This window comes from Hemibagrus wyckioides, linkage group LG24, assembly GCF_019097595.1.
Source record: "Hemibagrus wyckioides isolate EC202008001 linkage group LG24, SWU_Hwy_1.0, whole genome shotgun sequence".
Lineage (NCBI taxonomy): Eukaryota > Metazoa > Chordata > Actinopteri > Siluriformes > Bagridae > Hemibagrus > Hemibagrus wyckioides.
In genome coordinates, this window is record NC_080733.1 from 12,107,719 (window position 1) to 12,251,897 (window position 144,179).

At 39.2% G+C, this 144,179-nt stretch overlaps 8 protein-coding genes across 12 annotated transcripts; 5 read left to right on the forward strand and 3 right to left on the reverse strand.

Annotated features, from left to right (window-relative positions):
- Window positions 1-545: 545 nt before the first annotated feature.
- Window positions 546-13,545, reverse strand: zgc:91944 (uncharacterized protein LOC436941 homolog). Of its 3 annotated transcripts, XM_058378058.1 has the most exons (11): window positions 13,334-13,545; window positions 12,712-12,823; window positions 10,175-10,586; window positions 8,858-8,943; window positions 6,891-7,001; window positions 5,969-6,094; window positions 5,605-5,758; window positions 4,343-4,425; window positions 4,095-4,190; window positions 3,330-3,451; window positions 546-1,982 (listed from the first exon to the last, which is right to left on the reverse strand). In XM_058378058.1, the coding sequence occupies exons 2-11, from the start codon at window positions 12,788-12,790 to the stop codon at window positions 1,839-1,841; spliced, it is 1,413 nt and encodes a 470-aa protein (XP_058234041.1). In that variant the 5' UTR covers window positions 12,791-12,823; window positions 13,334-13,545; the 3' UTR covers window positions 546-1,838. The 3 variants fall into 3 exon arrangements, with proteins under 3 accessions (XP_058234041.1, XP_058234042.1, XP_058234043.1); XM_058378059.1 differs by lacking the exon at window positions 12,712-12,823; XM_058378060.1 differs by lacking the exon at window positions 5,969-6,094.
- A 1,707-nt stretch (window positions 13,546-15,252) lies between these two features.
- Window positions 15,253-16,808, forward strand: LOC131345197 (gap junction beta-4 protein-like). The gene has a single exon (XM_058377977.1). It carries the CDS (start codon window positions 15,525-15,527, stop codon window positions 16,341-16,343), a length of 819 nt encoding a protein of 272 aa, XP_058233960.1. The 5' UTR covers window positions 15,253-15,524; the 3' UTR covers window positions 16,344-16,808.
- Window positions 16,809-17,704: 896 nt separating this feature from the next.
- Window positions 17,705-20,035, forward strand: LOC131345265 (gap junction beta-3 protein-like). The gene is made up of 2 exons (XM_058378077.1): window positions 17,705-18,176; window positions 18,600-20,035. Exon 2 carries the CDS (start codon window positions 18,734-18,736, stop codon window positions 19,502-19,504), a length of 771 nt encoding a protein of 256 aa, XP_058234060.1. The 5' UTR covers window positions 17,705-18,176; window positions 18,600-18,733; the 3' UTR covers window positions 19,505-20,035.
- A 1,251-nt stretch (window positions 20,036-21,286) lies between these two features.
- Window positions 21,287-32,438, forward strand: tmem54b (transmembrane protein 54b). Its single transcript, XM_058378076.1, has 6 exons — window positions 21,287-21,476; window positions 25,201-25,391; window positions 25,805-25,864; window positions 27,527-27,718; window positions 30,185-30,316; window positions 32,214-32,438. The coding sequence occupies exons 1-6, from the start codon at window positions 21,464-21,466 to the stop codon at window positions 32,427-32,429; spliced, it is 804 nt and encodes a 267-aa protein (XP_058234059.1). The 5' UTR covers window positions 21,287-21,463; the 3' UTR covers window positions 32,430-32,438.
- Window positions 32,439-33,439: 1,001 nt separating this feature from the next.
- hpca (hippocalcin) lies at window positions 33,440-77,509 on the reverse strand. The gene is made up of 5 exons (XM_058378078.1): window positions 77,280-77,509; window positions 41,006-41,150; window positions 39,503-39,784; window positions 35,158-35,263; window positions 33,440-35,059 (listed from the first exon to the last, which is right to left on the reverse strand). The coding sequence occupies exons 2-5, from the start codon at window positions 41,099-41,101 to the stop codon at window positions 34,962-34,964; spliced, it is 582 nt and encodes a 193-aa protein (XP_058234061.1). The 5' UTR covers window positions 41,102-41,150; window positions 77,280-77,509; the 3' UTR covers window positions 33,440-34,961.
- Window positions 77,510-110,751: 33,242 nt separating this feature from the next.
- nt5c1aa (5'-nucleotidase, cytosolic IAa) lies at window positions 110,752-126,382 on the reverse strand. Of its 2 annotated transcripts, XM_058377331.1 has the most exons (8): window positions 126,227-126,373; window positions 126,010-126,135; window positions 123,417-123,461; window positions 120,401-120,568; window positions 119,791-119,920; window positions 115,000-115,122; window positions 113,526-113,710; window positions 110,752-112,963 (listed from the first exon to the last, which is right to left on the reverse strand). In XM_058377331.1, exons 2-8 carry the CDS (start codon window positions 126,130-126,132, stop codon window positions 112,607-112,609), a joined length of 1,131 nt encoding a protein of 376 aa, XP_058233314.1. In that variant the 5' UTR covers window positions 126,133-126,135; window positions 126,227-126,373; the 3' UTR covers window positions 110,752-112,606. The 2 variants fall into 2 exon arrangements, with proteins under 2 accessions (XP_058233314.1, XP_058233313.1); XM_058377330.1 differs by having other exon boundaries at window positions 110,753-112,963; window positions 126,010-126,382.
- A 1,738-nt stretch (window positions 126,383-128,120) lies between these two features.
- On the forward strand, window positions 128,121-136,266 carry stk3 (serine/threonine kinase 3 (STE20 homolog, yeast)). The gene is made up of 11 exons (XM_058377890.1): window positions 128,121-128,303; window positions 129,907-129,987; window positions 130,075-130,203; window positions 131,226-131,340; window positions 131,438-131,602; window positions 131,699-131,866; window positions 131,952-132,089; window positions 133,433-133,558; window positions 133,680-133,881; window positions 133,978-134,150; window positions 134,709-136,266. Exons 1-11 carry the CDS (start codon window positions 128,281-128,283, stop codon window positions 134,865-134,867), a joined length of 1,479 nt encoding a protein of 492 aa, XP_058233873.1. The 5' UTR covers window positions 128,121-128,280; the 3' UTR covers window positions 134,868-136,266.
- Window positions 136,267-139,546: 3,280 nt separating this feature from the next.
- rida (reactive intermediate imine deaminase A homolog) lies at window positions 139,547-143,256 on the forward strand. 2 transcript variants are annotated; one of them, XM_058378416.1, is made up of 6 exons: window positions 139,547-139,722; window positions 140,609-140,714; window positions 140,851-140,905; window positions 141,336-141,404; window positions 141,507-141,562; window positions 142,741-143,256. In XM_058378416.1, exons 1-6 carry the CDS (start codon window positions 139,658-139,660, stop codon window positions 142,798-142,800), a joined length of 411 nt encoding a protein of 136 aa, XP_058234399.1. In that variant the 5' UTR covers window positions 139,547-139,657; the 3' UTR covers window positions 142,801-143,256. The 2 variants fall into 2 exon arrangements, with proteins under 2 accessions (XP_058234399.1, XP_058234398.1); XM_058378415.1 differs by lacking the exon at window positions 139,547-139,722 and adding an exon at window positions 139,867-140,024.
- The last annotated feature ends 923 nt before the right edge of the window (window positions 143,257-144,179 follow it).

Sequence of the window (144,179 nt, forward strand, 5' to 3'; positions counted from 1 at the left end):
GCTCTGACCCCAACCTCCGAGGATGGGATATGCAAAGAAAGAATTTCACTGTGCTGTAATGTATATGTGACAAATAAAGGCTGTTTCTATTTCTTTTTCTTCACCAAGCTGCCACTGCTGGGTCCCTGAACAAGGCCCTTAACCCTCAATTGCTCAGTTGTACAAAATGCAACTGTTGCCCCGGATAAGGGTGTCTGCTGTAATATAATGTAATGTAATATTTGTCGCACGCTGCTACCCTGCTACCACTGGGCCCTTGAACAAGGCCCCCAACCACCCTCCCGCTCCAGGGTCGCTACATTATGGCTGACCCTGCTCTCTGACCCCAATTCTTCAAGGATGGGATATGCTAAGAAAGACTTTCACTATGCAGTAATGTATATGTGACAAATAAAGGCTACTTAACTTCAGTAAAATTCTGGACAGATAAAATCTATGTTTTAATCTATGGGAAATCTCTATTGCTTCAAATATGCTTAACCTCAAATGTGTACAAAAGAGTAATCATGAACAGATAACACATTTCAATAAATCCACCACCGAGATATTATATACTGGATTTATTTAAGTCATCAGGGAAATGCAGACAGAAATGGATCTTGAAAGCGTGCAACACTGCTTCCTGTTTTCATATACAGAGCTGAGGCCTGAAATATCATAGCTTTAAGTCTTCCTATGCTCTGAGCACATTTCATTTCAGCACGCACCTCTTAAATGTATCCCAGGGACAGACTATTTAATTTGCCGTGGACCTTATAAAAAGCATCTCGGTAAATGATCTGATTTCCAGGACATACCTTTGGCTTTAAAGAGAAAACGGTGGATCGTCCACCGGAAAGAGGCTTTTTACATTAGATTCTAAATCTGTTACAGTTACATGTTATTATAATACTGCATTAGCTTATTAAAGGAATAATGGTGCTCATAGCAAAAAACAACAAATATATATATATATATATTTTTAAAAATGAACAATTTAGAGCCCAAACACCAGTCATAGGTCACAATAGCTTAAATGACTGAGTACAGAGAGGCTTTAAGTAGTGGTTAAATATAAAAAGATTGGAAAGTCATGACCCTGCGCTATTATGGCTAGATCACACTTACAGAAAAAAAAAATGTTTAGCTTGGCTTATTAAAGATTGAAAAGAAAAAAAAAAGAGACATATAAACAATGATGCAGGACGTGTACATGAGACATGACATATGTATTCACAATACCCAGGACTTCATTTCAGAAGTGATATTAGCATTACTGAGTGAATATGAGGCTGCTTCTCCATCAATTCTCTAATGTAGCTTTACCTGAGTAAATGGTGGCGTTCAGGTTCCAGTCTCGATTGAGAACTATTGCATATGGCTAAGGAAATCACTTCCTTCCTGCATTCGTGCGAGCACCACGGACATAGTGCACCCCGTCATCATACCCGAACACCTGTCCTGCAGGTTTCTCTCCCACTCCTTACTCCTGTTTGCATGAGGCTTCTATTGTCAAACTGTTACACTTGAGAATAGTGAGAAGATGTGTGTGTGTGTGTGTGTGTGTGTGTGAAGGGGAGGCTTTAGCATGAGGTGGAAGGTTATCATTCTGCACCATAACTGTCTTTTCCTCTTAAAAGATGCATTAAGACTTCTTGGAATGCACAATACAGTGTATAGAGATAAATATTGCCATTACTACAAGCGTGATTACTGTAGATACATACAATTGCCTCTCTAGCACTAGAGGCAATTTGGTGTCTTGCCGTACACAAACGTCCTCCTCCGAGGTCTCGAAGAGGGACAGTAAGTGGCACGATTTCAAGCCTCTGAAACGTTAAGCAGACTGCTTGCTCCGCTCACTCCTCATCCACAGCCTCCCTTTTGGATTCATCAATCTTCTGATCCACATGTTGAGTAGCAGGGCTTGGAAGAGGCACTACTTCCACTGCAGGCAGTGTGGCTCCATCTGGCTCGGTCACTTTTCTCTGAGCAAGCTCTTCCTGAGCACAAAAAAATACATCATTCACTCTTTTTTATAGGTGACCGCAAATTTGCTTTATTTTTTACGTACCGTTTTTATTTATGTATTTAAAATCCATCTGTATTTCCTGAGGTATTTTCACACAATTTCTGACATTGTTTCCACATTTTATGACTTTTCTTTTTCACAAATGTGATGTCCAAATGAGTCCTGACTTCAATTAAAGGGTTTTTAAAATCCTGGTCCATTATAAAACTATTAATGTCACCCTTTTTTTTTGCTTGTGCAGTGCTGCGTGTTGAAACGACTGGGGTGTAGCTCCACTCTGCATTTGCACAGAAAGAAATGACTCGAAGGTTCCATAATTGTGACAAAAACAGGCGATTTTTATGCCAGAAAAAAAGATTAGAATTACTTAAATGCTTTATGTTCGCTACTAAATTAATTCATGTAATTATGTGGCTAAAAGCCTAATTGTATAGAATAAATTACTGTTCAAAAGACTTTTTTAATCCAATTTTGATATAGAAGTTTAGTTAATTCTAAGACTCAGTCAGCACAAAAAACTTTTACATTTCCAAACAAAAAAATTAGAGGTTAAAAAATTGTTCATATGTCAGTAAAGAACGCAACATATTACAAAATACACAAGTATTAAGTAACAACGAAGGTTGTCATGTTTAAGTGATTGGAGAAGTGTGATGGCCAAAAAACTCCAGAAGAAATGTGGCGGATTCATTAAGAAATTAATGCACAAATATGTTTTACTGTATTTAAGGTTAATATGAAGTAAATAAGTAATCAAAGATTGCTTAAAAGAAAGGAGGAGTGTAGATGTATTGTTTTATTTGTGCAATATCGACCAGTTTTGATCAACAACATGTACTTGGAATTAGATGAAGTGTACATTATTTAGTTAGAGTGTGTCTGTTTAGTGTTTCGAATATCATATTAACACCTAAAGTGGGCGTGGCCTAAAACAGTATTTTATTAAATACAGTATGAACCCTACTACTATATGCCTGGAAACATCATCCATTCATGTTGAATACTGTATTCAGATAAGGCTACATCCCTTGTCTCCACCAGGTTCATTCATTCAGTTTCAGTACAGGCTTTAATCTGGTCAGACATGCTATGGTTTAAATGACTAATGTGTTTACAACTTGGAAACAGGACCGACTAAGTTCATTAGATGTTAAGAAATCCTGTAAACACAACAGACAATCTGTTTTCTGCTCCCCAACCATCCAGTACAACCTACCCTTACTCCTCTTCATCATCTGTTTCAATTATGTCTATGGACTTGTCAGTATTTTATTAGCACTGAAATAAGGCACTGAGAGTGGATTAGTTAATCTCCCACCTGATCTGGAAATCGCTGATTCACAACCTGTTCTCCAAACTCCTGGTTCTCAACCTCTTCACCATTAGAGTGACAGCTGGGGCTCGGCACTTCTATGCCATGACTCTCAAGAATGGCAGCCTCTGAGAACGTGAGATTGGGTGGTTGTATTAGAGAAAGAAAAAGAGAGGAAAAATAACCAATGTAGTTACATCCATGAGTAACTACATTCCATAGCCATTACTTTCAGCTACTAACTAGGTAATGTGTAAAAAATAAAAGTTCAATCAGTGACATGGCAATGTGGAGCTGAGTTCCTGGCACCAGCTTAAGGTTAATTATTTTTTCGTGTAATTAGTTATGTGTTTTATTACCACAGTAATGCAAACTATTTTATTTATCATATAATGGCATCATGCTTTTTATTCCATTTTTAGTTATGGAACATGAAGAGACAAAGAAGCTCATCACTTCTGTTATAGCAGCGTTAAACCATTGCTCCTTCAATAAAATCTGATTTCTTCTCTCTCTTGAGGATAATTAGACATAAATGCAGCTTGCTATGTAACTGAGAAACTGCTGTTCCATCCTAAAGATTTCCCTGTGTTGGAAAAGTTAAAGGAACAGCTTCTTACACTGGGGAATCCTTTAAAAGATGCTTACTAAATGTATCCTCAATATTATCTTAACAATATTTATAGTGGAGTATCCACCACAGAAATCCACTGATGTAATTATTAAATAACTTATAATCTAAATAATGCCCTCAACTGCAGGCCATCTCACCAATGTTGGCACGTCTCTTCATCTCCTTCCTGCGATTGGCGAACCAGTTGTACACTTTCAGTGCAGTGACTCTCTCAAACTCAGAAAGTTTGCATCCTGGAACAAAATTTCCCCACAGATGATTATTTCATTTTTATTTGTTCAAGCTAATCTAATTTAATCTGTAGGGTTCCATCACCATGAGGCAGTAACAAAGAACGGGTGAATGTCTACAAAATGTTCAAATGAAACAGGTAAAGGTTTCTCACCTGGTTTTTGGATGACCGAGTTGCAGGCGTTGGCAATCTCCTCTCGTTTGGCTTCGTCAGGATACTGATTCTCTATAAAGAAACTGAAGGATGACAGGCAACAAATCAGGGCCAGTTTATTATTAGTAAGTGACGGTCAGTGACGCATCTCATCCTGAAGAAATATCCAATGGTAACAACTGCATTTGATTAATATTCATAACCCAAATTTAAAGATGTTGAAGATATTATTAAACAACTTCTAAGTCAAAATGAATAATAATAGACCATAAATTTTCAGCTGGTTATAATGTAAAACTCACCGAGCATGCATCTTCTTCACAGGGCCTTTTAACAACTATCTTCTTTCACTGAACTTTACGTACCGCACAGCAAAGCCTGACAGTTTTTACACTTGTACATAAGCCCTCTAGTGGTGTTAAATGGGCCAGATCATGACTACCATTTACATAATTTTTCCATCAGCTGGACAGACCTTACATCAGATAAAAATCACTTTCATTTACATTTCATTTACAGCATTTAGCTGATGGCCTTTTCCATTACAGCTTACAGAGTCTATCAAAAACCATATCCTTGTGCTTGTACAAAAAGGCCATGGCTTAGAATATCACAATGTTAAACCGGCTCAGTAATAAGTAGAAGGGTTAACACAACATAAAGCAGTCAGATAATGGTGTGTAATTGTTGACTCTTCTATAATTTAATATAAATAAAGATTGTTAACTTCGCTTTCATGCTTTTTGTACCTACATAATTTCTTGCATAGTTAAATACAGTACCAGCATTCTTCACTCTAACCCATTTAACCACATGAAGCCATTTTGTCAGAGACCCAATTCATTATCTCTGCAAATAAGATTGCCTGTAATGTGTTGCGCAGTCATTAGAATGTGCTTTGTGCCCTCTAGTGGGTCTTTAGTGAAATACTGTTGCGTTGTGTGTTTACAGGTCATTTCAAAATGCTGATAAAAGCACAGTGATTTTCCTGTGAAATTCGGAAAAAAAATCATGGTATATTCGCTCAAACGCTTAAGTTTAATGTGTCTAATTTTATTCCACAGGTAGAGTTGCTTAAATTAAAGATTGTGCTTGAAGAACTACTCAGTAACAATAAGCATTAGGTGGGTGACTTGGAGATCTCTAAGGCTACCAAAGATTTGGAAATGTTTCATAAAGAAGAAAAAGCATGTCCCAATCTCTGTAACTGCCATATTTTTATCTGGTCCCTGTGCTGAATAGCCGCTTAATAAATGTCTCACCTCTCCATGATCGACTGGCACTCTTTCCTCCAGGTGAAACGGCTGCCCCTCCTCAGTCTAAAAGGTCCGCCCACAGCCGCCCTGTCTCCAGGGCAACCGGCAACTCTCCAGTCGGGTTCCTCCTTGACCAGTGAGCGCATGGACAGAGTAGCACCTTCACACACACACACACACACACACACACACACACACACACACACCACGACATGAGTCATGAAACTAAAACAGCACATCCTGAATGGACAGACAATACATATGGATGATGCATTTTATTTTTTATGAAAAATGTGAAAGGATTGCTGTCCGGGTCATGCATTGCCTATTGTCCAGCTGTAACTACAGCAGCTGGCTTCATGGTGGTTACCTGGCTGGGCCTGCTGTGCAGAGTACCAAGGGAGCAGGTGCATCAGTAGTTCTCTCTGTCTACTCCAGGGGATGTCAGTCCTGCTCCTGGGGCCCTGAGCATGCTGGTTTTCAGTCCATCTGAACCCTTTAAGCCATTTGGGCAATCAGAAAACTGAATGTTAACTAAGGTCGCTTCCAACGTCCAACAACGTCTCATTCATAGACGAATACAACCATATCACTCAGTTAAAGCCTGCGGAGAAAGCTGAGGTTCTACCAGTTTTATCAGGAGTTGCATTGAGATGTCTATAATGCAGGGGATTAAGTGTGCAGAGACATGCTCGATACTGCAGCACTGCAGAGGATTACAAAGCGACATGCTCAGAGCTCTGTTAGTAGAGTTAAGTGCAGCACGGACAAGACGAAAACCAGCAAGTTCCAGGCCCAGGATCAGGACTAAGAAGTAGATTGCACAGTCTAGATCTGGGGTTCAACAGGAAGTTGAGGAGAGCTAAAAGTCCTGGAGGGTTTCATCCAAACTCTGCATTACTTTGTCAGCCCTTTAACCTATGTCACATTAACTGTATTAATATGAGTAGATGACTGTTTTGGCTGGGTGACAGCTTCTTAAGTTCATTTTGCAAACAGTACGCACATCTATAGGCTTTGCCAAACCCAACATTAACTCAATAATATAAATGATGGCAAATGAAATAAGCTGGTTTCATTTCAATCCATAATTGAAAAGACTTTTTATAGTTACATAAGGCCTGTTTTAGAAACCATACTGAATTACAAGCCCTCGAGGACCATGTGGAAAGGAAGTGTAAAAGAAAGTGGATGGTAAGTGGATGAACACAAAATCTAATTCAATGACTGTTTCCTCCTGAAATACTTTCACCCCATGCTGCATGTATCTGAGCCTTAGAAGCCTTCCTCACCTGGACTGTTCCTCTCCAGCAGATACCAGCGGTAAAAAGCCCTGCGCTTGGAGTCGCTCATCTCCAGGCCCTGCTGCAGCAGCCACTGGGAGATGTAGCTTTGACTGATACCTAAAAAAAAACAGCGTGTGTAAATAAAGAAACCCAGTCCTAATACAGTGGTAAAGACAGCCTTCCTACCATATAGAGCATAAATATCCCAAGTGTGGGTCAAGTGTGATTTCACAAGGCTAGGCAGGCAACTGCACAGCATGTTTCACACGTGTCAGCGGTACAGAATCTGCGACACTCGGGGCTATTTAAGGAAAATCCCTGACAGGATGGTAGAATTTAATCTACTGCATCATACTGCTACCCTGCTAATGGCAAGCAACCCCCCTCATCACGAACTTCCCATTGTATAAGCTAATAAGCTGGAGAGAAAATTCAGGCTATTTTAAGCTCACTGTCTAACAATAAAGAAAATAATTAGTCTCTGAGCTAAAACATTGCTATAAGCCATTATAGGATATTAGTTTGGAACTGTTGAAGTATTCATAAATTACACTGTACTCTGTATCTGTTAATTCCTTGGTTACATAACAAACACAAAGTTTAAGGTGCATATACAATATATGCAGCAATTAATAAATGGCATATACTATATTTAAACATTGTCCTGTTGTTTGTTGTTTAAGTGAGAAAGGAAGAGCTCTGAAGTACATTATTTAATAATACTTCAAAAATTCCAAAGTAATATCCTGTGTGTGTGTGTGTGTGTGTGTGTGTGAGCTCTGTTCCGCCATTCTGGGTTTTCTCTGAGAAGAGCAGGCACTCAGTGAAATGTTATTAGAATTTGTCAAGTGCAAGAAAAACACTGCATAAACTGAACACGTGAATTAAGACAAAACAAATAAATCCAGTTTGACCGGTACAACTGAGATGCATGTCCCAGCGCTGGTTTCACTCGGATTTCAGAAGACATACAAATGTAGCTGGAACCTAGTGTAAGAATGTCCCGAAGGAGCTCTTTGTTAAGTGAGCAAACAAACAGACGAAGCACATTATTCAGACAGGAACAACTTAAACTTGCTGTCAAACATCAACTTGCCATACAAATAAACAGTGAAATATTTTCTTGAAAATTATATTAAAGATGTTGGCCCTTATTGATCAAAGTTGGGTGTGCAAAAGATTCAATGGTCAGTTTCCTTTTTTTATCAACTACGTCTATCTGTACATTCAAATTCAATCCATGTGTAAATAATATCCATATCTAAAAACTACGAGTCAACAAATTTGATTCCTTTTTGGCTCATTTTACTTCTTTCAGTATTTTGTTAAAAAAGGATTTGTTCATTTGCTCAGGATTGAAATATTTATAAATGAAGACTTAAGCTTTAACCTTTCCATCTTTACGAAGCTTTAAAAATGTAAGCTTTCAAGCTGTGTTCTGCTGACTGAGACCCTAACGAGTGCTAACATGAATAAAAATGTTGAAATAAATAAAGCTCACATAACTACCCGCAGGTGAAGATGGAGAACGGTTGAAGAGTTCCCGATTATGAAAAACACAGCACATTTCCGACTGTCTATATCCAACTAAAAAAATACTATTAAATTCAGTAAAAACAAAATACCGGATGACTTCTCTGTTACAGCTTTATCAATTTATTTGATTTACTTTTTTTCCAGCTTCACTGTAATGACTTTTTCCATGCTCGAGTCTGTTGAATGCTTTCATGTAAATTAGATGTATATATATATGAAGGTAAACTAGGGCATGATGTATAAATGATATAAATAAAAGTATAGTGGAAGAAAGCTTGCATCTACACAGCTGAAGCCTGATGTTTTATATCAGTTTCATGAATTAGACACAGTTTACTTCATACATTATTCCAGGAGCTCAATCCAACGGTCAAATCTACTAATTCTGGATGAATAAAAACCACAGTGTAGGGTACAGTGTAGAGTCGACTGAGTACCTGTAACTTGGCCGACAATAGCCTGAGAGATCCTCCTGTTATTGAGGAAAGCCTTGATTTCCTCCTTTACCAGGTTACTGTCCCTCCTAATAGCCAGACATATGAATGACATATGTATACATTCTGTGCTACTACCATGTCATAACCAAACAGACAGCATGCAGACATGTTGAACTGTGATAAAGAACCCATTTAATAACACATTAATATATTCTGGTAAGTATTTATACAAACTAAGTAATAAATTATTAACAAAGAGTGTAATAAAACATAACAGGACATGCTATTATAGGAAAATAATCAACAACATGGTGGGTTGATCTGGTAAATAATTCATAGCTACACATTTCCTGAAGTGTATTTGTATTATATTTGTCTAAGTGTGTTTGGATTTATATAAAAAGAAAAACGTTTTTTTATAGCTAAATGCTGTGGAATGCTTGTGAAATAAATTAGTTTCAGTGATCACTAACGTTATAGCAGATACAGTCCCTCACTTACTCTTGCGGTTAACAAGACAGAAACAAATGCAGCTTGTTACAGAGAAATTGGCACAACACACAAAAGCACAAAATCCACTATCCTAAAGAAACCTTACTGACTGCTGAAGTGGTGACAGTAGAGGCTCCTTCATCAAATGGTAAATAAATATCTGCTTACAGAAAGCGTCACCATATGCTTAATAATTGTACATTTTTATTCATTAAATTACGAATTTCTTTACTGGGTTAAGATTGTGGAACATGTGATTCATAACAGAAACGATAACAAGTGCATTAATACAAAATTGTGATCTGAGTACAGCTGTGAGATCCGCTAGAACATTCAACCCACCAGGATGTTTCATCTCATATCACATGCAAAAAAACTCATTCCTAATTAACTTTTTAAGGAGTTTAAGCCGTTGCTAAAAATTCATTCAATTATACATTGCTACAGTTTGTACAATGAAATGACTAGACTGAAATAGGACAAAGGAAATGGTATGGTAAAAAGGAAACCGAAACGAACGCTGTTTACATTCTCACTATCAACAGTTAATGTATCTGGAAAAATTCACCCAACATACCAAAGGAAACAGCAACACTCAAAAACATTTTAAGCTTTAAAACGTCTTATTAAAGCCAGCTGTCTCCCTCCCACTCCACCTGACCCACTTTCAAAAAGCCTACCACTCTCTGAAAATTACACAGCTGCTCCAGGGACGTCCCCTGTCATCGTCTGAGGTTATATTAATCACTCATTCCTGTTAGCTTTCTGAAGAAAAAACAACAAGGTAATAACAGCAAAACATGATGATGTGATACAAGCTTTTACCTCATGTACTCTTCCACTTTCTCTTCCAGATCCCAGTCCTCTTCGGCCAGGTCATAAGCGAACGACCTCTGAACTCCTCCAGGTGGGTACAGGGGTGGGGACGAGGCATCGTAACTGTTGCTGGGGGACAGTGCAGCATCTAGAACCGGAGTCTGTGTGGTAGCTGAGGTGAGAGAGGAAGATGAAGAGGATGAGGAAGAAGGTGCAGCCGGAGCTGCAGAGGTAGGAGCCCTGGGCGGGGCTGTGTGATTGTCACAGAAAGGCGACCGGTGCTCTGGATCCAGTCTCTCTAGAGACTCCAGAGCCTGGAGGATCTGAGGTTTGGTCAGGCCGGACAGCCTGAGGCGCTGCAGCAGGTCGATCTGCTCGATCGTGTAGCGTGGCTCCACATCACAGCACTCCATCCTGGCATCTGTGAGAAGAAATCTTTCAGTAATTGAATTTACGAGCATAGCAAAAGGACTGCACGAAGATCATAGAAAGAAAAGGGATCTGCATTCCAGCAATTGCAGAAATGTGGTTTGTGTGTTTTTGCCTTCCACATCACCACATCATTTCTAAAGAATCTGGCCACACCACTGCAACTTGTGACATTTTAATATAATGTTCCACTTCTTATGTAGTGAGTGAAAATTAGATAAGAACGGCTCTGGTGAAGCGTCCTCTCATTTATGATTAAGATCTGGGGCATTTCATAGAAACAATCCGTTTTTAACACAAACATACATCAATATAAGGTATCCTTTTTAGCATATACATTTAAATTGCTTGCCTTTAACAAATAAAAACTATCTGAAGGCAGAGAATTTGAGATTTTTTTTTTCAGGTGCATCAGCTTGGCTAGGGCTGATTTCTTTCTAGCTCAGACTGTAGATTTATGAAGCCTATGAATCAGAGGCGGTTATATCAGGTAGGCGATGCAGCTCCTTGGTTTCATCTTCATTTGTGCTTGTGTTTTTTTTTCGACCTGCTTCCCTGACACATCCTCAGCACACCATAAAACAGTCAGTGGAGTAATGAATGCGAACCAGGCGGATTATTTACAGGGTCATCCTCTTTTTCTACTTAAAATGGAGAAACAAAATGTAGCGTGACTAAGCATGTTTAATAAATGTACATATCACCCCCCCCCCAAAAAAAAAAAAGCAGACGTCAGAACCACAAGTTTATTTTTGGGTTTGAACCAAAGGGTCAAAACTTAACACTTTCCCATGATTAGTATTCAAAGGAAACACGGCATAAAGCCAGTAGAGCATTATGGACATGGAAAAAAAACTCAGAAATGGTGACTATATCAACCCTTAATTAAATGCGTGAGGATGTGTAATAATTTGTCCCACATCATCTTTTTATGCCATCAAGAAAGCCTTGTGAAATAATGCATTACGCAATTACTCAACACTAATAGTGGAATTGTCAAGCTGATGATAGATATTAAGAGCTCGAATATCACCACTAGCTGTCACTGGCTTAGACTCTAACATCTGAATTGGTTTGAATTCAATTTGCATTCATTTCGTTTATTGGCAGATGTCAACAACTGTCCTAAAGTGTCTTAATAAGTGTTCACAGATCAGGTTGAAATCAAACGCAGGAGTATTCATAGTGGTCGTATTTTAAGTGGGATCCGTGAAGCATCGCCTGGGGATCTGTGACTTTTATTCTTTCTTTAGAAAAGTCACCACTTTCAAAGCTACTGCATTTATTAATGATGTAATATTATATTTAAGAGCGTGTGTGACTGGTGACTGGAATTAAATAGGTTTAATTCAAACCGCAATATTAATATTAAAAACATGTCACGCTATAAATAAGCTTGACTTGGACCAAACATATATTCCGCTGGCAGAAGTTTCACGAATTAAAAAGCTGTATAACATCAATAAACAGTTGGAATACTATTGTACAAATTTCAACACTAAGCAGAATATTTACACACACTATATGACCAAAAGTATCCAGAAGTCTGACTATGTCCCCAATATTTGAGCTTCTTCACAAACATATGTCACCAAGTGGGAGGCAGATGATTGTCTAGAATGTTCAATTAATGGAGATTTTCCCAGCATGAATAAAATGAGCTCCATGAAGACACGGTTAATCTCCAAGGTTAATGTAAAAGCGCTGAAGCGTCCTGCACAGAGCCCTGACCTCGACCTCACTGAACATCTTCTGGATGAACTAGAATGCCCAACCTTACTAACGCTGTGGTGAAACGGACACGTCCTCAAATCCATCACTTCAAAACCTAGTGGAAAGCCTTCCTAGAAGAGTGGAGTTTATAATAAGAGCAGAGCAAAATCCATGTCACAGCAAATTCCATTTTAATGAGAGGGGGATGGATGTTCAACATGCATTCGCATAGGAATGACATGTTCAGGTGTCCACATACTTTTGACCATAGAGTGACTACAAAGATTAGTTTAAAGAAGAACTGAGGGGGTCAAAATATTATTGATTTACAGTTAAAAAAGAGGTCCCTGGCTCCACTGATGGCTGTTCAGAAGTAAGTGAAAAACAAAGTGCGGGGTTTTTACCTGAGAGTTGCGGGGACACGCGGCCCGTGGGGAGCGGCTCAGCGCGCGGAGCCACAGCGCGGAGACTCCACTGGCGCATGATCCACTCAGCACCGGGGCTCGGGGGCAACGCCTGCAAACATCACCGTACTTTGGTCAGCCTGGATAAGAGCACTTTTACGCTATGGGAAGTTGACGCACGGCGAAATGTAGATAACAATACGCCGCAGTCATGGCGTTTGTTCGCGCGGCTCGTGCGTGCCTGTGTACGGGCGCGTGATGCAGTTCTGGAAGCGGATGATTAGCTTTAGCAAGCGAGCGGCTAAGCGTTTTCTTTTGCCGTGGCACGAGCTGAAATGTTTTTTTGGTTTTTTTTTGTTTTGCTTTTTATTTGGTGCTCGTTTGATCTGCTTTTTCTAATGCAGGGTAATCACTCAAAATCACAGCAACGGCAGAGATGACAAGACTGGAAGCGTTAATAATGCAAACCTATAGAAACACACCGTTTTCGACATACTTTTTTTTTTTTTTAAAGGATTGCGGACGCTCGCGAAATGGCAGCAGGGCTCTCTGATGAATAGCTGAAGAAGTGCCATAACTGTTGGAAGCGTTAGCAACACGAGCTAACGCCGTGCACACTCACCTCGCCGTGCTGCCGCTGCTCGTCTCTGCAGCCGGACTGATTGACTCCGCTCCCCCCCGGGTTTCGGCTCGGCCCAGCTGCACTTGGCTAATGAAGGTGATCCGGGAAGGGTCACATTGTCCCGGGATGCTGCAGTGGTGTGTGGCTCGGTGCACGAGCCGTCTCAGCGTTTACTGACCTCTCACCCGCTGCGAACTTCATACAGGAAGTGCTTGTGATTCCAGCAGGAGGACAGAGGAACTTTCGTTGCACTGTATTAATCATAACTCAAAAAATAAAACTAGAAACGTCAAACAAGATCCCTGCAAAAGTGCACTTTTAAAATTTTTTTAATAGCCTATATTGAAAAATTATGCAAATTTCTATATTCAGTCAACGGTACACAGGGTTTGTCCGCTATACACTGAACAACGTGATTATAGGGCGCCTTTAAATATAATGTAATGTACATGAATAGATCAGTGATTTGCGTCTAAAGTTACTAAAATGTCAACATGCACATTCCCTGCTGAACCATGCACACACTAAAGAGACAAAAGATTCACCACGCTTTGTGTGACAACTTTATTTGTGAGAGAGTATCTGAAAAACATTCCCAGGAAGTTGGGAACTAAACTCATCTTGTCACTAAGGTTGTACCTTCAAGGCTGTATCTTTCGTGTATCTAAGCAACGAGTGAAAGTACACAGGTCCATCACAGGACACCATGCAAACACACTTTAATATATTCATTCATTTACACCTAGGGTCAGGTAAGCATGACCAGTGCACCTATCTATCATGTTTTAGGAGGTGGGAGAAAACCAGAGAACCCAGAGGAGAATAGGCAAAACTCCACACAGACAGAACGCAATCTTTGGCTCGTGTTCGAGACGTAGGAGTTGTAAAGCGGCGGTGTTTGTGAAGCAGCAAACAGTGGTAAAAGTAGTAGTACTTGTACATCAGGGGTGTCCAATCTTATCTGCAAAGAGCCGATGTGGGTGCAGGTTCTCATTCCAACTGAGCAGAAGCCACATCTGAGTCTACTGAAAGCCAAGATCAGTTGATTAGCCAGTTGGAATCAGGTGTAGCTCCTGCTTGGTTGGAATGAAAACCTGCACCCACACTGGCCCTTTCTAGATAAGATTGGACACCCCTGTTCTACATCAATATCCACACCGCTTGTCCAGTGAAATGTGTGAAACTGTTTTATAGAAAAATACTAAAACAATGCAAAGTGTCAAGATTTATTAAAATGAACTGTTTTCAGTAATGAAATATCTGACCCGGTCAGCACATAATGATATGTGAAGGTTTGCTACGTAAGGACAACGTTATAACATTTTAAACGTTTAGGCAACTGAAAATAGTTCAAAATGGGATCGATATTAATAAATAAAACAACTGTAATGGTTGATGTCTATGGTAATTTATTTTATATTTCTGTTAAGGCTATGGTAACCCATATAGGAAAACCCTCACATGGTATAATCGTAACATTTTCTACTATTTACTAAATATAACAATATAAATATATAAATATACGATTTATAGTTTTAAAAATGACAAAACTTACAACAGAGAAAAATTCAATTTAAGGATTCAATTCTGAGTGCCGTGCAAGAGCATCACTGATATTTTGAACACCAATATCTGATTACAAACCCCAGCTATTAGGTTTGTCTGTTTCACAGTGGCAAGGATTTATTCAACTACTTGATCAAAGCAAAAAGATTTTAGACAACTTGTGGTAAAAACAGACTGACTGTTTTTATCACAGTGTTTGTTAAACTGACTCCTTACCCAGCATGATTTTTTCTGGAAGAATATTGCCTTGGCAAAATTAAAATGCTTTACAGATATTTTCTGTAGCATGCTAATAGGTAACTGAGGTCAGCATCTCACCCTGCATAATACCACAACCTTCAAAATGATTTTATTTAATCAGATAAACTGAGATCTTATGTCAAGAACCAGTTTTCAAGTTTTGACACTTGGCATAAGTTAGCAAGGCATCCCAGTGTTTGCTTGTTATCTAGTTAGTCTCTCTCTCTTTCTTTCACACACTCACACTGTTTTATTTACTTACTTCATTGGGTTGGTCACCTCTTGTCCACATAAGAGCTGCAGTGAGTGGCACACCTCACACAGTTGGAGCTGGAGCAAGTGTTAGGAGCCAACCGCACAACAACTCGTATCCTGTAGCGTGAAAATGAACTGGGCTTTTCTTCAGGGCCTCGTCAGTGGCGTCAATAAATACTCGACAGCTTTCGGTCGCATATGGCTGTCCGTGGTTTTCATCTTCCGTCTGCTGGTGCTGCTGGTGGCTGCTGAGAAGGTGTGGGGTGATGAGCAGAAGGAGTTCGACTGTAACACCAGAGAGCCAGGCTGCCACAATGTCTGCTATGACCATTTCTTTCCCATATCTCCCTCTCGCCTGTGGGCACTCCAGCTCATCTTTGTCACATGCCCTTCTCTCCTGGTGGTCCTGCACGTGGCATACAGGGACGACCGTGAGCGGAAGCACCAGCAGAAGTACGGTGAGGACTGTCCTCATCTCTACACAGACACCAGCAAGAAGCAAGGGGGGCTGTGGTGGACATATCTCTTCAGCCTCATATTCAAGATGGCAGTGGACGCCATGTTCATCTTTCTTGTGTTCTACATCTATGAGGCCACCTTCTTTCCGTTGCTGGTGAGATGTCAAGAGGCTCCCTGCCCTCAGGTGACTGACTGCTACATCAGCCGGTCTACAGAGAAGCGTATATTCACCATCTTCCTAGTGGTGGTCAGCTTGGTCTGTATCCTGCTGACCTTTTGTGAGATACTCTACCTCATTTTTAAGCGCTGCCATGAATGTGTCGTGTCGTACAAACTCAACAAACATGACAGACACAATGCTTTGACCTCTTCGCAGGCTATAAGACATAATCAGGATAACATGATGGAGATGTCATTGGTCGACAAAGCTAACAGCCATTCTACAACTAAAAATATGAGTGCTCCTGCGTACAGTGCAGCCATCTCATAAATGACCAACAGAGATTTGATTGAATATTGAATATTATATTCATCAATGTTTCATAAGAATGCCTTTTTTTTGTCTAATGTCTGATGTATAAGACTATACTTTTATCCAGTTTCTTGAGCTTGCTTTACTTGTTTAAGTTCTAGTTTATTTTATTAAAAGCAGAATGATTAAATGCATTGATACCGGTTTTGCATCTGATGTTGTACAGTATATCATATTATTTATAGATCTACTGTAATAAACACTGTTTGTTTGGTGTTCCACATGTTCCCACTGTGATGATGTTGCTCTCCAGTTTTCTCCCAATGTCCAAAAACATGCTGAAATTACTCCTAGGTGTCACTGAGTGTGCTCTGTAATAAACTGCAGTAAATTCCCCTGCTTCACACCCAGTGTTCCTGGGACACTGCCTCCAGATCCACCACAACCCTGACCAAGATGAAAATGTATGACTGAAGAATGTAATAAAACTAAACTTTAAATAAAAAACTATTATATGCAGATTGATACTTCTTGTGCTGTTTGGCAAGAACTGAGAAAATCAAACACTCATTCTGCTAACTGTCTCTAGTAAACACATGAGAGGATTAGTGTTAATGGGCTACTTTCATAAATCAGTAATTATAACCTCTTAAATTATTAATCATATAACATTATAACATATAAAATTAATGATATATTGTGATAGTATTTACTGAATAAAACTGAATAAAAATCACAGAGATCATTTAATATCATAGTTTCCCTGATGGTGGTGCTTTAAACAGTGCATGTGCAAAGGTGTGTGTGTGTGAGATTGTGTGTGTGTGTGTGTGTGTATTTATTATTTAAAGGTACAATGGAGAAATCAGCACCCACTATCAGATCATTTAGCAATGGCTGGAGGTTTAAAAGAAACTCCCTGAAAGACAAACAACCTGATTAATCAGCACATTTCTGTCTGCTCCATCCTCTATTACTCACATGAAATTAAAAAATAATAGCTCATTAGCTTTATGGTACATATTCATGTCTTTATGTACGTATTCAAGTCCAGACCTTTTGTTATACAGTTGCATTTCTTGAGTAAACAAGACTTGAAGGAGGTTGACTGGAGCAGCCAGGCACCAAAATGAAGGTAAATATTATTTCACAATGACGGATTCAGATAAGCTTCATTCTTGAACAGTCATGCAGGATGTGATAATATCCATGATAAAGTTTTTCATGTCTCCCACAACATGGGATATGAAACATGAAATGAGTATCCAAGCGAATTTACTACGATTTAGAAGAAGAAGACTTTATTATTGTCACACATTACTACAGAGTAGAAATCTTTTCTTTACATATCCCAGCTTTGGAGGTCAGAGCTCAGGGACAGCCATGGTACAGTGCCTCTAGAGCAGAGAAGGTTAAGGGCCTTGCTCAATGGCCCAATAGTGTTAGCCTGAACCCTGATCTTCTGAACAACACCCCAGAGCATTAGTCACTTAAGCCACCACTGTCCACTTTAGTGTGGTGGTCTGGAAGGGATGCTGTCATGTAAAGGTCTGGTGAAAGATTTCTATTCATATAAATGTTTATTAATATAGAATGTATATGCCTGATAAATCCAAATGAATAAGATAAAGATATTTTTTACCCAAAGCCAGATTGTAGTGGGCTTATTTTTTGTCACTTTAAAAGTTTCCTCCCATATCAAGCCAACGTCAAGATAAAGTTTTAAAGTGTCAAAGCCACACCTCTTATTGAAACACAGGACAAAACCTGTGGACACACAAAGTGCTGCTAGTGAGTGTAAGAGTGAGGCGAAGATCTAGACATCAGACTCAAATCGATGGAAAATTAAAGGTATGATACCTTGGTTATATTTATTGTTTGTATATATCTATTTTTTTGGATGTCACACATTGGTGTGTCATCTTTTAGGTATTAAAAAGACAGCAACAATCATGTAATCCACAGCTTTCCAGCCCTGGTTCACCATATCCTACACATGGTAGTGTTTTTCCTGCTCTAACAAACCTAATTCAACTCAGCTTGGGCTGATAACCAGCTGATTAGTTGAAAGTGGGATTGTTAGAGGAGGGAAAGTACAAAAATGTGCAGGACAGAGGGTACTCTGGCACCCGGTTTGGGAAACTGTTAATAATAATGCTGCTTTATCCAAATAGTAGGATTTGTTTTTAATAAACTAAATTGTTAATATCAAAACGAAAGTATTTAAGCAGACATGGAATAATAAGACATGTTTTTTTGTATTGGTTTATAAAGGTTTCCTGTGATTGTTGTCAGTCACTTGCATCCTCCGAAGAAGGCAACATCTACAGCTTCCTTGATTCCATAAAGAACAGATTGATATTGAACTGTAGACTCACTATCTCACAGAAGACAAATCTTGTGCTGACATGGATTGGAAGACTTTAGAATCCCTCCTCAGTGGAGTAAATAAATACTCCACAGCTTTCGGACGGGTCTGGCTGACGCTGGTGTTCGTGTTCCGGGTCATGGTGTTTGTGGTGGCTGCTGAGCGTGTGTGGGTCGATGACCAGAAAGAATTTGACTGCGACACCAAAAGACCTGGCTGTCCCAATGCCTGCTACAACTACTTCTTCCCCATTGTACACACACGGCTCTGGGCACTACAGCTCATCTTTGTCACCTGCCCTTCCTTCTTGGTTGTAATGCATGTGTGGTACCGTGAAGATCGCGAGCGCAAATATCAGCTTACACATCATGACGGGGCCAAGCTCTACGACAACCCGGGACAGAAACATGGAGGTCTGTGGTGGACGTATCTTATTAGCCTGTTTGTCAAGACGGGCGTAGAGGTGGGATTCCTCTACCTGTTGCATATGATCTACAACAACTTTGACATGCCTCGCAGCGTGGTGTGTGATGTTGAACCCTGCAGACAGGTGACATGCTACATAGCAAGGCCCACTGAGAAAAGGGTCTTCACATACTTCATGGTAGGGGCTTCAGCCATCTGCATAGTCCTGAATGTGACAGAGATCTTCTACTTGATCGCCATGCGCATTTTGCATCTCACCCAAAAAGGGAGCCTTGTCACCAAACGCAGGGGGTGTGGAGAGTCGGCATGTGATGAGTGTAACATGCCAATGAACACAATCGACTACAAGTTAGCTTGTCCTGAAAAGGCAGAAAAGCAACCTTAAAATGACAGACTCAGGCAGAAGATTATGTTTTTATACATGAGTCATTTGAAAAAATTTATAGTTTATAAAATGATATATTTATAACGCTATGTCCGTGACAACATCTGGTGGAAAGTAATATTGTAATAATATCCCTAAAATCTGGAAGAGTGACCCAGAAACACAGCTTTTTAAGAGCAGATAAAAAATGTACTTTTTTATCCTGATCTATTTATAATTCTTATCATTTTTCCTCTAATCTTGGAATCATATAACCTACTTTTCATTGTATGTTTAAAGTGAATACATGACCATAGAATACATTGTTCTTTAACCAAGTTAGGCATTTTGGACAAAAAATTAGAATATAGAAAATTTTTATTATTATTATTATTATTATTATTAGTAGTAGTAGTAGTAGTAGTAGTAGTAGTATTATATTGATCTATTGTAGTTACTGGCTGTCACTCTTAGCCATTAAAGCAAATATTAGATTTATAGACTACCAGAAGACACTTTTGTTAAGATGCATAAAATAATAAATTATATAAGTAAATAATTGATCATTTTCTCGTGTCTTTTTATGTATTACATCGAAAAATGTTATGTTTTGAAAAACATAAAAACGGCGCCCTCTAGCATTAAGTACGTTGTATATTATTTTTATGTATGCATTTATTTATTTTTAAAGATTTTCTCCACCTTGTGGTGAGCGGTGGATTGGGCCTTTTCCTTGTATCCAAACGTGTACATGAGAAGGAAAGTGAGGCCTTGGAATCAAAGGTTTAAGATTTATCTGCTCTTTCTAATCCGCCTGAACCAGGAGACTGGTTAACTGGAGCAGTGTTGCTGGTTTGGTATTCATTCAGTTCAGCACATGTACAGTCATTATCTTTTAATTTTTCGAAGATTTGTTAAAACATAACTCCTCTTCTTCTTACACAGAATCATTAGGACCTGATGGCTATGTTTTGGGACATCTGCCTTTACATGCACATGAATGTAATATGGAGATGGCTCATACTTTGCAGCTATAACAGCTTTAACTCTTCAAGGCTTTCCACAAAGTTTAGGTGTGTGTTTATGGGAATGTTCGACCATTCCTCTAGAAGTGCATTTGTGAGGTCAGGCACAGGTTGAGAAGGCCTAGCAGTCTCCGCTCTAATTCACCCCAAAGGTGTTCTATCGGGTTGAGGTCAGACCAGTCAAGTTCCTCCACACCAAACTCACTCATCCATGTCTTTATGGACCTTGCTTTGTGCACTGGTGTGCAGTCATGTTGGAACAGGAAGGGGTCATCCCCAAACTGTTCCCACAAAGTTGGGAGCATGAAATTGTCCAAAATGTCTTGGTATGCTGAAGCATTAAGAGTTCCTTTCACTGGAACTAAGGGGTCAAGCCCAACACCTGAGTGAGAAAATCCTTAAATTATAGGTAGCCATATAACGATATGAAATCACATACAGCAAATTAAATCATATGGCTTAGTCAGTACACATATCACACACTTAATTTTAGCCATAATGGTGGTAATAAACACTGTGCCGTAAATAATAATAATAATAATAATAATAATAATAATAATAATAATAATAATAATTAATAAATAAATAAATAAATAGAAACATTTACACGAGATACCAATCAGCTACACGAGACAGTTGCAAACAGTGACAAAGAGATTCGAATCATTTAGTGTACACAACCTAATAATACGAAACACTAAAATAGCCATTTTCAGCATCAACAATTTCTTGTCTGACGTTAAATAAAGAGGCGTCTTTCTGCGCATGCGCACTATTTCTAACAGCTGAGTGCATTGCCATTCAGCAGCACTGCTCCTAGCTGCTGAACCGGGTCAGGTGTGGAGCTTTATGTGAAGATTTGTGTAAATTTCCGTCGTCGTGCTGGAAGATTGTGTATAACTTGTATGTATAACTATTTATGATGCCTTAAGTGCCATTGAAGACGCGGAACAAAATGGATCATTCAGGTGAGCACCAAATACATATAGAAGACTGATGACTGATAACTGTGCCATTTTAACTCAATGAAGTACTGAAGTCACTGTTAAAGGCTCGATGACTAAATCACTAAACGCAAATTAAAGAGTACACACCAGAAAATATCTAAACCAGATTTCTAAACAGAAGTAGCTTGTGCAAATCAGGTTACTGTGTGTTTGATTTATTCCAGGTGTATGGTGCAGAGCCTGCATCTGTGTTCTCATTCATTTTGTACACTTTGTCATGATTGTGTTGCACCAAAACAAATGTTTATAACCTCTTTTAATGGTTTTAATAATTACCAGCGCTGTTCAGGTTTCCTCTAATACTCACTGAAGCCTTTCTGTTCCCAGTGAAATGTGAACGATTTGGGTTGAGGCAGAAAAGCACACTGAAGATGTGTAATGATTAACAGAGATGACTTTTTTTTTTTTGATGAAGCAGTCTTTGCCCTGACCTCAGTGCGTAATCAATACTGGACTTATTAAGCTGTGACTTTAGACAGAAAATAATACACAGTGTCTCAGTTCTGTATTTTAGGGCTTTAGTGATTTTCCCCCTGGAGCTAGTGGGATATATTCTGCCTAATTTATGACAAGTGTGAAACTGAAGTCTTTATAATGAAGGGTTTCACTTCTTCAATCCTGAGCTGGTAGTTGTTGAGAACTTTCTCCTTAGTGTGTTTTTTTATGTGTCATCTGCTGAAATACTCAACAAACCAGTTACATTGCATTCATGTTGTAATAGGCTTTTGCTAAACACAATAAAGGATTAGGGCATGTTGACATGGAGTTCTGTTTTTTAGGGTTCCCGAGTTCTGGATTTTGTTTTTCATCGCATTAAGTCACAACAGATTTGAACCCATGCGCATATATCATGTATCTATGTAGAAGTCCATGCGCCATCACCAGTTTAGCTTGTTTCTAAACGTAAAGACCATATTAAGCATGTTTGCATTCAGCTGTGACAAAAGTAGGTATTTGTATTTTTTTTTAATTAAAGTAGAATTTAAGGTGTCTTGCCTATAAAGTTGAGTTGCTAGACTTGGGCTTACTCTCCAAAAAGAAAGAGTATAGTGCATTTAAAACTACTGCTGGCTAAGAACCAATAGCATTCAAGAGACAGTACTTAAAGAAATACCATGACTATAGCATATATATGGTGATATAATCTTCTTTTCCTTTTTTTAACTTTACTGAGAAAAGATATGTATGTAACTGTGATTTCACTGTAAACCCCAGATAAGCCCCAGAGGAATGAAAATGACCAGCATACCTTTCGTTTGTCTGCACGCATACCTTTAAACACTGCCAGAAAGTGCCGTTAGACGTAACATTTGCGGTACATACTGCTGTCGTTATAGCTGTCCCCTTCTCTCTGAGTTCTTGCTGGTCCTAGATGATAATGAACCCTGACTGTATGTAGAACCACGGGTACATGTGGAATCAACACATGGTTAAATGAAACGTTTAGGGGTTTTTTTTGGAGTCGATTGTAGTTCCTGGGTTAAAACAAAGCATGATGATAACTTTGTAGAACAGTAGATCAGTAGCACAGATTTTCTGCTCCTTGCTAAACCTTTTCCCATGATTCATGTCTGTTTATTGTGTGACTGGTGTCTGTGAAGAAACTCTTTTCTGAGTTCATATTAGTTATGTTCTTATGTGGTAATTTCCAGAAATATGAATTAACTCAATCAATTCAATTGCTGATTCTGAAAATACAGTCTATATGTACATTAAAGACTGTAATATGATTTAAAATAATGCATTTACATGTGCAGTACATATATTTCTAACAAACTGTGCAGAGCACCTCTCGCCACTGAGGTATTTTTTTTATTCAGGTTCATTTTACATGGCTAATTTAATCAGGTATTTTTTTTTCTTTGTTTAAGATCTGCACCACTACTTTCGCTCTGATTAAAATTTCATTCGACTCAAGCTCAATAGGACCAATTGAGCTGTTTACATGATGGCTCATCAATCCGATTACTACCAGTATATTTTGTTGTATGTAAACATACTGATTAGGATCATGTTTGAGAAGAAGTTGGACATGTCCCAATAAGCCTGCTGTTTGGTTGGGTTCCACAGATGCATTGGCTCGTATCCTATTGCCTCCACTGACAAGGCCACTTGATTACATTTTGAAAACACCAATGGCAAAAGAAAAGGTCAAAGGCTAGACCTTTGAATTCCTTAGAGAGTAAACCTTGAAAGGAGGTCTGCACCGCATGAAACATATCTGAGGACATTGGCATGAGGAAAGGAAAGTAGAAGTTTTCATTATAGAAATGGACAGAGTCTGCCATCTTTGTTCTAATCTAGGGTGTATTCTTGAATATCGTAAAGGTGTCCACTGTTGGGTTAGAGCAGTGGTGGACCATTAGGGCCAGCAAGGCCTTCTCTGCTGGCCTAAACAGCAGTGATCTGAATCACTGACTTGCATTTTAATATATTTAATATTACATGAATGTGTATTAAATTATTCCCAATAGTCATAGATTTTCTCTTGGTTGCGCTGCTTCCAGTAGTGTATATTTATGATAAGAGTATTTATCCAATCATATTTCAGCCAGTGGCTGACATCATGTGTTGCCAGAGTGAAAGAATCCTTAAGGCCTTCAGAATCAATAGTGAAGGCACCCGTGGCAATGAAATTGTTACATTAACCAATCAGATTTCGAGTTCTTGTCACTGGGGCCATCTAGCAGGCATACAGTTACGTCTGCAATTTCCCATCCTTTGATTGGATAATTGGAGGAGTCAGAGGCAGCGAACTGCACAACCTAAATAAAATATATATTTTTTAACTCACAATGGCTGACAGAGGAGAAGAAATCAATTTGGTCGCAGACATCCTTACAAATGCATTTTCAAGGCGGACTGTAATAAAATAGACTATTCCTTGTAAGGTGTGAAATACTGTAGCCTAATTTTTTTTTTTTTACTTTGCTATTTAACGGTTGATTAGTATCTATTGCCGTGGCGTCATAATGATGGTATAGAGGTGGATTAATTCAGGAAGGACATCAGTGAAGGCCTAGGTGTGAAATGCATGGCCCACCACTGGGTTAGAGTGACAACTTGGTGGGGACAGGCGATGAGAGGGACAGGGGTGAGTCATGATTTGAACATGGTAGTTACTATTACTAAATCTCTACAGAAGAATCTCTCAGAAGTGGCTGCAGGCACAGCATCATTGCACTCCTCCAATAAACACTGAGGATGCTGACAAGTCTCTAGAGACATTAGTCAAGTCTCGAGGCCTCAGGTTTTTGGTTCCAGCTGAGGCATGTCTTCCATCTAATTGTTACTTCACTAGAAAGTGACTTATTGCTTTTTGGGTTTTCTGGTATGTTTCACCACTATAAAGGGCTTTTGTGATTAGTGAGTGGTTTCTAGGTTACTGACTTTGTGCCAGATTCGATTTGAAGCAGTTAGTGGATGTCTGATCCAGACGCTGCATGTTCAGTGCAGTGGCAGAGACCGTGAGTACAGAACTGGTCCCTGTTTTTTAACTACCAGGAAAATGACACTATATGCACATGCATGTCTGCTCCAGTGCAGAACTCATGCATATGTAGTTTCATCAAACTTTGATGAAACTACACATGAACAGCTTTAGGAAGACCTTCACTAGAAGGAAGACTTTCTTAGTATGACAATAGTAGTTTTGACTATGCAATTTGACTTAACTTCTTTGCAGGAGTGTCCTGTGCCACTCTACAGGGCCCCAAGTCTCTAATGAAGATGGGGCTGGGTATGGTTTTGGTGGGACATTTGAATTTCCTGTTGGCCGCCCTGGTCCATGGCACAGTTTTGAGACATATCGGCCAAGACACCCAGACGCTGGAGTACGCCATCTCCAACATTTTGGCTCTAACTGCTGGCCTTGTGGTGAGACATGCCAAAACAAACAAACATCTCAACCCAGTGAGCACAAATATCCAGCGTCAATAGAAGTCATTTACAGGGGCAGTGTGACCTGAATGAAATCAGGGTCATAGGAAGACTTGGTGCACTGATTTTTGTCCTAATTATGCACAAGTCCATATTAATTTGGAAGCTTGTATATAATCATACTAGATGTTTTTTCCATGTTTTAAAACCTACTCAAGCTACCATCTAAACATCCCACTACTGAAGACGGACACTTTTTTCCTCTTTATGCTCACTGAGTTATGCATAGCCACCACCATGTTACCATTATTGCAGGGATGAAGATCTGTAAGAAATGTAGAAATATTATAATGCAGTTTGTTTAGTCCTTTATCTATTCTTGTGTATTTCTTTCCCTAATGTCTCTGTAGGGAATCTTGGTTGGAATCCTCACTATAGTCCTTTCTAGAAATGAGAAAAACCGAGTTCTGGTAAGTCTGTAATTTTTCATCTGATTCTTCAAGCTGTAGTTGATCACTAAAAGCATTTACTATGATCTCTTTTCTTTTTAAATCTCATCTTTGTTTTAAAGGATTCCTCAGTTGATTGCAGATTATTATTATTAGCAATCTTATATGTTGACCCTAAAATTCATAAGCTTTTATAATCTGATACTAGTCTCAGACACTTCCTTGAAAGATGAGGCCTTCCAAGAACATCTTAACTATTTAGTCCTCTTTAATCATCATGATGTTTTGTTCAGAAAAACCCTGACTTTTTTGTTTTTTTGAGACAGATATCCTTTAAATTTTCGTGTGCTCTGTGTTTATACTGGCGGTGTCGCCCTCTTGTGGTGCATGTACACGTCACTGATGGTCAGTAAAGTAAATTTTAATAGCCATAACGATTAATGTATTTGATACTTACAGATGCTGCTCAGTGAAGTAAATAAGGGCGGGGGAACAGTCTAAATAATACAAAGTATGGCAAAACAAGAACATAAAAAATAAAATAAACAAAAATAGAATTAGATAGAAATTATAGGACAAAAAATCCAGAGTTACTGCAGAGAACTTCTGTATTAAATTTAGAACAAAGTTTACAGAGGGGAAAAAAGACTTTGTATGTTGCATAAAAAATGTATTTCTTTTAATGCCACTATGATTATTACTGAAGCGCTCTCTCTCTCTCTCTCTCTCTCTCTCTCTCTCTCTCTCTCTCTCGTCTCTTGTCTCTCTCTCTCGTCTTTCTCTCTCTCTCTGTTTCTCTCTCTCTCTCTGTCTCTCTCTGTCTTTCTCATCTTTCTCCCTCTCTCTCTCTGTCTCTCTCTCCTCTCTGTCTCTCTCTCTCTCTCGTGTCTGTTGTCTCTCTCTCTCTCTCTCTTGTCCGTCTTTCTCTCTCTCACTCTCGTCCTTCTCTTCTCTCTCTCTCTCTCTCTCTCTCTCTCTCTCTCTCTCTCTCTCTCTCTTGTCCGTCTTTCTCTCTCTCACTCTCGTCCTTCTCTCTCTCTCTCTCTCTCTCTCTCTCTCTCTCTCTCTCTCATGTCAGCCTGTCATGTGCGATGCATACAGTCACGTAGATACAGGTCAAGAGCTTCAGTTAATGTTCACATTCAAACATCAGGATTGGGGGAAATGGTGATAAAAAAAATTAAAAAAATGTATATTTTAAGAGTTTGTGTGTTGATTACAGTAACAGATACCAAAATGCTGTTAACTTGTTTAATCAGAAGGTGATTTATTTTCTACAACAGTGCAGCTCTGTCAGTAGGTTATAATCGTAACATAAATGATGGACTTTCTATACTTTCTATGGTTTCCATTAATGCACTTATTCTAATTTATTGTCACTACCATTGCTATAGTGACAGCTCATTCACACTACTTGCCGTAGTAAGTTACCTGCGATTCACCTACATCTCACATCATCACAACAGAAGAGTACTTACACAGTCCGCTGACAAAATGAATCTAATAAAGAGGCATCAATAATGAGAGATTCTAGAAATAAACAGTTCAGAAATTGAACAGTGTGTGACCTTGTAACAGGATTATTCAATCTGTTTGGTACTAGTGTTTGAATGTTAGTCAGTAATATGTTCAGAGGGCTGTTTTATTGATCTGTTTGTACCTTAATGCCTCTTGTTTGTTCAGACGTGGTGGGTGTGCATGCTGAGTGCAGTAGGGGGCGTGCTGGCTGCTGCTTCGGTCGTCGGGCTGCTCGTCGCTCTGGTTTGGACGTTAATTTACGGCACTAAAGGCCTTCTGCTCCACTGCAACTTACCTGACAACATGAGCTACTTCAGCATCACTTATGAGTGTCCCTTTGACCCCACACGTATTTATGTGAGTAACTGGTCTGACACTGAACAGTATGATATTACAGTCATTCACTGTGTGGAAAATGTCCTTATAGAAGTCATTTGTTTCTTTAAAAAAACAGAAATAACATTATATTATTGCAGTCTCCTTTGTCCAATAGAGTTAAGGTAAATGCATGATTATTCTTTACATAACCTGGCTGTAAATTGTGATCTAATTTGGCTGTAGTAGACGTTGGGGGATAAGCCTTGAAATGCACTGGATGAGAAATACTTACATGGTAGTAGGTAATAATGTTTGCTAATGATAAGAACTATTGGGAAGAGGCTGGTGATGTACTTCGTGCTTTACTGAACCAAAGCACAAAAATGATATTACAGGTTACATTACGGCTAATAGGAAGCTTATTTATAATTCATTAAAATAAATGGCATTGCGGTAGCCACAAAAATCGACAGATGTTGGAATTTGCTTTGGAGAAACACTTTTAGGCATACGCAGACTCCAAAAGTATTGGCACCCTTCAAGGAGCAGATACAGCGATTCACCATAAGCTACTTACAAAATCATTCTTGCACTATTTCTTTTTCTTTCTTTTTTTTCACTATTATTTATTAATAATGGAATATTCTCACAAATATAAATCTGCCAGTTTTCCTTAAAGCTTGTCTTTTTAAATGCAAAGAAATTCATAATGTTTTTAGATCATTTTATATATGAAATTCATACATCACGGAGGGAAAAAATCAAATAGCTTTTAGTACATAATGGACAGATGGCTGTTGACCTGCACAAGTCAGGTAATGCATGTGAAAACTTATTAGCCGAGAGATTTTTTAAACAGGAAGTCAAAAACAATTTTATAATATATTTTAGCTCATTTAATATGAAGGGCCACATTACATTTAGTCCGTTTTCAAGCCGAGCCAGAACAATCTTTAATAAATATGTAAATCATAACGCCTCTTAAATGTGTTAATTTCGGTATTCATCTGGAAGATAAATTCTCAATACATAAGCCAATAAGCCTACAAAACAGTTAAAGAGACCAAATTCATTACTGAAAAATCTCCAAATTATGATTTTTACCATTGTATGTCAAATCGTCAGCTAGTTATATAGCAAGAAATATATCATATAGCACATTTTACTGTCTTTACAGTCATGTAGCACAGTAACTTGAATTTATGGCCCTGATTTTATAGATCTATTTTGCCCCCTACTGGAATAACAGAGTAGCTTTTGGATTTTTCAATTCAATTAAGACCCATAAACTCTATATTTATTTTTATATACCGCTCTGGAAAATAATAAGAGACCACTGCCCAATCTCCAGATGTGAACCCTATTGAAAACCTCTGGAATGTCATCAAGAGGAAGACGGATGGTCACAAACCATCAAGCAAAGCTGAGCTGTTTGCTTTTTTGCGAAAAGAGTGGTATAAAGTTCCCCAACAGCAATGTAAAAAACTGGTGGAGCGCATGGAGCCAAAACGCATGCAAATCGGGGTTATTCCACCAAATACTGATTTCTTAATGTTATTTAGCCAAAGCATTAACACAGTTTGTTTACAAATTCTTTGCATTTTGTTTTATTTGAGTTATTAATACTGAATGATCTTGGGTTATTTTGATGTGTTGTCATTTCCTTTAAATATACACTCTAAATAACAATAGTTATATTATGAATTTAGGAGAAATATTGTCAGCAGTTCCCAAAAAAATGAAACAAAACTGTTCATCTCACCAATACATGCACATGGAAGAAAAAAACATAAACGCATTATTTTGCAGTGGACTCTTATTTTTTTCCAGAACTTTGCCAGGTTGGAACCTTCATCAAGTAGGTACAGATGACATGTGTGACACGCTTATTTTAACTCCAAATATGTGGTATTCATTCGATATTAACGCAAAGGGAAGGGTGCCAGTATTTCTGGAAAGGCCTGGGATATCCTGCTACAATTTTGACCAATCTAAATCCATATCCGGACGTCTGTTAAGCTGCTTTGTGATGATGTCTGTTGTAAAAAGCACTGTATGAATAAATGAATGAGTTGTATTGAATTTTGTAATCTTGCAGAAATAATGCCGTTTATGTAATTCTGTATCTTTCCTGGAGACGCCCATCAAATTATACCTGATACCTACTAAAACAGTGAAATCTCCCCCATTTATTTCACTTTCCCTTTTTCTCTTCTTCTTCCTGCCTCCTCTCAGAAAAAGTTGGATGAAAACAAATTGTGTGTGCTCTCACAGCAGCTCTTCTCCACGAGAACAGAGCGCCTCTTGTTTCGAGAGCGTATTTTTCATCACTGTGAAATGAAGCCCTCCTCTTCTTTTCGCTGCTTATTGGCTGGACCCATGCGAGCTGATTGTTAGCACTGCGGCTGAAATTGTTGCTGTCGCATAGTGGTCACTCTTCATCAAACCTTGCTATCATGTGTGGGCACGCACACAGAAAGCAGCCTCCTCTTTCTTTCCTCTCAGGGAACCACTCTGATCCTGTGGGTGCCGCTGATTGTGATGAGTGTGGTGGAGTTGGTGCTCTCCGGACGCTGCTGTGCCGCATCCATCTCTTTCATCCGCCGTAAAACAAGAATACACTGCGAGACCAGATCGGTGTGTAACACTATGGAATATGTTATTACTCAGATTGTGTGCAGCTCACTCACGATCCTTAGTATCTGCCTTAGCGAATTACATTTACATGGAATAAAAGAAAGTACAGTGCATGTTTTGTTCTCGTTAACTTTATATTATACATTGGGTCGAAACTTTAAAAGGCGGAGCTATAAAGCAAATCCGTATACGTCACCCTTAAAATATGCCACTGAAATTAATTTGCATTTTCTTGTCACTTTTTCTTTATTGTAATACAGACCAGACAACAATCTAATGAAAAAATTGTGCTCCCCCCCCCCATCATTTCCTAAATATTTTGGACTTTTATGACTCAATAGAGGAGCAAGAGAGGAATCCTAGTCTGTTAGTTATCCATATGAGTTTAGATAATTCTCTGTAAAACTAACAGCCTTCAGCTGGAAATTTTTCAGATGGATTTTTTTATGTAGTTTTATGTGGAATCTGACATACCTAATAATTGTTTTGGTGTCTGGTGAACTAATTTTCTTCCAGAAACCGAGCTTTAAAGTTCTTAATTTTGATAGAAATACCAAAATAAAAGTGAGTAGACGCGATGCTGAGAGACTCTAGTAGTGAGATTATTTTCCTCGACTTCATCCTGAGGTATTTCAGCAGTCTATCTTTAATATAACTGCAATGTAATCTAGATTTTGTTTCTCTTGAATCATCTTCACCGCCACACAAACACCTCACACTATACATTCTAGTGACAGTCCAGGCCCCACATTTATGAACATATCACGCGTTAAAAATGAACAGCGTGTCGGTTCAGGATAGCTTTACGAAGGTGTGCGTTTCACAGGGACGGAATTGCTGATAACTCGGTTTACTGCTGTAATCAATCACAGATTTCATTAGCATGTGTGTGTATATGATTACATTTTATTCAGTCCAATTACATTTAATTGTTTGCGGTTCAGCTGCATGTTAATGAATGCAGCATTTTTTGTTTTGTTGGAGGATGCTGCACATGTTTAAGGACTGAACCGGTTTCTGAGCAGTGAGCTCTGAGAGGTTTATCGGAGATTAGATTTTCTCACTTCAGAACCCATTACTTGGATCAGTTGGGATCCAAGTTGGCTCCCAAGACGTTTGATTATAGAGATTTTGGCTACGGACACGTTTCAGAGAGAAACCAGGGATATAGAAAGTATTTCCCATCTTCGTGATTGCTATGTTGGATGCATCGTTGCTCTTGGCCCAACCTGCCTGCAGTTCCCCCATACTGATGCACAACAGATGTGAAACAGCCTTCATGGGTTTTCCAAATGTCACTGTGGCTTGCGAGTGCCATCAGGAAAATTATGCTAATTGAATGAGTTTCCATTCTGTGAAATTGGATTTGTGAAGCACATATAGTAATATTAAACATTACAAATGTTTCTGCTTCAGAAAAAAACCCACTCATTTTCAGGGTAGATACATATGTTTACATACCATACTAACTGTGCTTTAATGAAGGCGTGTCGATATAATCACTCATGTGACATGAACACGGTGACAACCGAGTACTAGGATTTCTTAAGATTAATTATGTCCACTTGTGTGTACAACCTGCCAGTGCGAAATCCATTCATCTCAATTTCATCGTACGTACAACGATTCTAAATTTAATGTACAAGAACCAATTAACTGCACTCTGTGCGAGATTGATAAATGAGACGCATGCTTTGACCCCCATCTCGCCCACTCTGGTATTTTTAAATAGTAGTGGTTAAAAAAAACAAAACATGCAATCCTCCTAAGTGTGTGTGTGTGTGTGTGTGTGTCCGTGTGTCTGAGAAATTGGGCGTATACACAGCCAGTGATGTATGACTCATACTGCAGCAGTACTGTAATAATTGTGTGTGTGTGTGTGTGTGTTTTCTTCCAGGTGAAGACCCTCAGAGCAGTAGTGCCCCCATTGCTCCCCTGCCATGTCCCACCACCCCTCCGTTACCATGGAGACCACGAGCTGGTGCGCCCCCCAGAACAGCATGAGCTGCTGCGAGCGTCACGGCCCTACAGCTCGAGCCGCTCGGCGCAGATCAGAGCAACCTCGTCTGAATTCACCAGAGCCTCGCTCAACAGGGCCAGCTTCTGGATCTAATTATAAGCTTTTTGTGTTACGTTGACCAAACTCGGGTCCTACTTGAACTGAGGTTTGGAAGGAGCGTGCACATAATCGTCTGTGGACAAGTGCTGCATTCCGTAAGAGTTTACTGATAACGTCCGCGGCCTGCGTCGGCTGGATTGAATTGAAAAAACACCATTTAAAGTACTTTTCTTGAAGGGAGGAAAACAAGTAGGATGGAGAGTGTGTGTGTGTGTGTGAACATGCATACACACACTTAAAATAGACAGTGTATTTGTAATCAATGAAAACTCCTTACTCGTCTCCTGTGTTGTTTTCTTTTTCTTAAATAATTTAATGTTAAATAATGTGCAGACATGCTAAACAGATTAAAGTATTTATTTCAGGTGAATAATTTTTGCTCTTGATGCCTCTTAATAAAGTTTTCGATATAGATGTCTGTAGTGTGAAAACATCTCACCAAATAACATAACATAATACATAATGCAAACCCTATGAACCGGACCCATCGGGTATCAGATAAACCGTGACGCTTCTCTGATTCGTCTATTCAAATCTCTTCATGGAAATCACCTCCAGACAAAGTTTGAAACATTATATTTGTTATCAATTTCAGCAAAGAGGTGTGGGGAGAGAGAGGAGGACAATCATGATGTCTTCGCTTGAGGTTTTCATGCAACGTAAAAGAGAACTTGCAATAACGCACAGTCTCGGTACAAATCAGGCAGGAGACGAGTTGAAGAGCTAGACAGGAGCCGGGAGTGTAGTGATACGAGAGCGACCGAAGCTCCGTCGCCACACACGGAGACGTAGGAGGCGGATTGAAACGTTGCCGAGGGGAGATGAAATTTTCTCTCACTTGTTGTGACACCGAGTAGAGGGATGAAAGAGGAGATATTTTCATACACCCCTTCAATCAATTGTGGAAATAAGCCCTTAGAGCAATCGCTCTCTGGGATAACCTCTGCTTTTAGAATAAGAAAAAATTCTAAGAGTAAGGTGTGATGATAAATCGTTGCACATTCGTTTCTGGCATTTTTTGTTATAATATTGTTATAAAAAATAAATAAAACAGTTGCAGGTGTGTGAAAAAATAAATGAGGGTTTGGAAGGAAAGAAAATAAAAGGAAAAACAATATGAGAATAGAACATAAGCAGTAGCTTGGGCAAATAGAACTGTTGGCAACATCTTTATACAGGAGAGCTGTTGGTTTGAATGCAGACAAGAATCAGATTGTGTGTTTTAGATTTTTGAATTGATTAGCAGATGGTGGATGTTTTCAGATTTCAGCTTTTTGGGAATGTGCCACATTAAATCTGGGGCTCAGAAACACAGTATTCCCTCAAAAAACATATCGTATTTAACGACACAAAGTGATACTATAAAGTTAGTGCATACACATGCACAGGAATCATGCGCAAATCACAACTCACTTTCACACACACACACACACACACACACACACGGAGAGCCTCGAATCGCATGTGCTGCAAGCATTGTATTCCAAACACCCTGGAACGTTTCCCCTGATGCAAATCATGACCTTAGCAGGATAAAGATTCCTTTCTGGGGTCAAATCGAATGGCAGACAGAATCTTATAACGTTACAGCCATGAAATATTTCTGCAGAGTTTTGCAATGACGCCACAAGGACCTCTCACATGCCTCGGGATCAGCAGGTACGAACTTAAAAATCTCGTTTCAGAGTTTCACCAGTGGTTTACTGCAGCAGACCTGATGACAACACGACACTGATGACTTCACAGAGATGAAATCAAAGTTTCACGACGATATAAAACACCACATGCAAAACAAAAAGAAGAAAAAAGAAAAGACTGAACAAATAAATAACCTTAAAGGAAACAATACATATGTACAAAAAAGTAAAAATCAAGCAAAATGAAATAATAGGATGTAGCCTGCTCGTACTAAATGAAAAATCATAAGCAAACAAATCCTAACATCCAGTTCATCAGTCCACTGCGTCTACTGGAGGTTATTTTTTTTTGTTTTTTTTGGATTTGGATACTTACATGAGCTACATAATACTGTCTGAGTAAAAAGGCATCTACACTACCTTCCTAATATGTTTTATATGCGTTTATACCGTGTATATATATGCATATACACATCTATATGAAAACCAAAAGGAAGGAGAACAAAATAAAGACAGGACAGCTAGACATGAGAGAGAGAGAGAGAGAGAGAGAGAGAGAGAGCACTGAGGGCAGGGAGGAATGGGAGTGCATGCACAATATCCAGGGAATGGTCCTTCCCTATACCAGGAGCCTGGAGTATGGTGGCTAAACACCGTGAGCTGAGCGTTCCATGAGCCTCAGAGACACGGGACAGACGAAGCGCAGCAGACAGGAGACGTCTTTGCGGGTGTTGTCTTTGTTCTTCGGATGTATGCGTGTCCCTTCTCAAAGAAACTAAACATAAAACTGATGCACTTTATTTTTCCCCTTAAAACTCTTCCGTCTGGAACACAAATAACAATGAAAGACGAGAACCTTCATGCACAGAGCGCCAGCTTCTTAAAGGACTCAAAACTGCGAGGCACTGCTGGGGTCGCACTGCAGCAGCCGCACGATGGACGGATCGCTCTTGGCACCTTTTATGAACTCCTCCAGAGAGAGCTTACCTGTGTGGAGAAACAGAAAAGTGAAGTGTGAACAAGAAAAAAAAATAAATAAATAAAAACATTTTAAAGCTTGATCCAAGCACAGCTTCATATCTCACCATCATTGTTCAAGTCCATTTGTCTGAAGATCTTATCCGTCCTCTTCTCTGGTGTGGATTCGTCTTCGGGCATCTTCATCACAGAGGACACCATCTTATAGATGGCCTGTGACATGACACATAAAGATAATAATAGGGTTGAGAAAAGAAAGAACATCACTAGTTTTTGTTTTAGTTTCTGTTCCCCTGCTTTTGGTTACTTACTTTCATTCGAAGCCTTTTCCTTTTCCACTGAGTTTGTGTTCTGTGTTTCACATCACTTCCTAGTTTTCTCGATGCTCAGTTGTGTTTTATGGATCATAAATACAACTGAGCAATCGTTTTAAGTTTTAAGTAGCCTTTATTTGTCACATATACATTATTGCACAGTGAAATTCTTTCTTCGGCTATCCCACCCTTGGTGGTTGGGGTCAGAGTGCAGGGTCAGCCATGATGCAGCACCCCTGGAGCAGGGAGGGGCGGGGCCTAACAGTGGCAGCTTGGCAGTGCCGGGGCTTGCAATCAGCAAACCAGAGCTTTTAACCACTTGTGTTTTATGTGTTTGTTTATTATTGACCTTTGCTGTAGACTCTAATTAAGATTCCTGGATCTGTCCCAACGCATGTTTCTCTACGTATATATTTCAAGTACACTATCTTAATTCCGGGTCTCATTCTGATCATGCAGAGTTTAGCTATTTGTCAAGACTCCTCACGTCATTTCACTGCATTTACATTCCTATATAGGCCACAGCTATTAATCGTGTCCACTATCCGCTTCTGCTTAGTTTGTGAAGGTCAGCACATGATTCATCTGAGACACATGAAGCCAGTTACTTCATCTTCAGTATACTCGAGCCAACTTATGATGAGCTCTGAGGCCTTGTTTATCTGCCAAATGCCATAAATGTTATTAACATGGTGTAGCACGAAAACAGACAAAAAGTGTAAGCACCTTTCTTCTCAGTGCACCCAGGAGAATGACTAAAAATAAACATGAGTGGAAATGTACATACTGTCATAATTATGGCCCTGCATACACAGATGCTGTGTGTGTGTTTGTGTGTGTGTGTGTATACGTGCGTGCGTGTGTGTTTGTGTTTAATTTAGTGACTCTAGAAGCAAACTAATCACCTGAACATAATGACATTTGACGCATTCGCCATTCACGTCTGTCATCGTCTAAAGAGCGAATGTGTTTTTCAGCACTATGCCGATATTTTGCCACACGATAACTGCCTTAAGAGCCTTTTTCAGATAAAAGTGCTTTAAAATGGAGACAGAACTAGAGAGCTCATTCATTCATCTTCATTAAGCATCTTCAGTAAGCTCTTTATGGTCACTATGGAAACAGAGCCTATCCCAGGAACACTGGCTTTAAGATGGGAATATAGCCTGAATGGAATGCCACAGGGCAGCATGTGAGCGCACATTCACACAATCAATCACACTTAGGGGCAGTCTAGAGTCACTAATCCACAAGGCATGTGGAAGGAGTCTGGAGAAGGAAGAGGAAACCCAAATGGACTTGAGAAGAACGTGCAAAACTGCAGACTCGGCTGAAGGAGCTGTGAAGCGGCAACACTACCCACTGTGTTATCATTAGAACTGAATCTTCTGCATGGACCGAATTACATTACAGTCACAAAGAAGATACATGAAGTCAACAAATATCCACGTCATTCATTTTCAAACTGATCAGTGATCTCTCAATTGCCTCTAACTTGACTCTACTTTCTCTCTTAAAACTATTTATGTTTCCTCTTTCTCACCACTGTTTCCTAAAAATGGACTGAGAATCTAGCTCCTAATTACATGCCCACGAGATCGTGAGCATTGTTAATAACCATGTGTTAGAAAACGTTTATAGTTGGGACCTAAAACTTGTGCAGCTGCACATGATATTAAGCGTTTTAGGATTTATAAATAAAACGTGCATTAAAGTATTCTAATAAATGACCAACAGGACACAGAAATCCAGCTTTCCGATTCAGAGAGCAAGGCCATTTCTGCTGTGGCATCTTCATGTTTCAAACTCACGATTTGATCTCCACACTCGTGCGGTTACAGTAGAGTGGAGCGCCTCTCCAAGCGCTCTCCACATTAACGCAGTGCTCCTGATAAAAAGCGTTCAGCGCTCACTGTAACGGCCGTAAACCTGCGGATAATCCCGGGCATTCTACAGGAAGGGATGAATAAATCCCAGTTAAATTTAACCGTCTAATCCGTACAGGAACAGCATACTAGCTGCTGCTGCCACCATCCCCCATTACATCTACATAAATCTCCTCACTGGGGTCACTGGCTAGGGGGTTTTATTCAGCACAGAGCACTGCCTGCTCTGATTGCAGCTGAGTACAAGCTGTGCACGTTGAGCACATACTAATAGCACTTCCCCTCTCTCAGGGCTGCGAGCAAAGGCTCCTGAACTCCCACTACAAATGAGTGTGTGAAATAACGAGTTGAAGCATTTCAGCTCTACACCTGAGTGCACTCGCAAAAGCAGAGTCAAAGATAATATACAGTTAGCCTTGCCTGACATCCTTTATTAGAATCATGTCGAGCCAGGCTGACTGCTTGGGGTCTAAATTTAGAAAGTTGAGTTTTCCATGGTGGTAGATTCACCGTAATGAAACACATGGCCTTATGACAGGCAACAATTAGTGAATCAGATCTGCCAATCTATTACACAAATGCATATAGACTAGAATATTTTATTCAGAAAGCCACCGGGTACATCAGGTACACTGCTGTGGAGATTAATCGGGGGACTGGAGAAAGAGAGATGCAAGCAGGTGGAAAAGAAAGCAAGCTGAATGTGATTTGTTAATATTTCAGATATCAGTCAGCTGCATAAAACTTCAATTATTTTTGCCTTTAATGAACCTTTAACACTCTGATATCACCTTATATGATGTTTTTTTTATATCTAAAATCCCATCCACTACTGATTCCTTTAATTCCTGAAAGTTATTTTTGTTGCCTTTGAAAGCCAAATAAAATTTTTATAAAATGCCGGCTGTGGTGGAGTGAATGCCGATATGCCCAGTGCTGTGTGAAAGAGCGCTTTCAGAGCCGCGGGTTTCACATCACTATCCGATCTCGCTCGGTCTCTACTAAAGCTCTCTGTTTCAGAGTCAGAAACTTTCCAACTGAGCCACACGATTGCCCACACAAGTGTGCTTTAAGAATTCCTACACCTTTAAATAGTGTGATATGATACGCAGATTTATTTTGTTGCACATTATATTTCACCTATTTATTTACTTTCGTAGCCTAAAAAAGCACTGAAGCTGGAAATCTAATTTGTGACTTGTTTATGGCTGAAAATTGAATTTAGGTTTGTTGTGTTCTTTTTGGCTCACAAATAAAATAGCCTATATATAGAGATGTCCTAAAATAGTTTGTTTTAACTATGGAGAAGATGAGTAGCAAAAATCTGTAGTCATGCGTCCTCTATTAGGTTACAGGTTTTTTTCTCTATGGGGACCAAATGTCTCTACAAGGATGGAAATAGCTGAGAGTTTGGAAATTGTCAGGATAATTAGCTTGTCCCTATGAGAATATTTATATATTTCTATCTATCTATCTATCTATCTATCTATCTATCTATCTATCTATCTATCTATCTATCTATCTATCTATCTATCTATCTATCTATCTATCTATCTATCTATCTATCTTTTTTTCGGACAAGCTTTTATTAAAAAAAGAAAGCAAACAAAGAAACTAAAGAACCTAAGTACCATAAGACAAAAGTGTGTGTGTGTGTGTGTCTCATCAGTGAAGCCAAAGATAACATATGGTGAATGGAGGCGAACACTGCATTAATATTAACACCATTTCTTAAAACTGACACAAGTCCATCTATAACAGAACAGCTTGCATATTCAGCGTGTGCAGATTGCAGATTGCAGCAGCTCTAGCACATGCCACTCACACATTCAGCAGAAGAATGCTAGCTCGATAAAGTACTGTGGAACTGTAACCTCACTAGTTGTTTTTCCCCTGAAATTAAAACTGTGTGGTCAAAATACCTCGATTCTACTTTAAAATAAACATATCAAGCACTAATCTATTAAAGTTTGATCATTGTTCTCTTATTTCAGGGCATTTCTTGATCTCGTCTATACTAGAGTAGAGTGATGGGCAGCACTGGCACCACACACAGCTCTAAACTCTGCATTTCAGTCCTGAGATCAGGTTACTGTCTGTGTGAGGGGTTTTTTATATTCTGTGTCTGTTTCCACTGGGTTCTCTGGTCTGAGTGTGTTCCTGTTTCCCTGCTGTGGTTTGTTTTCCTGCCTCATGCCCAGTGCTGCTGTGATATGCAGTGTTATTGCGAAAGAACTGATGAACTCTCTGACCTGCACAATCTCGAGCATCTCCTCACGACTGATGTACCCGTTGCCATCAAGATCGTACATGCTGAACGCCCATTTCAGCTTCTGGTCCAGTTTTCCCCGTGAAGTCACACTCAGAGCGATGATGAACTCCCGGAAGTCGATGGTGCCGTCGTTGTTGGTGTCAAAGGTTCGGAAAACGTGCTCTGCAAACTTGGAGGCGTCGCCGTATGGAAAGAAGTTGGCATATATCTTCTTGAACTCCTCCACATTCAGGTGGCCACTTGGGCAGTCTTTAAGAAATCCCTAAAGAAAAATTCATATTGATTCATAGCTTAATAAAATACATATACTTTTCAATCTAATCTCCTTCACCGGTTGATTACCTTGGACAATAATTTCTACATATTTCCCTGAAATGAGCAAAGAACCATAAACCAGTTTACTCAAAACTTACTTTATACTTTATTTATAGCAAACTTATTTTTAAAGCATATCGACAAACTAAGAATTCTTATAAACAATTCCTGAAATCAGAAAATATCTAACTGTTATTTTATTAATATTTGTGTTATATAATAAATATAGCTGTGTATATTGACAACTCACTATTTCACTAAAAAAACTATTCTAGAGATTAAAGGCTTGAGTTTGCAGACAGATTTTATTGCATCCCATATAACACAGGATGTAAAAAAAAAAGAAGTAAAGCCATAGCTTACTGCTTGTGCTAAAATTTCTAACTTTATAGTTTGTGCTCTAAAAATGATGAAGAAGTGATGCTTTAGGATATTTCAGCCAGAAGCATTTGGCAGATGATTATTTAGTGTGTCAGATTTAATATGTTTTAAAGTTGACTTATAATTTAGAAATAGGTAAAAAAAAATATGTATAAGTAAGATGATAAAGCATAAACTAGCAGGCAACAGAACTAATGTGAATAAACTCTACTCTGTGGATTCTAGGAGCCAGAACTTGAGTGTAATGGATAGGAAAAGGGGATCAGTAAGTAAACAAATCTTCCCAATGCTTGTGTATTTCATATTGTGATCACTACAGCCCTGCTTTCACTCAATAAACCTCAATTATCATCTTTAGTACAGGATTTATGAACTGTGTTGACACACATTATCTGAACACGCTCATGTGAATCCATGAAAAAAAGCCCTGTTTCGACCCCCTGAGAGAGAAGCCAGCGAATTAAAATACAGGTCAGAGTGTTTAAGCTCTTTTCTGCCCATTAGCCATCATGAGTCAGTGTAGCTTACATTTCAGCACACGCTGCCTAATTCATTCACATATCTGGGTATTTTCAGAGGCTTCACCTCAGGGCCATCACATCAGCGCCTGACCTCGAGATACAGATCCTCTTACTGCAGCTCATTTTCCCAAGACCACTATACAAAACATCATAAAATGCTACATCTCTCAGGAAATAGGTGCCTTTATGTCACTGTTGTCTAGTCTTCTAGGAAGACAAGACGCATCTAATAAAGGTACTTATGTTGTAACACAGAATTATCTTACCTTGTACCACTCCTGTAGCTCATGGTCCGAAAACTCAGTGTTCTCTCTCAGGTCCTGTAGCATCTCTGGCCTAAGCTTGCTGTTCTGCTTTCCCATGGTGATGAGTGTGTGTGTGCACAGCAATGACACAACCCCAGGGTCAGACCTGCTAGCAAAAACACACCAATTAGGGCACAGAGCAATAAGCAGAGATGACCAGACATGCCGACAGAAAAGAGCCCTCATTACAGCATCGAGACCATGCTTGAGTTTCATTAGGAGCCGACACCACGAGCTACCATGGAGAGAATTTAAACATAATTAGACGTCACAGAACCTTTTTAAATCAAAGTACGATGTGGCAGACCCACTACTGGAACAACCTCAGTGATCTTGAATTTCTCTACTGATATCTCGCTTCATGAAAATGACCAATTTTAGATCTCATTTCATTTTTATTTAGATTTTGAGCTTAGGGGAGTGTGGTGATATTGCAGGTAGCCTTGCTGCCTCACAGCTCCGGTTCAGACTGGAGCTCAGGTTACTGTCTGGTGGAGTTTTGCACGTCTACCCCCTGTCCATGTGGGTTTCCTCCGGGCTTCCCAGTTTTATGTATACCTCCCAAAAAGTGCTAGTTGGTGAATTGTCAATGCTAAATTTCTCCTGGAAGTGAACACATGTGTGTACGGTGCCCTGTAATGGACTGACATCCCATCCAGTGTGAATTCTTCTGCCTGATTTCCGTTGTTCCTCTCACCATCCTGACAAGAATAAAGCAGTTACTGAAAATGAATGAATTTACTTCATGCACAAGGGGACATAGAGTATTATATCAAAAACTAGCTGTGTTGAAGTGATTATTAAAAAGAAATGACCTCACCAAATGAGCTCACTTTCAACCACTAGTAGATGTAATGTTACTTGAATTTCAGCAGCTTATTATCAGATGCTCTCAGGAAGTGCTTCTTGTACGTAAATCCTTCCAAACAGCTTGTCATTGTAGACGTGGCATTTCATGTTTTCCTGACCACTGTCTCCTCTGGTTTGCTCATTAGCAATCTAAATCTATGTCCAGATTTCTGCTTTGTGACAATGTCTACTGGTTAAAGTACTGTACAAATAAAGCCAAAATGAAAGGATTCTTCCTAATATCATCCCAGAGAGTTTTTCCTAGCCATCGTCATCGTCGGTATATATCACGAACTGTTATATTTCTGTAAATTGTGACATTGTTCATTGCTTAAAAGAGCAAAAGAAATCAAATTGCCTGAATTGAATTTTGAAAATTGACAACCCCTAAACAGATGAATAATGTACAGTGTTGAGTAAGTTACTTCATTCGTTACTAAATACATCAAGATTGTCTGATTAATTTCTCTGTTTGCAAGGTAATTAGAATAATCATGCCCATGATGAATGAAAGTCTCCTTTTAATTCTTTAAATTTAATTGTTTCAACGAGTAAGAATAATTTGCTGAAATGCCAACAAACCATAGCGTATTAGCTGGATTAACAGTAAGCGCCACTAAAAACAAATCCAGCTCCTGACTCAGTAAGCCATAATACAACTTTGCAGGAGTTACAGTGTTTCCACACCACTGCTTCAGTCATCACTTGACAAAATAACCATCTAAGAAGTTAAAAATCTGTATCTGTATTATTCAATGCATATATTTCCATAGACATTTCAACAAAATCCATTGGCAAATTTCAAACTCGAGTCATCATTTCTTGAGCTGCTGATTAAAGACGTCGAACTCTTCCACTCATCCATCTCTTCTATCTCTTCCACTGTGTATCCTGCAATCAGTTTCCAGACACTTCAGTCTCAGACACTTCCTGTTCTGCTGATGTAAAATCAAGTTTACCTGCTTTGCCGCATTTCCTGTCTGTTTTTCAGTTGCCTTTCTACACAGATCACTTGTCTTGGTCAGGTGCTTCAGTAGGTTACTCGTGCTTTTGAGAAAGTCTGATAGTGTTTTATCCTCATGAAATAACTTACACTTTACCATGATGTTCTTGTCTAAACTCAACGCAACTCAAATAGCAGCTTGATTTGTATCACATCCTTTAACTTAAGCGACTTCACAGCCAGCTGGCGCAAGCCCGCTTTACTTACAACTAACAAATTTGTGAGTTCAATTAGAAAATAAATAAATATTCAGATGATACTTTTAGATTTTATAACTGAAATTGTTTTATAGAGAATTCTACACAGTCTATACAGCACATCATTAGTAACAGTTACTCTTGCTTGACGTCTTTTCCTGGCAAAAGTAATTACACCCAACACTGATCCTGTACAAATCTGAAACTGTGATCTCCGGGCTGCTCTTCACCTCCATCACCATCCTCCTCACTGTAAATGCTTCTGCGTCCTACTCCTGGTAAATTTCCAACCTTTTTCAAAATCTTTTTTTTAATTATGGTCCTGTACTTTAATATTCACTACTTGAGATATAAATCATCTCTCTCTCTCTCTTTCTCTCTCTCTCTTTAATTTTTTGGGTTGCTTTAGTTTTCCTCACGGTAATAGATGATGAGATTTTAATATGTGTGCAATCGCATATTTTTATCAACAGAGACTCAAAGCAATTTACTTTAAAAAAAAAAAAAATCAAAGATGGCAATTCGGACGCATTTATTTCAAATATTTTAAGGCGGTCAGTATTTTTGACACGTACTGTATGTTTTTGGGAGAAAGGCTATTATTGAGGAAATAGTGTACTCTTGATAGAAGAAAATATTTTTTTTTGTTTGAATGGAAAATTTGAATCATTATGTGTAATCTCGATATTTTTGCAGCCATTTCGTTCATTCATTCAAGATGCCAATAATTACGGAGCCGAGTGTAACCGTGAAAGTGTGTGTATCATTTTTGTGTGTTCGTGTGTGTTCACTAATAAAGCAAAGCACTTCTACTAACTCAAAAATGGCCCTGCATCTTTCACACAGACTCAAAAATTCATCAAGCCAAAAGGCAGGATGGAAGGAAAAGCTGTTTGAGATAAATGTTTTCATGGCATGTTTTGAGAACACAGTCGCAACTCAGGAGCCAAGAATCTGCAGTAATTAATAACACAGTCGCCCACGCTGCCTCCGTATCCCAGTCCAGACGCGCTGGGGGGAGAGCCATGAGAAAGAAATGCTGGAGGAGGAAGGAGGCGTGATTCACAAATATTCCAGCATGATGCACTGGCCACATGCAGGTTTTCTCATGTAGATGGGATAAAGATAGCGTTAGCGCTGATGAGTGCTCAAAACCGCAAGTCTGATTAGTCTGAAAATGATGAATGAACTGATTCATTTGACAATAGATTTATATTAATATGCATACATTATGGTTTCTATAGTAACAACTCATTTACTTCTATGGTGGAAACTCCACGTAATCTGAAGCAAGTAAGGAACAGACTGTTATTTCATAAAAGTTAGTGACTTCTCAATAACATGACAAGCTGATTATTTTGTTCAGCCTCATTTACTTCAAAAGAGAGTTAAAAAGAGAGGCAGGTGAAGGAACGATGCTTTATGTAAATAATAATGGTGTCTAATGGATGTTTGACGGCTTTAGCTATAAAGTATAAAGGACAAAAAAGTATGACCTATCCATTAATAAATTACAAATTGTTACAGTTGCTGTGGTATAAAAGGAATAAAACACCTCAGGATATCCTGTTATTGGTGCAGTTATAATTATAAGAGCACACTTTGCGTCTTTTATTATCAAAGACTCGATACTTTTAATAAGCCTTTGCCTTTGTTTCTAATATGATCATTTTCATATGACTATGATTATGCTAATAATTATAGCTTGTCCTATATCAGTTCCCCTCCTCATGGCCTCAAGAGAGAATTATAAAAAGCTCTCTCAGTCCAGTAGGCTCTGAGGATTTCCAGCTCTTACGTAATGACTCTCATAAACCACAGAGGCTTGTTATTAACTTGTGCTTTCTCTCTCAGATCCACACGCACCCTTGACCAGTTAAATGATGTTAGTTAAATCTTTGACCCCAGTTCGGTGTGCTGAATATCGGATTTCCCATAAACGCAGATCCAGTAGACGTCATGGACGCAAGTCCTTTAGGACTCTGACTTTACGGGTAGATTTAGATTTAAGGGATCAAAGCTGCAACATGAAGGGAATGTGGGAAAACACGACAGCATTAACAACAAACAGAAAGCAGAAGCAGCTTACGCTGGAGTCGGGCCTAATGCTTATGTTGGAGAGTTCAGTACACAAGCCGCTGCTTTAATCGCCTGGATCAATGACTTTCCCCTTTTTCTGCTCTCTGCCAGACTGCAAATAGCAAACTAAAGTTGATTCAGTTTGAAATTGTAAATAAGATAAAACAGTTTTGGTCAGAAATTGAGGATGGATGTTCAAAAAAAAAAAAAAACCCACGTTGTTTCTAACAGGCATGCTATTCATTTCCAAAGCACAGAGGATCTGCTAACACGCTCTGAAGTGCAGCACTCCACACAGCCTTAATGTCATCACTCATATCCCCAGGTGTCATCCAAGTGTTATCACCCCAAGTCATCTTTACTGCTTAATATGCCTTTCAAAGAGGTGCTTTAAGCCAGTCTAAACCCTGCTTTAAATAAAGACACAGAGGAGACAGAAGGAACGCTGGACTTTTTCACCTCTCAAATGCTCTCTCTAAAGTACAATCATCAACAAATTATAAACAGATCTGACTATTTTCTTCTGACCCCATGTTATAAAAGATGCTCATCTCATAAAAGCCCTTTAGAAAATATCAGTAAATGCGCAGGAGTGGAACTTCAATTCAAATCCATCAATGGTTCTGGCTTTTCTTTTTAAATATGTCCAAGCTTTAATTTTCTGTACCAAGTAACAGTCTTTACGAGTATTCCACTGTCCAGCTAATGTGTTCCACTTGCACTGAGCAAATGTCCAGCCTGTTCATCACCCAGGACAAGCTTACTATTCAACTGTATCTCACACACAGCTGTCCCTCTATGTGGGTCAGGATCAGGGCTGCTAATCCAGCTGTGAAAGGGTGTATAATGGGTGATTGGGTGGAGGAGCGGGGGGGGTGTACAGTCATTTCGTAATGACGTTGTGGACAGATTGGTTTCGACAGGCGGCTGGAGGGGGTGTCAACATTCACAAAGGACAAAGTGAAGTTCAAGCTGACAGCTTCATGGAGTTGAAAGAATTAAATCAGAAAAAAAAAAGAAAAATTAGAAAAAGTAGGTAAGCAAGAGACGAGCTTTTCACTCGACATGAGTGTTTAGTATAAATGAAGGAAAAATGCTTATCGCCTGATTGCATACATCCAATTTAAATCTCTTAAAGGTACCAGAGCTTCTTCATTCTTGTAATGGCATACTTATCTTGTTAATTTTGCTGAATTTAATTTGAATAAAAAGAAATAAATGACATTTAAATATGTTATTGTTCCTATAGTAACAGCTCATACACACAGACTGTAAGGGACATGCTTTATGTAATGTATCTCACATAATGCTTTACTGTTACACGAAAATTGTTGACATGATAGAATTTTCTGGAAAATGTTCACTACACTTTTACAGAAGGAGTTTCCAGTCTCGGCACTTTGTAACATTCATTAAGTTTCCTGATACAGGAAAGTCTTCAGGACAGATGAGTTTGTGTCTCTATGACCAGCAAGCTTTTTTGTCTCATTAATATCAGGCTTCATTACATTACACTTAGCTGCTATAATGAAAGCGATAACTAGCCTTTCAGATCATCCCTAAGAGTTAAATCTACCTATAAACTGTTCTGAAGCCTGACGTGTCGTTCATGTACAAATTAAAAATGAATGACACAGTGGTATATGTGGAACGACGCGCTCGGATTGGGCTTCCCATCGGGCTGCATCACACCACACTGGCATGGATTATGTCGTATAGCCCAGCATGTGCTCTATTCCTCACTTAATGCACAGCATCTGGCCGCTGTAAATATTTGAAGATTAGTAAACATGACTCACCAATTATGTCAACAATATAAATCTTAAAGATGATGTAATGTGATGTGTCTTCGAGACCCTGTTGTTTACTTGTAGAATGTAGATTCTGACTTTCTGATTTCTACAAACCAGTTTTTTATCCTTATTATCCTGGGTGTACTTGACAAGCAGGTCTGATTATCTTTCACCACACCAAAGTGCTGAAGAACATTACTGTGTTCAACTGTATAACTGTATAAGGCTAAGTGGTAATAAAGCTCTCTATTGCTCCTGCTACTACAACTACAACTGCTACTACTGCAACTGCTAACTCAACTGCTAATAATACAACTACTGCTACTAATACTACTACAACTGCTGCTGCTATTACTACTACTAATACTAATACTACTACTAATACTGCAACTGCTAAATCGACTGCTAATACTACAACTACTGCTACTACTACTACTACTACCACCGCTACCACCATCACCACCACTACTACCACTACCACAGCCACCACAGCCACCACTACTACAAACCATTGCTACTACTGCCGCTGCCACCACTCACCACAATTACCGCTACCACTACCACACCACTGCCACTACTACTACTACTACCACTACCACCAATACCACCACAACCACCGCTACCACCATTACCGCTACTACTACTACCACCACTACCAACTTACCGCTACCACTATTACCGCTACTACCACTACCACTACTACAACCACTCTACCACCACGACCGCTACCACTACCACCACCACAACCACCGCTACCACTATCACTGCCACTACTACCACTACCACCACCACAACCGCTACCACCACTACACCAGCACCACTACCACTACCACCACCACCACAATTACCGCTACCACCACATCTGCCGCTACCACCACTACCACTACCACCACCACCACAACCAACCGCTACTACCATTACCGCTACCACCGCCACCACTACCACTACCACCAACCGCTACCACTACCACTACCCACCTACCACCACCACAACCGCCGGCTACCACCATTACCGCCACTACCACTACTACCACAACCGCCACTACTACTCACAACCACACCACCACCACCACAACCAACTGCCGCTACTACCATTACCGCTACCACCACTACCATCACAACCGCCAACCGCTACCACTACCACTGCTGCCAACCGCTACTACCACTACCGCTACCACAATCGGCACACTACTTCTGCCACCACTACCACTACCACCACAACCGCTACCACCACCACAACCACTACCACCACAAACCACCGCTACCACCATTACCGCTACCACTACCACTACCACAACCAACCGCTACCACTACCACCAATCACTGCCGTTACCACTACTACCGCCAACCACTGCTAATTACCATTACCGACCACATACTACTACTACCAATACCGCTACCACCACTACCACCGCTACTACCATTACCGCTACTAACCGGGCTACTCACCACTACCACCAATACCACTACCACCACCACCACAACCACTGCTGGCTACCACCACCACCACAACCACCGCGCAACCATTACCGCTACTACCACTACTACCACACCACTGCCACTACCACCACAATTACCGCTACCACCACCACCACCACAACCACTACCGCTAATACACCACTGCTACCACTACCACTACCACAACCACCGCTACCACCATTACCGCTACCACCACCACCTACTACAACCGCTACCACCACCACGACCACTACCACCACCGCTACCACCAATACCGCCACCACCAATACCACCACCACCACTACCACCACCACCGCCACCACCACCACCACTACCAGCCACCACCACCGCTTACCACCATTACCGCCACCACCACTACCACCACAACCACCGCCACTACCACCATTACCGCCACTACCACAAACTCACCAACCGCCACCACCACCACCAGCTACTACCACTACCACCGCCACTACCATTACCGCCACCACCGCCACCACCACCACCGCACCACTACCACCAACTACCACCACCACTAACCATCGCCACTACCATTACCAATACCACCACGTCACTGCGCCACCACCGCTACCACCACTCACTACAGCCACTTAATACCGCTACCACTTACCGCACGTCACCACCACTACCACTACCACCGGCCACTACCATTACCGCTACCACCACTACCACTACAACCACCGCCACCACTACCACCACTACCACCACCGCTACCACTACCACCACCACAGCCACCACCACTGCCACCATCACCACCACTGCCACCACCACCACTACCAACCACCGCCATCACCATTACCGCCACCAAAGCTACCACTACCACCAACCACCGCCACTACCACCAACCGCCACTACCACTACTACCACCACCGCTACAACCGCTAGCCACCACCACTACAACCGCCACCACCAGCCACCACCACCACAGCCACCACCACCGCCACCAATACCGCGCCACCACCTACCACCACAGCCACCGCTACCACCACCACCACAACCACCGCCACTACCACCACCACACCGCCACCAAAGCCACTTTACCACTACCACCACTCTACCACTACAACCACCGCCACCACCACCACAGCCACCGGCCACCACCATTACCGCCACCACAGCCAATATACCACCACCACCGCCGCCACCACCGCCGCCACCACCACTACCACCACCGCCACTACCACCACAGCCACCGCCACCACCATTACCGCCACCACAGCCATTACTACTACCACCACCACCGCCACCACTATCACACCACTGCTAACACCACCACCACCACCACCACCACCACCACGCCACCACCACCATTACCGCCACCAGCCATTACCACCACCACACCACCGCCACTACCACCACCAACTACCACCACCACCACAGCCACCGCCAATACCACCACCACAGCCACCGCCACTACCATTACCGCCACCACAGCCATTACCACCACCACCACCATCACTACCACTACCACAACAACCACCACCGCTACCACCACTACTACCACACCATCGCTACTACCACCACCACAGCCACCGGCTACCACTATCACTACCACCACCACTACCACCACAGCCACCGCCACCACCATTACTGCCACTACCACTACCACTACAACACCACTACTTGCACCACCACCACCACCAGCACCACTGCCACTACTACTACTACTACCACTACCACCACTACCACCATCACTTACCACTACCACCACCACCAGCCACCGCCACCACCATCACCGCCACCACAGCCATTACCACTTCTACCACCACCACCAATACAATTACTGCTACTCACCACCACCACCATTACCAGCCACCACCACCACCACCGCTACTACCACCACCACCACCACAGCCACCGCCACCAACCAATTACCGCCACCACAGCCATTACTACTACTACCACTACTACCACCAATCACTGCTACCACACCACTAATACCATTACTGCCACCACACTACCACTACCACACCACTGCCACCACTACTACCACAGCCACTGCCACCATTTATTTACTGCCACCACAGCCATTACTAGCTCACTACCACCACTACCACCACAACAACTACCGCCACCACTACCACCACCACCACCACTACCACACCACCGCCACCACCTTACAGCCACTGCCACCACCTACTACCGCTACCACAGCCACATTACCACCACCACTACCACCGGCTCACCGCCACCACCACCACACCACCTGCCACCACCACTCACCACCACCACAGCCACCGCTGCCACCATTATCACAGTCACCGGTACCACAGCCATTACCACCACCACCACTGCCACCACCACTACCACCACCACGCTACCACCACCACTACCACCACCACTACCATCACCTACCACCACCACAGCCACCGCTACCACCATTACCGCCACCACAGCCATTACCACCACTACCACCACCACCACAAATCAACCACCACTGCCACCACCACCAATTACCGCTACCACCACACCACCTTATTACCCACCACCACTACCACCACCACCATCACTGCCACCAAAGCCACCACCACCACAACCACCGCCACCACCACCGGTACAGCCACCGCCACCAATTATTACCGCTACCACAGCCATTACCACCACCACCGCTGCCACCACCACCACCACCGGCTGCCACCACCACCACCACCACCGCCACCACTACCACAGCCACCGCCACCACTATTACCGCCACCACAGCCACTACCACCACCACCGCCACCACCACCACAATCGCCACCGCCACCACCACCACCACTACCACAGCCACCGCCACCACCATCACCGCCACCACAGCCATTACACCACCACCACCACCGTACCACCACACCACCGCCACCACCACTACCACCACAGCCACCGCCACCACTATTTACCGCCACTAATCCCATTACTACCACCACCACTACCACCATTACTACCACCACCACCACCACCATCGCCACCACCATACCACCACCACCACCATACCACCACCACCACCACCACTACCACCACCATTACCGCCACCAAAGCCACCACCACCACAACCACCGCCACCAACTACCACAGCCACCGCTACCACCATTACCGCCATCACACCATCCACCACCACCGGCTGCCACCATCAATACCACCGCCGCCACCACCACTACCACCACAACCACTCTACCACCAATTATTACCACCACCACCACCATTACCACCACCACAGCCACTGCCACGACCATTACCGCCAATCACAGCCATTACCACGCGCCGCCACCACTACCACTACCACACCACCGCCACCACCATTACCACCACCACCACCATTAACTACCACCACAGCCACCGCCACCACTATCACTGCCACTAGCCAGCCACCACCACCACCACCACCATTACCAACTACCACCACCATCACCACCACCACCACCACAACAATCACCGCCACCACCATTACCACCACCACCATTATCACTACCACCACTACCACCACCACCACCACCACACCGCCACCAAAGCCACCACCACCAATAAACCACCGCTACCACCACCACAGCCACCGCCACCACGCTATCCACCGCCAGCCAATACCACCACCACCGCCGCCACCACCACCACCACCGCTGCCACCACCACCACCACCACAATCACCGCTACCACCATCACCACCACCACCACCATCATCACCACCACTACAGCCAACGCTACCACCACTATCCACCGCCAATACAGCCACACCACCACCGCCGCCACCACCACCACCACCACAATCCGCCACCACCATCACCACCACCACCACTCACACTACCACAGCCACCGCCACCGCCACCACCATCACCGCCACCACAGCCACCACCACCACCACCACCGCCACCACCACCACACCACTGCCACCACCACTACCACTACAGCCACCGGCCACCACCATGTTACTGCTACTACAGCCATTACCACTACCACCCACACCGCTACTACCACCAAATCACCAACGCTGCCACTACCACTACCATTACTACCATCACCACCACTACCACAGCCACCGCTACCACTACCATTACCGCCACACAGCCATTACCACTACCACTACCACCGCTACTACCACTACCACAACACCACTCGCTCTGCTGTATTGCTACCACAGCCACCGCCACCACTATCACTGCCACCACAGCCATTACCACTACCACCAGCACCACTTGCCACCACCACCATTACCACCACTACTACCACAGCCACCGCCACTACCATTACCGCTACCACAGCCATTACTACCACCACCATAATCACTGCTACCACCACTACCACCACTACCACTACCACAGCCACTGCTACTACCATTACCGCTACCACAGCCATTACTACTACCACCATAATCACCACCACTATTACCACAACCATTACCACTACCACTACTACTACCAACACTACCGCTACCACCATTACCGCTACCACAGCCATTACCACCACCACTACCACCACTACCACAACAACCACCGCTACCACGGCACTACCATTACCACTACCACAACAATTACTGCCACCACCACAGCCACCGCCACCACCATTACCGCTACCACAGCCATTACCACTACCACCACCACCACCGGTTAGCACCACTACACCACCGCCACCACCACTACCACTACCACCACTACATTACCACCACCACCACTACAGCCACTGCCACCACCACACCGCCACCACAGCCTATTAATACCACCACCACAACACCACTGCCACCACCACCATTACTCACTCACCACCACCATTACCACCACCACCATCACCACCACCACCACCAACACTGACCACCACCACCACCACACCACCGCCACCACCATTTATCACCACCACCACCAGATGATACCACCACCACCACCACCACCGCCACCACCACCACACCACCGCCACCACCACCACCACCACCACACCACCTGCCACCACCACAATCACCACCAATACCACCACCACCACCACCACCACCGCTAGCACCACCACAATCACTGGGCCACCACCACCACCACCACCACCACCACCATCAATACTCACCACCACCACCACCACCGCACAGCGCATCACTACCACCACGCGGTTACCACCACCACCACCACCACCACCGCCAACACAATCACCACAGCCACCGCCACCACCACTTGCCACCACAGCCAGCCTACCACCACCACCACCACCACCACCACCACAACAATCACCGCCACCACCACCACCACCACCACTACCACCACCACCACCACCACCACAATCACGCCACCACCAGCAGCCACCGCCACCACCATTACTGCCACCACAGCCATTACCACCACCACCACCACCGCCAATTACCATCACTACACCACTGCCACCACCACTCACTACTACCACAACAGCCACCGCTACCACTATTACCGCCACCACAGCCATTACCACTACCAATACCACCACCGCTACCACTACACACACCACCGCCAATACCACTACTACCACCACGCTACCACTCACCACCACCACCACAGCCACCGGCCACCACCACACGCCGCCACCACAGCCATTACCACCACCACCACCACCACCACAACAATCACCGCCACCACCACCATTACCACCACCACCACCATCACCACCACCACCACCGGCTACCACTATCTAATACCACCACTCACCAATACTACCACTTACCACCACTACCACACCACTGCCACCAACCATCACTGCCACTACAGCCATTACCACCACCACTACCACCACCACCACCACAACACCACTGCCACCACCACCAATTACCACCACCACCACCACCACCACCACCACCACAATCCACCATTGCCACCACCACAGCCACTGCCACCACCATTACCGCCACCACAGCCATTACCACCACCACCACCACCGCCACCACCACCACCACACCACTGCCACCACCACCACCACCACCACAGCCACCGCTACCACTATTACCTGCCACCAGCCAATACCACCACCACCACCACCGCCACCACCACCACAATCATCGCCACCACCAATACCACCATTACCACCACCACCACAGCCACTGCTACTACCATTACTGCTACCACAGCCATTACCACTAGCCACTACCAACACAATTACCGATACTACTACCATTACTACTATTACCACTACTACCAATTACTACCACCATTACACTGCCACCAAAGCCACCACTACCACCACCACTACAACCACTGCCACCACTACCACAGCCACCGCTACCACCAGCCATTACCAATCTACCGCTGCCACTACCACTACCACCGGCCGCTACCACTAATACTACCGCCACCACTACCACAACAACCACCGCTACCACCACCATTACCACCACTACTACCACCACAGCCACCACCACCATTACCACCACTACCAATACCACACCACTGCCACTACCACAGCTACTGCCACCAGCCATTACTGCTACCACTACCACAGCCACTGCTACTTACCACAGCCACTGCCACCACCATTATACTACGCCACTACTACTACGCACTGTAACAACCGCAACAACTGCTGCTACTACTACTGCAATTATTGCTACTACAATTACTGCTATGGTTACTACTATTACAACTATTGCTACTGCTGCTACTACTACTACACTTACAGCTACTACTACTACAACTACAGCTACTGCTACTAGAGCTGAAACAGCCTTTGTATTTGTCACATATACATTACAGCACAGTGAAATTCTTTCTTCGCATATCCCATCCTTGGAGGTTGGGGTCAGAGCGCAGGGTCAGCCATGATACGGCGCCCCTGGAGCAGAGAGGGTTAAGGGCCTTGCTCAAGGGCCCAACAGTGGCAACTTGGCGGTGCTGGGGCTTAAACCCCTGATCTTCCGGTCAACGACCCAGAGCCTTAACCACTTGAGCCACCACTGCCCACACTGCCCAGCTAATGCTACTACTACAGCTACTGCTTCTACTACTACTACAATTACTGTTACTACTACTACTACTGCTGCTACTACTAATATTACAACTACTGCTACAACACTACTGCTACTACTACTACTACTGCTACTACTACTACTACTGCTACTACTACTACTACTACTGCTACTACTACTACTACTACTACTACTGCTACTACTACTACTACTGCTACTACTACTACTACTACTGCTACTACTACTACTACTACTGCTACAACTACTACTACTACTGCTACTACTACTACTACTACTGCTACTACTACTACTACTACTGCTACTACTACTACTACTATTAGTGCCCCTGCTGCTGATACTGCTACTTCTTCCACCAAAAGACTTCTGCGTAGTGCATTAAATGTAGGGGATATGCAGGGAGCTGAATTCTGAATTCAGCTCATGTTTGTTTGTGAGTTTGGTGAGCAAAAACCTGAACTATATGCTTGTCAGTCAAGTACAGCAATGTAAGAAAAAAACTCAGTTATTGATCAATTCTTTTCAGCAGTTCAGACGATATTGATTCCGTGTGATGTGCTACATGGATGGACAGACAGATAGATGGATGGAGAGCCCTGCATGCCAGAAAGAAAAACAAGATGCCAGCCTAAGTGCTGAGAGTGAGAGTGAGACCGAGAGTGTCTCTGTAGACCAACAAATCAGAGTATTAGGACAAGGGTACAGCAACGCTAGCGAGAGAGAGGATAAAAACGCTTCCCACAGTGAGAGGCTCTTATTGCAGCGACTATAAAAAGGCAGGAAAAAGAAGACACAATTGATTTTTTTTTCCCCATCCCTCATCAATTTTCCAGAAACATAAGAAATTAGACAAGCAATCTGATCTCGGACTTTTTGGTGTCTCTCAATCCCAGTGTATCTCCCTTTTCCTTGACCTTTATCTCGTTGTCTGTCCTTGGGTGTGTTTTCATTCCCTCTGGCTCTCTCTTTAACTGCCATTTCTTTGAATATTTCGTCTCTCTTAATCAGTAGCTTCTGATCTGTCATCTCTTTCTTCTACCATTTCAGCCTCTCTCTCTCTCTCTCGCTCTCTCACATTCCCCCTCCAATTACCCTACAGGCCACGGACGTGCAAGTATACACACACACACACACACACACAGTTGTCTTACTATCATTATAAGGACTTTCCTAGTAACATAATTATTAATGCAGCAAATTAATAAATTAATACATCTATCTCAGTCTCATTAACCTCAAAATGTTTTAGCTTATTTATTTTTTTTATTTGTTTGTTGGTTTATTTGTTTATTCATATGCTTCTATTATTCCTATCCTTATGGGGACATGTGGTGACCATTAAGAAATCAAACTTTTGACTGAATTATTAATGCAGCTAATTAATGCTCTACATGAATGTAAACCTAATTGTAACCTCATTAAGCCAAAGGAATATTTTATTTTCTTTCTTTTTTAAAATTAAAATCTGTTTTACAAACATCAGTTATTCCCATGGGGACTAGTCAAATATCCCCACAAGGTCAAAACTATCATATATTCCCATCCCTGTGGGAATAAAAGACAAGAAACACACACACACACACACACAATCCCTGTGCTGACATCCAATATTACAATATTACAGGGTATTTGATCCCTCAGAAGCCAAAGATGGCTCTCCTCCCTGAAAATCCTCTGTTGACATCCCCTGCACATCAAACAGCAGTGTTTGCTAAAGCAATAGGCAGCCTGCCTGTCCTGCTCTTCCAAGGTGTGCAGGCAACATTTACCAGAATATGCTACAGTTAAACATATTCACCAGCATTCCTATGACGTCTGAGATTTATGTACACTTACAAACCTAACTGTATCTTTCAAGGTAAAATGTTTGCCACTTGTGGTACCTTTACCATCAACTGTGAATGAAACGTACATGCTAGGTAAATATACATTTAATATACGAAGCTTCTTGATAGAATTGATACAGAGCTCTATAAACACACAGGCTTATTCTTACAGGTATCAGCGGTCTTTCATCAGTCAAACTGACACACTAGACTTTTGTTGACATAAGGTTGTGCTATGACACTTTCTAGGCACGCTTAGGTTAAACATTATGACTTTGTAGCTCTGTGTACTGTTACTGCAGAGCATGAAATGGTGTAATGTTAAACAGCACAACCAGTCAATGGGATATGAAAGAAGTCTGTCATTATCATGTCACAAGTTTTCAGAAATTCCTAGAAATAGTACAGTAGAAACTCACACTCTATAAGGACAATGCAAAAGAAATCTATTTAACTCTGTCATTATATTGTCAAGTCATTGACAGATATTCAGGGGGAAAAAAATCTTTTTATGTAATATGAAATTAACAATTAAGTAGGGAATAAAATGTGATACAGCATGCAGTGATAAGATAAGATAAGATAAGATAAGATAAGATAAGATAAGATAAGATAAGATAAGATAAGATAAGATAAGATACTTCAGATTACACTAGAAAAATAAATATAACTGAAATATTTTATACAAAATGTATACAAAAGTACAAAAAAGGTGCTAGGGAACTAAGACCATATTGCACAAGATGTGATATTGCACATGGTATTATATTAACGTACATATTGTAAATATTGTGAATTGTGACAGTCCATATTATACTACAGTAATACTGTCAGTGTTCAAGATTCAACGACGTGGTGGTGGTCTGGCTTAGTGACCACTGTTGGGGATACATTTACACCAATTTCTTTCTGACAGCGTACAATGTTACAGCAGCCCTGGATCACTGTGCTGTTCCAGTCTTTACACCGCCAGCAGGTACAGCTATTAATGAAGCCAGCTCGGGTCAAGCCCCGACCTAAATCACTGAGGCATTTATTTCACAGACAGCTCATATGGGAGGGAAGGAGAGGAGGAGGAGGAGGAGTTGGTAAAGATAGGCAGTGATGAGGAGGTGATGGAGAATGAAGGAGATGAAGGGAGAAGGAATAATAATGAAAGCGGTAAAAATAAGAATGAGGCTGTGTCCTCGGTGGGTGAGTCCCTCAGGTCAGGGTGAGAATAACAGCTCACTTTGCACTCTTCATTTAATTCCTCAGTTGGGACTTCTGCCAATCTTAGCTGTCCATTCGTCAAAAGGATAAGAGTGTGGAAAGAGTCTGCTGAGCTGAAGGCTTCAGACAGTTTTTGTTTAACATGTACTGGGTGGAAATGACCTGCCAGGGTCAGACGAGGTGCAAAAACAGAGGTGCACGATCATCCCTCAGTCTCATTACACTGGGGAACAAATGATTGAATGTGAATTAAGGGATATTACTCTGAGAGAGAGAGAGAGAGAGAGAGAGAGAGAGAGAGACATGTGTGGGCGTAAATGTTCCAAATGTAGGCAGATGGATGGAAGTGCAGCTGTATGCCATGAACACCCCATGCCACCCGCCCCTTCAGGTTCATGCATCTACAAACGCATCAGTCAGAGTGCTCTGTTATCAAACCAGCTCAGTTCAGCTCTCACAGGGAAACAGAAAATACTGATTGTTATAATCACGGCCTGCCTTCGCACAACACGCACACAATATTTATCATCATGACGGGGTTGCTGCACCCTGCGCAGCTTATGGAAAACTGATAATCAGAGGGCTGCTCTCACTGGAGGTTGTTTGACCTCTGATGCACAGCATGTTGGTGTGTGTCATGGCTAAAAGCAGGATGGGGGATTAGCAGGACAGCGAGTGGATAACTGCAGCTGCCTGTAATCATTTGGAGAAATAATGATTAGGCATGTTGCCAGAGTGGGCTCTTAAAATTGGGTCCAATCCTTTGAAATTAAGACAAAATTCTGATTAAAGGCTGATGGGTGTGTATTACGATCACAGAATGAGAAGCTTCTATTTGACACGTTATAATATCTAAAACATGTGTAAAACACATGTATTCAATGGCATGTAACGATTGTATTTATAACATTACTTCATTTTTACGATTAAAATAATTCCAAGGTGCAACCCCAGGAAATGAGTACTAAAAGTACAGGCAGAACGTTTCTCTTAATTAGTGCAGGTAACATTTAGAAAGCGCTTTTGAAGAAGGCAGAAGAATTGGGTCAAATGCAAACATGCTTCCAGTGTGGAACTTTTAAAAGGTCCTTTCTATTTCCATGTGGGTCAAGCAAAGAGGGAATGCTGACCTCTATTCAGCACCAAACCACACAGAGAGAGACAAGCCCCAACATGGAGCTAAAACAACCTATATTTCATCTTTAAAAGAGAGGACTTCATAGTAATTATCTAGGATTGCCGTCAGAATATGTCTGAGAGAGAAAATATCAGCTACTGACATCAGCGAATGAAAATCTGCTCAGTTTCAGAATCATTGCAAGATCCCGTAATTATATGGTTCTATCAGACAAGTTTGTGATTTTAAAACATTGAGCCACAAGATTTTAATACGCAATTATCTCAAAGCAGATGCTGTCTTTTTATATTATTAGAAGCAAGAAGAAGAAAAAAAGACGACAGAGGAGAAATCATTTAAAAACTCTTATGACAATAATTCATTTCGGGCCCAAAAAAGATCGTTAGACGCTTATAATTCTGAGATACAGAAACAAAATAACAATGATTGGTGTTCCCAATTAAACAATATTATTCTATGTAAATAAGTTCAACTTTTCTTCTAGCCTCTTTCTATAAAATCAACTACACAATTATTAGCTTCCTTGATACGTGTGCCTAAATTCTAGCAATTAAAAAAACATAAAATATAATAAATTTAAATATAGTTCGATTAAATGCAATTATAAACCAGAGCATGCTGTTACAGGGCTGTTTCATGTGTGTAATGTTCACTTTATCTCATTTGTTTCAAAGGGTTTCATAAAAATTTGAGAGAAGCAGAAAAAAAGTTTATAAGGATTCAGTGCATTCTTTAGGACCAATCAAGCTAGTCTCAGGCTGGCATTAAGACTCAGAACATAACAGTACTTTGTTGCAGCTTTATTTGTACGCCTGAGGAGCCCTGTTGCTCTCTTCTGTTTGGTTTTTATGATAATTTTGGGTGAGGCATTTCTCATTGCTATGGTTATGTTCTGATTAAGTCAAATACAGAGCAACAATTCCCTGCAGACTTCACAAAAGTGATCACTGTTTAATAGCAGACAATTATCTTATCACAGCTGGCGCAGTACAGATGAACCACCCACAACATTCGTTTCAAAAGCACAAGAACAAATTTGTCATATTTTATATATGGATATATTTTACTTTTTTTAATTCATCATCAGTAATCAACAACACTCTGACCAGGAAAAACACCTTTGCTGTTTTTGAGCAAATCAGATATTAGAGTCACTGCTTTCAACATTTTACACTAACACAATACATTTAGTCAATGACGTGTAGGCAGTTAACACAGCCTAGCGGGACACAAAACGCTGACGTTGGTGTGGACATGGTGTGTTACTGCCTTGCTTTTATACCCTGCTAGCATCCGTTCTCTGCTAATGGGCATGCTAATGTCTTGCCTTTATACCCTGCCAGCTTCCATTTACTGTTAAGAACATTAGCATTTTTGCACAAATAATTTGTAATAAAGCTGGAGTGACCGAATTCTGTAATAACTCCCTGATCACATCAGCAGGGTGAATCTGCTAAGACAAGTACAATGAGTTCAGGAACTGAGTCACAAGAATTCACGAGCAAATGCCTGCTGGAAACGCCTGTTGGATTTCATAGGAACAGGAACATCTCACAGAGAAGAGAATAAGGGTGTGTGTATATATATATATATATATATATATATATATATATATATATATATATATATATATATATATATATATATATATGTATGTATATATAACAGAAGCAAGTGGAATAGAATAAAAGTGCAATAAAAACTGTTTATTGTACTTTAGGGAAGATTATTTGTATTATTATATGTACAGAACTACATGGGGTGTATATTATCTCTTTCTCTCTCTTGCTCTTTCTCTCTCTCTTTACATATATATACATGGAGCATGGATGTGGGGATTTGCCCATTTAATGCCCATTCAACCACCAAAGCGAAAGAGTGCACTGATTTTGGGCAGGAAGGCCTGGTGCTCAGCTGTCATTCCAGTTCATCCCAAAAGTGCAGTTTTCTGCAGTCCACTAGAGCTCTTCAAAAACGACACTGGCAAACTGTGTCTCCATGAATCTCACACTGAGCACAGGTGGTCTGTCATGCTGTAACATGTTGGGTTCCTTACTTTCAGTGAGAGGAAATCTTAAAAGTAAAGCATACAAATACATCCAACTACTGTGTACTAGACTTTAAAATCTGGCAAAAATAGAAAAATACTGAACTAGTTGTGATTGTAATTGTGTAGTTGCATAAGTGTGCATACCATAAACAAATACTTTGCTGAAGCTGTTTTTCATTTTCAGACATAGGTTTTGAAATTATGTAAATATTACACATTATATTGCCAAAAGAGACAGTCCAAATCATTGAATTCAGGTGGTGTTTTTCAGGGGTTGGGCTTGGCCCCTTAGTTCCAGTGAAAGGAACTCTTAGTGCTTCAACATAGCAAGACATTTTGGACAATTTCATGCTCCCAACTTTGTGGGAACAGTTTGGGGATGACCCCTTCCTGTTCCAACATGACTGTGCACCAGTGCACACAGCAAGGTGCATAAAGACATGGATGAGTGAGTTAGGTGTGGAGGAACTTGACTGGCCTGTACAGAGTCCTGACCTCAACCTGATAGAACACCTTTGGGATGAATTAGAGCGGAGACGTTTCATCCAACATCAGTGCCTGACCTCACAAATGTGTGTCTAGAGAAAAATTCCCATAAACACACTCTAAACCTTGTGGAAAGCCTTCCCAGAAGAGTTGAAGCTGTTAGAGCTGCAAAGGGTGGGCCAACTCTATATGACAATCATGTGCATGTAAAGGCAGAACTTTTGGCAATATAGTGTACTAAAAGGTATAATAATTCCACACATTTTATCAGATGGTTTGGGATGATTTAGTTTTTGTTTTTTTTTTGCTGAAAGGGCTTTTGTCTAGCGACCCTTCCTCAGAATGTTGTCACATGCAGAGATTAATCAGTACTTGTCAGATATTCCTGCAGCTCCTTCAATGTTGCTGTAGGACTCTTGACAGCCTCCCTGGTAAGTTTTTGTCTTGTCTTTTTATACATTTTGGAGGGACATCCTATTCTTGGTGTTGCATGGTACACCTCTTGATCGATACGTTTCAACAAGTGAGACACCATGCATGCTTTGTAAGCCGTTTATCAAACATAATACTTAATGAAAACATAATGAAAATACTTCAGAAACAGCTAAAAAAAAATCTTCATTTGGGGTTAATCAGAATCATTTCACTGATGACTGCTGTAAACTGATTACGTTTGCACACGAGACTGAACGTGATTGGTTCATTCTTAACACAGCCACATCCCCAATTATATAATTATGCACACTTCTGCAACCAGGTTATTGTTACTTTTTTTATTTTTCCTATTTTTTTCCACAAATGTTTCTGGTTGTTTCTTGTTTTCTCAGTTTAATATGCTGCAATTTCACATGGAGGGTGGAAATGTTCTGACATGATTTAACTTGGTTTCATTTTCTTACATCAGAAAAACCTGCTAATGCATAAATACTGAGTACCAAGCCTACTTTTGAATTATAGTGTTTTCCCAGAGGATATTGTAAAAAGTCTGTTTCTAGTAAAATGCCAGAGAATGATCACCAGGCTGTAACTTCAGCAAGGGCACAAGGGATTCATAAAGAAACAAAATTTATATATCATAGAGCCAGTAAGGAGTAAGAGCATGCTTGGAAAAGGCAATAGGTTTGGTAGGGCAAAAATGAGAGAATGAAACAAGGAATATTTTTTTCATATATATATATATATATATATATATATATAATATAATATATATATATCTTTTAAGTCATGTAAGTCATATGTATGATGTTGAGATAGATAGATAGATAGATAGATAGATAGATAGATAGATAGATAGATAGATAGATAGATAGATTTGGCTGATAAGCAGGCAAATTTCCAAATAACAATAATCAATAAATGGTCATTGACCAACATTGCATTACATTACCCACAACGTCAGTCAACTACCAGCTAATAGTGGTGGTGCAGGTAAGATGTAGTTCTTTACTTATTAGTAAATAAAGAGAGCAATGCAGCAGTGCTTGAGTCCTTCAGTCTGTCCAGTTCTCTGTCCAGCTCTCTCTCACAGTCACTGCTGTTGTCACTGCATTTGTCATCTCATAGACCAGTAACTCACTGAGTCTTTGCTGTAACTCGGCTCAAGTCTGCAAAATAGCTGCATCATATTCTTAAACTTTGAGTTTTGTCTCCACCAGAAAATGGCGGTGAATGAAAAAAGAAGCTCTTTCGCTTTTGTTTTTAGGAAATAACAGCAAAACCTAGCTTTTCTTCTGTATGTTTGAGATGAAGTTTAGTTAAATGAGAAAATACTGTTAGGCAATGTCCTCCTGTTATATCACTGCAGCACACTCATGGGAATAATGAAAATACAGTGCTATCAGATTAGCACCAGGATCACTTAGCACATCACATATATTTCAATATAAACATATTTAATGTCTTTCAGGGACAGAGAAGCTACTGACTGTTGTTATTTCCCTTTAAATATCTTAACATGCACTATCTGGCTAATTTTATTACTGTAATAATAAAGAAACATCTGTGAAACTGAGCATGTTAATATCTTGTTGCTATAAATGACATTTCTTTGCCATCATTTTTTTTGTCCTAAGGGGATGCAAACTTCTCGCCTTATTGCTTCGCAGCTCACAGGATAACAGTTGCTGAGGTCCCATTTTCCCCTCAGGGTGCCAGTCTGCTGTCTGCTATGGTGTGACTGCCCCATTGCTCTACTGAGGTAAGACATAAACATATCCATCATCACCTCGCAGCCTAGAGGAGATTCCTGTGGCTTCCTTGTATGACTTTATAAGGTCTGAGGTCGTGACTCTTACACTGAGAAAGGAGCAAGGTAACATAATTTCATACACAAAAATAGCACCGTCCCCTCCAAAAGTATTGAAATGACAAGCGAATTGTATTAAGCTGAGAATAAGTATATAAACAGATAGTCTTAAAATAAATCACCCTTAATATTTGGTTACATATGCCTTTTTTGCAATACCTGCAGTAAGCAGATGACCCTTTGACACCAGCATTTTTCCCCTGATGAAGTCTTTGCTGTGCTGGCAGTGTGTTTTGGGTCATTGTCTGGGTGCATACTGAAGGTCCTCCTAATTAGATTTGATGCACTTGTCTGTAAACTGGCAAAAAAGAATGTTTCTGTAGACTTCTGAATTCAGTGTGCTGCTACCATCATGAGTTACATCATCAGTATTGATAGTGAGCCTGTTCCAGAAGCAGCCATGCAAGCCCAAGGTATAACACTACCGCTTTGGACCATGAGCAGGTCATTTCTTTCCCCACAATTTGGCCTTTCTATCAGTGAATCCTTCAACCCTGCCATGTGGAGGTTGCTGCTGATGTACTTGTTTTTGGGTTTTTCTTCAAGCTGTCAAAAAAAAATCTCCCATCAACTGCTGTAGTGTTCTTTGGCCAACCTGTTCCATGTCTGGCTATTACTACAACAGCAGTTTCTTTCTTTTTCAGGACATTCCAGATAACTCACTAACTCAGATTTTCCTTCTTTTCTCCGCTTCAAAATTGCTTACTTTTCTCCCATAAACATCTAGCTGTTCTTCATGTTATTTTATACATTTTAACAACAAATGCAGCCTTCACAGGTGAATCCCAAGCTGCTAACCCAGAGTGGTCATTCAGATCTACTAATCTTTTAAACAGTCAGTCTAACAGTGCACAAGTGGGCAACAAGAAACACCTGTTTCTATTGTGTTCCAATATTTTTGATCACATGCAAGTTGATCTCAAACAAAAATGTTTCTGGGTATATCTATATGTAAATATCAGCAAATGAAAGCTGGAATCCTGTTTGATTTATCATTTCATCTCAAACCCAAATGTCTTCAGTGTATAGCATTGACCTTGCTGTTCCAATACGTTTGAATGGGACTGTATATTTGCCAAAATCATTGCATCGTCTCTCATCGGAATAAATGAGTTGGAAGGGAAATGTGTTATGGATTCAGCACAAAATGCTCTCATAAAGTTTTCTTGTCTGCCCTTTAAATTGTCTATATATGTAGCCTAAATGACAGCTAGTCTATATATGGAAGTCCTTAAGTAAGAAGGAGGATCAGCTTTAATACATAATTCATAAAATATAAACTTAATTTTTTACAAATGGTGGGTTAGCTGAAATTGAAATTGAAGTTGACCATTTCAGAGAATATGTTTTTCATATTTATAAACATCCAAAATCTAGTCAGGTAGCTACCAAAAAATAACCTGACAGGATTCTTAACAGGATGTTTAAGTAATATTCATAAACGTTTGGTAATTTTCACTGCTAAAGCTAACCTACCAACTAGCTAACTATTGTGCCAGAATATTATATTAATAAAAGTTCATTTTCTATCTAACATGAGTTAAAGACATCTGGAGCCAGAATGAGCTAACCAGGGTTTGTGCCAAAAAATTTTTTAGCATTCATAAATGTTCATATTTTTTACACTAGCCAAACAGCTAAAATCAAATATGATTTCAATGTCTTATTCATAAACCTTTTTAATATTCACTATTAATCCTAGCCTATGATGAGTTATAACACTAGCTACATACACAAGGAACTAATATGACAAGATTTGCGACAGCATGTCTAAACAGTATTTATAAATGTTAATCCTCTTAACGGCTAACATTAGCCAAGTGAAACTAAGCTGACAGGAAATTTGAGAGGAATTCTCTTAAGGTTATCTGGGTTTTTTTTGTTTGGTTTTCCAGGTGTAAATTCAACTGATTTGTATTTAGCTGACAGCTCTCAGTGTACCAGCTTGCAATTAGCATTCCGCAGCAATGCTGATCTTATTAGCGAAGCAGTTGATCAAGTTTATTGGCAATCAGCTTCCAAAGCTATCTGCCAGTCAATAGCAGAAAAACTGCAACTTTCTATTTAGACGTGGCAGCAATAGCTGTGAAGAAAATCATATGTCAAAAAGTAAATAGTTTTCTATCAGTCTTCTGCAGAAGCTTCATTTGCTCTCTTGGGTATGTTGTGCCTAAGATGTCAGAACACAATGCATGTGCAGCGGTTATTTCTCAATTTATCAATAAGCCTTCTTCATTTTATCATTAAACAGGTAAGCTCTGAGACAGGGTGAGCTGTTCTGACTCACCACTATTTCAGTCAGAACAATTTATCAGTAAAGAGCAGTCCAATTGATTTTTCAAGTCCAGCGCTGTGTGACTCAGCCTGTGACGACATGCCTTATCTTGTATGTGTTTTTAGCTCAATTTCGTGAATTATTTCACCATCTCTACACAATTCTCACATATATTCAGTGGAAACATTAGGCATATTTCATGATGGATGGACAGCTGTGCCTGAATCACCTTGTTTACTACTGCTGAGATCACGATCTGATCCACAATCACTACTTGTGAATTTCCCTTTGGGATGAATAAAGTATCTATCTACACTATATTGCCAAAAGTATTCGCTCACCTGCCTTGACTCGCATATGAACTTAAGTGACATCCCATTCCTAATCCATAGGGTTCAATATGACGTCAGTCCACCCTTTGCAGCTATAACAGCTTCAACTCTTCTGGGAAGGCTGTCCACAAGGTTTAGGAGTGTGTTTATGGGAATTTTTGACCATTCTTCCAGAAGCGCATTTGTGAGGTCACACACTGATGTTGGACGAGAAGGCCTGGCTCTCAGTCTCCGCTCTAATTCATCCCAAAGGTGTTCTATCGGGTTGAGGTCAGGACTCTGTGCAGGCCAGTCAAGTTCCTCCACACCAGACTCTGTCATCCATGTCTTTATGGACCTTGCTTTGTGCACTGGTGCACAGTCATGTTGGAAGAGGAAGGGGCCGGCTCCAAACTGTTCCCACAAAGTTGGGAGCATGGAATTGTCCAAAATGTCTTGGTATGCTGAAGCATTCAGAGTTCCTTTCACTGGAACTAAGGGGCCAAGCCCAGCTCCTGAAAAACAACCCCACACCATAATCCCCCCTCCACCAAACTTTACACTTGGCACAATGCAGTCAGACAAGTACCGTTCTCCTGGCCACCGCCAAACCCAGACTCGTCCATCAGATTGCCAGATGGAGAAGCGCGATTCGTCACTCCAGAGAACGCGTCTCCACTGCTCTAGAGTCCAGTGGCGGCGTGCTTTACACCACTGCATCCGACGCTTTGCATTGCACTTGGTGATGTATGGCTTGGATGCAGCTGCTCGGCCATGGAAACCCATTCCATGAAGCTCTCTGCGCACTGTTCTTGAGCTAATCTGAAGGCCACATGAAGTTTGGAGGTCTGTAGCGATTGACTCTGCAGAAAGTTGGCGACCTCTTCGCACTATGCGCCTCAGCATCCGCTGACCCCGCTCCGTCAGTTTACGTGGCCTACCACTTCGTGGCTGAGTTGCTGTCGTTCCCAAACACTTCCACGTTCTTATAATACAGCTGACAGTTGACTGTGGAATATTTAGGAGCGAGGAAATTTCACGACTGGATTTGTTGCACAGGTGGCATCCTATCACAGTTCCACGCTGGAATTCACTGAGCTCCTGAGAGCGACCCATTCTTTCACAAATGTTTGTAAAAACAGTCTGCATGCCTAGGTGCTTGATTTTATACACCTGTGGCCATGGAAGTGATCGGAACACCTGATTCTGATTATTTGGATGGGTGAGCGAATACTTTTGGCAATATAGTCTATCTATCTATCTATCTATCTATCTATCTATCTATCTATCTACAATCATAGCATCTAATCTCAGCTGCTGAATCTAGCTCAGCTTATTCCTTCCCATTTTTAATTTTCCACATAAAAGAGCTGGCAAATTCAAATGACATTCTATGCGTACCTCATGTACGCATGTGCTGGGGCAAGAGGTACAAAGGTCATGGACAACAGATCTTTCATTACCCCAGACATTTACTGAACCAAAAATCTGGTGCCAGGCCCCTACAGCGCTGACTCACATAGCCACTCCAACACTGGTCTGACACAACAAGCTGGCTCAAACCATGACCATCTGACAAAAAGAAAAACAAAAACGAAAGACTTGTTCCTCATACCTGAAGAGGCACAACTGAGCTAGCAGTCAAGCTCTCCACAGAGTGAAATGAAAAGTGCTAATAAAAAATTGGCCTAGATTCACTGTGGTCAGATTTGAAATCATTTATATACCTACTGCACTGTTGATTTTCTGTAACATAGCTCTTACAGTAGGGCAGGAAGTTTTAATGCCCTAAATTTCACATCATAAAGGTTCATTCACAGGGACATACATGATGATACTGTACATAATCTAAGCCTAACCAAAAATATACTGTTAGTAAACAAAGAAAAAGTATAATTATTCCCCTGATGAAGAATTCTATACAGTAGAATATGGTTAGAGATATTTTCATTTAACATTTTTGGAAGGAGTCTCAAGTGTCGGCACTTTGTAACAAGGCTTTCACTATGCAGAAACAGCCAAGGCTTTCTTTTTAACATGACAAGTTATGTTTTCATATTATGAACATAAAGAAAAAGAGAGCCAGGTGATGGAGCTATATATTTATAGCTGCTAAAATATCAGTAATAAGGAGCAAACCAATTTTGTAGACGTTACATAACATTAAATAAACTGAAAACAAAATATAATAGTTTGACAACAATCATTGATTGTATTTACTATAAAAGAATGCAGTGTTTTATTCCTTACTCATCCTCTGCCGGGTATTTAAACAACTTAGCCAATAGTAATTTAAGATCTGTCCAATGAGACAGAGAGCTTAGCTTAATTATTTTTTTGTTTGGTCTTTAAACACTAAAGTTTGAGCTAGAGACCATTTAGAGATCATTTAGAAAGTTTGCAACATGATGCAATATAAATGCAAAGTGCATAAAAATCCAATAAAGTCTGTACAAATCAAATAAACCAGCTCACACAGAACATTTCTCACCCACTGCAGCACCAATGTGAAGCGATATTTTTTTTCGCCCGCTGGCATACACAGCTGATTACTTCCCGACCGTCTGTAACTCCATCCTCCATAAAAGGAGCACTTAGACTGCAGCTATTTTAGCATTTGAACCATCTTGTCTTGTTTCAATCACGTTTCTGAAGAGAAGCAAGCAAATGTGCTGAAATCGGAACTAGATTATTGACAAACAATTCAGTCAATAAGAGGAGAGCAAAGAGAGGGAGAGGCAGTGGAGTGATTTAGGACCACAATAATATGTGTATATTATATAATAATTTTGTCCCAATGTGGTTTGTATTATAAGTTCAAAGAAGTCATAAAACTAAGCATATATACAGAACATGGCAGCTCACTTTAATAACTTTGAAAAATAATGAAAAACATTTTGTTTGTTCTTTGTGAGCCTTATACCAGAGGCAGTGGTAGATCAAGTGGTTAAGGCTCTGGGTCACTGACCAGAAGATGGGGGTTCAAGCTCCAGCACTGCTAAGCTGCCACTGTTGGGGCCCTTGAGCAAGGCCCTTAACCCACCCTGCTCCAGGGGCAGGCTGACCCTGTGCTCTGACCCCAACCCCCAAGGATGGGATACGCTAAGAAAGAATTTCACTATTTCACCTATCCTAAGTCCAAATGTTCAGCCTTACTCTAAATAACCCATAAAAAGTCAAATACTTATTACAGAAAAAAAAACAAACAAAAAAAAACTACCCATTGTGTTCCTACGCTGTGTAAACTATCCAACCCTGGGGCTTGGGAAACTGCACGCAACACTAGGGAGAGGAAAATATTTGAGAAAGTATGTTATACGAAACATTACAGAGCCCGCTATCCCATTTCCTGTCTGGATGAGGACGGTTCTAAAAATACACATCCTCTTTCATCAGAATACAAATTGCCCTCTCAGCAAGATTTTCCCCTTTAACCGTTATTGTGCGGTACATTAGACAGCCTCTGTGCAGGAAGCCTCTGCCTTAATCCACACATCTGAGATCACATGTTCCACGTCACGGTGACTTTGATCCACTTAAAGTGTGTAAAATACAATGCTTTTATTTCGTCCATAAATATTTTTGTTCTCTATTGCCCTGGTTATGACTTTTATAGTTTCATTTTTTAACCTAGCAGATCAATTCATGGCTTCCAAACTACTAACAGGTGAGAATACAATACAAGTCACACACACAACACAAGTTATTACAACAATTATACAGCTAGCTACTCACAGTCTGACTGTTACCATGTGAAATACTCATCTGAAGGTGTTTCATACTTCTGTTCTGATATCAATGATGATAGATCAGTAGCTAGCAAAAATATTTAGACAGTGCAAACAAAGATAGATAGATAGATAGATAGATAGATAGATAGATAGATAGATAGATAGATAGATAGATAGATAGATAGATAGATAGATAGATAGATAGATAGATAGATAGATAGATAGAGTTTGTAGTATGGTGCATAGTGTAAGATGATTAATATGAACCTTTGTTTTCTGTGGATTGTGATGCTTTTTGCTTTGTATTCTATTTAACAAAAGAAAACAATTAATCACTGATAGGGTGGATAGTTTATATAACATTTTTGGAAGGAGTCTCCATTGTCAACATTTAAGTTCTAGTTTCTTGCATAAATACACTTATAAACATTTTTTCATTAATAAAAATAAATGTAATCCTAGGCTGTGGTATTAAACCTTGTGGTTGATTATTTTTCTAAAACAGCACACATCACTTTTGCTATACTTTGTTTTTTATTATTATTTGTGTGCAGTTTTTGACATATAAAAGTATGGAAAAGAACTTTCCACGCTGTAAGTTACTCTACATAGAAATAGCCTTTATTTGTCACATATACATTACAGCACAGTGAAATTCTTTCTTCACATATCCTAGCCTTAGAGGTTAGGGTAAGAGGGCAGGGTCATCCATGATACAGCACCCCTGGAGCAGAGAGGGTTAATTAAGGGCCTTGCTCAAGAGCCCAACAGTGGCAACTTGGTGGTACTGGGGCTTGAACCCCCGATCTTCTGGTCAACAACTCAGAGCCTTAACCACTTCAGCTAGATGGAAACCAGTGAAACTGGAGGGAACCTATATGGACATAGGAACCATATGTACAGTAAAAGCTCCACACAAGACAGTAACCCATGTTAAGGAACAATCTGGGGAAGGTGGAGCTCCAAGGAAGCAGCAATATTCATTGTGCCACCATGCCATAGTCCTCTGTTCTCTTTTTTGCTAAATAAATCTTACATTTTTATAATAATAATTTTGATCACATTTATGACATTCTATTATCCAAAATACTTTCAATAATATAGGAAATAGGAAAGTTGTCATAGCTAATATAGTCATTCCCCTTGACTTTTTCCAGTGCACTAGAGATATGCATGGTCATGTGGTAATCAATACTTCTTTTTCTAATTTTCCTCCATCACCGGTCAAGGCCAAAACTGATTTGAGGATCCTTTGCTTTGTCCATTTATGCTGTTTCCATTTGGAAAATGGCTCAACATGCCGATAAATTGATTTTCATTCTCTGCATTTGTACAAAGACGAATCTCTCTGTACATCTTCTGAACTTTTTGCTTAATTGAAAGCAGGATTTGTTTGGCTAATCTTTCCCAGCTTGTCACTACCCAAGTTTTACTTCCTGCCAGGCAAACCATCCCTGAAATCACCTTCCTGTGGTCAAGCATGAGAGGTGCCCTTAATCCCTCATGTGTCTGTGAAATGCCCTTCAAACAACCAGAAAACAGGGCAAATGACTCACGAGAATCCACTGCAGAACAATTAATGCCTGAACAGCATCGTGTGACAGATATGCTTCTAGCTAAAACAGAACATCCTGCTTAACAAGTATTAAACCTGACCTCATAGGTATGGATATGAGGCAGATGTCTCCTTACATGCAACATATCCCTAGGAGCAACAGTTCAGTAGAGGACTGAAGAGAATGCAAAATACAATCTCAGATTCAAAAAAAATTATTTTTATGCAAATAATCACAGAATGCAAGAACAGTCCACTGCATGAGTAACGATCAGCTGCATGCAGCATTCGACGTTATAATTTCCAGTAATTGTGCACCCTGTATGCATTTAAAATAAAATCTTTTAGTTGTATATAAATATATAGCACACTTAAAACCTTGGAGCTCTAATCAGTCCTGAATTTTCTTGAACATCCCAAAACAACATTCCTATTTTTTCTCCTATCTTTGAATCTACATTTAATTTTTATCTTATTGCAACACGGAGAGATCATTAGAATAAACCACAGGCACTGAGAATAATTGCTTTCCTGTCAGTACCCTCTAATGGACGGCTGAGATCAGTGTTATGGAGTCTTTGGAGAGGGTAAGTGAGAGGCTCTCGGTTGGTGGTAAAGCCCACATCCACCCTTAATGCTGTGTCCAAGAACACAACACAATCACATCCCACGATACGAAATACATCCGCAATCATGGTTGAGGTGGGCCTCGTGGTTCAGTGAGACACTGATTGCTTAAAGGATTTGAGAGCCATGGTATAGTAACAGAGGAAGAGGTTCACATCAAATTATCCGTCGATGCTTTGTCCACAGTTCTCGACTAAATAAACACAGAGAGAAGCAATCAGACTGTCAGGTTGTCTAAAGTGTAATAAAGTCCAGGAGTTCATCATCTTATTAAAGTCTTATTAAATTCTGGAATGACACAAATGTGTTGTGCACCTTATAACAAGGCTGGTGATCACAAGGGGAATTAGTAAAAAACAGCACTGTGACCAATGAGACTCCTGAAAGGAGTGTGAGGAAAAGCCTCAAAAGGGAGAGTCATGCCACAAGGAACAAATGCGTCTACTGCACGGATCCCGTAATGTAAAACGATGCCGTTAATGGGCTCCATGCCAGCGCTGCAACCCTGAATTACTGTCATCTTCAATTTGATCCACCTTCACTTCACTCGAGTAACTTTCAAAGGTAAACAAGCAGATCACAAAGTACATATATAACCTCACTGTCCAGTTTAATAGGAACACCTGCTCATTTATGCGGTTTTCCACAGTAAACTCTAGAGACTGTTGTGTATGAAAATTCCAGATCAGCAGTTTCTAAAATCATCAAATCAGCCCATCTGGTATCAACATTCATGCCATGGTTTAATAACTTTTTGTTAATGTCCTACCTCTTCGTCAATTATTTTACCTCTCCTCTACCTTGCGAGTAATGCAAACATAATTTCGTTCATATGCGTACTTGTGACGTAAAAATGAATGACAATAAAGTTGAAAGTTGAAAATTTCTCCCCAAATTTGATGTGAAAATTAACAGAAGCTCTTGTCCTATTGGTTTCACCATCTAAAGCCTCAGAAGCACTTTGCTTGAAAAGCTCATGAAGAACTTGGTTTCAAAGTCGTGTGCGACGCTTCCTGCTATATAACTATTGTTTTTAAAAAGTTCATTGCAGTTCATTCTTGAATGGCTCACCAGCCACCTTTACACTTTCACGGTACAGTTTATATGACTTTAATGCATGTTTGATTACAGTTATGTGATCAGCTAATCATGTTGTAGCATTGCAATGCATTCCATCATGCAGATTCAGATCAAGAGCTTCAGGTATTTTATATACAGTAATATGATCTCAGTGACTTTGACCATGGCATGGTTGTAGGTGCAAGACAGGATTGTTGACCTCATCAGATTTTCACCAGAAACAGTATAGTTTATATAGAATGGTGTGGAAAACAAAGCAGCTCTGTGTTTAGAAAAGCCTTGTTGATGTAAGAGGTCATGTGAGAGGAGATTGATGGCTACACTTACAGATTTGAGCTGACAGGAAGGCTACAGTAACTACAGTACAATAACTACTCTTTACAGCTTTTGATGATCTGAAAAGCATCTCAAGTCTGCCAAGGCTACAGTGCACAAAGCCTCACTGAAGGTGAAGGAAAAAACAACCAACCTGCATTTAAGAGAATGTGTTCAGTTTTTGCTTTGATTTTTCCTGTTGGTCATTTATTTGTTTACTGTTCAATATAGTAATTGATTTTATTTATCTTCGCTAGATTTAAAGGCACCTTTGCTTACGAAACATCTAAAGCGCTGACAGCTTTGTCATAACAACCTTCATTGACAGTTACTTAAAAATAGCTATATAACATTTCTAAAGAATTATCACTAATTACTGGTTTGTGTTTTACCATTTTTATGAAAGAGATACAAAGATTGCATTAAGGACGAAGTTATTGCTCTTATGAATTTATATGAAATCAGACCAACTCCAACCACATTGCCTTCACTTATTTACCCTTTAACATGATCCTGCAACCCATGATGATTATGTCAGAGACAGGAAAGAGGCTGATCGCTTAAAGGATGAATACATTAAACAGTAAGCAGAGTAGAGGTCTGCATCATTATGCCTCAAATTATGCAGCAATGTTTTTTCCACAGACACTCAAAACTAGATTTGCCTGAAGAAACACAGTCGAGCAACCAAGTTTATTTTGGATCAGGGTATCAGGCTGTCTAGCAGAGAAATACTGTGCATCTTGTAAGGATTTACCATCATTTTAACACTAACGAAAGTAAAGGTTTGCTTTAGAGAAGCTGTTAACATTCACACCTTTTGTATGAAATTGAACAAACTTTTACATACTGCACTGATTTGCAAATCTTGCAATTTGACTCAAATTTTTGCTTCGAATCTTTCATGAGATCAGACATGTTGTTATGTTCTGCAATTAAGAGCATTCTTGTCCCAAATCCAGCTTAGAATGTAGTGTAATGATCCAATAGAAATTGTCAGAGTTGTTAAATACAATATAAAAAGTGAAACTTAGATGTTGCCTTTCAGTCACCTTGCTGTCTGCTGACCTCAGGTAGGCCTGACTGAGCACACTGGTGGCTATAGAGGTAAGACTATGTGAAATCACCACAGTGTATGTATTTAGTCCATTGCCTCTCAGGCTTTTTGCACCTAGGGTTCCCCTTTAATTGTAAAATAAATTGTTTGAGCAACTCAGTTTAGATTAATTTCATGAACATTTATATTCATATTTATAATAGCCATGGAGCTTTCTGACATAACAGACTAGGACCAAGCTGACACCATTTACTTGTTTGTAAGTGCTCAAGTTTAGAGGAGTCACGTACAAGCAAAGTGACCAATCCAACATGTTTATAACAATACATTTTTAAAAATATCACAGACCACCCGGCTATGCTTCCCTAAAACCACTTCTCTAGTCATGCCGTCATACTGCACACAGTACTGGGTTTGCTGGGGATATTTGCATACATTTATATTTGATTGCTGACTTCCAAATCTTGTAGCTATTTCTGAGAATTCATTTTTGGGTTATTTCTTCTGAACTTGTACGCATATTAATGTTTGTTAATGTAAAAAATAATGAACAAAGCAGCACAAAAAAAGTCACATGAACCACATGTGCGAATAATCACACATAGTTCACGTTTTAGTTTTAGTTCACGTTTAGTTCATGTGTTTTTCACATGCGGTGCCTGTTCATGTGATTTGTTTACATGATTCATTCATTTTCACTTCAGATCACATATTATTCTCATGTCATTTGTGCAACTCTAAAGGGGAAATGTTCTCACTGGGTTCTCTGGTTTCCTCACAGTTCAGAACACACCTGTGGGTGCAAATGAGAGTGTGAATGCGTGTGAGTATGCTATACATATATATATATATATACACACAGCTCTGGAAAAAAAAGAGAAAACCTCTGGAATGTCATCAAGAGGAAGATGGATGGTCACAAACCATCAAGCAAAGCTGAGCTGTTTGCTTTTTTGCAAAAAGAGTGGTGTAAAGTTCCCCAACAGCAATGTGAAAAACTGGTGGAGAGCATGGAGCCAAAACGCATGCAAATCGGGGTTATTCCACCAAATACCGATTTCTTAATGTTATTTAGCCAAAGCATTAACACAATTTGTTTGCAAATTATTTGCATTTTGTTTTATTTGAGTTATTAAAGCTCTGCAAATACTGCATGATCTTGATCTTTATTTTGATGTGTTGTCATTTCCTTTAAATATACACTAAATAACAATAGTTATATTATGAATTTAGGAGAAATATTGTCAGCAGTTCACAAAAAATGAAACAAAACTGTTCATCTCACCAATACATGAACCTGGAAGAAAAAAAACATAAGAAACTGATTATTTTGCAGTGGACTCTTATTTTTTTCCCCAGAGCTGTATATACACATATACACGCATCCAGGGTGTATTCCTGCCACATGTCCAGTATTCAGAACAGACTCCTGGAACATATCCACCACAACCCTCACCAGGATAAAGTGAAGATGAATGAATGACAGAATGAATGAAAGGATAAAATTATGAGAATTACGTGCTGAAATTCACCTGTTCTTTTGTTAACATGTAAAAAAAAAAACATATGATCAAGTGAAATGTATGTCTTTTTTTTTCCCCCATTAGAGAATGTTTCATTCACAAACTAGTGGTCAGTGGGATCAAGCGAGCTCAACATGAAGCAACCTCCACCCTCTGGAGTCGCCTAATCTTCTTATCTCAGACTATACCGACTACAATGAGGGTTAGATTGGTGCAACATCAATGGGACGTTTTTAATTCTTTTATTTATTTATTTGCCAAGATTGCTGAATAGCACTTATCCAGCTCGTGCTGAAGCTACAAGGTGGTACTTATTTAAAACAACACAGAAAAACCAGCGCACCGTCTAACACAACGGAGCAGAAAAGCGGCGCGCGCGCACCGTCGTTAACAATTTAACACCGATATCAATACTGCAGATGAAGAGAAAGCCTCAGAGGCTCGTTTACTTACCGCGTCCGAAAGCGACTGGATTCCTCCTCGGCGTGTTGATAGGTGCGTGGTTTTGTTTTGTTTTGTTGTGGTGTCCTTATGCAGTGGCTCAGTGCCGCCCTGATCCTCGCACCATGTTACCACCGGGACCAGCCGCTTGTACCGGAGAGGAGAGAGACGAGAGGAGAGATGAGAGAGAGAGAGTGGAGAGGAGAGGAGAGGAGAGGAGAAGGCGCTCAGCTGAACACATGCTACTGGACGAGCGCATTTAAAGCAGGGCTGGGGGGGTGCAGGGGGCAGGACTACACGAGCCCTTTTCATAGGATGTCCAGCTTCCTATAACTGTAACATACCAGTCCAGGTTTATAGACATGAGAAAGCAGGCATGTTTTAATTTCGATGCATTCATACAATATATCTAAACTGGTTCCATAATGGCATTACTGTCTTGGCTTCGTATCTTTTTTCTATAAAGGATGTGGTCTAATTAACATATTATAATGCTACAACGATGCATTAATATCAACGTGATTCAAACACAAAAATATTATTAATGAAATAAAATAGAGATATATACACTGATCAGATATAACATTATGACCGCTTGAATAATATTGTGTTGGTCCCCATTTTGCTGCCAAAACAGCCCTGATCCATCATAAACGGTGTATTCTATCAGAACCAGCATTAACTTCTTCAGCAATTTAAGCAACAGTAGATCATCTGTTGGATCGGATCACACAATCATTGAATCAGTGAAGGTTGGCCACCCATGACCCTGTCGCCGGTTCACCACTGTTCCTTCCTTGGACCACTTTTGATAGATACTGACCACTGCAGACCGGGAACACCCCACAAGAGCTGCAGTTTTGGAGATGCTCTGATCCAGTCGTCTAGCCATCACAATTTGGCCCTTGTCAAACTCGCTCAAATCCTTAAGCTTGTCTATTTTTCCTGCTTCTAACACATCAACTTTGAGGACAAAATGTTCACTTGCTGCCTAATATATCCCACCCACTAACTGGTGCCATGATGAGGAGATCATCAGTGTTATTCACTTCACCTGGCACTGCTCATAATGTTATGCCTGATTGGTGTATATCACACACTGTTTGTAATCTAACCTAAATGTATTTCTGAGAACCTCAGTGTGTACATTTGAATAGCAAAGGTTTAAATATTATAATTTTAAGAACCCCTGTTTGATCTCAATTACTTGTTTAGGAACATCATTTACTTGTAACTTATTCACAAAATCAGTAAATCACATTTCAATAACAGGCCTTGAGATTGAGTAAATAACATTCTATAATTTATTCAATATTAACAACAATAGCAGGGTTTAAATGTTTTCAATGTTTTTTAAATTCATAACCAATGTTTTCTAAAATTCAGTATAAACAGATAAGTAAAATTGGCACTGAAACCACCACTGCAAGGTACAGTAAGTATCAGTTTGAAACTCACAGGTTTTTGTGCAGTAGCAATATAACACAGGATTTGATATCCAAAATATCAACATCAATCTCTAAAATAAAACCGTATACTAAGTAGTGGGCCTAAGTAACGTTTTATATTTCCTAACTTATTCCCCTTCGTGATGTTTCATGAAAACATCATTTGATACATGTAAAACCCCATCAGTGCATCATTTAACCACAGGCGTGGGGCGTTTAATGCATCCAATCATACATCCATTACATCCTTTCACTTTTGCTCTCTCCACTTATTGTTTTTTAAGAGCATTCCAATTATCCTAAACCATACATCTCGAAAATGGTTAAATTATAAACAACTGCACATGATTTGAGCTGTCTGTATGTTTATTTAAGTTCTGACTTATCACTTATTAAGCCAGTAAATAAATGTTGCTAAATTAAACTGCACCAATTCACATGATGTGAGAATATATTTGAAATTTCAATTCAGTTTTATTTGTGTAGAATTTATAACATTGGGCATTGTCGCAAAGCAGCTTAATAGTAATATACACACTCAATAAAATATACCATTTATTTACTTAAATAATTTTTCTTAGATCTTTCTTATCAACCTTCGGTCATGTTCCCTAGTCCTGTAGCTATCCCTCAGCAGCAGAGCTGAAGTCGCAAGGCTAATTCCAAGGTTAGCATACCACAGCCTTGATAATCCATATATATATGCTTAATATGGTTCAGAAACAAATGAGATTCAGCCAAATTTGGAGTTGAAAATGGGCATAGGCTAATAATTTCAAAGGTCAAGGAAGTGAGTCACATCCCCTAGAAGCAGAGGAGATTCCTAATAATAGCAAATCTTAAATGAAATGAGAATAAAGAGATATTCCCCAAACACCTTGAATCAGCATGGCATGACTCAACAGCCTTAGGAAGAAAAGAAATATGTAATTTGATATGTAATGTTTGAATTCCAAAGGTTTCATATTTCAGGCTTTTACTGCTTGTACTCAAAAAATTGATGAAACCAAAATCAGCTTTAAAATCCATCTAACATAAATATTGAGGTATTTTACACCACATTAAAGAACTCATGCACTGAGTATTTAACTTCAATTAATTTCAATAAACTTCAGAAAGCATCTATCATTGGATGCTGACTGTTTAATGTCATATAACGATAGGATATTTATTAAAAACGGCTGTGCTGTTGGTTATGAGTGGGTGGGGTATGTTATAAGTTGTGTATGAAATATTGTGGTGAGGCACCACAGCAGAAAAAACGCCAACTACATTAAAAATTCAAGACTTCGATTAGAGAATGCTGTGATTTCATCAGCCAGTTTGGTAAGATATTTCAGACATGAGACTCTGTTATTCTGAAGCACATACCCAAACGACATACAGGAGGAGAACATACCCAAAGGACAAATTTCAACCTTTTTAGAACTTTTTGTTTGGTTTCGTATTTCAAACAATTATATACAACAGTATGAAACATTTTTCATTTGATTTATTCATCTTAATAATAGTTTTATTCTGGTCAGTGGTGGGGTGGACCAGGGACCAATCCCAGGAACACTGGATATGAGGTGGGAATACATGCTGGATGGAATGGCAATAAAAAAAATGGCAAAAAATCTATTGTAGACTTACACAGGCTGGAACAGATACTATTCACAGTGGATCATGAAATACGGTGAGGAACTACAGGATCTTTAGAAGGATCCTTGGAGTTATGTATCCAAGCAAGAAATATGCCTTATCACCCTTATATGAATTATCACCCTAATGCCAGGAGATCGTTCAGATCCTACTAATGCCACAACCATTTATGAAAGCAGTCCAAGACATAATAATTGGCTTTCGCTATCTTGTTGGAAAGGATAGCATTTCTTTTTGTTCCCATCCATCAGAACACTATTAGTCTTTTAAGCCAGACATCAAGAGTCTGGCACTTTTCATCATTAAACATAGCTAAGAACTCCCTGCATTCACAGGAAAAGACATTTTTGTCATCTTGAATGAGACAACACCTGTTATGGAGAAAATGGGTTTTTCAAGGAGTCTTTGAATAGATAATCTTAGTTTTGTAAAGGACTGCAAGGCTACATAGAGCTTTCTTTTACAAAGGAAACCACTAGAGTTTGACATAACACTAACACTACCAAAGTGTTTCCACTAATTGACAAGCCAAAGAAAATAAGGGCAGATCATTTCAGCCAGGTGTACTGCAAAATACAATTAAGTAATCGACATCCTACCTTACACTATGGCGTGTTTAAAGATAATGAGCAGACCCAGTTTACCTCGATCACCAAGAGATCAGCATGTGCGACTGATCGGATCATACTGTGGAAAAGTCTGGTAAGTTTTTTACACTGTGGAGGTATTTTGTTGCCATGGTTCGGTTTGGATCAAATCAGAGAAAAGGGTAAGTGCAAATTAATAAAGTACTTCTGACTGATAACCTTGAATCTATGAGAGAACATATCTATCCTGATGGGAGTGGTCTCTTTCAAGATGACCCGTCCCATCGACAGGGCCCAATGGATCAGTGACTGGATTTATGTGGATGGAAATGAAGGAACTCATATGCTATGGATATTAACGTCAACAGACTCAACCCATAGGAGATTTTAGAGACAAAGTTCTCCGCCACTATTATCAAAACGCTAACTGAGGAAATATCTTATGAAACAGTACAGCTCCAGAGACATGTAGAGTGTATAGCAAGATAGACTGAGCTCATGGTGAATCAAAACTCTTTTTGCTTATAATATCTTGTTTTTAAGGCTTTAACACTCAATTCTAACTGTACATTCAGGCATTAGGACAAGCACTCTTCAGTAAATTAGCTCATTAACATGGGCTCACAGTGTCAATATCATGTGTTTGAGCTGTCAAACTTGACTAGCAATTATCTATGAATCCCAGGTCTTCATATCTATTAATAATAATTGAACTAACAAGGTCATCATTGTGCTTCGTTATGCAGAATATATCCTGCAAACAGTTAAACTACAGAAGCATCCAGAGTGTGCTGTGTGTGTGCCAAAGATTTTATGCAAACTATTTAAATTCACTAGTGTTATAATTAGCACAAGTATCATTTTGACAAACTTGCAGGCTTAGTGCATATGTCTGATCAAAAGAAATGAATGACAGGCAGCTGGAAGCTGAAGCTAGCTGATGCGCAATGCAATGACTCAGCAAGTGCTGATTTCATTAGCTGTGCTAAAACTCAGGGTCTCCCTCCTTTCCCCTCTCTGCCTCTGTCCTACACATCACTGCCTTTCCCTTTACTAAGAAGTAAACTATAAACGAGAGATTGGTCTGATTGAATTATCTGCTTTACACTTTCATTGGAGGATTCCATCTTTCTGTCATCCAAAAGGTTTAGGCTCATTCCTTGTGAGTAGCTCGTTTCTCCTTCATATCTTGCTGGGTGTCTTTAATATTTTTGAATTGACACCAAAGTGTGATATCAGGTATAATTGCCTACATATAAAGATCACACCCATAGGATTACCAGTTGAAGTACTTTCCTTTATCATGGTACAAAATGTATTTTAATATAAATTTTAATATTAATAGTGAGTTTGAATTTCACCAGTAACGTTCTGTGTGACTCTCGGCTAGACAAATAACCAGCAAAGTTCAGCTACATGACAGCTGAAAGGTGGTAGAACAGTGTTCAGTGATCTGCATACAGACCTTACCGAAGAATCCTGGAGAACTGTTTGACTGCATAATTTGAGTCTTTTTTACTTCTCAGTACTGTAGAAGACATAAAATGAACATTTACGATACAACTTCTAAATCAACTTTATGCTGTATGCATGATAATAATAATGAATGAATGAAACTGCTGCAGTGGTTGGTAATATAGTGCTCCTGGCTGACTCGGTGGGACTAGAAGGCACTTTCACCTGGTCATTGTCAGTGCCAGCTAATCCTTACACAGCTGATTTCACAATTTTAATTTTAGCAGATTAGCATGATAAGCTATTTCTGGGGAAACAAAATAAGCTGTCCCGTAATCCTGCTACGATCTTGAGCAATATACCTACATGGCAGATGTTAAGGATAAATACAACGTAGCCACTTGTCTCTGTAAGTTAACAGGGAGTTTGGTTTAATGTACTTTTCATGTCTAGCTCCATGCACACAGCACACCGAGGAACAGTTTATGTTAGCCAATCCACCTACATGTTGTATGTTGGACACAGGAGAAAACCAGAGAACCCAGAGAAAACCCACATGGACACAGGGAGAACACGATATGTTGACCAAATAAAAAATCCAAAGCCTATTTTTAAATATCAAATCATATCCAGTTTGAAGTTCATATCCTGCCATGATAAATCAATAAAGCAACCAGACGAAGTCCTTTACAAAAAAGCCTGTTTTGGGATATTTGTGTCTGCCATTATTTAAGAAATCCAGTTTGGACACCTTTGATCATTTTAAATAATGGCTTTAATAATGATCCATGACATTGTGATCTGTATATATTTTAAAATAGAATATAGCAACAAAAATATCTCGTCAATAATAATAGAATAGCTAGTCACACAATGCCTTATCTGAGAAATGAGATATGTGTCAAATTTATATACTGTATATATATATATATATATATATATATATATATATATATATGTATGTATATATGATACAATAAATATTTTTACGAAAGAAGTGTGTCTAAATTCAACGCATTACTATTAATACATATGAAATTGTACTTTAAAATGAAGTACTATGATTCGTAAAATGGGGTCCATGACATAGCATTTTATAGAAATAAAACAAAAAATGTAGTGATGTTCAACCTATATCAGTGGTACTGAGTGGTTATAGTTAGTTATAGGTTGCTATAATTATTTACACCAGTTCTGTTCAGTATTTGAATATTTTGTTATTGGTCATTAATTTTCTCCTTCAAATACTTTATTGTTTCTATAGTAACAGAAACTTGTTTGGTAGATGCTCTGCATAATCTCACCCTAATAATAAATGGATCAAATAAATGTGCCCTTACACAGTGAAGCTTTCTGTGAAGAGATATTTATTTAACATTTATAAAAGGAGTCTCTGAGTCAATGCTTTGTAACAGTCAGAAATAAAGCTTTACCTGTTTTCCATCGTGTGCTATTGACTTTTTCAACAGAAATAACTTTTAATAAAATCAGAGAAGCTTGTGACTGTTTATAGCTATTAAAATGTAAATGATCACAGGCACTAATTGTAATTAGAAACAGATAAAACTTATGGTGGGTTGCTCTTTAATTAATAAAGGTAAGGTAAGGGTTATCATAAAGAAGAATTTAGACATGATGTTCACTGTGGTTCGGGGCGCTGATAAATATTCAGCAGTATTGTGCTATAATAGTAATTATTATAGCTCTTAGGAAAAAGGGGGGAAAAGAAAAAGACTGACTCATTCAGGACTGACACGTCAGTCCACAGCATTGAGTAAACACTGGTGTAATATCTGGGCTATTATTTACCCCCGTCACCCATCTGATGGGTAGTGGTTTGTGCACCAAGCAGAAATCATGTTAGAAAGCATATTTCAACTGACCCGAATGAATATTTAGTGTAGCGTGAGTTTCCAGAGAGAACTAGATTCTTGCTGGTACAGCTATCTGCATCCTGTATTAGAAAATTCAGCCCACAGTCTATTTATGATGAAGAGATTGTTAATGATGAATGGGTCATAGCCACAAGGGGCACCACTGACCTTAAAATGATATGTAAGGTAATTACTTTGCTGCTTTTGTGCAGCCCCTCTGTTGTTGTCTCATTCTTCACTTCTTTCAGTTTCAGCATCATTTCATTCTCACCATTCACATCATTCTCATCAGCACCTCAGTACCGTGGCTTAATCGTCTCCCATGTGAAGCTACTGTAACTGGGTAAGATTAGATATCTTATCAGTAGTTATGCACACATCTAAATGGACACCAAATGAAGAGGAAAAAACAGTGTTTTTTTAGAATGCTGGTGTGGTTTGGGTTTGTGCTTGTAGAACAAAGTGTGACTGCAACTCATCAGTTTTCGCTGATAATGAAACATTTTTATTCTGGTGGGAGTGCTGTCTTCCAGGATGACCCTACCTCCAATCCACAATGTGCAAGGATTCAATGAGAATGAGAATGCTATGCTATTTTCCTCACACGCTACAGATATCAACCTAACTAAACACTTATAGGAGATTTTGGAGTGAAGTATTAGATGTGTTTGACACCATCATCAGTCTTCATCCCTCTAGACTTGTATAATGTCCAGGTACAATATCCATAAAGCTGTTCTGGAGGCTTGAATTTATTTGTATTTATCCCTAATGAGCAAGCCTGAGGCGACTGTGGCAAGGAAAAACTCCCTTGAGACCTTGAGAGGAGCCAGACTCAAAAGGGAACCCATCCTCATTTGGGTGACACAGGAGTGTGTCATTATAAATTATTATAAACACTCAAAAAAGCAATGTTCTCCTAAGCCTTCCACAGAGCTAGAGTATGGCGATAAACATTAAAAATACTTTTGTCTCATGACCTTGGAAGGTCTCCTTACTTTAAGCCTCTCAGACTGTTGGTCAATAATCAATATTCAGTCACTGGGACAGACTTGAGTGTATTTTCAGCTTGTGCCCAGTGCTCCACCACATCCACCATCACCCTGAACAGGATAATTAGTTTATTTTTAAGTACTTGAGTACACCAAGGTGTGAAAACCTTCCCATCCCATAAAGATTTCCACATAAAACTGGCTTTAAAATATGCAGCAACTGCAGAACACACTGATGGCTGTAAATATTTGGAAATGAGTGCTTGTTTAAAAAGTCAGTCTTGTTCAACAAACACCTCCATCTCACTGGACAATGGAAAGACATACAGTATATCAAATGCTAGACTGTTTGAATATGCACTTCCGGCTCCTCATGAGTGAGGCTGATGCTTCTGACGTGAGTAACTAAACAGCAAGGGATGGAAAAAAACAAAAAATATGAAAACAAAACTAAATTAATAATGGCAGTGGAACCCACCAGCAGGAGCAGAGCGTCAATGCAATATTGATGAGCTCACTACAAGAGCAGCAGGAATTCCAGGCTTGTCTACGCAGTGGCTCAGAAGCATAGCGAATAGCTAATTATCTGGGATAATAATATGTTTTTGTTTTGTTTTTTTTGCAGATGCACAGTTCCCATGTCTCAAACAGTTCATCAAATTAGAAAGCAATATTACTCATAATGTGCTTCAGAACATTAATGAATAAATGATAGTTCTAAACTACAAGGAATAACATTTAGAAACAAAAACAAGTACAGTCAACGAGATTATTTCACTGAGGTGGATTGGAGAAACTCCCAGCTCTGTGAAATAAACATGAGCACCTATACTTTTTATCATACCGCAGTGGTAGATGATCATTAAAATGCAGAAAGCTACACAGGAAGCTCAATAAAACTAAAGCCTTGGCTCAGGTGCAGTTCATTAAAAGATAATAATCTGAGTTTCAATTGTAGTAAACCTATGATGATGCCAAAGACTTGACTTAAATCCAGAGTATGAACACAACGGTAAATGGGCCTATTCACTGGGGCTCCAAAAATTGCAGTTAATATCATGGTCCTTCAGGTTTTATTCCTTACATAATGAAGATTATTTCCACTGATCAAACAAGCTGATAAAGAATAGCATTTAAATAAGGGGGCTAAACTTATTCATTGATTGCAGATCATCATGTACCTTTAAATATGTGTGTTATTAGAGAGTGCTAGTATTAACTGTAAAATATAAATACACTACCAGTCAAAAGTTTGGATGGACACATCTTCTAATCCCTTGGTCTTTCCTGATGTTTATTTCTTTCTACATTGTAAAACAATTCTGAAGGCGGCCGAAATACACAATAATGTCCTTTGAACAGTTGATATTGAGATATGTCTGCTACTGATGCTCTGTAAAGCCTTCATAACGGCTCTAATCTGAGGTGCTGTTAATTGGTGATTTCTGAGGCTGGTCACTCTAAATGAACTTCTCCTCTTCAGCAGAGGTCAGTTTTGGTCTTGCTTTCCTGGGATGGTCTTCATGTGAGCCAGTTTCATCATGGTGCTTGATGGGTTTTGCAAATGCACTTGACAATACTGTTCTTGCAAGAACTATTCCAGAACACCTGACCTTCGTGTCTTAAAATACCAACTGACTGTTTTTTATTGTTGTTACATATGGATTACTTCCATGTGTGTCCACATTAAGTCCATGTGTGTTATTTCATAAAAAAACATTGAATTAAAAGGTGTGTCCAAACTTTTGAGTGGTAGTGTATGTGGTGTGAAAAAAGTGCATAATAAGAGTAATAAATATTTTGCCTTTTCTGATGGTACATTCTGATCATCGACTACATATTGGGGGTCAAACAGCAGCAGAAGAAGAAGCACTGTTGTATATAGTAACTTGGCTAGCAGAAAAGCAATACAATCTTCTAGTCGGGGTCCTCAGCGCAGGACCTACAGACCCCCCACTGTGAACAGTTAGAGGTCATCAACCAAATAACATGAACTCAATATGGGGTCCAACTCAAATATCAAACTCTATACAGAACAGAGGAGGGGGGGAATCAGCTTTTGTAGCTTGTAGCGTTTTTCTGTGCTACTAGCATAATTTGCATCAGTCCATGAAAAATTAGTGGTAAACATGTTGGCAAAATAGAACTGGGGAAACAGTATAATATTTAGTATTAGACTAATTATCATGTGATATTGTATATAGGTTACATAAAGTGACCTTAGAAACCTTAGATAAAGTCATCTTAATGTCCAGCAGTGGTAACTTGATGACCTGAAATGGCATCTTACTGACCAGTAATGTCACCTTAATGTCCAGCAATAGTACCTTAATGTCCAGTAACGGCACCTTAATGACTTGAAATTGCATCTTACCATCCAGCAATGTGACCTTAATGTCCAGATATGGCACTTTATTGCCCAACTATTATGTCACCATTGCAATGGCATCTTAATAATGTGAAATGACATCTTACTGTCCAGCAATGATACCTAAATGTCCAGTATCTTAATGACAACCAATGTCATTTTAATGTCCTGCAATAGCATCTAAATATCCTGTAACATCATAATTGACTGCAATAGCACCTTACTGACCATACTGTGGCATCTTTATGTTAAAATCCTGCAGTGGCACCACAGTGTCCTGCAATGGCAATATAAAGTCCGCCAATTACGAATTAATGTATTATAATGGCTCATGAAGGTTCTCCAATGGCACTATAATGTCCTTATACAGTATCTATCAGGGACAGTGCTTCCACATCAAGAGGAACACTATAGCAGGAGCAAAACAAGAGCACAGACATTCCCCAACAAAGGTTATTTTCTCTGCTGTAAACTAGTACAGCAGAATTCAGCATGCCGTCAAAAGCCGAATCAAACACAGCGGTAAATAGTTAAGTACCAGCATGTTCAATTAGCCTAAAAGCCACTTGATATGCAAATACTGTTTCGGAACAGTCTTTGCCTTCACTGTATAAGTACTTCAGAGTTTCCAGGGACATCATCAGCGCAAAATTTCACAAAAATAACAAATAGCTCAGAACTGGGTGTTTTGTTTCCTCAAAAGCTACTCGAAGTGCAGATCCAGTTCCAGAAAGCTCTTTCTAATGAGTTGCATGGGAACAGTGGCGGCATTTTTACTGGGTTTGCTTTTAGGATATCCACTGGTATGGAGAATATTGAAAACATTTCCAACAGGAATGAGGTTAGGATTTTAGGGTATTCCCAGAAGGACTGGGTGTGTATAATCACCACCATGAGAATGAGCTCTACACTTATATATCATAATTTAAAATGCTGAGCAGTAAAGTACAGTTAAATGGCTCACTAAGTCAAGTTTAATGAGGGAACCTAAGGAATCCAATCATCCATTCATTAATTCATTCATTCGTGCCTGTCGAAAGTTTGAGCTGAAAGGATTCACTCGGAGCTGCTGAACACTGAGTGTCATAAAGAGAATTTTCATTAGTTAAGACACCATCTGTTTGGAAATGAACAGTGAACATGTCTCCACAAGAGTTCCAGCTGAATAGTTGTTTCAGTTGATTAGATTCGCAATTTGTGCTGTACTGTAATCATATATCTGTACCATATCATATCATTAAACATATTCAACTCAATCTAGTCATATCTGACTATGGATGTTGTCATTAAATTTCTAAGCCTATTTGTTTTCTATCACATCTTAAAACATTGTTGAGCTTTAAACAAATTAAAAACACAATAAAAGTCAATGAAAATGCTGAGAGGAAAAATAAAAGACGAGTTTTCCGCTGGCCATTCTGCTCCTGAGTAAATTTCCAAGGTGAATGCACCAGTGAAAGATTTCTTTTTAATGAATTGTATGAGTAAAGTGCAGTGTTTTGCTGCTGGTGGTATTTACCTTTTTCACTTCTAACCTGGCAGATAGAAGAAGCCTTGATACCGAGATTTACTTTCTCATTCTTCGTTCTTGCCGGTGGGGTGTTTTAGATGATTTTTTTTTTTGCACAGATGGATCTTTGAAGTTGGCCATGATCCGAATCACAGCTGCTGGGTAAAAAGATTTCAAACCTCAGATGAAGAAATTCATGCAGTTAATGAAATCTAACAATAAGATCCTACATTATGTCCTGACTGCTAATTAGATTAATGTTTGTTTTTTGGTTGTTCTTTTTAACATTGAGCATTTAGGAAGAAGACTAAACTGGTTGTCATATCAAAAAAAAATCCCAAAAAAACCTTAGGCTTCAGATCATAATATATGTAGTCTTGAATCAGTCACAGTACATTTACAGTTTTTGGCAGACACCCGTCTCCAGAGCAACTAACACAAGTGCTTAGTAGACTCTTTCAAAAAGATATCCTCATCCAAGAATACCCTGCCCTTTGAGCTAAAACCCTGTGAGGTGAAGGTTAGCACAGTGAAAAAAGGAAACACAATGCAGGGATTTTGTGTAAATAAATTAAATAAGTGTTCGGAAAAAGGCGTCAGTCTTCAGTCTTTGAAGAAGGCCAAAAGTTCATTCCACTAACCAGTGGTGGCGGGGCAGCGTGCATCTTGATGCATGCAAAAAAGAAGCTAGAATCAGCTTGAATATTCTTTCATGTATGAGTCTTGTAGATAAAATGATGGCCAGTGTGCCGTAAACCCCATCTTTCCAGTGTGCAAAAATGTATTGAACTGGTGCCTAGGAGTTACATTGCATCAAAAATAATAATAATATGAAAGAGGTTTATTTTATCATGATCTAACTTCAAATTGAATTCATTGTTTTTCCATTTTTTCAATTAACCAAGCAATTTAAAAGTCCATTGTTCAAAACATCCAGTCTGCAGCGTTCACAGACACATTTACTACTCAAGCACTCAGCCATTAAAGCTAAGTCATTTTTTCCAGACATTTTGCTCTTTTATGTTGTGTTATAACCCAAGTCGCTTCAAATTCATTTTAATGTATGCTTTATCTCCTGTTCCCTGTTTCAGGTTTTTTTTTTTTTTTTAATCCAGTTGAGCTTCATTTCTCTGAAGGCTTATGCTTTGTGTTTCCATAACTAAACCATTTAAACCCACTATGAGGAAGAATTCCTAGGACAAGATAAAGTTGGAAACAAACATGAACAAATAAGCCAGACCCAAATATGGATGAATTATTGAAAATGAAATGCACTGTGTAGTAGTTCCCTCGAATGCACATAGCATTTCAGATAAATAAATTATGGACAAAGGAATGTTTAAGAAAGCAGAATAATAACCAGACAGAAGAATCTTGGCCTTATTGTGCATACCTTTTGTTAAATGAGAGCCATTGTTTACAGAGGCATTATCAACAAATGAGTCTGGATTCAGTACAAGTTAATCTGATTGGTTATGTAAGAATGAAGAATCAGCTTGATTGTTCTCCAGGCTTCACTAGAAGATATATTTTAAAAATAATAATAATAATGATCTTCCTTCAGCAGATTCCACTAATGTGTCTTACTGCTTCACAGACCCAAAGCCAATGCAAATCCCTGCACTCACAAAATCCTCTATGAATCAACCAAACATTGCAATAAGTATCTTCATGAATTATAGTCTTTGTAGTAATGACAGAATAATTGAGAACATTAACGCTTAAAATGAAAAAAGGTAAAAAATCAATAGAACAAGATTATTTTAAGATTGAAACTAGTGCAAATGTCAAGAATGTCTAGGTTTCATAATTATATATGCGGATTTGTATGATCTTATAACAGGAACTAATAGATCATACTAAATATTACTATATACATTTTTTGGAGTGGATGTTTGTAGATGATTTATTTGATATTAAACTAGAACATGATTGAATTCTTGATTCTTATAGGTCAGAAGTAGCAGCTCAGACAAAATTTATTTAACAATAATAATAATATAGTTGTAATGATGAGGTAATTGTTGATATGGTGAAGCTGTCTGTATGGATATGTTTAATAAGAATTATGGGAAGACATCTAGTCCTATGTGCTTAACACCTACACGCATACTAAGACTTTTCTGACTCACATAACTGTGAACTTTCTCTTCTGCAGTTACTGAGGTTATAGTTTCACTAATTGCAGTTACTGATTTGAGAGGAAGGAATAGTGGAATAATAAGCTGAGATCTCATTAAGGAGGAAAACTCACTTATTAATAAAACTTCTTGTAAAGTAATTAAAATATTTATAATGTGGTGTTTTATTTTAACTTCTTGCACAGAAAGACTTAACTATCAATTTTTCTTTGTCCTCATCCACCTACAATCAACCCATCCTCTCTCTCTCACACACACACACACACACACACACTTAGTCAAAGAAAGTGAGGATAAAGTAATTATGCTTATGATTACCACCAGAACTGGTACAAGGTAGGCTAGTCATTAATCTTTCACTATATTCCCTCAGTGATGATGGGATTTACCATTACAGTTTATGGAACGATGTCAGGAACATTCCTCTTATAGAATTACTATGACTAATATTTTTGCAAATCCTAATTTAAATACTTACAGATTCACTGTAATTATTCTCAAAAAGATGGTAAAGATAGCCCAAGGGGCGGCTCAGGGGCACAGCGGGTAGCATTGCATCCACAGGGTTCTGGATTTAAACCGTACCTTGGGGTTACACCTTGCAGAGTTTCAGAAGTTCTCCTCATGTTTGTGTTGGCTTCCTTCACATGCAGGTAGGTGACTTGGCACAGCCGTTTGCTCTGGATCCACTGCAACCCTGACCAGGATAAAGTGTTTACGGATGATGAATAAATTCTATTTTTATCCCAAAGATAACATATTTCAGAAATTTAATTTAAAATCTAACAATAAGCTTCACAGGCATGCCTGAAATCGAATTCAACCTGGTCTGCTCAGCATTGTTATATATGCTACAGCGCAGTATTTTGCATTAAGACATATTGTGATCATATAGAAATGAAAGGTAATTTTCTGTGGTGGTGGATGTATTTGCTGGGCTTGAAATTGTGCACATATCGCTTTACATGCTTCTCTCAGTCAGTCACTGAGGAGAACATAATCCATCAATTATTCATAGCAAGTAATGCACACTTTGCCTGAACTACACACAGCGGCACTATTAAAGATAAAAACACTTCCTGAAACTTTCTGTGAGACTATTCCATTAGTTTGGGAATATTAGAGGAATATCAGAAGAGATACTGTAGTCAATGAGTTTGTAGGAAGAACATAGGACAACAGGTCTTTCGATCGTTTAAGTCCAATTTGAGACCAGCTTCACATTCAAGTGATTTAATTAATCTAGATTGCTCCAATTAGCCTCTCTGTGACTGTCTTAATTACCAGGACAAAAACCCGGACACCCTAGTCGGAATTAGCGTCATGCTAGAGGATTGTGTGCCTTATTTCATGCAAAGAGAGGTTAAATGTTTCCGTTCTGCTCTCGCCACATTAAGGAGAGTGAATTTGCATATGTATTGAATTAGATATGACAGATTGTTGTTCCTTATCTAATCTCTGGTGTCTGTGTCTGAAATGGTGTTTATCTAAAGCAAAAAAAACAAAAGTATAGATACTATATACATTACCATCATAGACCGAGTCCCAATATACCTTCTACCATTTCAGAGAACACTTCATACTCAGTGAACCAAGTCTACAAACAATATTATCTGTGACTTTGCAGCAAGACAGACAGCAAATAAGACTAAGAGATACTGCACTTGAGCCAAAACAAACATGACTCGACCGAATCGGTCCATGCAAAGACCTACACTAAACGCCCTTTGGCACCTCAAGCACTTTAATTAAAAGAGATAAGTTTCCATGGCAACAAAGTTGGGATAGGCTATTTTGTGAAGTAGGGGCTTGACTTTTTTTTTTTTGTCAGCTTCTCGCTATCAATATCATTGATTTCATTGGCAATACTCATCACCCATGGCTACATGGCTATAGATTCTGTCTATAGGAATCCATATACTTGTCAAAATGCAAAATGCAGATGGGTTGTTTAGTTAGATTTTTTTGGAAATCTCTCTTAAATAGTGATATTAAGTATCAGAAAGGATAGTGAGGGAAATCAACACATTACATAATATACAACATATACAGAGAGGGCCAGTATCTTCTGTCTATCTGTCTAGTAGAGAAACCAAGACACCGCCACATAAATGGCCATATGACTACATAATAATGGGGTGCATTCATGCCAAAGGCAATCTCAGTTAACGGTATTTTACACCAATGCCTTTACAAACAGATTTTTATTTATTGACAATACATTTCATTGACAAATGGAAAAATAAACATTAATAAATGAGGTGAGAAGTATAAAGAGTGCAGGTGTTTCCAGATGGGTGTAGTCCATGATACAACTTTTAATTTCAACACATTTCCACCAAGAACAGAAACATGACAAAATTCAGGGGTAGAATGTAATACAATAATGAAGCCTCTGGAGGCAGAAGTATCGTACCCCACATCACTGTGTACTAGACAGTTTTCAGTCCCAACATTGTTGAGGTCATTTTAAGGAACTAAAAAATACAGACTGACTGAACAGAGAAAGCAGAAACAACTGAATTCACTTAAACATATAGACCTAGATAGGTTTACACAGTGGCCTTCAACAAATCGATTTCTTCTCCTCTGTCAGCCGTTAAAATATACACTATATTGCCAAAAGTATTCGCTCACCCATCCAAATAATCAGAATCGGGTGTTTCAATCACTTCCATGGCCACAGGTGTATAAAATCAAGCACCTAGGCATGCAGACTGTTTTTACAAACATTTGTGAAAGAATGGGTCGCTCTCAGGAGCTCAGTGAATTCCAGCGTGGAACTGTGATAGGATGCCACCTATGCAACAAATCCAGTCGTGAAATTTCCTCGCTCCTAAATATTCCACAGTCAACTGTCAGCTGTATTATAAGAACGTGGAAGTGTTTGGGAACGACAGCAACTCAGCCATGAAGTGGTAGGTCACGTAAACTGACGGAGCGGGGTCAGCGGATGCTGAGGCGCATAGTGCGAAGAGGTCGCCAACTTTCTGCAGAGTCAATCGCTACAGACCTCCAAACTTCATGTGGCCTTCAGATTAGCTCAAGAACAGTGCGCAGAGAGCTTCATGGAATGGGTTTCCATGGCCGAGCAGCTGCATCCAAGCCATACATCACCAAGTGCAATGCAAAGCGTCGGATGCAGTGGTGTAAAGCACGCCGTCACTGGACTCTAGAGCAGTGGAGACGCGTTCTCTGGAGTGACGAATCACGCTTCTCCATCTGGCAATCTGATGGACGAGTCTGGGTTTGGTGGTTGCCAGGAGAACGGTACTTGTCTGACTGCATTGTACCAAGTGTAAAGTTTGGTGGAGGGGGGATTATGGTGTGGGGTTGTTTTTCAGGAGCTGGGCTTGGCCCCTTAGTTCCAGTGAAAGGAACTCTGAATGCTTCAGCATACCAAGACATTTTGGACAATTCCATGCTCCCAACTTTGTGGGAACAGTTTGGAGCTGGCCCCTTCCTCTTCCAACATGACTGTGCACCAGTGCACAAAGCAAGGTCCATAAAGACATGGATGACAGAGTCTGGTGTGGAGGAACTTGACTGGCCTGCACAGAGTCCTGACCTCAACCCGATAGAACACCTTTGGGATGAATTAGAGCAGAGACTGAGAGCCAGACCTTCTCGTCCAACATCAGTGTGTGACCTCACAAATGCGCTTCTGGAAGAATGGTCAGAAATTCCCATAAACACACTCCTAAACTTTGTGGACAGCCTTCCCAGAAGAGTTGAAGCTGTTATAGCTGCAAAGGGTGGACTGACGTCATATTGAACCCTATGGATTAGGAATGGGATGTCACTTAAGTTCATATGCGAGTCAAGGCAGGTGAGCGAATACTTTTGGCAATATAGTGTATATATATTATTTAGTTTGTGCGGTTCGCTGCCACCGACTACTCCAATTATCCAATCAAAGGACAGGAAATTGCTGATGTAATCGTATGCCTGCTAGATGGCCCCCGTGACACCGACTCGAAATCTGATTGGTTAATGTAACAATTTCATTGCCACTTATTTTAAGCTACACTACGGACGGCTGCAGTATTGATTCTGAAGACCTTAATGCAGATTTCTTTCACCATTGCAACACATGATGTCAGCCACTGGCTGAAATATGATTGGATAAATACTCTTATCATAAATATACACTACTGGAAGCAGTGCAACCAAGAGAAAAGCTATGAAATGTAGAGAATAGACTATTGGGAATAATTTAATACACATTCATGGAAAAATATTATTAAATATATTAAAAGGAAAGTCAGTGATTCAGATCACTGCTCTTTAGGCCAGCAGAGAAGGCCTTGCTGGCCCTGATGGCCCACCACTAGGTTTACATGATGTTGAGTTTATGTGAATTTGAGCATGCAGTTAAAACATTGATCATTTGCCTCTTATAATGCAGTATGTGCAAAGCAGAAATATCTGTCATAGCAATGAATTCGATTAGACGCACAAGCCTTTCGAAAGAACACACCCGAGAACTTCTGCTTGGTAAGTGTTATACAGTACAAGGTTGATGTTGTGGCCTTATGTATATAAGGCACTTGATATCGTTCTATCTAGTGGTAAAAACGTTTGATTTGTTTTGCTTTGTAGATTTGTTATATAGGATAAAAATAAGCCAATACACATTATACAGTATATTTGCTATAGCCGAATTCATTTACAAGACACATTTAAGCCAATTCCCATGAATAATTCATAATAAAATATTCATTTTTAGCAGCTCTGTTCTGTGGTATGAAATGCTGAGCAGGCCAAGTTGAACTCAATTTCAGATCACGATTTAAGTGATTTGGAAAGAGGTGTATTATTAGGACACAGATGGCAGGAGCTTCAGTCACAAACACTGGCTGTTTTTCAGTAGCGACAGTGACTAAAGTTAGCTCTGTATTTAGATTTCTGGGAAGAATGTCAGTAAATAAGGTTGAAAATTGTAGTCACGCATTCAGTGTCCGTGATGCCTGTGTTAGTGGAAGGAGAAACAGAAGAGCAACTGTTCCTGTCATGATAAAGAATGTCAGCTCAGGACATGATCAGACTTTCAGCAAGAGAGTGATGCAGTACACGCATAACCACATGGTTTTTCCTTTCACTTCAGAACCTGTGTGTGTATACAGAATACACTTTACTCTTCAGTTTGGATATTTTCATATGCACTTTACTCTTCCGTTTGCGGTTACTGACTCATGGTGGATCACAATGAAAATCCTGTGCACTGGAGTTTGGGATTAGAGGAGAGTTAGTTAATGTAATACATCCAGAGATGGATTACTGACCAGGCCTACTGGCCACAAGCCCAGGTGGCCACTAGATTTGAAATGAATGATTACGCAATCCATTACGTTATCACCCAAAACACAATCCACAGAACAAGAAGCAATGAACGAACAGTCTGAGAATTGAAAATAAATTTTAGAAATGCTATTGCTCTGAATTTGTAACTAGCAAGCTTGTCAGTTGTTCAATAAAGTAAATGGAAGTAGATAAGGCAATAAAAATAACAACGATAACCATAAAACACATAAAAATTGTGTCAATGAAGAGAAAACTGTCCTGTGTAACAAACTACAAGCTAAACTCAATATGCTGTCACTGCTGCCCAGTCAGTTGAAGCTTGTTAAACTTTGACGATTCAATGGATGAGTTTACAAGGTGAAAAGCAAAAGAGAAGTAAGTCTGCCATCTTTGTATCACAGAGACTACTCGAATACTCACAATGGATGTGTAATGTAGTAATGTGTGCGCTTTTTTGCTTTAGGTTGCAGGACATTCCATGTATAGCAAAGTGTGACAGTGGTTTCTGGCTGAGGGGCTTGGGATTTGCATAACAAAGAATTTCCATATTACATTTATGCAATTTGCTGACCCCCAAATTTTTTCATTTCATTGTCCACTACATTATACAATCTATCATCAGGTCACGGGGAGCCTGTGCCTATATCAGGCGTCATCGGGCATCAAGGCAGGATACACCCTGGACAGAGTGCCAACCCATTGCAGGGCACACACACACTCACACTCTACAGGCAATTTAGAGACTCCAATCAGCCTAGAAGCATGTCTTTGGACTGTGGGAGGAAACCCACCAAGCATAAGGAGAGCATGCAAACTCCACACACACAGTGAGCAGGAGTAAGGCTCAAACCCAGGACACGTGAGGTGTGAGGGGAACATGCTAACCACTAAGCCACCTACAGAGCAACTTACGTTTGTATAATTTGTACAACAGCACCTGAGGGTTAAGGGCCTTTTCTCAAAACAACTCTTAGCTTAACAATACATGTTGTCAGGTCTCAAACTTGTACATCATTTCATTTTATTTCATTTCATTTACATTTTATTGCACACGTTCTTTTTTCTTTTCTCGGCGCTAAGTGTCCTGTGTTTTTGTGTTGTCTTTTTGTACTTATTGTTTTTGCACTGTCTTGTCGTTGCTTTGTTTGCACCTAGCTGCACACTTTGCTCTTTATGTGGCTTGGACAAACTTCTGTCCTAGCTCTGTGTTGTTTTTTGTGTTTGAACTATATGTTGTATGTTTCTGTAGCACCAGGTCCTGGAGAAACGTTGTTTCATTTCACTATGTACTGCGTCAGCTATATGTGGTTGAATTGACAATAAAGCTTCTTGAATCCTGAATCTTCTTGAAATAGCTGTTGACCATATATTCCATACGAATCAGGAAAAACATACAATCGCTTAACCCTGGTTTGGGATGGAGATCTGGAGTCCACCTGGGAAAGACTGGGTGCGAGGCAGGAATACACCCTGCATTAAACACCAGTCTGTCACAGCCAAAAAAACACTCAACCAAATTTTTATTATGGTTATGGCATATAATTGACGTGAACATCTGCCAGTCCTTCATGCTGTTTCTGTGAATGAAAGCTACGCTGCATGAGTTGGATGCTGCCCAAGCCCAATCTGGTTACCATGGTGAGAGGTAAAATGGCTTCACTCCCATGGGGATTGACTCAGAGGTATTAGACAGACAAAATCTGTTATTGTCTGAGGCATTTTTATTTTTAATTTTTTTTTTAAATGTTCAGATCGTGATATCAAGACATGCGTGTTGCTGTGCAGAAGTAGCTTATTAAAAATAAAAATTTCTACTTTACCAGTCTTATGAAAAGCGGGAGCAGGAGATTCATGTCAGGGTTTTGTGTTTCTCCTGACCTTTTCTGCCATGAGAATCAATTGAGAGGCTTGAAAATATGTTTCACCTTCAACATACCTCTTTTAGTTTGTACAGATCTAGGACAGTATTCAAGGACTTTCTGTAAAGAAGTAGCATTTATACTTTTACAGTGAAAAATATAATGCTACAGCTATTAATGCTTTTTATTGGTTTATCTAGCATCAAGTACATAATACTGTTGGACAAAAATAGACCCACTGTGCTTCTCAACCCTGTCACTTTCAAGTATAAAGTTGTCTTGTCTCTTAAGACTATTTAAAGTGTGTGTAAAAACCCCAGAAAGTAAACACAGCACATTCCAGTTAGGTGGAAACATTTGGTCATGGTAGAACTAAATTGGCTGTTTAAAGATACCCCATAGAGGTCTGAATGATGCCAAATGAATCTGGCAGCACTAAGCACAGGGGGATTGATGACAATCTATTATTTTTCATAGTTGATGAAACATTGGGTGAATTAAAGAACACCAAAAGTGTTTCCTTATGGAGATAAGCTGTTACTCTGAAGTATTATTAACATTTACAAACAGTTTCGATTGCCCCAGGAGTATGCAATAATCAGTGAGGAAATAAACATATTTTCGAAAAATTTCCTCAGCAAGACCTATCTGTTTAGATTTGTTTAGCTTCAGGGAGAGTTTGGTGACTCAGATAAAATTAGAATTATTTCATTATTTATGCATTGATCCTTCACATCTACAGTAGAGTTGTGCTTTGTGCTCAGTGTCATGACCGGCAGGCAGCATGAAATACCATCTTACAATCATGTTTCACATCAAATTAAATGTTTACTTGCAACAGCAGATGACAAGCACATTTGTTCCTCTAAGCGGATAATAATAAACCAAATCATCCTAACCATCAGATGTTTTGTTTCTAGGTCGTTTTGAGAGGTGAGGAAGTGAAAATTAACCTGCTAATCAACAGTAATTGCACACAAACAGGGGTGAACTTATGTAACTGCTACACAAGCAGAACCAAAATCTTGCAAGAGAATGAGAGAGAGAGAGAGAGCAGGCAGAAAGATAAAAAAATATAAATAGACGGAGATTTAGAGAGAAAGACAGGCAGACAAACAAGCAGATAGACAGACAGGCAAGCATATAGAGACAGACACACACAGGGACAGGACAGATAGACACAGACAGACAGGCAGGCATAGAGAGAAATGCACATCGAGAGACAGACAGACAGACTGACAAATAGACAGACAGACAGTCAGGCATAGATAGATAGATAGATAGATAGATAGATAGATAGATAGATAGATAGATAGATAGATAGATAGATAGATAGATAGATAGATAGATAGATAGATAGATAGATAGATAGATAGATAGATAGATAGATAGATAGATTGATTTCTAAGTGAAAACCCAGGGACTACAGTAGCAACAGAACGCAGGAAAGAATCACATTACAGCAGCAAGTGGAACATAATGTCCATGAGCTTTGTCTTGTACAGTTAATAGAGATGGTATCATCGTGACCATGGTCTGTGTCTTTTTGAGGCATTTACATGACATAGGACAAGACTTTGAATTGATTGTCATCCAGTCCCTTGTCATTTCTGAGTCCTGGCTCAGGACTTCCCATGTTTACAATCAGATCGCTGCCATCGATCCAGGATACAATTACATGCCTTATTTTCAATCTCTCCAGATTCTCCCACTTCACCCCATTGCTGCATTCCCTCCACTCTCTTCCTGTATCTGCCCACATCAAATGTAAAACAAAGGCCTCACTCTGTACCACATTCACTCCAATGTCGCTCAAGAAACAAGAGAGACAAGCATCCCTGTACAGGCTCTGAGGTGGTGGAATGAATTTCTGCTTGCTGTCTAAACCGCTGAGTCACTGGCTGTCTCCGAAGTAAGATTAAACACCCAGCTCTTCAACAAGCAATAAAATGAGCACTAAACTTAAATCTGTTCTGAACCTTCAAACCCTTCGTTTGCACTCTGTGTTTTTGTACCTCTACTAATTCCTTTTTAACAAGCTCTTTAGTATTCTCAGTCCCTGGATTTTATATATATACAGAAGATGTATTGTCTATGGAGACTAATAAATAAAGGCAAGATAAATGTAAATGTTGATACTGGTTGATTTATGAAGGACTTTGCACATGCCAAATACTGTGTGCAATGCATTTTCATGGTTATGAGATGAGAAATGAAGTGATGCTCCCTGCATCACCAGAGTGCTTCTGATCAGAAGAGAAATAAATGGAGCAGACCTCAAGTGTATCGTTCAAGCTCTATTAAACCTCTCTGCTACATTTGATTGAACACAGAGCAGATGCAATTAAAACCAGAGTATAAGCCACCCACCACTATCATGTCCACCCACAGCCTGACCAAACATCAGCACTGGTTTCTGTGTGTCAGGATAGTGTTTGCCTACTTAATGCATTTTTCCTAATAAAGAAGGTGCGATGTTAGAAAGGCAAAGGTTGGAGACTGAGAGCCCAAGCCTACAGGTCAGTGAATCTCGCTGGTGGCAATTATTTCCAGGAATAAAATTATATATATATATATATATATATATATATATATATATATATATATATATATATATATATATATATATATATATATATATGGAGTTCTCAACACTGGTATCGAGAAAATATAACATAGATTTTTTTTCTGTACTTTTTTCTGTGTTTTTCTTTACTTACTCTATGCGCAGTCATTAGTTAGTTTAAGCACTTATATCCACATTATTATTCTTGTCACATTATGCTATGTTTTACAGTTTCATCAAATTATATTACCAGAGATCAGGTCCACTTAAATCAAAGGTGGGGAAGCCCCCACAAATTAACCTCTGGGGATGATTATATAATTTCAGTAGACCCTTTTCCCCTAGTATGGATTAAAGAATCCTGCTCTCATGCATAGTACTACTGAGGCCATGGATGGTTTGCACTAAGAAGGCTCTGGTTACTATGGAGACTGCAGTAAGATGTTCCCAATCTAATAAATGCTATCAGATTGAGCATAGATTACCCACTGCACTCTGCACCTGAAGGGACAACTTTAACCTGTTGCCCTGTAAGTATTCCATACACCACTCTGATCTTCAGACATACAGCAGGTGGAATAAAAAGCTAAAGTGTGTAAAGAGGGTGTAAATGTGTCTTTGCGAAGGATTCATTACATCTTCCCGATGTCCCAGTATGGTTCTTGCTATCACACATGTTGAATTAAATGTGCCTCTGCTTTTATATTGCCAACCATATTATATTTTATATTTTATACATTTTATATTTGAGTCTTGAGACTCCAGATTTTTTTCAATAAATGTTGTTTTAGATTGGATAATGCAAGAGTAATGGCACTTCATATCTTAGGTTTCTTTTTCTTTCAACCAGCCATGTTACAGAAATGTCAAATTTTGGCTCAGTTTAGTAGACAAAGTTCATAAAGAAACATGCCAGCATCATTACATTTACAGCATTGGGCATTTTAAATAAACATTTTTTATTTCATTATATACAACTGAGGGTTTTGCTGTGGTAGCTTGGCAGACCTGATATTTGAATTCACAACCTTTGGCTCAATAGACCAACTCCTTAACCACTACACTACCACATCCCTGCATAGCAGCATCTGCAGTTACTCTTCCATGAAAATCAATATAATTAACACTTCATTCCATGTGTGATGAAAGATGGATAAGCCAACAGAGGAATCTCATCAGCCTTGCTGATTGTAAATGAAAACAATGTTATGTGCTGTAAGGGCCATGTTCACCCACGGTGATGTTACTTGTAAAAGTTGCTGTATTTCTGTATTTCAGCCTTCTGCATTTTGACAGAGGAATGATGTAAACATTGGAATCGGATATGGGTCAGGAATCCTGACAAGTGTTTGTTCACTACTGAAATCTCACTGCAGCTGGGGGAGTCAAACTATCCTGAAAATAGCCCCCAAAAAATAACCCACAATGTTTCTATCAGTCTGGTGGAGCTAATACTGATTTTAGGAAGTGTCCTATGGCAATGCACACCCTGTCTAATCCCCATAATTCTAACTAATGGATCCACATCGCTGCTGATATTGAGCAATTGTCATTATTAGTTGCAATTACCTCATCACCAGCCACAACAGCCAATTCATTGCCTCTAACAGAGGTGTTCAAGGCTATCAATTCCAGACAGGATATTAAACACTAGGTGTGAGCAAAGCTTTGAGCAAAGCTTACTTGGAAGTGAGAAACCATCTGCAGAAGCACAAGTCTAAAGGCATAGGGCTTCATCTGTCTCCTGCTGAGGGTGCTAGTGACCTTCACTGCGGTAAAGTGATTGTGTGAGTTCTCTGTGATTCTCACCATCTGTCTCTGGACTGGACTGAAGCTAAAACTCTCTGGCTTATGAGCTATAATCCTCCACCCAGCTCCGGCTCTTCATCTCTCTATCTCTGCTTCAGATCTGGCTCAGTATCAAACAATAGTGCAGCCACTGAAAAACTTCACACTGCTTGACTAAAGTATTTAGATATGATTGCATGGATATAAAGTTTGAAGATATAAAGTTTGGAGAGCACTTGAGATCAGTGCGAGATTCAATACTAACCCTTAAAAATATATGATACACTTTCTTATGCTATTACATAACATTTATAAACTACACCAGTTATACTAATACACTGTACCTGATACCATTTAGGCAGCTGTTGATGTCTGAAGGATCCAGAGTAAGTTTCTTCAGGTTGGGAATAACCTTGAATGCAGCTGGAATATAATGAGATGAATTGGAGCCATTGGGGATGGCAGTGATGAAGAAAAAGAGGACTTGGGAGCACAATTAGTCGCCCACATATCGGCTCTGCTCAAGCATTTGCACTAGCGTTTCCCACCAGATGTGACCGTAGCTCACACTTCAACTCAGACTGATATGGCATATTTCTCTTCTTTCTCCTCCAGGCTCGTCTAGCTACCCTATTACTTTGAGTTCCAGCAATGATGATGCTTCTGAATTCAAGTTCAACTATTACCCAATTGTCCTACCATTCCTACTTCATTCTCCCATTTAGTTTAGTCAGCACTGTCTGGGCCTAGCCACCTAACGTTTCATTAAATGGCATTTTCCACGAAATTCTGTATTAAATGTATTTATTTCCAAATTTTAATTCCCACAGTCTGGAGCATTGTGGAAGGGCTTGGAGGAAAAGTGGTAGAATTGCAGGACAAGATGACTTGCTGGATCACTTCAGGGTAGACGTAAAGGTCTGGCAGATTTTTTTCAATCTTCCCATCATAAAAGGTTACAAAGTCTTCAGCAGTCAGGAAGGACGGAGCAGGAGGAACCAGGGTATGAGTAATGAAGAAAAGATGTTGTAGACGTTGTGAGGATCTTGTGCAAAAGTTTCCAGCTGTTTCTTGTAGAAGGCAGTCTGTGCAGGTCACTTCAAATGAGATTTTGGACAGGAGAGCACGGTAAAAGACAAGCTCTGGGTCGATTTCTTTCATTTTCTCTCAGCTGGTCTTAAATCTCTCTGATTGGTACATGACACATACAATAGCCAAGAAACAAGGCAAGAGATCTTCCTGGGTTTAGACGCTTTAGAAGAGGGCAATGATGAGGAAAGTAAGAAGAGGAAAGTGTCCAGTGGTAGGGAGGGAAAGTAGTCAGGGTCTGGAAGCAGACGATGAACAGGTGCAGGAAGCTATGAAAGAAGGACAGGCTTCAGCACAATGATTTTGTAATGGTATGATAATTGAGATATCAACTTTTGATTTGATTTGTAAGATATGAATACATTTGATTAAATCTTGACTATGTGTTTCTAAGAGAAAGAACCTGGCAGCTACTGCTGAAACAAATGAATGGTTTCCTCAGCCAAAGTCACCAATAATTAACAATATTTTCACAATTTTCATCATTTTGTCCAGATACCAAGATTGAAATATCAACTTATTTCATATTTTGTAAGAGTTAAACATATTTAATCATAGGTTAACTATGTATTTCAATGAGAAAGAACATGACAGATTTTGCTGATACTAGTTAATGATCTTTCCCAGTATGTGAACTTTGTCACCTTCACACCCTTCACCATTAATTGGCTCTAGAGAGAGCTAGCTATTCATTAGCTAGAGCATGCGGATATACCTTCCAGCATGTTTATATTTTTCTAGTTAAGCTACAGACCTTTATTTGCTGATTCAGGTGGTGTTATGTTAGCATTTGGATAGCATTGCTAGATTATTATTATACTTTCCATGATTATGTTTTAGTTTGTGTTTTTATTTTACAGGTGATATTCATTTCAATTCATTTCAGTTGTATTTGTATAGTGCTTTTAATAATGGACATTGTCACAAATCAGGTTCACATATGAATTCAGGATATAAATTTACATTTATAACTCTATTAGTTTATATCCATGAGGCAAGGAAATGTGGAAATATAAGTATTGCATTTTAATCATTATTGCTTGAAACATGGTCATACAAAATACTGTGCCTTTTCCATCTCTACACCATGTATCTTTGTACTGTCTTTGCACATCTAAGTCCATCAGTAGTTTGAAAGTACATCTGTCAACACTTCATGCAAAAGAACATGTTGGACATGTTAGGGAAATAGCACCACTTACATTTAATTGTCGGCTTTGGGAATATTCTGAGCCTTGCACAGAGCAGATTTTTCTAAAGCATTTGCATACCAGACATTGGAGTGTATATCAAAAGAACAGTGTCCAATTTCCAGAGCACTGTTTATGCAACTTTTAATTGACAGAGAAGTAAAAAAAAAAAAAAAACATAATGAACAGGACTGGAGGATGATGAAGCCAGAAGAGAATTTGTTTTGAGAATGATGAGAACAAGCATGAATCATAAGAACAGGGTTGTTTTTTTTTTGCATGAAATTGAGGATAATGAAGATGAATCAACTGATTCTGCTGATCTGACTCTGACTTAGCACATCAGATGGAAAACAATTTGTCTTTTGTTGTTGTTGTTGTTGGGTTATTTGTTTTGCTTTGTTTTTTTAAGATGCAAAGCATTCTTCATATTTCAGCAAGTTCTATTCAAGATGTCATTCAGCAGTTGACTCAGATACAATCATTGTCTATCACTGTTGAACTGATTCAATTGTCCTGAGGAAGTTTTACTCAGATGATATAGATTTCCATATTACAAAAATGGTAACTACTGTTTTGGAAAGCAATGTTTGTTCAAAATGCTGTGACTCCAATGGATGCCTATCAACAATTACAAGAATAAAGTCCTGAATCTCATTTGGTTGTGTCAGTAAAATACATGGTTGCTATGGAAAATTGTTGTATACACCGATCAGCCAACATTATGAGCAGTGAGAGGTGAAGTGAATAACACTGATTATCTCCTCATCATGGCACCTGTTAGTGGGTGGGCTATATTAGGCAGTAAGTGAACATTTTGTCCTCAAAGTTGATGTGTTAGAAGCAGGAGAAATGGACAAGCGTAAGGATTTGAGCGAGTTTGACAAGGGACAAATTGTGATGGCTAGACGACTGGATCAGAGCATCTCCAAAACTGCAGCTCTTGTGGGGTGTTCCCGGTCTGCAGTGGTCAGTATCTATCAAAAGCGGTCCAAGGAAGGAACAGTGGTGAACAGGCGACAGGATCATGGGCGGCCAAGGCTCATTGATGCACATGAGGACTGAAGGCTGACCCGTATGATCCGATCCAACAGACGAGCTACTGTTGCTCAAACTGCTGAAGATGTTAATGCTGGTTCTGATAGAAAGGTGACAGAATACACAGTGCAGGATGGGTCAGGGCTGTTTTGGCAGCAAAAGGGGGACCAACACAATATTATGTTATGCCTGGTCGGTGTACAATTCTTACACTGATGGTCATTACTTCAAGCAGAACAGCTTTTTCTACAGGGACACATTTCAAATAGCTATTGGATTTGACGTAGCCAATCCATTAGGATCATCCAGAATTTGTGTGGTGTACTGGGTGTTAGCAAACTTGCAAAATACAGGTTGACATTACAGTCTATCTAAATTAGTTTTCTCTAATAAAGGAGTAAGACCTTCTTCCACCTGGAGCAAATTAAATACCTCATTGATCATTTAGAAGCACCTGTGGAAAGAAGTGTCTTATAAGAAGCAGCAGATAACATCACAGGACTGCTTGAGGGTTTTACTGTGGAGAGGTTCTGATGTTTCTGCATGGTAAAGATAAAAGAGACTCAGCACACAGGGGTAGGTTCCAGAAACTTTGAACCTTGCACTGAAGACACTCAGAACATGGCATGTTGAGAAGGTAAAGAAGCAACCTTCTGTGAGTAAGCTGCATGGAGTGAAAATAAGCTGCCCACTCAGTGATACTTTGCAACATGCAGTCTCTGGCTACCCACAAGACATTTTGCATGACCTTCTAGAGGGCATCGTGCCAGATGAACTCTCTCTCTCTCTCTCTCTCTCTCTCTTGCTACCTTGCAGACATGAAGATTAATACTTCTCTCTTGAAACCATGCTGTTAGCACCTTTCCTTACACTTTTTCTGATAAAACCAACTGACTTTCTCTGATCAAACCAACCCACCTCAACCAATTCCAAAGGCTTTCACTAACTGGCTAAAGATTGGTGGCAATAGCTATGAAAACTGGACCTTGCTTGGTCTACTTCCTCTTTTGGGGGTGATGTCTCACAGGGAGATCACATGGTTCGTGGGAAATTTTGTTGCTGTTAAAAGATATAGTCGAATTGGCTGTGGCATCAAAACGTACACAAGAGTCCGTTAATAACCTGAGTTGCAAAATAAATAAGCACAGAGAAATGCTGTGATCAGCATGTCCTGGTATCAGATTGAAAGCGCAAAGCATTGTAATTCATGAATCACAAGCTGTCCAACATCAGGGTTACTCCATTATCCATTAATGAAGTATAAAAAGTTTATTGTTTAATAGTGCACTAGTTGATATAGGAAACTGTTGTTGCAGCCCGTAATTACAGTGTAGTGTGTTACTGTAATTTCATTAAAATAGTGGGGCAATAAAGACAGTTGATATGCTGTTCAGTGTGTTTTATTTCAGTTCAGTAAGTTCAACTTGTTCAAAAAATCAACTGGTATGTTAACTTACATATTTACTATATGAACACCAAGTAAAGGAAATGTAATCATTTTAAGTACAGTAAGTATATTTAATTTGTATATTTTGTACATAGACCCCATTACTCAATTACATTGAGGGGATAAATCACCTTATTAGGGTTTTCAGTATAAAGCTGTAACCTTTCTGATGCAGGAAAATCCTCAGGATAGATCAGCTGTATTTATGTCCAGTTAACTTCAGTCTGATTATTAAATCACTCTTGATAACTAATATAATGTAAGTGATAACAGGAACTAACTTGTTTCTCAACAAAATATCCAAAGTGTCATTCTTTAATAACTTATACAAATGATGTTGCTGTGGTATAAGAGGAATAAAACACTTTGGTATGTGCTGTTAGAAAATAATGGTATAAGAATAAGAATAACTCTGCTTTTTTTGTCAGGCTGCATCAAACCACCCTGTTATTGCTTGTTTTCCTGCACAGCATATCCCATCCATTTTATTTCTTACTCATCACGTTTTATGAAATTTTGCTGAGGTCTTGTATATGATTCCCAAAGGTCAGACAGCAATCCAAAACAGGCTGTGGCATAATTCAGATAAAGCAACCATGCTCAGAAATTCATCATGCTGACATAAGGAAGCATTTGTTCAGACAGGAAGTTTTAATATTGATTTCAAATACAGCTTGGCATTTGTGATTCTCTTTTCATTTGAAATGGACATCGAGTCCCACTAGGAAATCAATAAAACCCAGTTTTCACCATTTTCACCATTGACTGTAAGTACAGGACCTTAAGCGGTCCATCTGTGGAAAAGACAAACCAGAGAACGTATGTAACTATTACAGAGATGTTCCATTTTATTTAGTATTTTGTTTTTTAAACCATTAATTTGATCAATTTTATCATTTTCTTTTTCTGTGATATATATTTTAGATATTGTTGTCTTTTATCCATGTCTGTATGATGCACTGTGTATGAATTATGCTCTACAAAGAAAAACCTGATCACCTGGTATGAAAATACAGAGAGCTATTTCTTTCATTTCATAATTTCTTACTATTTAATATGTACAAATACTGTGGTTTGACAGCATTTCATTAACATTGCCGTTATGTTACGATGCTAAAGATTACACAGCTGGCAGTTGGTCCTACCCATCTCTTTATCTGCTACATCTCCACAGTAACAAAATGAAAACCAGGTCTGATCACCGAGCATGATGAAAGCTTCAATAACATGTAGCGCCCAGCAAGAGAGAGTTGGTTGATGGTGTTTTTGTTCATCAGCTGCCTGACAGACTCACATAGTGCTGTTAACATTGTGCTCATAGTGCGATTAAACACTGAAGTCTTTACTGAAGCATAAAAACAGCAAGGCGATAGCAGATTTGATGCCAATATTGATTATTAATATAGATAAGCATAGTCTACTATAGGCTCTCCTTTTTATCATTATCTATGCCTTCTTCCCTGTCCATCTGGATCTCTTACATGTCCACCTTCAGGTCTTTGCATGTTCATTTTCCTTCCCCCTTGACTTGGAGAAATAAACAGGTGCTATTGAACTAATTAGACTGTTTTGACATCTGTGTTAAAAAATCTGACCTGAAGAGACAAATCCTTGAAATCCCAGATATTCTTTAGTCTATCAGCTTCAGTCTACTATTTAGTTTAGCACTTCTTCTTTCTCCCTGGCCCACCAGGGGGACGGGCTCTGCATTACTGTTGTCCTTGAGGATCTTGTTTTTCCTTCTGTGGATGGGATGGTGGGTTCATTCAGTTCACAGGTGGCTACCACAGCAATGTTCTGCTCCTGCATCAGCTGAGGTGTGTGTGGGACTGAAGTGGCAGGTCATCAGCAATGTCATGGTCATCCAGTCCAAGATCTGCACTGTGGACGCCTTCATAATCTGGTAAGAAAAACTGCTAGCTCCCCTACTGCACAAAAGACAGTCTATAACCAGATACAAAATGCTTTAGTCTTTACAAACCATCTAGAGGCTATAGTTAATTTGTCAAACGATGTTTACCATTTTCAATTCATTTGAAATAGTGTTAGGTCTGTGGAAATGCTGATAAAATAATCTATAGATGATCTACTAAGCATGTACAAACAAAAATTGTTGACATATTACCTTAAAATTTGTTTATATTCTGGTTGTTTACTCTTACCTACTGGTAACTACTTACTGACAATTTATTGATGGTGTATCTACATTGGATTATCCCAATAAAGTCTTAGCTACACCTTTAATAAGTGTGAATGTGGTTCATGCTCTATTTAACTAGACAGCGTTCAGTTTCTTTGTTTATTGGCTTTAGTCTAAAAACAATGCTGTTTTGCAGTCCTTATTTAATCTTTACCTTTCTCCAGTTACTGCAGCACTACTGCCACCTAAAGTGTTATTTAGGAGTTACAGGGCAATCTACACTACTGAAGACATATTTAAGACAGGAAAATCCTTTAGGAGCAATGCTGCATCATGCCTTTTGCACTCACTTCTTACTTTTATCAAGTATTAGCTGGAGGGCAGTCAAACATTAATCTTTCATCCAAGCAGCTTGTGTGAGAGAATTTATGCTGATGCTAGGATCGGTAATGCTCTGAAGAAACTACAGACACAGTTTCCCCACCCTGATTTACACATTAAAATTCAAATCTCTGCTCATATTGATATATGATCTAGCTGGAGGACTAAAAGACAGGAGAAATGAAAGTGACATTAAAATCTACCCATAGAAAATCTTTTCGAAGTTGAGAGAGAGGAAAGTAATCCACAGCTTGTGTGCAACTGCAGAGCAACTTGATTTTTCGTGCCTTTGTTAACTTTCTTGTAGCCTTAACCAACGTCTAAATTTGTGTTAGCATTAAATCTGGAATTAAGGATTCTAAGTAGTGCTATCAAAACATGGGAAAAAGCAAAAAGGGAGCTGAATATCTAAAGCTGGGCATGGCTGGAACTGTATTTTAAGCAACACATTCACTTTATACCATACACAAGTGCTCAGATATTATTTAGTGTTTATTTATTTGTTTGTTTGTTTTTTAATATTTTAACAGCCAAAATAACCCATTTATAGCATATCAGCCTATTATATAGCATATCAGAGTTAATTTCTGCAGTGGGTTTATCTTTATAGTCTCTAGAGAAAAGTCTTTTGAGCAGTTAACCGTGCTCATGGTTCTAAAAGACATTTTATAAATGTAAATGCTGCCATCTAAAGTGATGCTGAGGAGATGCATGACAAAAAAAATATTTGAAAAATGTGTTTATTAAAATATGTATCATGGCAGATGTTCATTGTATAAATGTACATGACCACAATGGCTTCCCATCTTCCCCAACTGCCCTACTGCTATGACATTTAAGACACATCTCCTCTTTAAACTGTTTTAGTTGATGCTATATTTACCCCATAATAATTTTTTTCCCTTTTTTTCTTTGTTTTTTTCTAGAGCAGATTTGATTGACTCATGTTGTTTAGAGAAATGAATCCATTTTCTAGCCAAACAAGTAGTTCTAGGACATAAAAATGTGTGAAAAGTGATTAAAAAAAAGTGATATTTACTGTTATTTATTACTCTCAATCTGTGTGGCAAAAATCAGTCCACATTCAGTACTTCGAGATATTATGGCTTAATTTTTATAGCAATGGTAATGCAGTAGTTCACTCCATATTTGATATTTTCCACCAGAGGCCGGAAGCCGTGTTTACAGAGAAGCCCTGCATGTACAGGACACCTTAAGTCACAGAATGTCATAAACAAACATATAAATTTATAGTACATTTCTGTCCCATAAAATATACAAGATTCCCTGTACACCAATTTACATTTTCCTCCTTTACTTCAGCAAACAATATTTTATGTGTGAAGAATAAATCCATCCATTTTCTATACCCACTTTATTCCTAATTAGGGTCACAGGGATCTGCTGGAGCCTATCCCAGTACACATTGGGCAAAAGGCAGGGACAGTTCACCAGTCCATCACAGGGCCACATATAGACATACAAACACACACTCCTTTGGGCAATTTAGAATTACCAATCAACCTAATGTACATGTTTTTGGACTGTGGAAGGAAACCGGAGTAAACCTGAGCAGGCACAGGGAGAACATGTAAACTCCACACAGAAAGGCCCCTGCCTGTTCGAACCTGGGATTCGGACCCAGGACCGTCTTGCTGTGAGGCAACATTGCTAACCACTAAGCCAACGTACTGCCCTGAAGAATAAATCATTTCAGAATATGCCGCCTGACTTCAAGACTAAAGTATTTTATTTGTTGATAAATGACACATTGTATAATTATCAATTTATAGTTATTAATTTAGTGTTGTGGAAAGGAAGTTATTTCCTTTAAGTTAATAAGACAAAGAATGCACCAGGTGTTACCGAGAAACTGTCCTCCATTTTAAAGATTTATCAGTGTCTCTTCACTGATATCATATAAATCTTCAAACATATTTTTAAAATCTGTGTATGTAGAGAATCCTCCATACAAGTCTGTCCAAAAGCTGTTTCTAAAGAAACAATATTATCTAAGAATCAGTGCATGAACCTGATTTCTCTTGTAGCCAGAACTACTGTTATAAAATATGTGGTATGAAATCTATATAAAATATACTGTACAATATATAATATATAGAATGACTTAAGTTTTATATAACAACATTCTGTATTGATTTTTTTTTACTACCATAGCTTACCATGATAGAAAACTATGAACATAGCATACAGTATATCTCAATTACCATTATAACAAAATCCCCAAAAATAAAAGGGCACCACACTTGATGACAGAGATTTTTCATTTCAGTAAATGAATACACATCCACCTGAGTTATTTACAAATCAGTGAAGAAAAACAAATATGACCGAGTGACAAATTCAATTACTAGTCTTTTTGTGTGAACGGTCACATAAGTCAACCACTCAGCTCTGTATTTTATATAAAATAATGTTGGGGTAAAAAAAAGTTAATATCTTGCTGCTGAGTCACTAGACAGAGTCATGCAGGAACCATATCAAATGTCAATTCCCATTCTTATTTGTCAGAGTTGGTGCTCTTTTTGTGAGGGTACTTCTGTGCTATTCCGTACGGTACATGTGCAGCGAACGTGCCCATCTCTGCAGCACCTTCGATATGGAACATCTGATCATCAAAGTAGATGTGGGGTCGTATTTTCTCCAGCATGGGGCCTTTGGGAGCTCCAGCTAAAAACAGGGCTTCATCTGTTTCCAGTCCCCAGGCACGAAGAGTTTTTAAAGCACGGATGCCTGAGCTGGCAGCACTGCGAGCAGTCACCAGATAGGTGCGAATGGGGCAGTCTAACCTGTGGCCTTTAGCATAGAACTTTTTCTGGAGCTTTCCGAGGGCTTCAAGGAACCCTTTCAGTGGACCCTATAAGTCGTGCAGAGGAGAAATAAATGTAACATTTTATATTTTTTACTTTACCTTGTTGGATATGAATACAGTAGCATAAAATATGTAATATACAGTACTATTATTGGTCATTTTTATGTCAATTTACAATATAGGTCACTGACTGTAGTCCATCTGTTATTATCCACCACTGAGCTGATATTATTTGGATAATAGATCATTTTCAGCACAGCTGTGATACTGACATTGTAGTGTGTGTGTGTGTGTGTGTGTGTGTTGATATGAGTGTATCAGGTGTAGCTGCTTGGCTGGGTTTTTAAACACTGATCTCACTCTGGCTGGATGTTTCACTGCTACACTGAACGTATAGGGTTTGTTTTCCTGATAAAATGGCCATCAATTGTAAAGCTGTAAGTTAGTTGATCTAATACGCTGGCAACTGATTTACTAGGATCTAAAGTAACAAGCTCTGCATGAGAAAAGGAATAGCTGCTTAAGATTAGGTCACTTGCACAGTTGAGAATGTAAACATTATATATTGCATGCAATGTTTTTCATAAGAACAATGATGATACGCTACATGATCGAGTAGCCTGTTCTCATTTTCCTTCTCATGCTCAAAGAACTTGTCCAGGCCATGAGCTTTGAATATTCGTTCCGACTCATCAGAGAAGAGAACAGCATCGCCATCAAATGCCACTCTCAGCTGTGTCTCCGATACATCTATCTGCTTCTCTGGCATAAACATGGTGGCCGCTGCAATGCCTGAAAGGAAAACAGAGAAGACAGAGTAAGTGCTACTAGTTGCTGGTCAATATTGAGTGCGAGCCTTTATAGGATCTATGACACGTAAAAACCTTTAATGAAAGGCACCCATTAGAGAACTGCATAACAAATAGGTCACTGCATTGTCACACATACAGAAACATTCAGTACAAGCTACCATTCGTATTCTTCATTTAATATTGTATCACATGAATGTCTGTTTCTATATTTAAGGTGTATATAACACATAACTCAATTTCATTCTGGAATAGGGCTTGTTTAGGTTTTCCCCCAGAAATCTAACTGTTTCTGCACATTAAGCACTTTTGTTACTCTGATATCACATTAGCAAAGCCTGTGGGATAACCTTGACCAGCTGGCTATGTGGAGCTTCATTTCAAAACCTTTGACAGGTTACCTCTCCAATTACAACCTAAATATATCTCTGCAACTTATTTACTCTGCTTGTGTATCATACTGTCCCTAACTACAGTGTTCAACCTCTGCTGAGGATAATCATTTCTAAAAAAATATAACATAAAACTATTAGAAAGGAAATTAATTCTCCACTCCTAGAAAAAAAATTTTCGGTTGTCCCTCTGAGGAAACTAAAAGGTTATATGTAAAACTCTGTAAGAAAGTGTTCCATAGTAAGTGTCCTAAATTATATAACCAACCTTTTAACACTTGAACAAACTTTGAAATATATTAGTAATTGTATACTTTGAGTATAAAATTATTTACGTCAAGAAACACGCATACTGTTATGTTTAACCAGCTGCATTTATCAGATATGACATTTTACTGAACAGTTATGTAAATATTGTGTCAATGCTTTGTAGTCTGTTATATACAGTTCGGTTATATATAGTGGTTATATTCCTAAAGTCCTAATTATTTGCACAATTTTGTGACTGATTGACTTCCACCCAGGCACCAGATATGCAACAACAAACTCTGGAAACTCTTAACACACCTAGCAAACAGCAAACTTTTTTATCTCATCTTAATCCTGCTCATCCTCCTGATTTTAATCTGTTTTTTAATTATAAGTTTTATATATATAAATATACATATGACTATATTAATTCTTCCCACTGCATCAAATAAAAGTACTCTATACTTGCCTCCTGCTATCCATTACGATCATTTAATTAAATATTTGATATTAAAAACAAATATCAAAAATATTATCATGTGAATCTGAAAAACGTTCGGATATATTGCGCTATGCAGCAAACATATATTCTCTGATTCTGATGTCTTTGGTCCAGTTTGTCCCTCCTCACCTTCAGCCAGTGCCTCCTGCACCTTTTTCGGGTCGGCTGACAGGTACAGGTTTGTGTGCCATGCTTTCAGGTAGCCAATCGGATTACTGCCTCCTGTCATGCAGAAGCGCTCGATGAACAGATCTGGGGAAAAAAAGGTGAATAAAAACATATACTGCATTCATTCTGTTCATTAAGATAAAGGAAAGTTAGGTCACAGTCTGCTCTGTTCTGTTTGTATCTAGGACGTAACCTATCCTAGGTTGATGGGTTAAGAGTTATATAATTGGATGAATAAGTTACACCTCAACAACCCTGTGGTCATGAGAACACGTAAGCGAGGCCGTGAGCACAATAGCAGTAAGCACAAGAGTTTCATACTCCTTCATAACTCTCAGAAATGGGTTTGTATCTTAACAAATTTGAGCAAATCTGAGTGTGCAAAGGTTCATTTGAGGAAAAAATTCGTTTGATTTCACACATATGAAGCTATAAGTAAAGCGTACGATCGCTAACCACATCCTTATCTTCACTCTTTAGAGTCATTTCAATTGTAAATGTAAGAACACAGTCAGTAGCTATTATGTCATGTACTGTACATATTGTTCAGATTCTGTAACCCACAGACGAAAATAATTTGTTTAAATACTCTTAAATGTCATTTTTTTTTCTTCATTAATATCCTGCCAAGAAAAACTCTTTTAGATCAAAACTTTTAGTTCAAAGCATAACGCATGTATTTGTGGTAAGATGGCTGTATCACGTCTGATGAGTAACAGATGCTTGTGGGAAGGTTTCCTCTGTAGTTAATAGTATGTTACATGGTGTACAAACACACATGAGGAGAACTCATCAGCAGGTATCACTGACAACTGAAGATGGTTTAGGGTTTATGTTGCGAATTAGATTGCGGAGTGAGCAAGACAGGCTTAAAAGTATACAGTTTCGCATATACTGGAAATATAACAAATAAAAGAAACATGAATAATGACAAATGAAAAATAAATTAAATCCAGTATCATGATTTTGAGAGGATGAAAATGAAGAGCATTTTTTTTTTTTTATGAAGGTTCAATATTTTCCAATTATAATTAAACAGTTATAAAATGTTTGCGTATGTATGTCTTTGCATCATAGATTTTTTTTATTTATTTATTTTTTTGTAATTAATTTTCCATATTATATTACAAAAAACAATTTAATAGTGTCTTAAATCTTATAATTGGGAATAACTGAACATATTCACTTAAATTAAGCACTATTTTAAACATTTATAATTTAAGAAATTAATAATTTAATAAATATTACAGCTGCTATAGAATTATGCCCAGGTCATTAATAGTTATAAGTGGTGTTCAGAATATTACACGGTATTGTCATAAATAGTGACACTTGCATTACAGCATAATTATAAACTCAGTTCTCAATTTGAGCACCAATTTCATAAACTGATTACAAGAAATCATTAACTACCAAGATTAATAAGCTTCTATGGTCTTCATTTTTCATCCTGTTTCATTGCTTTTTCATTTTAATAAGTTCTAATACGTTTTAATGATTTATCAAAAGTGCAACCCGGATTGTCTCAGCAGCTGAGCGATTTATTTTGAGAGAGGGGCTACAGGAAGAAGCGCACATTTCCCACATGAGATAAACAGTAGAGCGTGGGAGTCTTTCCTTCATTCTCCTTGATGTTTCATCTAAAATATTCATTCAATAAATTCACACAGCTTATCTGTAAACAGCAGCATAATGACAATCTGATATTTTTTTCTTGTATACATGTTGTTCTTGTTTACTGGGAAGCATTTTATTATATGGGTTTTTATGGGCTTTATGTACAATATTAAAACACTTGAAAAGAATATTAAACACATATGAAATATGGGGGACGTCGATAAGTGTGCACGTATTTATTGGTTTTGTTAAAAATGAAGCCAGGACAGCATGCAGTTTGTTGGCTTTGTGAATGAACCCCCAGGATGATCAGAACCCTTCTAGCTCTGTCACAGTGGGGACTGCAGCAGGAAGTGGCTGGCTTGTGATACAAAGGGTAGAAGTTCCACTGTGTCTCTGTGGGAAGATGTGATTGGCCAGCTGGCTATATACCCTCCAGTAAAACTCATGTCCAGAAAAAAAAAAGCAGGAATTGTTGAGCCTTGATCCATAAATCTGCATCTGAGACCTCCAACGTTTGCTCTAGTGCACATTTGTTCATATGCTAAAGATAAATTCGTTAATTTATCATTAATGTGAATGCAGCGCATGTCATGTGCATGTCATGTTTTTTTATGCTTGGCTTAATAAATAAATAGAACAATCAAACAATGAATCAGCAATTCATTCACATTCAGTCACTGCTTTATCCTGGTCATAGTGGAGCACCAGTCCACCGTACACCACACATATTCACACCCAGGAACAATTTAGAGTTGTAATACACCTATATATTGAAAAAGTCAGAACTTATACAAAACCCTGAAGGACATGGAAAGATTCGCGCAAAACTCCACACACACAGGGAGCAACATGAGCTCTGGTTGAATCAGAAATTCTGGAGCTGCCACTGCAGTACACTTCCATTCCAGCTACCCACACCTGGGAAAGGGAAGAGCTTGCACAACAAGCAGGTACTGCTGCCAAAAAGACAATTTTGAAGTTATGGATCGAGCCATCCACTCCTGCAACTTTTACTTGGCTGTCTTTTTTTAGAGACACTGTCTTGTGGAAGGCACCTCTGCCAGGCTCAATGGTGCAAAGGACAACACTATTTGAAGATGGTCAAACATTTCTGCAGTGCTGCTAGAGAGGCTAAAAAGATGATATCCTTTCTATGCTTCTCTGGCTTTATTTTCATTTTTTACTTTTCTATTTCTTTTCTACAAGTGGACAGCTTCATGGCATCTATTTGTATATAGTTCATTGGAGCGTGATACATCTTTCTGATGTGTACTAAACCAAATAAATACATAAAATCTTGATCACAAAAAAAGTTACACCAACATGTCATTTTTAACATGCATCCATCCATCCATCCATCCAGCTATCTATCTATCCATTTTGTGTACTGCTTATCCTACACAGGGTCACAGGGAGCCTGGAGCTTATAGGGTAGAGGGCAGGGCACAATCACACAAACACTCATGCACATGTTCACACACTACAGACAATTTAAAGATGCTTATCCTCCTACAATACAAGTTTTTGGACTGTGGGAGGAAACCAGAGTATCTGGAGAAAAAACCTAAAGCATGGGAAGAACATACAAACTCCATGGATGTAGGACAGAGGTTGGAATCAAACCATCAACCCTTGAGGGAAGAGGCAAGAGGCCATTGTCCTCACCATTTTTAACATTGCTAAAATAATATTTTGTACATAATCAAATGTAACCATTGATTAAATAGCAACATTTGTTTAATTATTTTCCAGTTAATAACAATGAGAACCTAAATATAAAATATCAAAATATTCTGCTTCTTTCAACTTTTCCCTTCAGGGGTCACCACAGCGAATCATCCTCATTTATTACACCCATATACCTCCTCTTTGCCTCCTGCCTGGCAGTTTCATGTCCAACATTCTCCTACCGATATACTCACTCTCCCTCCTCTGATCATGTCCAAACCATCTTAATCTGTCCTCCCTACCTTTGTCCCCCAAACGTCCAACATACATCATCTGTCCCTCTGATACTCGTTCCTAATCCTGTCCAACCTTGTCACTCCCAAAGAGAACCTCAACATCTTCAGCTCTGCTACCTCCAGCTCTGACTCCTGACTCTTCCTCAGTGACACTGTCTCTAAACCATACAGCATGGCCGGTCTCACCACTGTCCTGTACACCTTCCCCTTGATTCTCGCTGATATTTTTCTATCACACAAAATATCAGAATGATAGTGATATAATTTATATAGAGATTAATATATACATAGTATTTCTCATGATTCTCATGAACACTTTATATGCAACCGCCGCTAACATGCATGTGCGTGTATGTGTGTGTGTGTTCTTTCCTGGTTCTCAAGCTGGTTCTCAGTAAGTATTTTGAGTCCTGCTGTTAAACAATTTATTTATGCAGGACACAAAGGGTCATTCTCATTTCACCACATCCTACCAGTGTTTCTGAGACTGAGCTAAGGTCGGCAGAGATGACGCAGCTGGGAGGTCTGAGAGTGTCGTTGTGTTTTGCTAACAAACATGAAAAGCCTCCAGATGTGCTGTGTACAGATTTCAGGGAATGAGGTCATTATTTCAGTTAGTGATTCCTGTCTTCTGTCTCCTGAATAAAACTTGACAAGTCATGCTGCTATAAGCACATAAGTTACTGTGACCAAAGTTGATTATTTTCCAAAAACAGCACAACAGTGTTTATTTTCTCTTATACCACTACAATTACAATTTTCAACAGGCTCCTTCTAATATCTCCTTATTTAAAACATTCACCATCTGAGCAATTCTTTGCAAAATAACAACATTTTTAGCCCATTTATTAGCCTTAGAGCCGGCAGAGCGTCCATTATTCAAGCTGTGATTTGAACTACATCCAGCACGACTGTCAGAGATACTGTTCAACACTTAAAATTACAAACCAATTGGTTTTGTGCATTCAACAGCATTGTGATATCAGTTATATAGTAAACAGATAACAGTTTATATATTGAATTTATATCCAATATATTGAATTATTACATTCTGCAATACTGTTATACTGTTTGCTGTATGTTTGTAATATTGATTGCAAGGATGATATATAGGCTTTTGGTGATGAATGGACTAATTGAGGTCAAGGGTAGATAAAAGGACACTCACTGTGATGGTTGATGGTGTTAATTAGTCGTATTCCTACATGGGCATGATTGTAGGTCACCAGTACAATGTCAAAAAGCTCCTCACTGTCAGGGTACAGCTCTCGCAGTTGTGCATTAACTGCCTCCAGGGCCTGAAATGAAAACACACATACACACAGGTTGCAGGCCACTAGTAAAAGAAATGCCTTAATGCAAAGACCTGTGATTGACCATTTCATATTCCTGCTCATTATTCTGCTAATATCTAAGCCATACTTAATAAATACAGTGAAACAAATAGGAATAAGTGTGCAAATAGAAAAATAAGCGTGATTGGGTTCAAAAGGGGTTAACAAAGTCTTCTGTGCTCATAAAGTTAGAACTCATATGATGACCCTGATGGCTTTTTGTACAATTAACCATGACAAAAACGGTGTTTTTTTAAACAAAAATTGGCGACGAAATTCACTTGGAATAAATTCTAATACACATGACATGCAATAAAATGCATTTTTAAGAAAGGTAAACAAGAAAGTAAGCAATTAATTAACAAATAATAAAGCAGTCCTGTTAGGAGGAGATTGCAGTTTATATAGAGTAACTGGAGTTTACTTTGTGTCATTGTCTGTTACCTTAACAAATGGAAATGCTGGTCCAGGGGCTAAAGGCTCATTCTCATGTTCCACCTGGTACTTGAGGTATTCCTCCACTCCTTTCTCTTCATACACCTTCTGCTCTTTCTCTGTGCGGAACAGCACCCGAGAGGACACAGCTATCGTTACTGCGTTCTCTGGTTTTGGCTGAATGGGGAATGAAGAGTGTAATATCCTTATACATTTAAGCCAATTAACAGCATACACACTCCTAGTAATAAGGTTTAGTCTTAATCCTAAAGAAATCTTTTCTTCGGGTTAAAGGTTGTCTATATAAACCTACAACATGAGAGAGCATTGATACAGAAAACAGCTGATACAGAGAAAGTCGAGACGATTCATACAGAGAATGATAAAGACCCTTAATTATCACACACAACCATTGAGAAGAATTTTGTTTAGAATGAATATATGGTTTTGTGGTCTGGTGGTCTCTTATTTAAAATGTATTAAACTCTTTCTGGTATTCCAGGATGATTAAAATAAAGATTACACTCAACAAGATGGTTTCAAATTTTGTTGTTTAACATACACAGTGTAACAAAATTAGCTGCCAATGTTCTAAAGGTTCAGATGAACAGGAGAAGGTGATTTGAGACTCACTTTGAGAATCTGAATTAAGTGACATTTCCAAATTCACTGTGCAATGATCTGGTCATGGTATCTTAGTTATTATTCCTGTGAGCACTACTGAATTCACTACTGAGAACTCTCTGTGTTACTCCCTCCTACCAAAATGCTCTCCTAGGAGTGCTCATGATGGTGTCAGTGTATGGCAGACATCCATTAATCTCTCTACTAAACCGGTGCACATAAATCTTGTACGTGCCACATAAATCTTGTGCTGGATCACTGGAGCTTGGTGGTGTAAATAATGACACTAGCACATAACGTACGCAAGCACACATGCGGTGAGTCACGTCACTGAAGACGGCTGATTGTACAGCGTGTCATGTGGACCAGGAACAGAAGGTTGACTAGTTAACTTAAGGAAGAGATTCTGTTATGTGACCCAGCAGAATACGACCCTCATAACATCTAGCATCTGCGTGTTGCCAGGGCTGGGAAATGTGAACAGGATAGACCACATAACATGAGAGGATAAGTGACAGGGTGAAAAAATGCAGCTCCTTCCCCCAGGAACACGTCTGAGAAACAGGAGAGCGGTGTGTTTGTTACACAGTATCCTGAATCACTTACACTGAAGAGAACTGCCGGGTTCATAGCAGGGTCGAGGGATTGTTAGATTAATAATGACATTTCACGTTAGTTCAAGGGGTTACAGATACTACGGCCTTGAAGACTCAGCTCAGCTTGGTTGGCTTTAGCTGTAGGAATAAGAGCACCATACAGCACATTGCCGACGGCGGTGGCATTTAAAAGCTCAGCATCAATATGCTGACCTAAGATTTCCATAAAAGGATATGATACTCTGTAAGACAGGCAGTCCATAATATAGCTGATGGTAGAGAAGATGATTTAATTAAAACAAAATTTGCCCAGTCAAGGAAATTATGATCTATACCTTTCACACTTTGCGTGTATTTTCAGAGCCATCTCAGTTGTTTTTTCTTTAAAAGAGTGGAAATATATTTCTTTTAACACAGACATTGACAATATACCAATTTATTACTGTAATACGTTACAAACAACAACTTAGTGTGCTTTTTCAACCTGAAGAACGTTTTTATTTCTATGCATTACATAAGGAATAAACCATATCACAATCTGCTGTCATATAAAAAATAATCACTGCAAAATGGAGGTGCATTATTTTTTTTTATACCACATATTTTTAGCATTTTATATTATATTATATTATTTATATTATATTTATAACTATTTTTAAATGAATTATTGAACAACACAACTGTACCCTCAGCAGCCTCCGTATTTTCTCTCTGGAAAGTAAAAAAATGCAGCTTGTCATTTTACTGAGAAACCACAAAGCCCGCTATCCTAAAGATGTTCCTGTTTTGGAAAAGTAAAAGCATTGGAATCTCCTTCCAAAAATGGCAATTAAAAATCTCTAAGAACATCATTTTCCTATATCAATAATTACACATCTATTTTATCCATTCATGTAGTATGTATGGCTTACACGTCTCTGTAAATTAGCCATTATTATGGAAAAGATCATATATTAGAATGAATGCATTAATATTCACCCGTGATTTTGCCTCGTAGTAATTACTGTCACAGCTGCTGTTATAAAAAATTAATTATTAGAATCAATCAATTGAGAATTCAGCACTGTGCTTTAACTATAACAACCCTTTTTCAACAGCCTATGGTCATGACAGAGATATTTTAATGTTTGTTTGTTTGTTTTTAACAACATCTCAGATGGTGCTTTTTTCACAATGAATAAAAAGACCAGTGACCGATCTGACCAACACTGCTGTATCAGATCTTCCATTTCTATGCCATGTCTTTCCAGTTTCTTATATTCTGTATCCTTGTATTTGTGTGGTTTGCCTATAGAGCCTGTTTTCTGTTTTCTGATTGCCCATGACTACACAGCCTTCTCATGTTTCAACCCTTTCTATGTACTCTGATGATGATTCTTGGATCAATCCCAATAAAATCACTGTATGCATACAATGCTGCTTCCTCAGCATTACATATTTATAACAGTGAGGTTAGATTTCAATTGATATTCTGTATAAATAGCTAATAGGATCAGCCACATCAATGTCCTGGGGCTGATATCACAATCATTCCAAAAATAACTTTTCCAAAGAGGACAAGATTCGCAAACATGGATATTGATATCTACACCAGCATGGAGGATCTGTTTGTTTTCTTCTCTTTTAATTTAATTAAAATTTTATTTATTTGCTTGTCCTTAAAAAAAAGATCTGTTCCAGTTTGTCTTATAAAGCACGGGTATGTTTATTGTTAGTATCATTCACCCAAAGACCTATCATGCATTTAGTGCAAAGTTAATGAAAGTTAAATAAGCCTTCATAAGGTCCAGTTTGAGTATACTTACAAAGAAAATGCCTCCCTCCACCTTCCTGGCTCGTCTCACTGGTCCCTTTATAAAAGCACATTTCATCGTCAGTCTCTAAGAAATAACTGTAATAAATAGTAACTGTTTGCTTAGGGAGTTTGTAATATGATCATACTATATACAGAGACAAAAGGATTGAGGAACCATGTTAACAGTAGAACCACAGCTTGAGAAATGTCTTTCAGTTCAATTAATCATTCAGCGCAATAAAGTGAGGAAAATTTTATTCAGTGGTGTGTTATAATATGGATGTATAGACATCACCAGTACAGATTTAAGCAACATTTGAGGTAATATTCCTCATTACATTCGATCTCACAGTTAGCGTTATCTTTAAGACAGAAAGTCAGTATTAAAGCACAAAGGGTTAACTGAGTTGCAGTCATGCCAGGATGATGTTCTAGAGAAAGAACAGCACAGTCCTGCGATGATATTTTATATGGGTTTAGCATGGGGCTCTGTTGTGTCATGATATTCATAGTGCAAACTATTTGCCCTTTTAATAGAGACTCTTTTATTACACACAGGCGCTGTTACATCGATAGTCACCAGGACTCCACGTATTTATCTAAACATGTATCATGTATGTGTGAGAGGTTAGTACATAAATAATTGCCAGTGTAAAGTAAAGTGGAACGGTTATAGCGCATTGTCTAACACACTTTGCTTTTTCAGTCGTATTAAAAGCAATACTTTTTTTTTGTCTTTTCAGTATATTGTATATTCAATTAGAAATGCAAAAACAGCTTTATAGAATAACTTCCATAGAAAGAATTAGCAAATGGGCAAACCTCATTAAAACTTAGTCTAAACTCATCATCTCATGAAGACATTATATCACTCAAAAAATAAAAATCAACATGATCTCTATGATGGATTTTTTGGATAATCCAAACTGACAGTTAGTCACAGAACATGCAGCACACTGCACATGTGTCATGGGGTTTAACATTAAAACCTGTTTTAATTGCATGTTTAAATCTAACAACCACATCTGTGCATTTAGTTTACACACACTAGCTCATCACTAGCGAAAAGAAACGATGAAAGTGTAAAGATATTAACACTGAACCCAGAGAAGGTGAAAACAATGCCTGAGGAACAGAGATGAGAACAGCACAGACTGTACAGGATGACCAACCATCAGCTTAACTCATAAAGCTCCACATGCAAGAGAGTGCAAACATTTCCATCCCCATGGTTTTACAAATCATCTACAAAAATCATTTCCAAAAACTATAACGAAATATAACTGTATCCTGAAAATGAAACAATCAACAAAATAAAGACAAATATTACACATGAGATCTGGCATTGACAGGACTAGTCTTTTATTCCTTTATAGTTCTATTTTACACTGTCCTTGAAGCTAATTAATTCCTCTTATCCCCCTTACATTACTGCAACAAGCCTTTCACTTTTCCTCTCTGTGTAAGATAATAAAACAAAAATTGCAGTTTCTCACATTACCGAGAATCTTTAAAGTGCAAACCTATTTATCCTGAAGACTTAAACAAACAGCTTTACTACTAAAGGTTAAAAAAAAATCATAATAAGCCTCTGGCACTGGAGGCTCCTTCAATAAATAAATGAAATAAATATCTCTTTCAAGAAAGCTTCCTTTTTTGCTGTTGTTTTTAATTCATTTAATATTAGGCTTTGATTATGTGGAATGTGCTGTTATTGAAAGTTAATCGACATCTTCTGACCACACAGACAGAGCTGATTTGATGATTGTTCACAGTGGACTCACTGACAAAGTGTGCCTGGCAACGGATGGACTACAGTCAGTCCATTTATATTTATATACAACTAATAAAAGGTGCAGTCAGTGTGCCAAATAACTTGGACTTCTGTTATCACTACACAGTATTTACTAGCATGAATGCACATCAAGACAAACTACCCTATAACCTTTCCTTTGTCAGCATTTTTACAGTTTTATCAAGTTTATATTTACACAGCGATAGCCTTCCGGTAGCATTAGTGTGCTTGATATCAGGAATAGCCCGTGTGACGTGACCAGCACCTGCTGCAGCTCAGATGGAATTATCCCTCCACTTTTAGCTCTATTACTTAGCAGCTCTCTCTCTCTCTCTCTCTCTCTCTCTCTCTTGCTCTTTCTCTTTCATGCCCTCCCCATCTGTAAAAGTATCTGTCTGTCCCATCACTCTTTTATTATGTTTAACACAAACAGCAAGTAATCACATGACAAAAACATAAAAGGCTAAACTGTCTGCTTGTCATCTAATACATACATCGATCCCCATCATGCAGGGACGTTGAAGGCAATCCGTTCATTGCATTCATTGCATCTATCTCTCTACCAATGAATGGAAATCGAAGTGCTAATCCACTAACTATTGGACTGAGAGAGATAAAAATAGACAGAGGGGAGAAAGAGGTGACCTGTGAAACACGTGCGCAATGTAAACATCTAACATGCCAACATGCTCTATTGTCTAGATTCTGTGAGATGAATAAGTCAAGCAAAATAGTGATTAATAAAGCTGTGGAGAGGAAGTTAGTTGAGAGATTAAAAAAAAAGAGAGAGGGAGAGAGAGAGACTTACAGTTTTGGGCTTTTTGGTAGAATCCACACTATCACAGTAGCCTTCATTTTCATCCCAGGAGGCTTTGCTGTCACCATTTGAGCCGGACGAGGGACTGAGGGACATGGGGTCCTGGCCCTTCATGACCTGCAAAGGGTCAAGACTCATCCTTCTCAACTGCACTCATTAACCACTGCTCCAGTTTAGCCTTTCTCACACAATACTGTTCTCTACATACACACTCGTTGTGTGTGGCTCCAGCACAGTGAAGTCGGGTAATATTATTAGAAGCCTAAAGTGCTGCTGCTGTGGATTCACTGCCTCTGCTCCTTCCAGCTAGTTGTGTTTTATGTCTTGTCTCTTCTGATGCAGTGTCTGCAATGTGCTACTTGTGTGTCATGTTGATTTCCACCCTCTGGGCCTCTCCCTCCCTCTCACTCACTCACTCACTCACTCACTCACTCACACACACACACACACACACACACACACTTGCCCATCCCTCTCCTTCTATAGAGATCCACTTACACACTGTCTCTGTCTCATGGTACAGTACAGCATTTATTCATAAACAAACAAGCAAACATTAATATTGACTAAATTGCAGTGTTAAACATTTCTGTATTTAGTAATTGCAATGTCTACCAATTAATTACATTTAATGACATTATATTATTCAATATCTGTTTATACAAAATGAACAATAAACAACCAATAAACTAGTTCATTTTAACAGTCAAGCAATTTATTCATCCAAAGAGACAACTTTTTAAAATAAATCTGTGATTAGCAGAGGTGACAGTGGCTAAGAAAATCTCCCTGAAACAACATGAAGAAATCTGGAGAGGAATTAGTCTCAAACGGGAACCGATCCTCTTCTGGGTAGCACCCAGTAGGATTATATATCTTTACTGTTCTGAAACTTTGTACTGTAACATCATGCAATGCTTAGTGTTTTGAAATGGTGCTCATTATGAGCAGATTGTGAATAAGAAGACAGGCATTATTATTAGAGCAACAGTTCATACGCTGCTAAAATATCCAGCTTTTTGTCTACCAAGCTACCAAGTGCCGAAACACAATCTGAGCTGGTCAAGCTTGTAAATATAAGGGTTTCTAAGATAATGAAACATCCTATACAGGTTATTTTAAAGAAAATAACATGACACTAAGAAAATTAGAAAATCGCAAACATTTATTCATCAGTTCAAACAAGTAATGTTGGTCGATCAGCTTCACCAGTGTTTTGAAACCTGGTAGTTGCTACGTTGCCAAGTCTAGAATATTCTTGCAGAGTCTTGGGCATAAACTGTGTTTATGTGTGGGATATGGTAGCTTAGTGATTAAGGCATTGGAAGGTTGTCCCACGTCCACCAAGCTGCAACTACTGGGCCCCTGAGTAAGGCCCTTAACCCCCAATTGCTCAGTTGTATAAATTGAGATAAAAATGTAAGTCGTTCTGGATAAGGGTGTCTGCTAAATGCCAGAAATGTAAATGTTTCAAGAAATGCTAATCTTTAGGGTATATGATATGATCATAACTACAGATATACCAGCTGAAAATCCACAGGACTGTTCAACCTGGTACACCACCTCTACCAGCTAGAAGTCATTTTCCTTTTTCATTATTACTTGAATAAATTGATCAATAAATGTTTGAGACTTTCTAATTGCCTTAATGTTGTATCGTGTTGTTTACTCAAGGACAACTTGTTTAACCCTCACCTTTCTACCTGCACTTACCAGCTAGTCTACACCTGTGTTTTGACCATATACTAATCTGGATTTTCAAAATACGATTCATGATTGATTTGGTATGATATCATTTATTATCTTTATTATCTTCATTATAGATATGGTATGATTTATTATCTTCTTAATTAATTAATTTAATTAATGTATTAAACTGCAAAGTGACTAATAAACACCATTAACCAACAAGAGAACACACCAAGTGTCTAAGTAAAAGTTGTGTATTTTATGTTGCTTTATTAAATATTAAACTGTCTAATCAATAGAGGAAAAATCTAGCTATTCATTTTTGTTCAACAAAACATAAAATGTTATTAAATATTTACGACTACTCAAGACTAAACCGCGTGCCTTGGGGACTTTTACATTGTAGTCTCTAATGGTAACAGTAGGGTCGTTAAACACGGCTGGCTGTAAGGAACGGAAGTACTGGGAAGAAGACACAAGTCATGATTTCTGCCTGTTTTTGCTAGGTTTTTAGATTTTGTATTTGTTGAACCGTAGAGGACTATTTATTTAGTCTTTTTATTTTCCAGCGAGATGGAGCAGCCGGTGCCTAAAAAGTAAGAGCTGTTATCACTCAGAACACTTAGCTGCTACATGCTAACAGACAGACAGAGCGCAGGCCGCGCCACAGCAGCTGTTCATCCAGCGCTGTCGTTATACTGTTAGCAAACAGGCTAGCGAGAGGGGCAACGGGGGTCTGAATTACAACAACAATAATAATAATAATAATATATACGTTTAACATTTATTTATCCAGGGTCTGTTGGCAGATAATGAGCTGGCGAGCAAACTGGCTAGTCAGTTTATTAGTAAAACACCTTTAGTGGGTTAGCATGCCAATGCTAGTGCCAGCTAGTCTGTCAGTGTTTACAGTAATTCAGCAGAGCTCGCTGACGTGACATCGCATTGATATCGTTATTTTATCATTATACGCTTTAAAACAACAATTAAGGTCAATAGAGCGGTTTCCAAATAAAATCATAATAACTTAAAACAGTTTTCCGACGAAAAGTGTGTGTTTAGATGACAATAAGTGCACTGTGTCGCCAAAAGTTTTGGGACACCCCTCCCAATATAGTGTTCTTCATAGAGACCCACACTGACATAATGAGGCATGAAGGAAAAGACATTAGGAAACAAGCCTTCAGCGATGATCTTGAAGCCTTCTTCGAGGTTGCAAGTGGATGAAACCAGAGAAATTAACAGATTTTCTCATTTTATTACTCCACTTTGAGAGAAGGCATGTTATAGATCTGAGAAATGATTACCATGACCAGCTTTATTGTTTCAACATAGTGTCTTGCCTTTAAGTATTGTGGGTATTGTCAAATGTCAGTGTGTTAAGCCCCTCGTTGTTACTCAGTTTAACTTATTTTGTATCAACAGTTCAATGCTTTTCTTATTGTTTTTGTAAAAGCTAAAAACAATAATATATACAGCTCTTGGGGAAAGAAAATAAGGGACCACTGCCCAATCTCCAGATGTGAACCCTACTGAAAACCTGGAACGTCATCAAGAGGAAGATGGATGGTCACAAACCATCAAGCAAAGCTGAGCTGTTTGCTTTTTTTTTGCAAAAAGAGTAGTATAAAGTTCCCCAACAGCAATGTGAAAGACTGAAACGCATGCAAATCGGGGTTATTCCACCAAATACTGATTACTGATGTTATTTAGCCAAAGCATTAACACAATTTGTTTGCAAATGATTTGCATTTTGTTTTATTTGAGTTATTAATACTGCATGATCTTGGGTTATTTTGATGTGTTGTCATTTCCTTTAAATATACACTCTAAATAACAATAGTTATATTATGAATTTAGGAGAAATATTGTCAGCAGTTCCCAAAAAATGAAACAAAACTGTTCATCTCACCGATACATACAACAAAAGAAACCGATTATTTTTCAGTGGTCTCTTATTTTTTTCCAGAGCTGTATATATATATATATATATATATATATATATAATTTTTTTTTTACTACAATCCAATGGTTTGTTGGTGCTTTGTTGGCAAAACAAAGTTTTGTGAATTCCAGTCATGATTATATTCATATATTATATTTTCGCCATAGCTGCCTACTTAGTAAGGATAACAATACGTTAACGGGTGATCCATGGGTGACCGGTCATGTTGTAACACCTCACGTGTGTCCCCACAGTAAACTGAAGAAGCTTAGTGAAGACAGTCTCACCAAGCAACCAGAAGAAGTCTTTGATGTCCTTGAAAAACTTGGTGAAGGGTAATGTGAAATTTTAATTTAACAGGTAGAGATTAAGTAGGTGACCAAAATGTATTCTGATTGCATCTGATGAAATTGTGTGTTCAGGTCCTATGGAAGTGTATTCAAAGCAATCCATAAAGAATCAGGCCAAGTGGTGGCCATTAAACAGGTTCCTGTGGAGTCGGACCTGCAGGAGATCATCAAGGAGATCTCCATTATGCAACAATGTGACAGGTAAAAGTGTAGTATGTTGACTCTGATTTGTTTTTATTAACAGGTGTACTCTGTACCAATAAATCTGCATTGGTTGACAAAATATGCAGCAGTGGGGGTACTAGAAGGCAAAGACTGTTTCTTAAAAATATTAAGCAATGCTCCTGTTCACAAAATAAGCTCCATTAAGGTTTAGAGATTGGAATGGAAGAATTGGTTGAAGCCATGACTTCAACCCCACTGAACATCTTTGGGATGAACTGAAGCACTGACTAGACCCCAGGCCTCCTCTCCCAACATCAGTGCCTGATCTTGTGGCTGAATGAACACAAATTCCTACAGCCACGCTCCAACATCTAGTAAAATCCTTCAGAGAAGAGTGAAGGTTATTATAATGAGTGGTTGAAAAAGCACATGGCTGTCCACAAACAAGTGTCCACAAACCTTTGGCTATATATTGTTTGTTATACAGCGATCAAGCATAACATTATGAGCAGTGAGATCAGTGAATAACACTGATTATCTCCTCATCATGGCACCTGTTAGTGGGTGGGATATATTAGGCAGTAAGTGAACATTTTGTCCTCAAAGTTGATGTGTTAGAAGCAGGAAAAATGGTTAAGTGTAAGGATTTGAGCGAGTTTGACAAGGACCAAATTGTGATGGCTAGACCACTGGATCAGAGTATCTCCTAAACTGCAGCTCTTGTGGGGTGTTCCCGGTCTGCAGTGGTCAGTATCTATCAAGAGTATCCTTTAAGTCCTGTAAGTATGGAGGCCCTACCTCACAACTTACAGAACTTAAAGGATCTACTTCTAATATCTTGGTGCCACATACCACAGCACAACTTCAGGGATCTAGTGGAGTCCATGCCTCAATGGGTCAGGGAAGTTTTGGCAGCAAAAGGGGGCCTGACACAATATTAGGCAGGTGGTCATAATGTTGTGTCTGAATGGTATATATTGTTGATTAACCATGACCCCACAGTAAGTCTGGTTCATGTTTAGAGTGTCATTAACAATATCTTCTGTTTCTCTGTCTAGTCCCTATGTGGTTAAATACTATGGAAGTTATTTTAAAAACACAGACCTGTGGATTGTGATGGAGTACTGTGGCGCTGGCTCTGTATCTGATATCATCCGGTTACGTAACAAAACAGTAAGTAGAATAAATTATGGCTATTGGAAAGAGTCAAACAATGCTTTTGTTTTAATGTAAAGGACAGGAGTAATGTTTTCGCTCATGTTCTGTCCAGCTCACAGAAGACGAGATTGCTACTATCCTAAAATCTACATTGAAAGGTCTTGAGTATCTGCACTTTATGAGAAAGATCCATAGAGACATCAAAGCTGGGAATATTCTTCTCAATACTGAGGGACATGCTAAACTGGCAGACTTCGGAGTGGCTGGACAGCTTACTGTAAGTGTTTACCGAATACAGTTTCAGGTTTATGGATTATATCTGTGTGGATGTGATCAGTGATTTATCACAGATGTGTTCACTTGTCTGCAAAAGGACACGATGGCTAAGAGGAACACTGTGATCGGCACACCGTTCTGGATGGCACCGGAGGTGATTCAGGAGATCGGGTATAATTGTGTGGCAGATATCTGGTCGCTGGGTATCACGTCTATAGAAATGGCAGAGGGCAAACCTCCTTACGCGGACATTCATCCAATGAGAGTGAGTGAAGTATACACATTTTGATCATGTAGTCTAATAGTAACTAGAAGCTGTTAACAACCCGGGTCCTATTTTTCTTCATTAGGCGATTTTTATGATTCCAACGAATCCACCCCCAACATTCCGGAAACCCGAGCTGTGGAGTGACGATTTCACAGACTTTGTAAAGAAATGTTTAGTGAAGAACCCAGAGCAGAGAGCTACAGCTACTCAACTGTTACAGGTGTGTAAAGTGAATGCTGTCAAATTGTGTGCTCTCAGAAATGGAGAACAATTCGCAGATACCGGTTTCTGTTTGTTTTTCTGATTAAATGTTTGTGAATATTCACCAACGAAGTTTCACTTCTCACTGTGGGTGTCATTACTGACGACACGTTGTTTTCTTCTGAACCATGGCTTAGTCAGACAATTTCCTTCTCCTGTACACTTTTAAAACAAGAGACAAAATATATTCCTTTTATTGTTCCCTTAAAAGTTTATTTGAGTAAGAGTTGTTTTTATTCATGTTTCTTTACTTTTACTGGACAGAAATCAGCAGATCTGGTAAAGCTTATCTGTCGAAACTCCTAATGGCTTTCTGTTTCATCTGTAGAGCTCTGATGTTTTCCTTAGTCACAGTCTATTGAAACAGGAAGTAATGTGATAAGTGCACCCAATCACGTTATTCTGTGGCCTGCTCCGGGGCAGTTTCCTTTCACACATCATGTTGAGCATTTAATCTTGAAGCAAACCGAAGATCACACTACAATCAGGCTGTAACAGTGTTTAGTGCTGGTTTGCTAGAGTTCTACAGCATTTTAAGTAAAAACACTTACTTTATTAAATTATATTAAAACCAGTTCCATTCAAAATACAGTGCTGTCAAATCACCACTTTCACTCCACCGATCAGCCATAACATGGCCAGGTGAAGTGAATAAAACTGATGCCATCTCCTGCCATCCATGTGGATGTTACTTTGACATGTGCCACCTACCTAAGCATTGTTGCAGACCATGTACACCCTTTCATGGAAACTATTCCCTGATGGCTTTGACCTCTTTCAGCAGGATAAGGCGCCGTGCCTCAATGCAAAAATGGCTCAGGAATGGTTTGATGAGCAGAACAACGTGTTTGAGGTGTTGAATTGGCCTCTAAATTCCCCAGATCTCAATAAAATTGAGCATCTATGGGATGTGTGAAACAAACTAGAACGATCCATGGAGGCTCCACCTTGCAACTTAGAAGACTTAAAGGATCTGCTGCTAACATCTTGCTGCCAGATACCACAGCACACCTTCAGGGATTTAGAGGAGTCCATGCCTTGATGGGTCAGGGCTTTTTTGGCAGCAAAATGGGGACTAACACAATATTAGGCAGGTGGTCATAATGATATGGCTGATCAGTGTCATTGCAGCCCTTAAGATTTAAACAACACCCCTTATATCTTGGCACAAACACAACACTGATATCCCACAGTGCTTTTCGCTGTACTTTTGAACATCTCACATGAAATGAAATTGAGATCTTTTAAAAGTAATTGAAGGTCTTGAAATCTTAGCTCTTTTCATTCTGTGGCTTTTTACAGCATCCCTTTATAACGAGTGCTAAACCAGTGACCATTCTGAGGGACCTGATCACAGAAGCGATGGAGATGAAGGCAAAGAGACAACAGGAGCAGCAGCGTGAGCTGGAAGAGGAGGATGACAACTCGGTAGGCTTAGTGTATAATATAGTCCTTTCTATTTCTGTGCTTTGACTGCTTGATTGTTAATACCTTATATTACATAGCCCATGCTGAGGACGTTCAAGTTGTTTGTCTGTGTGTGTTACAGGAGGAAGAGGTGGAAGTGGACTCTCACACCATGGTGAAGTCTGGCTCAGAAAGTGCCGGCACCATGAGAGCCACAGGCACTATGAGTGACGGCGCTCAGACCATGATCGAGCACGGCAGCACCATGCTGGAGTCAGACCTGGGCACCATGGTCATCAACAGCGACGAGGAAGACGAGGATGAAGATGTGGGCTCAATGAGAAGTGGGTGTGGAACTTTCATGAAAGATTTACAGCCTGATTTGCTTTTTCTTTTCCTCATTGTAACATTTTTTATTCCATATATATATATATATATAGGAAATCCAACCGTTCCACAAGGCCAACGTCCATCTTTCATGGATTACTTTGACAAGCAGGACTCAAACAAAGCACAGGAGAGTTATAATCACAACCAGCAGGACCCTTATCACATGCCCAAGACTGCTTTCCCAGACAACTGGAAAGTACCACAAGATGGAGACTTTGATTTTGTAAGTAGAAGTAAATCAGTTATGGGCATTTTGAGTAGGTTTTACGTCAAGAACTCAAACATGTATTTGCATATAAATAAGGTAACAAGGGTAATGCGAGCCCAAACTCAACTGGTCTTCCAATACTTTGTCTGGAATGGGTCTAAGTGAGGTTTGGGACCCAGTTTTAGTAGACTCTGGATTTAAATGAAGCTTGAAATGTTCTCTTTGCAGTAGTAATTGAAAATAGTGAAGCAATTATTATAATTATTATGTACTTCCTATAGTAAATATGCATGAAGTATTCACATTTGATTCCTATATTGAATGTCATTTTGCTTTTTTCGCGATCTGTAGTTGTAGGCATAGAGTAGTATTCAGATTCACTCACATACTAACCTGGGATCGACAATAATTTCTTAATTTAATCATATTAACCATTTCTTTTTTCAAGCCTCTTTATATCAGTTAGGCCATGTCCCAAATGCTGTCTTTTTCACCGTGTGTTTACTATGTAAAATATAATGAGATATATTGGAGTTTTTGTTGCATGCTTACTGGGTGTATTTGTGTGCGCAGCTGAAAAACCTCGACTTTGAGGAGCTGCAGATGCGCCTCAGTGCTTTGGACCCCATGATGGAGCGGGAAATCGAGGAGCTGCGGCAGCGCTACACAGCTAAGAGGCAGCCCATTCTCGATGCCATGGATGCCAAGAAGCGCCGGCAACAAAACTTTTAAGACTGACTCCAGGAAGAAAGCAAGTACATTAAGAAAGAAAAAAAAAAAAGAACTGGCAGGCCAGATTATTTCCCCTCTTTACAGTCTTATATTCAGTTTCTGATGCTGAGCCTCTTACTGTACACCCTCAGCTGCTGATTAGCCGCAGGAGCATCTAGCTAAGTATTAGAATGCTGTACATTATTTCTAGGGAATTTATCTGAGGCCTGAGCCTTGTTTTCAACGGTTGCACTGTGTACAATAACAAATACAGCAACATTTAAGGTTAAAGTGTAAAGGGTAAGAAATGGCAGCAAATCAAGAGAGTCAGTTGATGTGATGAAACATTCTCAACCTCCAATGAGCTGGAATTCCTGTGTAAGGTAGTGAAGGCTTTCATTTAGCAGACCCAAGTCTAACTGATCTACAAATCTTTACACTTATTCAGATCTCACCTAGATGACGCTTGTGCACAAGAGAACATAACCACCACCAGAAACGTGTGAAAAATGTCTTTCACATCTCACATCTCAACACCTTTCCTCTCAGTAAATTGGGTCAGTTTTATTCACCATTGGTCAGACCACTGTTTTATCTGAAAACATATCTCTCATATCGCCATAGCAAGGAGTCACAGATGCGGTGTCTAAACCAGGCATTCCCAAACTTGGTGTTGCGACCCCGTATGAGGATTTACAAATGGGGTCCCAAGAAAAACTCAACAGCTCCTCTTTTGTCTCATTCATTTATTTAAACAAATTGATATTAGAAATATTAAAGAGGATTTTGTGTGATAATATAAGCCACATGTAAATGAACAACTATATATTATTTTAGTATTTTTCCACTATAATGACATGCTGCACTAGCGTAGGTCAGCAATAATAATGGGCAAGCCTTCATTAAACAAGCTAGCATCATGTCTCATCACGTGTAATATTCTAGACTGTTACTGAGTACTAATACTAATCAGTTCAGCTTATTTTGTCACATTTAAACCTTCTGTAAGCTCTGTTTTACATACTTGTGTTCAAAAGCAAATATTTTTCAGTATACAGTCAGAGTTTTGGATTTGAGATGATTAATAATCATAATGATGCTGGAAAGTTTTAAAAAGAGACAGAGCTGATCAGACTGTTTAATAGCTGTGCATAATATCACTAATTAGTGTGTTGATTGAGGTGTCATCTTGTGAACGTTGCTTGCAAATTCCCTGGATGTGCCTAATATACAAACCGGGGTGTGTAAATTATAATACTGCTCATGTTACCACTGCTTCCACATGTACAGGCAAAATCAGATTCCTCTGCTTCACAGATCATTTATAACAACAGAACTGGCCAGTAAATCAGTGCAAGGAAGATTTCTTTGTTCTTTAGTCATTTACATTACACATACACTATACCGATCAGGCATAACATTATGAGCAGTGAGAGGTGAAGTGAATAACACTGATGATCTCCTCATCATGGCACCTGTTATTGGGTGGGATATATTAGGCAGCAAGTGAACATTTTATCCTCAAAGTTGATGTGTTAGAAGCAGGAACCTGAGCGAGTCTGACAATTGTGATAACTAGACGACTGGATCTCCAAAACTGTAGCTCTTGTGGGGTGAGCAGTGGTCAAAGGTGTCCTATAAGTATCCTTTATGTCCTGTACATTGCAAGTTGGGGCCTCCATGGGCCCACGTACAGAACTTAAAGGATCTGCGGCTAACATCTTGGTGTCAGATACCACTGCACACCTTCAGGGATCTAGTGAAGTCCATGCCTTGATGGGTCAGGGCTGTTTTGGAAGCAAAAGGGGGACTAACACAATATTAGACATTGTGGTCATAATGTTATGCCTGATCAGTGTATGTTACTAACATAACAAAAAATGTGCAAATGCTGCAGTAGTCCTATATAAATCTAGAATTAAACATGAAACAATATAGCGTGGTCAAGGCATGGGATTACAGAAAATTCATAATATCCATTTGGGATATTTTGCCCAAAAGGTTTGGGAATGCCTGGTCTAAAATTTAGATATTGGCTCCTCTGCCTCTGTAATCATGTGACTATTTGGATAAATTACCACACAAAATAAAGAATTATTAAAGTAAACCAAAGACAATCAAACTAGTGGAGCATAATAGAGAGCTTTCATTAGTCAGCCCAAACTTTAATGGGCTTCCCTTACTTTGTCTGGAATAGGTCTAAGTGAAGTTTCTACTGCTATGGGACCAGGTTTTAGTAGACTGGGGATTTGAGTGAAGCTTGAAATGTCCTCTTTGCAGTAGTAAGTGAAAATAGTGAAGCAATTATTATAACTGTACTCCTTACGGTTATTAAGCTTTTGCTTACGGACACCACCCTATCTCTGTAAATATGCATGAAGTATTTAAGTTTCACGTTTGATTCCTCTATTGAATGTCATTTTGCTTGTTTTTGAAATTGTCCTTTTTTCCACGTTGATCTATTTCACTTTGGAATCCTATGCTCAGTAAACACTCCTGTAAACAAATCCCACATCCTCGAACTGTCACTTTATATCTCAGGGGTTGACGAACAGTACTTTCTCTTGACTGATTTGTTTTGAAATGACATTTCCAATGTATAATCTCTGTGTCTATGGGACCAGCATTATTATTTGGTCTGTCTGTTACTGGTACTTAAGCAATACCACAAATATAATTTCAAGAAAAAAATAAATGACTGTAACAATATTGTCGTAATGGAAGAAACTGTTACATACTGCACAGTGATGTAGGACAGCTATGTGATGTAGTACATGGACCTTTATGATTAGCAGTTTTCCACTGAGGCCTATTGTGGACATTTTGCTAATATTGTCTTAAAATGATATGACATCTAGCTTGTTTGGTGAATTAGTTTTCCAAGTACTTGCTTAAGAAATGAGTTTGATTTGTGCTTAAAATGCCTTACTCTTGTCTTTGATCAGTTATATAAACTTTCATACTTGGACATGTATTATAAAATTCCACTCGATTCTAATTTATTGTGCATTTTTATAACCATTTATAGCTGCTGTTGCAAGAAAACCTTTCTTAAGCATAAATGTTTTTCATTTGATTTTTGTAAACATGCATCTGAATGATTAAAAACACAGAGTGATGTTTTCTACTTTACTACTTTACCTTTCACCTGAAGTTTTCAGTCTTGATATTTTGGGGAAAGGTTTTCTTGCAATAGAAATGTGTCACTCATTAATAAATGTCACTTTCTTGTCACTTATTTATTTCGTTTTTTGTTTGTTTGTTTTTTAATCTAAATTGATTCATCCACCAACATTTATGTATATCTCCTTAGTATGATCATAAATCATAAAGGCTCCCCTGTGCTCTTCCCAGGACTTACTGATAATATTCTAAGACTAAATATCCTTTCAGCAAACTTGATACTGTTTGACTTTTCAGCAGATATACTGTATAATACCTCTCTCTGGTGATGCCCAGAGGAGGGCAGATTCTCTTTTGTGTCACTTTCTAATGTCATCTCAAGGAGGATTCTGAACAAAACCCTGAGTGGTGTGAGCCAGAACATACTGCTGTGTAATAAAGTCCTGAGGTTACTCTGAGGGTCAATTCAGTTTTTACAGTATCAGAAAAGTTGTAAATTGTTGATTATTGGGTTATTATATTTTTTAATACCTCTAGCATATCCACTTACCAAAGAAAAAAAGCTACTGAAAAGCAACTGCAATTACATTTTTACTGAAAGTAGCTAGAAATGACATTTTAAAGGCATACATTTTGTATACACTTAATATATCCACATAACTGGGAATACACCAACCATGCATAACATTATGAGCACTGACAGGTGAACTGAGTAGAACTGATGATCTAATCATGGCACCTGTTAGTGGGTGGGATATATTAGGCAGCAAGTGAACATTTTGTCCTCAATGTTGATGTGTTAGAAGCAGGAAAAATGGGCAAGTGTAAGGATTTGAGGGCCAAATTGTGATGGCTAGACGACTGGATCAGAGCATCTCCAAAACTGCAGCTCTTGCGGGGTGTTTCCGGTCTGCAGTGGTCAGTATCTGTCAAAAGTGGTCCGAGGAAGGAACAAAAGTGAATCGCAGACAGGGTCATGGGCGGTCAAGGGTCATTGATGCACGTATGGAGTGAAGGCTGACCCGTGTGATCCGATCCAACAGACGAGCTACTGTTGCTCAAATTGCTGAAGAACAATGCTGGTTCTGATAGAAAGGTGTCGGAATACACAGTGCATGATGGGTCAGGGCTGTTTCGGCAGCAAAAATGTTGTGACCAACATAATATTAGGCAGGTGGTCATAATGTTATGCCTGGTTTGTGTTATTTGGGATTAAATGTGGTGATCAAATACTCATTATAATTTAAAGTAATGTGATTGTGTACATTGTGAATATTATGAGTTTAATAGGTAAACTTTATGATATTTATATAAAATTTGATTAATCAGGCAAATAACAAAAAACTTTATAATGTTATGAACGCGACATATTTGTGTTTTAATCAATTTATATATATATATATATATATATATAAATCCATTCATTCTGCTATTGATGACTTTGTACATTTATTCCGTTTTAAAAGTTTATTTATACGCTAAGTAAGCAAAACGTCATGTCCGGCTTGTTTTCGCGATTTGTTCTGCGCATGCACAACACGCATTCCGTTTATGTGCTGCGGAAATGAGGCGCATGCGCACTGTGCAGTCCGTCAGTGGCCATTAACTCCAAGCTCCAGCGTGATTCCTCCTGTCATACACTCCATTGAAAGTTTTCAACCCGAGAAACTGCGACCTGTCGAAGCAAAATGTCTGCAGTAATCCGGAGGATTATCAATACTGCCGCTGCTCCGGCTGCGATCGGACCTTACAGGTCAGTGAAATATTGATATTGAGGTTTGAAACTTCATGCATGTGGACAGCGGATTTCCTGCATTATTAAAGATCTTCAGGTGACTTAATCAGATCTAAATCATGTTACAGAGCACCTTTACCTGTCTGTCATGATCAACACTAGTTAATTATCAGTGAGGTGGGCGGGTCTTATAGAGTATAGCTCTGTATATACAGCACTGCAACTTTGTGGATATTCCTTTACTTTTCTGATAAGATGGATTCAATTAGAAGACATATACCTTATACATCCAAAGCCCCTGTTAGACAGGGCATATACAGGTAAGGTGACACGTGACATATTGGTGAGATTGATTTTTTTATTTATTTTTTTTATTTTAAGATGAACAGGTGCACATGTCTCTAAAAATACAAGTACACTTATTATTCTTGTGTTAAGATTTCACCACAGGATTCATAACACCAGCATTTTTCCTGTTTCTTGCAACACACATCAGGTTCCTACTTCAAAGCTGTCCGAGATCACTTTTTTAAATGAAATGTGTAATTATGTGTTATTCTGGACACTGTCATGGTGGTCACTTAGGGGCGGCACTGTCTCAGCGAATAGACAGTGAGGGCGGTCATCAGGTTTAATGTGACTTTTGGAATTTGTTCTGGGGTTTTTTTCTACTTGGCACCTTACTACAGTTTTCAGCTGAATTATTATTTATTAAGATGATCTACAATAGAAAATATAAATAGAAGATATAAAGATATAAAGCCTGACTATGTTCAGTCAGTCTGACTATAACAGGACGTGAAAAAGTACAAAGTCTAACAAAGTTTCTGGTGTCAATTTGCATATACAAAACGCTCGGTTTAGCTATGATTATTAAATGAATGAATATTGCTTATCAATTCAGCCAGGCCGTGGTGGTGGATCGCACTATGTACATCTCGGGGCAGCTGGGAATGGACACAGTATCAGGTCAGTTAGTAGCAGGAGGTGTCCAGGCCCAGGCTAAACAGGTGAGATGGTCCCACTGAGCTCGATATTTATATTATTAAACATGTTTAATGGATTTATTTTTAATGTGTATACATATTTTTTCCTAAGTATTTATATCTTCTGTATTTCTGTATTGTATTTGTTCTTAAACCAAAGGCCCTGATTAACATGGGGGAGATTCTGAAAGCAGCTGGTTGTGGATATGGAAATGGTAGGTCAAAGACATGAAACAGAAATGCAATACTGAAAATATTCCAGAAATGGATGTATTTTATTTCTATTTTTCTTTTTTTTTTTTCAATTATATATAAAATTAGTCATTAACTCTAAAGATAAATGTTAATAAAATGATTTTATATTTAAAAAAAAATATTTTAAAAAACATTTTCTAATTTTTTAAACATTTTCTAAAAACAATTTGATATTTATTTGTAATGTGGACTATTTATTTTTGCAACTTTTATAAACAGTAAAAAAAAAAGTGAAATGTTAATATAATACTATTTATGCATATAAATCATTTTTTTTTTTTTTTTTTTTTTTTTTTAGAGAAAAGATATTCCACACTGTGGAAGTAAATAGAGATGTGCCGTGTATCTGATTTACTATTACTCATAAATCACACATTTCTTTTTTGGCAGTTGTTAAGACCACTGTGCTCTTGGCAGACATGAATGACTTCAACAACGTCAATGATGTTTATAAGCAGTGTAAGTACATGACTGGCAGCTACAGAGAGTTTGTGTTGCTTTCTCACATGCACACATGGTGGCGCTGTTTCATTATTATCTCTCTTTTTCCGCCTTCAACAGTCTTCAGCAGCAATTTCCCAGCTAGAGCTGCTTATCAAGTTGCTGCTCTGCCTCGAGTAAGTGCACTAGTCTATGATGGTGGATATATTATTTACTGTGCTGTTTAAAAGATTTGCTCGATTTGTTTTTTCATCAAGACAGAAGATCAGGTTTTAAACCAAATGAACTGTCGGCCGTTTATCAAGAGATTGTAAATAAAATGTGACAATTCAGATCAATTTATCATCATTTTAATTGAACCAGGGATTGAACATACAAATGTGTGTCATTGGGCTGATCATCCAAAAAGGATATGTCTTTTGCAGCTTTAGTTTGAGGAGCATTTATTTAGAGAAATAACATCATTATGGAATGTAACAGGATTTTAAAGAACACTACTTTAACATCTGATGGTAGTTTTTGTATTGCTTTTACCTTAGTCAGTCCCTCCAGGATTTTTGTCATCACAAAATTAAGGAAAATTTGGGATATTAGGGGGAATCTAAATTACTGTAGATTTTTATTCATCATTGTTTTTTATTCATGAGTACAGCTATCACAGAAAGTAATAACATACACCAACAATGCATAACATTATAACCACCTGCTTAATATTGTGTTGGTCCCCCTTTTGCTCCCGAAACAGCCCTGACCCGTCATGCACTGTGTATTCTGACACCTTTCTATCAGAACCAGCATTAACTTCTCCAGCAATTTGAGCAACAGTAGCTCGTCTGTTGGATTGGATCACACGGGCCAGCCTTCACTCCCCACGTGCATCAGTGAGCCTTGGCCGCCCATGACCCTGTCTCCGGTTCACCACTGTTCGTTCCTTGGACCACTTTTGATAGATACTGACCACTGCAGACCGGGAACACCCCACAAGAGCTGCAGTTTTGGAGATGCTCTGATCCAGTCACTCACTCAAATCCTTACCCTTTCCCATTTTTCCTGCTTCTAACACATCAACTTTGAGGACAAAATGTTGACTTGCTGCCTAATATATCCCACCCACTAACAGGTGCCATGATGAGGAGATGATCAGTGTTATTCACTTCACCTCTCACTGCTCATAATGTTATGCCTGATTGGTGTATGTGTGTGTTCACTGGAAGTAAAGTACTTTAAAAGAAGAATCCTGTGCCAACTTCACCAATTCAAGTAGTTTTCCACAAAAGTTGATTGATGAAGTTTGAAATGTTTTACACTCAATTTGTTGCTTATTTTATTTTTGTTTATATTCCTCTCTCTATAGGGTGGCCTTGTTGAGATCGAGGCAATCGCCGTGTTGGGACCCATAACAGACGCATCCTGACTAAGTGCCGCAAACACGCCCAAATTGTAAAGCTAGAATTGGACTGGAACCAGATCCGTGTCAGCCTTCACCCTAACCTGCCTTTATAGTTTCTACACAGCAGTACTGCAATACGCTACTGACTTTATAACTCATTGTGAACTTGTTGAGTTGATGTTTAATTTTTTTTTCCTATTTGTACTTTCCATGATTTGACTCTGTGTCTCTACATCAGCTTTATCTATTCCATTTCCTACACTATTATTATAATAATAATAATAATAATAATAATAATAATAATAATAATAATAATAATAATAATAATACACAGGAATAAATTGTAACCTGGTTTTGTAACCTGGTGAAATCACACAGAAAATGTTCAGTTTCATTGAGCTTGACATGGCCACTGGGGTTGCCAGATTGTGCCTTCCAAATTGGGTTATTCTCAAGTTCTAATATATATATATATAAATATATAATTTTTTTTTTTTCATTGTCTGTACCGCTTATCCGATCTATCCTTGGGTCACAGGGAGCCTGTGCCTAACTCGGGCATCATCGGTCATCAAGGCAGGATACACCCTGGATGGAGTGCCAACTCATCGCAGGGCGCTCACGCAATCACACACTATGGGCAATTTAAAGACTCCAATCAGCCTAGTAGCATGTCTTTGGACTGTGGGAGGAAACCCACCAAGCACGGGGAGAACATGCAAACTCCACACACATTAAGCCACCTTGCCGCCAAATTCTAAAATTTAGGGAAATAGTCCTGTGCTAATGGATAAAATGTAGAAATATTTTTACCAAAATGTGAGCAGTTATCTATTGTAAATGTTCTGTATTGGGATTTTATCGAAAAAATTCAATTCAGTAGAAAGATTTCTATAAATTATTGAGTTTTATGCCACAGCTCTGTTGATTTCACAAATCTGATTAGTCCAACGGTCTTTACTACATTTCTGTAATCCAAATCGCAAGTTATTATGAATCCTTGGACTGCGTTCATTGTAATACTTCATATCATTTCCATAAGAACAGCTCAGCCTTGTGTGGCAAACCCAAAGTCTAATAATAAATCACCCAGATACATGATACAGATTGATGACATGACAAGCTGTGTTATGGTCTTATTTACTTCAGAAGAGAGAATAAAGAGGCTGGTGTTTATAGGCTGTTTATAGAGGCTATAACAGGTGATAACAGGAACTTGTTGCATGGGTGTAATCATTAGCAAACAGAAGGAATAATAACACTTTGGAAGATGTTGTTCGGGATCAGGATGGTAATTGTAGCTCCACGTCTCCCAGGATGATACTATGCTGTCTGTGAGCCTCAGTATTACTCGCTTGCACCTGAATGAGAAAGACATGAATTTGCAAAGCATACAAGACACG

Bases quoted from the DNA above. Each gene is read 5' to 3' on its own strand.
- nt5c1aa (XM_058377330.1), bottom strand. From the start codon at position 126,156: ATGAGTCTTGACCCTTTGCAGGTCATGAAGGGCCAGGACCCCATGTCC. The intron at 120,569-123,416 runs GTAAGTATACTC...TTCCCCATTCAG, and splicing joins TGGAGGGAGGCATTTTCTTT to CCAAAACCAGAGAACGCAGT. The intron at 112,964-113,525 runs GTAGCGTATCAT...CACGACTTATAG, and splicing joins AGAACAGGCTACTCGATCAT to GGTCCACTGAAAGGGTTCCT.
- stk3 (XM_058377890.1), top strand. From the start codon at position 128,281: ATGGAGCAGCCGGTGCCTAAAAA. The intron at 131,341-131,437 runs GTAAGTAGAATA...TGTTCTGTCCAG, and splicing joins TCCGGTTACGTAACAAAACA to CTCACAGAAGACGAGATTGC. The intron at 133,559-133,679 runs GTAGGCTTAGTG...TGTGTGTTACAG, and splicing joins AAGAGGAGGATGACAACTCG to GAGGAAGAGGTGGAAGTGGA.
- LOC131345197 (XM_058377977.1), top strand. From the start codon at position 15,525: ATGAACTGGGCTTTTCTTCAGGGCCTCGTCAGTGGCGTCAATAAATAC.
- LOC131345265 (XM_058378077.1), top strand. From the start codon at position 18,734: ATGGATTGGAAGACTTTAGAATCCCTCCTCAGTGGAGTAAATAAATAC.
- tmem54b (XM_058378076.1), top strand. The intron at 27,719-30,184 runs GTGAGTAACTGG...CTTTCCTCTCAG, and splicing joins TTGACCCCACACGTATTTAT to GGAACCACTCTGATCCTGTG. The intron at 30,317-32,213 runs GTGTGTAACACT...GTTTTCTTCCAG, and splicing joins TACACTGCGAGACCAGATCG to GTGAAGACCCTCAGAGCAGT.
- hpca (XM_058378078.1), bottom strand. From the start codon at position 41,101: ATGGGAAAGCAGAACAGCAAGCTTAGGCCAGAGATGCTACAGGACCTG. The intron at 39,785-41,005 runs GTAAGATAATTC...ATTTTTCTTTAG, and splicing joins AGCTACAGGAGTGGTACAAG to GGATTTCTTAAAGACTGCCC. The intron at 35,060-35,157 runs GTGAGATATGAA...TTCTCCACACAG, and splicing joins AATGGACTTGAACAATGATG to GTAAGCTCTCTCTGGAGGAG.
- zgc:91944 (XM_058378058.1), bottom strand. From the start codon at position 12,790: ATGCGCCAGTGGAGTCTCCGCGCTGTGGCTCCGCGCGCTGAGCCGCTC. The intron at 8,944-10,174 runs GTAAAAGCTTGT...TCTGGCTATTAG, and splicing joins AAAGTGGAAGAGTACATGAG to GAGGGACAGTAACCTGGTAA. The intron at 1,983-3,329 runs GTGGGAGATTAA...TTTTGTGCTCAG, and splicing joins ATCAGCGATTTCCAGATCAG to GAAGAGCTTGCTCAGAGAAA.
- rida (XM_058378416.1), top strand. From the start codon at position 139,658: ATGTCTGCAGTAATCCGGAGGATTATCAATACTGCCGCTGCTCCGGCT. The intron at 140,715-140,850 runs GTGAGATGGTCC...CTTAAACCAAAG, and splicing joins TCCAGGCCCAGGCTAAACAG to GCCCTGATTAACATGGGGGA. The intron at 140,906-141,335 runs GTAGGTCAAAGA...CTTTTTTGGCAG, and splicing joins TGGTTGTGGATATGGAAATG to TTGTTAAGACCACTGTGCTC.